This window comes from Eublepharis macularius, chromosome 17 (assembly GCF_028583425.1).
Source record: "Eublepharis macularius isolate TG4126 chromosome 17, MPM_Emac_v1.0, whole genome shotgun sequence".
In the NCBI taxonomy this organism is placed as follows: domain Eukaryota; kingdom Metazoa; phylum Chordata; class Lepidosauria; order Squamata; family Eublepharidae; genus Eublepharis; species Eublepharis macularius.
The window spans coordinates 18033920-18147615 of NC_072806.1; the positions used below are offsets into that span (position 1 = coordinate 18033920).

The 113696-nt window shown below is 45.6% G+C and overlaps 2 protein-coding genes across 3 annotated transcripts; both read right to left on the minus strand.

Moving 5' to 3' along the window:
- Positions 1-17409: 17409 nt before the first annotated feature.
- ZBTB40 (zinc finger and BTB domain containing 40) lies at positions 17410-36817 on the minus strand. 2 transcript variants are annotated; one of them, XM_055002057.1, is made up of 16 exons: positions 36672-36817; positions 34984-35752; positions 33599-33741; positions 31997-32189; positions 31565-31701; positions 30629-30827; positions 29222-29355; positions 27820-27988; positions 26452-26829; positions 25117-25323; positions 24764-24928; positions 24216-24430; positions 23200-23362; positions 20636-20722; positions 20321-20547; positions 17410-18410 (listed from the first exon to the last, which is right to left on the minus strand). In XM_055002057.1, exons 2-16 carry the CDS (start codon positions 35684-35686, stop codon positions 18234-18236), a joined length of 3297 nt encoding a protein of 1098 aa, XP_054858032.1. In that variant the 5' UTR covers positions 35687-35752; positions 36672-36817; the 3' UTR covers positions 17410-18233. The 2 variants fall into 2 exon arrangements, 1 of the variants encoding a protein (XP_054858032.1); XR_008598432.1 differs by having other exon boundaries at positions 18323-18410; positions 20321-20497.
- Positions 36818-46871: 10054 nt separating this feature from the next.
- LRRC75A (leucine rich repeat containing 75A) lies at positions 46872-110793 on the minus strand. The gene is made up of 4 exons (XM_055001061.1): positions 110164-110793; positions 79576-79704; positions 61991-62103; positions 46872-48798 (listed from the first exon to the last, which is right to left on the minus strand). The coding sequence occupies exons 1-4, from the start codon at positions 110437-110439 to the stop codon at positions 48180-48182; spliced, it is 1137 nt and encodes a 378-aa protein (XP_054857036.1). The 5' UTR covers positions 110440-110793; the 3' UTR covers positions 46872-48179.
- Positions 110794-113696: the final 2903 nt, after the last annotated feature.

Sequence of the window (113696 nt, forward strand, 5' to 3'; positions counted from 1 at the left end):
TTTGCCAGAAAAGCTGACCTGTAATTGAGCAACAAGGAGGCTGAAGGTCTCATTGATGGCAAAAACGTCTGCTTGAAACACTGTTTTTTCTTTTCTTTTAAAATACAATCCAGTCTAATAGCATAGATATGTCGGAGATTAAATGCCTCCCCAGGGAGAACTGGGGGAAAGGGTTTTAAAAAAACCCTGCTCTAACAAAAGAAATTGTGTAGGTTTCAGATACATTTTGCTTTATTTTGTAATAAGCAAGGGAGTTTCAGTGCTGTCAAAAAAAACTTATAATTAGAGCTACTAGCAACTGCTACAGAAACCCTGGAGGAAAATTCCACCTCTGAAATTGGGTTGCCAGATGTAGAAGAATGAAAAATGACCCTTAAAACAAACAATCAGCTGATTCCTAGCATTACAGACCACTATGATGGTTTTGTTCTTCATAGACCATCCCATTTTTTCCCCTTTGCATCTCTCACTTGAAAGCCTGCCAACTTCAGACTTAACTCCTTCTGCACCCCACTGCGCTTGAGATAGAAAATGTGGTGGATATTTTCATCGGGCACCATAAAGAGCCCTGTGGCGCAGAGTGGTAAGCTGCAGTACTGAAGCTCAAGCTCTGCTCACAACCTGAGTTCGATCCTGGCGGAAGCCGGGTTCAGGTAGCCGGCTCAAGGTTGACTCAGCCTTCCATCCTTCTGAGGTCGGTAAAATGAGTAACCGGTTTCCTGGGAGTAAAGTGTAGATGACTGGGGAAGGCAATGGCAAACCACCCCATAACAAAAAGTCTGCCAAGAAAACGTGATGCGATGTCCCCCCCTTGGGTCAGTAATGACTCGGTGCTTACACAGGGGACTCAGGTAAAAGTAAAGGTAATCCCTACCTTTACCTATTTTTACCTACCATTTGCATGTTGTGCCTTGATGTCATAAAGTTGAAAGTGAATCTGCATAAAAAGGCTTCTCTGCTTTCACGGCGGCAGTGGGAATGAGAGCAGCCATAACTCAAACTGGCAAAAGAAGAAATTAAAAATACGTTTCGGTAGGCATAAATATGGGTTGCCAGTGCGAAAGAACTAGACTTCAAAGCAAAGCGCTGTGATCCACTCATTATTCATCATATTTCTTGCTCCCTAGATTACAGATAATCATTACAATAAAATCTATGGACAGCTATAAAAACAAACTAGAACAGCATTAAAAACAGTGGCCTAAAATGATATCCATAAAAACATCAACAAGAGATTAAACTTATCAGTTAAAAACCTGAATAAAAAGAAATGTTTGCTCCTGGTGCCTCAAGGAAAAGTAGGTGCCACCCATTCCATTCATGAGGGCATTACAGACCACTATGATGGTTTTCCATCATAGGGCATTCCATTCATGAGGTGCCACCACTGAAAAAGCTCTGTCTGTGGTTGCCACTTGTCTTACTTCTGCAGATGGGGGCATGGAGAGCAAGGCTTGGGAAGCGGATAGACTAGTCACTGCTTGTGGAGTGTAAAGATTTCTATCAGGAAAACAGCTGGGGGGTGGGATAACCTCTGTGCTCCAGCAGCTGCAACTGTAATCTCAATGTGCCTCATCCATGTGGCTACTTTTTAAATAGAAACTATTGGGAGAACCAGTCGTGGATCTGCCACCGATGTGTGGTTTGACCCTAAACTGAAAGAATCCTATCCCAAGTTGCCTCTGAAACAGCAGTTCTGGTTAGCTGTCAGATTGTATTATTACAGAGCGTAATTAAGATAATTACTTGGAGTTTATGCCAAGGACGGGCTGTGAACCGAAGGGCTGGCTTCTAATTGTTTCCTTGGGCTTCCACTACCGCGCCGAGCCAGCCTAATCATCATCCCAATGAAGGATGCAGTCTCTTTTTTCCTAAAGGAAATTAAAGACTCACTTCTGTAGGAGGAGGAGGAGGAGGCCCAAAAAATGCAGACTCTAGTGTTGCAAAGGCACAGCTTCCGATCACTTTGGTAGTAATTAGATTTCAATTACTTGCAGATGGTTATTACTCAAAAAGTAAACCTCCCCCTCCATACAGAACCACTGTTCCCTTTCCCCCAAAAAACACTGTTTGGTCTCAAGTTGGCAATCAAGATGTACTTAATGGGCAGCTCCACGGAACACGTCCAAAATGCTAGGCCCTGTCAAGAATTTTGTTTCGTTGTTTCCCTCAGAATTACTCACACACGTTTTTCCTGCACACAAGCCTCCAACATTTGCCTCACAACTTCTGAGAATTGTTCCCTAAGCCTACAATCCAAAACATATATTCTATTATTTACTTCAGCTCCAGGATGGGAAATTCCTGGAGATTTGGGGAGTGGAGCCTGGAGATGGCAGGGTTTTGGGAGGAGAGGGACCTCAGGGGGGTACAGCACCACAGAGTCCACCCTGCAAAGCAGCCATTTTCTCCAGGGGAACTGATGTCTGTGGCCTGGAGATAAGCTGTAATTCCGGGAGATCTCCAGCCACCACCTGGGGCTTGGTAACTCTATTCATATCCCACTTTTCTCCCCAACGGGGATACCAGCATTCTCCCTTTCTCCATTTTGTCCTCCCAACAACTAGCATGGCTTACGCCTCTGGTGACTAAAGGTCATGGTTTCTGCTAGGCAACCATTCTGGGCTTTAGCTTGGTGTCAGACACTTTGCAACTGTGGCGTTTACTTTATCCTGCCGTTTCCTGGAGGTGGGAGGGCAGGTCATCGCCCGCCTGCTCACAGCTGACCTCCTTTCTGTAGCCAGCTGTTTACTTTGACAGAATGTCCTGTACCCATTTTCTTGTGTGTGTGTGTGTGTATCTTTTTTTCTAGGAAAAAGAGCTGGGGGGAAATACACAAACACACTACACCCTGTTCTCTGAACACACTCAAACCTAGTTCCGCTGTTACACTGTGAATGACTTGATTGGAGGAGGAAGAGGCAGGCTAATATTTGAGGTTTAAAGTTTTATTTATGTAAGGCACTAATATGCCCCCTTTTCCTTTCTGGCCTAATAACATTAAATACAAATGCCGTCAAAACAGTTTAGGCTGAAATATAGCCTTAAAATCATACACAGGAGCTTAAGATATATGAAAATCAGCAAAAAAACCAACAACAACCCTATATGAAATAACTCTGGCATAAAGATGAAGCACCCTTCATCTCCCCTTATCATGGCAGCTCACTCCAAAGGGGTTGCCAGAGGAAAGCCCCTCAAACGGGCCATAGATTTTTAAAACTTTCCTCAGAGAAGGAACAGATAAGCAACATTACTGAAAGCAACTCAAGTTTCTACTCCTGTAAAGCACCTGCCTTCAAAAGATCAGAAAAGACGGGGAAATTGATAGGACAAAATTGCCACCAAATGTTACCCTACTGAAGGCAAAAGTGATCCTTCAGGTACATGGCTGTGAAGGATTTAAAAAAAAAAGGATTTAAAAGGGATAAAAGGTTAAAAAAAGCAACTTGAATTGAACCCCAAAATGCACCAGCAGCCAAGTTAATTGATCTAATAGCAATATAATATGGCTGAAGTGAAGCTACTAGATTTAGGGTTGCCAGCTCCAGGTTGGGAAATTCCTAGAGATTTTGGGAGTGGACCCTGGAAAGGGCAGGGTTTGAGGACGCAAGGGACATTAGCAGGGTATCATGCCATACAGACCATATTCCAAAGTAGCCATTTTCTCCAGTGGAACAGATCTGTATGGCCTGGAGATCAGTTGTCATTCTGGGAGATCTCCAGCCACCACCTATTGGTTGGCAACCCTAACTAGATTCCATCAACAGATTGGGCACTTGATCCAGTGTAACTTCACAGTCTCTGAATTTGGTTACAAAATCATTATTTTTTAATGGGAAAGAAAAATCATGTCTTTATTGTGTCGTGTCTAGCTCAAGTAGGGCCGAGAAAGAGCTTCATCCCAGATCTATTACCTCAGATTGGTGAGTGAAGTTTTGGCTATCACTGAGGTGAGGTTATGGGGGCCTGGAGCAATGCTCTTTCTCTGTGGAAGACCTAAAGCTGAGAGCTAAACTGGACTTCAACTCCATGTTCATTTCATAACCTGATTAGAACAACAACAACAACAAAAGTTCTGTGCCCCTGTGACCTATTCCTCCCACACTTGGATCCTTTGGGATGGTGGTGGGAGACACATTTAAATTAATCATGCCATCTGTTCTTGTTGGGTTGGTGAGGTTCAGCAGTGCTGGAAACAGTCACGTTCTTTGGATCTTCTGAATTCCCCTTTGAAAACATTGCTCATTTCCATAGAACTCTTCTAGCAATTCCTTGGGCATTTCTCATGGCCAAGGATCTCTCTCCATTAATCTTGACATTTTTTACTTTAGGTGACATTTTGGTGGCAACTCTGTCCTTATCAATTCTCCTGCTGTCTTCTGATCCCTGGAAGGCAGGGGATTTACAAGAATGCTGTGTCAGCACCTGCTGCGCCGCTCTCTGGCTGTTCTCCTGCCACCCCCAGGATAGGGAGGGGTTGCCACCCCCTGCCTCTCACATCTGACAGGGCCTTTTGCACAGATGGAAGAACCTCCAATTAAACCCAGAAGTGGCCTTGCAGGTTTTTCTGGCAGGCTGGTGCAGGAACAGCCTCTGCATTACAATTAAGTCAGTCTCCGGTGCTTCCCATCCTGGAAAAGTACTGAGATGGCAATCAGAGTTGAATTTACACATCCCCTTCGCTTAGAAATCCAGGGAAGGGAAGCAAGCCGAGTTTCATAGAACTGTGTCTACAAACCAGCTATTTTGTCCATTGCTCTGTAGTTGAAAAGAAGGGGGTGTCACAAAAGGCAGCAATTGGGAGGGGGGGTTCTGAGGTCAAAGGGCTGGTCTGCATGAGAGCCAGCGTGGTGCAGTAATTCATGTGTCAAACTAGGATCTGGGAGACCCAGGTTCAAATCTCCACTCTGCCATGGAAGCTCACTGGGTGCCCTGGGGCCAGTCACACACACTCTGCCTAACCTACCTCACACGGTTGTTGTGAGGATAAACTGGGGGAAAGAATGGTTTAAGCGGCTTTGGGTCCCCATTGAAGAGAAAGGAGGGGTATAAATGAAGTAAAGAAATGTTCCCTATTTGAGGATGAGAAACTGAAAAATCCCCACAACAGATGTCTTCCTTTCACAATTGCTATGACAAGTGACAAATTTTGACTGCTTTTATCTAGGAAGACAATAGGAAAAATATTTAACTTGCTGTACTGAAAAAAAAACAGTGGTGCAATTACAGGCAGCCACATCACAGATTTATTCATCATTTAGGTTTACGGACCAACTCATCCCAAAAACATGAGGAAGTTCATAAAAACAAACTTAAGACAAACTTCAGTTCATTGGCATTTCCCTCTTTTCAGACTGGACACCCTGAGACCCAAAGGCCAGACTAAACAGGGAGGTTTCTTGCAATGCTTCTAAAAGGAGGCTCGGAATGCCTTTCTTTGCCCATCCAGGCTGGACTGGATGCAAAGATAGAATCACCACGTCTTCGGCGGATCCAAGATTGTAATTAGACACAAAGGAGGAGGCAGTCTCTGAAGGCGGTGTCGAGCCTAAGTCATTGAGGTTTTTATATGTTATCAACACCCTGTACCGAAGAACATATTAAGAACAAACTATGTCAGAGTAATCCTGCCATCTTCTTTGATGTAGTGGAAGAAGATAGCACATATGAACTTCACCAAGGCGGCTCATCCTCACCAGCCATATTGGGATATCGACAATTGACAGTATTATCAGGAGATCGGAATAAAGTACATCACACCAGTTATTGCCGCCTATCCCAATGGATCTATTCAATTTTATTCTGCTCGACTTTTAGCTGATCGCTGTAATGAAACTACTGCCAAGGTAGCAAGAAATGTTAATAGTATTTTATCAATTTTATCCATTTGAGTATATTGCTTAATTCCCTAGACATGTTTAGATATGTAATGAACGTATTCGTTATATATTACTGTATATGTTGCCTTAAATTGTGACAATGAAAGAAGAAACTAACTTGGTAAGTGGGCTGGCATCAGCTGCATGCATGCAAGACCCTGGGAAGCACTGGTTACTTGGAAACATTAAGAAGGCAGATACCTATTTTCTGGTGTGCATACCCCAAATCCAAATGAAATTCACATAAAAGACTCCATTTGATACTAGTGCATCTGGATTACAGGCAAAGGCATAAACTGGAGAAGGGAACAGCAGTAATTCTATACACCTGTAAACCTCACAACAGTTGCCAACATGATGATGTAAGACATGACCTCTGAAATCAACCCAGGAGGCAACTTGATTGCTATCTCTTAAATATCTGCACACAGGATTCCCCAGAACACATAGGTGGTTCTAATCTGACAGATTCTGCCAAGACTAAATTCAATGAATGGATATAAGAACTAGGCACATTCAAACCTGAAACTACAAAGTCAGACACTTTTCCACCTGGAACTCTCGAATCGAGTAAAGGGATGTGACAGGTTTTTATCACTTGGTTTCTGACTGGGTATCTAAGAGATGGAGAGATAAGTAAGAGTATCTGGCTTCCATACTGGTTCATTTATCGATTCGGTCGCAACACCCTTGTTTATTACTTGGCTAGGAACCTCATTGGATGAGGCTAGGCCTAGAGAGAGGTTTGCAACTTTAGATGATTAGGCCTCAAAAGTGCTCTCACAGGGGCATGACGGAATAGTGGTATGAATACCACCACTTGTAGTTGGCAGTAAAGATTCGGAAATCCCAAACCCGAATCGGATTCCCGAAGCGCACACCCTTAGTTGGCAGGCAGTATGAAGCTTATGGACTGACCAGGCCCGGTCTAATTACCAGGAGCCTGGTCCTTGGCTTGGACAACAGAGCACAACTTTCATCATGGACCCTGAACACACACACTCTAGATTTAGATTTGAGATGGCCATATGCAGGTAGGCCCTAATAGTGATACATTTTGGGGCACAAGGGTTGCCAACTCTGGGTTGGGAAATTCCTGGAAATTTGGGGGTGGAGACGGGGGATAGTGGGGTTTATGGACTGTATAATGCCAGACCCTCCACCACAGTCATTTTCTCCAAAGAAACTGATCGTTGTAGTTTGGAGATCAGTTGTATTAATGTTATTAATTCTGGGAAACTTCCAGGCACTACCTGGAAATTGGCAACCTTAACGGAATCTGTCCAGCTAGAATTACTACTCAAGATACATTCAGATCAAAATTTGAGTTCAGTTTCAGGCGGGAAAGTGCCCCCCTCCCCTGCTGATTTACCTAACTCCACGCTGTCATCTGCAGACCCAACCCTATATCCCTCCAAGAATTGCACTCTCATTTTCACAACCAGCACCCGGCCAGGCAATCTGCCGTCTCATGATATTTTCAAATTTCATGTCAAACCAGCTCCCAGAAGCGCACACACAGGAACAAATAACTATTTTATGCAGCCTTGAGATTTAAATGTTTTCATCTGGCGCTTTTGAGTTCAGCAAGTTTGGTGCCAAGCAAATTGTTGCAGAGAGGGAGTTTCACAGTCGAGGTGCCAGGGCAGAAAAAGCCTCATCTACTTTCCTTCTGGAGTAGTTTTGCAGACAGTTACCAGACCATAAAATGCATGAAGCGCAAAATATCCAGAATCTTATCTCTAGGAAAATCTAAACTCTTAATAACGCGTATATAATAATGTCTTTCAGCAGCAACAATGCAGTTTTCCCAGCATCAGTAAGCAACAATCCAGTCTGTAAGGTGTAGAGTCATAACATTAGTAATATGTCTACAAAATCTAAACTCGAATAATAATTAGATAGGAATAAGGCAAGAGCAGCACAAGCTTCATATTCGGAAGATCTTTCTGGGTATGTTCTGATAAAAATGTCAACTCCCATATTCTATTAATTATTTCTTTTCCAGATCTGTGAAGCCCTGTTTATACATTACAGTGAACACATGTCCATCCTGAATACATCTATTTTAAGTCATTATGGTTTTACCATGCATACAGGGAGAACGTGCTACAGGCAAGCTCCCTGATATGCATGATCATCATTCTGTCTGAAAGAGGCAATATGTATTTTAAGCTTCAGTCCATAGTTGGAGTGGTACAGGGATAGGAGCTGTAATCTATACTACTGTATACTGTCTGTTGCTGTAAGTATTCTGTTCAGTAGGTCCTCGTCATATCTCATATCAGTCTGCTCATGTTGTGTTTTAGCAAATTAAGCATTGCTTTTTTTCAGGTCTGAGTCAGATTTCTGCTTCTTTTCTTATCCTTACTCTATTGTATTGTTCACTGAACATCCCAGCCATTGATTGTACTGACCTACGTAATCCGTCTTGAGTCTGAGTGAGGAATGTGGACTATAAATAATGTAGACAGGTAAAATAATAAATAAATAAAAGCAAGGGTGTAATTCTGCTTACGATTAGACTGAATGACAAGCCCAAAGAGATACGGGACCCACCTACCACCCAGGCTTTTAGACAAGGCCGGTTTAACAATTAATCAAGTTGCTTTCTGACACAGCGCAGTTCTATTACAGTAACATTCCTTCTAACAAAAGGCTAATAAGGTTTCCTCCTCACATGACTCAAAACTGGACATTCCACATTCCAGTGAGGTAACCAAGACCACCTCTAATTTGTCTCCTCCCTGCCCTAAGACTTCCTTCCCTTTCCTCATTTGGAGAGGTTCCCAGAGGCTGGGGACTCCCTCGGCCACACGTCCTGCCAATCAGGAAGGTCTCCTTGGAGTTCCTCTGGATTCTCCTCCCCCTTCCCAAGCCAGGGAAAATTGAATTTTTTATATTCTACATATTCCCAAATCCTTTCATTGGAGCCCAAATTCTCTATCCAATCCTATTTTTGGATCTTTCTGCATCCTGCAGGACGCTGCATATCCTGAGTTTCTGCTCCCTTGAAATATCCAGCCTAGCCTGGATTCCCATATGCGTTTTCTCCTGGATCTCTATCTGAACCTGTTTACATCCAACGCTGGCAAGCACCCTTCCCTCCTTGTGTAGGTTCTGAGGTTCTCTTTTGGGTTATCATCTAGAATTTTGGTAATTTCCCCTGGGGTGAAAATCCCTACTAGGGAACCTACACCAGGGCAGCTAATATAAACCTCTGCTTTCCCCTCTCACCCTCTCTAATCCCCTCTTGTGTGAAACACAATACACAAATATGTATGAGCATCTGAAATAGGGGCATTTCATTGTGTGTTGTCTCCTATTTGGTGATATTTATGTGCTGATTATTTTTCTGACTGCAGGAGTGTATTTTGTACTCAGCTCAATAAACACTGTCTGTTCTAACATATCCAGATTCCAGTTTTCTTTACAAACTTACCTAATTGCTTCATCCCTTCTGCAAAACAACCTCCTGATTGTTAGTACATAGGTCATCCCTTGATACGTCAAGGGTAAAACATAAGTCTATAGCTCCTTTTAGAATAAAAATGAATGCAGAGGAAGAGTATTGTCTCTCTCTCTCATACTCAGGTTTTCCCCAAAATTGAATTAGGACTGTGGATAGTTGGACATCATCAATATGGATGTGTATAGTACACATTTCCAGATGAGTTAGCCGTTTTAGTCTGTAGTAGCAACATAGTAAAGATTCCATTCATAGTCTCATCAGTGATCTACAGCCCATCCTGGAAAACGATACCTCTATCTTACAAGCCCTGGGTGGAAGACCTCTCCTTGCCTAGAGACAGCCTCCCAACCTTAAATGACTTCTCATTAACAACCATGAACTGGCTAACAGAGTCACCACACAGGTACCAGACCCTGCAACAGACCCAGATGCCAACTCTGCCTTCGTATCTACCCAGAAAATATGATTACAGGACCCAATGGCATCAACTACACTATCTCTGGCTCTTACAGCTGCTCATCCTCCAACGTGATATATACCCTCATGGGCCAACAATGCCCATCTGCTCTGTACAGTGGACAAACCAGCCAACCTCTGCGCAAAAGAATAAATGGACACAAATCTGACATTAAAAATGACATCCAGAAACCAGTGGGAGAACACTTCAGTCTACCAGGACATTCCATCAAGGACTTAAAGGTCACCATAGTTCAAGAGAAACATTTAAAAAACAAAATCCAAGGGGAAGCTGCTGAATTAAATTCATATGTAAATTTGACCCAGTCAGACTTGGATTGAATAGAGACTATGAATGGTTATCTCATTACCAAAAGTAACTGCCTTCAGGCATTCTATTCAGATTCTGCCATGGAGGGGAGGGGTCACACCCAGCCTGGATTGTGCATTCCACCTCTTTCATGACTTCTTCTGATTTACATTTACATGGCCCTAACTCTCTGCATCCTCTCCCCCCTCCCCTCACCACCTATATATCTCTGGCCAGTTTCTTCATACCCTCCATGCATCTGACGAAGAGAGCTGTGGCTCTTGAAAGCTTATGCTACAATAAAGTTGGTTAGTCTTAAAGGCGCTACTGGACTGTACTATTTTAGTACACATTTGTCTTCCTCAAAACTCACGGTAACTCACAATTCTACTCCATTCCCTTGGTAAGGGAGGGATCTCCAACCTGTGGCTCAGTTCAGAAATGAGACTTTACAGAAAGAGAAATGACAGGAGTGAACACTTGCCAGTACCTCCCAAGTGTGAACCATGCACAGATCTATACCAGTGTGCTAAAACAATCATGCAGGATGTTCTTGTGTGTGTCTGACTCATTGTGAGATCTTATGTGTGCCACAAGGGGCCAGCTCCTTACCCCACCCACAAAGTAACAGGGAGGTGGTTTCTTACATCTTTAAGCCATTCCAAGAATTCGGTCAGGGATTAGATGAACTAATCTTCCAGTCACTTCCAGTCCTTTTAGTTTAGGGGGAAGGGAATCTCAAGACGACAGCTGGGTTCCCTGGATCAAACTTGGATTTCCTGCTGCCAGGTGACATAGGCTTAATTTGTCGAACCTACCGCCAAATATGGTGCCGGCCACTAGTTTTGCAGGCTTTAAGAACAACAACTAAAAATGCAAAGAGCCGACCTAGCAAAAGCTGTTTCCCACAACCACTGACTGAACCCAGCATGTTTAAAGAGGCCTCTCTCACATGCTGGGGACAGACAAAAAGGAAGACTCCTCTAGGAACTTCTCAGAAACTTCTGGCTGGCAACACTCAAATGCTGTAATAGAAGGATCACAGTTTAATCCAACAAGATGTTTGCTGTAAATTTGGGGCTCATGCAATGTTTATTTGCATTTATTTGAAAGTATTTACAACCTGCTTTTCCATAAACTCCAAGCAACTTGTGTGAAAATCTGTTTCCCAAGTGGGAAATATGGACCGATTGATCTTAACTCTTCTTGGGACTACACAAAAGTACAAGGCAATCCTCCCATCTTTTTTTTCTTCTTTTTTTAAAAAAAGATATTGTGTGTTTGTTCTGCTAAGTGAATTTTCGCTCAGATGGAGCTAATGCTTCCTTCAGAGAAAGGATTATGGAGATCCTGAAAGAGAGGTTTCCAAGAAACAGAGCAATAAGTCCCAATCCAAGCGAGGGAAATAATGAAATGTCTGCCTCTTGGCAAGCAAAACGGCCAAGGCTAAAACGAAAAGGGGGGAATGAATACTCAGTTGCAGGCGGTTTCGTAGAAGAGTGACACAAAGGGGGTTTCACAATGAATGTAGAACATCTCATCTGGATGGAGGAGACATTATGACGGGAGAGAGAATCAGCTATGCAAGACCATAGGCCCCAAAAAGAGTTTCCTTAGAAAGAGAAACAAAGCCAAACCTTCACTGTTCTGAACAATTTATGTGAAAATCCCCTTTAACAGCAAGGGGACAGGAGAGATTTGTAGCATCTGTTCTGTCTGAACCCGCCCCCCCCCCAAGAATTAAATGTTGGGAACACACTTGGTTCCCACCCACCCTGTAAAAGTCTGGGAAGCTCAGAGAATTCCCCCCCCCCTCCAATAAAACAACTTACAATATAGAAGCCATCTGGCTAACATCCAGTGGGGTGATTGTCTGGAAGACATAAGGCAATGTTCTGGATTTTCTTGCATTGAAAGATTTTCTCCAACAGAAGTCATCCCTTGGACAGATTTACCACCACACAAAATATCCTTCACAATCAATGGAGCAGCTTTTTATGCTTACTCTAGTGTACCACTGTTGTTCTCTTTTCAGGGGGCTTTAAGGACAGAACATCAGTCAATGGGGAAATCAGTGACCGTGTTTGGCAGTTGGAGGTTTTTAAGCAGAGGCTAGATGGCCATCTGACAGCAATGCTGATTCTGTGAACCTGGGCAGACCATGAGAAGGAGGGCAGGAAGGGCTGCATCTGTGCTTAGTTCTTGTGGTCCTTTCTTGCATGTCCAGGGTAAAGCCGATCACCACTTTGGCATCAGGAAGAAGCAATTTCCCCCAGGGCAGTTTGGCCAGTGGTCCTGGAAGTTTTTTACCATCTTATGGGCATGGAGCAGGGTCACTGGGGGTGTGGGGGGAGTTGTGAATTTCCTGCATTGTGCAGTGGGTTGGACTAGATGACCTAGAGGTCCCTTCCAACCCTATGAATCTATCACAATCGTACTGGATCCGATTGTATATTAATATACGGTGATCAACTGAGTAGATTTTTTTATCGGATTAATTATCTGTCTTTGAAAGGATCAACTCTACCACATCTCCAATGTAAGGGAAGGCCATCTTTAATGCCTCCTTTTTCATTCTATGTCACAGTAACACAAAAGAACCAAAAACTGCCTTCAGAATGAATGAAGGTAGACTGGAAGTTTGTTTAATTTATATTGTTTTGTACCTTTTATACATTTCTTACAGTTGTAACTGCTCTGAAGAAGGGGATACCGGAAACGGGACCTCTTGCTGGCTGGCCCGTTCAGTTACAATTTTGAAAAATGTCTTTTTGAATTTAGCAGTTGATTTTGTGTAAAAAGTTGACTTGGCAAAATGTATGTGCTTTGTATATAGTGAATTCTGTATGAAACTGTATGAAACTGTACAGAGGCTCTTGCAGCTCTTTGATAAGCTTGGATGTTTCTGCAAACAACAGGGGCTTATTTTGAATGTTGTACCGCCCCTTTGAGGTTGCTTACTGGATTGGAAATATACATAATGTTAGAGTCATTCAAACAGAAGTGACTAGAATGACTTTCTGATATTTATGTTGTGTGAGTAAATTTTGTAGTTTTGCACATAACGTGTTGAATATTCTTTCATAACTGATTAGTTAGTCGGTAACGGTTATTTTGGTGATATTGTGGGTTGTATCCTGCCTAAAATTTCCATGCACGTAAGCGAGGTGTGATTTTAGTCAATTGACCACTCCCACAACAGACTTCCAACTCCCTCCCGTATTATTCCTGGGGGTCCCCCGTCACCCACAAGCAGAATTACAGAGGAAGTTTTCAGTGGGAGGAAAGTGAAAAGGGAAGTCACGTTTCTGCAGATGGAAATCCTTCCATGCAAGGAAATTTTAGACGGGATCTAACCCTGTAACCAGTCTCTCTCTCTCTCTTAGAGCTTTAGTTGAGCTGTATTAAAGCTTGCATCCCATTTGTGAGCTATTTTAACCATAAATCATAACAATGGTAGCAGCAAAAAATATATTACATGTAACAAGCCAGGAAAACCAGCCTCCTTGAGGCAAGAAGAGACAGAAGTTCAATGCTAATATTCTGTGTTCTGGGAAATGAAGCGATAAGCATAAGCGCTTCTAGGCTTTTGTTTAGAAAATTACTAAAGGTGTTCCTTGTAGCCAGAAGTGGCTTGTTTAAAGCCTCAGTGCCTGGTGGGAACTATCTGCTACTGGATATACCTGCAAATTCTTGGGTGGGGTCTGGAGAGAAACCGTCCAACAGTCTTGAAAGCAGGCAGTCAACAAAACTAACTTTGAAATATGGAGCTTTTTTCAAAATATCCTGAGCCTCAAAAAGTCTTTAAGTCCTTTACAAGTTGGCCTCTCCTTCGAGCTGGTGCCTGTAATAATTCTGGATCCACATAGGAAGAGCTTGGTTTTTATTTGTAGAAGTGCGATTTATTATATGTTGGTATTGACGTGACCATATTGCCATGTATACACACATATATAAATGCCGATTTCTCTTTCCCATTTGCAGATAATTCTCTCTTTGTAAATAAGTTTTCGTGTTTATGTGTTGTGGGGCCCCATGTGATGTTCCCCAAAATAAAAAGCTTTAAAAAAAAATATAAAAGGAACGGGTTAGATCCAGTCAGTTTTCCTGCAGGTGAAAAATGAAGGCAGCATCCCCTTTAAATACCCCAGTGGGCTATCGCTGAGGTTCCTGGCTGCATGTACAAAAGCCATGTGGGACAGGGGCTGCAATAAAGAGGGGCAAGACCGAGCAGAAAAGCTGGCTGGATCCAACCCAAAGCCTCTGAATGATATATTTTTGTTGTCACACCTCCCTTTCTTGTTTCTGTAATTTATCCAGGCTAAGGAAGGAAGGAAGCCCTCTCCCCATTGTTGCACAGATTTTGCTATAGAGGAGGAAACACTCCCGCCTCTGTCTCCAGATGGTATAACAGCTACCTTGGAGAAAAAAAGAAATAAGCCGCCTCCTCTGGACAGATACTCTTGCTTGCAACTGGTGGGCCAAGCCACAGACTGCTCCCATGCTGTTCTTCCTAAAATCATTAGGCACCAAATATTAGAGCTGTCCATAACAAACTTAAATTCTCACACATATGAGAATGCAAACGATCTCACAGAGAGCAATCCCTCTCCCGTTCTTGTACATATGCAAGAACTCTCATGCTTCTGGCAATACTGAATACTCTTACAGGCTCAGTCCCTCTGCAGCTACAGTGCAGGCAAAGGGCTTTTAGTCCATCAGTGTGAACAGCCCTGCCCCCCACCCCAGCTCATGCACCATGGCTGCTCACCCTAATGTCCCTGACATGGCATAGGCGAGCCACTGATGTGTATAATTGGACACAGACCCTCAGCCTCTACTGACACATTAGGGAGAAGGGCAGAAAGAGTCCTTTGTCTGTTTCGAGCCTGAAAGAAAATTGCTACAGTGGCTAAATGGGGGTCTGCCCAAAGCTATGTTCAACTGTGTCTTAATGCACAATAAACGTAACTGGAAAGAAAAAGAAGATGGGGCTCATACAAAGCCCTGAAGGGCAGAAGAATCTGTCTTTTGACTCTAGAGGCAGTGCAAAAAAAAACTCCCCCCCCCCCGCGTCTTTCTTGCTTTGCAAGCTGGAACGCACTCTGGTCAAAACTCTTGGCTGAGATTAATACTAAGCTTGTCCTAGTTCCAGCCCCATCCCTTCACAATTCGGCGGTGCAGTCCAAGTTCTAACATTCACAACCCACGACAAGAGCAAACGGCAGCCAATGACAGCCGCTCGCTGTTTCAGCTGCAGGCCCCATCTCACTGGAATTGGTTTTGCTCAACAGTCTGCTGCCATCCTTCGGCCAGATCAGGAAACTTCACTTTCCCACATGGGCAAAATTGTAAGTCGCCATGGCAGAACTGCTAAATCATCACGCTAGCAAAATACCTTTTTATCAGGGCCAATCGACATATCACAGGACAGCTAATAAGCTTTCCAGTTTTCCAGAACTCTCCATGAGGCTGCTCAGTTGGGGGGGGGGGGAGATGACGGAGAAGCCTGCAGTCTGTGGTTTAGGGTCTTTAAATGGAACACTGAATGTGTTGTGGACTGGATGAGATTACAGTGGGCCCCTCTATCGTCATTTCTCCAGAAAGGACCCGGATAAGCTTTTCACTCACACCATCAGGGCAGCCTGACAGATTTTGGAAAGAGACCCAGATGGTGGCTGTGGATGATACTAGAATGCCTGTGTGTGAGACAGACTGCAGAATACACGCCTGCCCAGGTGCCAGGGGAAGTTGGGGATGGAAGCACTTTGACCTGGCAACTGTGCAAGTGTACCCATCTCTGCTTCTGCCAGGCACATTCCAGGCAGTTGCCAGGAATGGGAAAGAGCCTCTTTTCTCTCCAGGCAGTTCACTGGCAGTCTTGGGTAGACATGGGTACGAACCGCATTATGAACTTCAAAAACCCACGAAATTGGCGATCGCGATCCGGCAGTTCGTGATTGTCCACGGCAAACGAACCAGCGTTCGGAAGAAGCCTGGTTCAGTGCGTTCGGCCGCGGTTCGGGAAGCCAGACAGTCAGGCGCCATCAATCAATTCCCCTGGAAACCGAGCTGGGGGAATGCCTGAACTCTGTCTGCACTCCTTCTGTCGCCCTGGAAACCTGAATCGAAGCCCAGCTTACCTTGATCGGCAGGTCTTCCTTCCAACCATGGAGCTGCAAAGTGGTTACAAGTTGGGAGAAGACACCCAGGGGAGGGAGGGGGTGTTCTGTAGCCACGGGCACTCCCAATCTCATCCCTGCAAACCCTTAGGCAGCTCTGATGGCCAAACACAGACCTCCTGCGTTGCTCTGTGGGACCTCAGCTTATAAAAAGCACTGTGCTCCTAGGCTGGCTTTCACTTTCAGCAAGCAGTGGAGTGTGAGAGCAGTGGAGTGTGAGAGCTGTTGCTTGCTACTTACTAGCGAGCAGTGGAGTGTGAGAGTAGTTGAGTGTGAGAGCTGTTGCTTGCTACTTGCTAGCAAGCAGTGGAGTGTGAGAGCCATTGCTTGCTACTTGCTAGCCTTTGGGGAGAGACAGAGAGAGTATAATTGAGCTTGGATTTTTGTGGGAGTTTCCTGGGGGCCTCGGATTGGAAAGGGTATAACTCCAAGATCCCTATTGCAATCTTGACCAAACTTGGGTGCTGGCTGGAGGAGAGCCTGCTACACACTCCCTGTGAATATGGGCTCTTTAAGTGCAACAGGGGCCATTCTGAGCACCACGAACCGCAAACCGGTTCAGCAACGGGAAATATCCGCTGCGGTTCACGACTTTGGGATCGTCATCGGCACCGAACCATGGATTCATTAAATTTTTTTGGTTTGTGCCCATGTCAAGTCTTGGGTAGGGCAGTGGACCCTCTCCCAGCTGCTGAGGATCTCCTCCTGCCTTGCCTTTGCTGGGCCTTGCTTCAGGGGGAGAGGCAGGAGGGGCCACTATTATATCCTTTTCCAGGGGCAGTTTAGCTTTCCAGTCCACTCCTGCCAATATAATCCTAAAAAGAACAATATGGAGAAAGTACTTTCAATGCACGCATGAGATCATTGTAACCCTAAACCCGGCAGGCTGATCCTCTGCCAATTTCCTCATTAACATATTCCAAAATCCCAAGTGCAGAAAGGCAAGTTGGGTCGCTGCCTTGTGAAGGCTTGGCGATGTCTGTTCCATCCAGTTGGACTGGTGAGAGAGGAGGACTCTGATTCTAAGGTTTTCTACAGAGAAAAGGGGATCTGAGGTTTTAGGACTGGCAACAAAAATCAAAACTCAGAGCATAGCAGAAGATAGCAGTGCAGTTTATGAGTGCCTTGAACAAGGTAGACAGAATTTGGCATCTCTACGAAAAAAACTAAATTAAAGGAGTCATGAGTTAAACTACATAGGCAAAATATTTAGTCTGATCCGATAGTTGTATCTGATTTAACCAACAATCATCTCAGTTAATTGCTGGAGTACCGGCTGCTGTTGCCTGACTTCTGACCCTTGATTGCTTCAAATTTCATCAATAAGTCTGACTCTCCGGTGGAAAATCCATGAATATTCCCACTGGAGCTTTCCCAAAAAGAGTCTTCTTCAGCAAGGAAAGAAGAAGTCCCATGATGGAGATCATACAGAAGGCACAGATGGCTGGTTTGCAGGCGCTGAAGTTCTCTGAAGGCCTGATGCGGGCGTCTCTCTCTTTGTGGCACCACCAGACCTGCCAAGCTCCTCCAACAGGCCAGCCAAGCCTCTGCCGTTGCCTCCGCTGCTGCTCAAACCCCAAAATCTGAGCCACCACGTTTTTCCTTATGATATATATGCACTTTTCAGCACATGTTAGCCTAACAGGAAAAGCTGCAGGCGGGAATGAGACCCTCGAAGATAACTCTGTGCTCAGACAAGACTAGCTGAGTTGGTTGAAAGAGAAAGCCACACAGCATTTGATTCCAACCAGGGAAGTACTGGTGCCTTTTTGAGAAACGGACTCCTCGTTAGATCCTCTGGCCCTGTCCTTTCCCAGCATTTTTCCAGAATCGAGTTTCCCCACAGCCTAAGCCGGCTCTACGGCAAACACTGAGGAAGTTCCAGCCCACCTGTATACTCTTCTTGCCAACGGCAGCTTTTGTGCCCTCCCTCACTTGGCTTCTTCGCAAACTAGAGTGACTTTCTCATCCAGCAGGTCTTCCATGGTCACCGTCACCAGCTCAGTTCTACCTTGGTATCCTTGGGAATCAGGCAGTGTCAGAAACACACGGGAACCAGCGAGCTCTGACTCGGTGAGAGTGATCACCTGCTCTGGGGCTTGAATCACCTGAAAGGGACACAACGTGAGCGTGGCTTGTGTGTTCTTACTGGAGTGCAGTGCCGTCTTGGTCGGGAGATTTGGACTCAGCCCTGATGCTTGTGGCAGATGCTTTCTCTTAAGTCTAAACGTCTGATAAGGTACAGTTAAAAATATAAAACAGGTAACCTCATGTATACCAGCCTGACACTTGGGAGAAAGGAAAATCCCTTCCACCAGCAACATTTTAAAGAAGAATCAACGGTAAGAAATGGGAAAGAACCAGGAACGAGGAGAGCAGTCTAAGACACTGTACCCCCCTGCAGTTTTACAGTGAATTTGACTCTCCACCAATCCATTTGGGAATATACAGAATATTCCTAGCTCTGAAAAGAGCTTGTTCCTTTCTTGCTCCTTCTGTCTCCACAATACTCTGCACCCCTCCCTCCAGCCTGTGAAAGAAGATGTGTGTTGCAGATAAACATAGAGTCTCTCTACATGAGACATCTCACACAGGGATGCTCATGTGTAGGGAGATGCAATGTAAGATAGGAAGCGTAGTTTAACTCAGAGGGTTTGTTAATCTCATCTTTGCCTCCTCGAAGGCTCTCTCAATTTCACCTCTCTACAGTAGGGAGCCCCGTGGCGCAGTGGTAAGCGGCAGTACTGCAGCCCAAGCTCTGCTCATGACCTGAGTTTGATCCTGGCGGAAGCCGGGTTTAGATAGCCGGCTCAAGACTGACTCAGCCTTCCATCCTTCCAAGGTCGGTAAAATGAGTACCCAGTTTCCTGGGGGTAAAGTGTAGATGACTAGGGAAGGCAATGGCAAACCACCCCGTAACAAAAAGTCTGCCAAGAAAACGTCGTGATGTGACATCCTCCCATGGGTCAGTAATGACTTGGTGCTTGCACAGGGGACTACCTTTACCTTTACCTACACTAGGGTAGTTTAAAATGACAGAGCCTATGGAGATCACTCCTCAGAGGGTTTATTAAATTCATCTTCACCCTCCCCAAGGCTCTGTCAATTTCACCTCCCATTACTGGAGTTGAAGATGAAATTAACAAATTGCTGTACATGGCAGAAATGGATAAAATGACAAGAAAGCTGAGAGATCAGAATCTGGCAGAATTCTTTACTGATTGGGGAAGACTGAAAACATATTTAGAAAAGAAGTGGGACGTGAAAGGGGAACTATGGCAATTCGAAAATTATTAGAATGGGTTTCTTTTTATTGGAAGAGATGGAATCTTTACCATATGGAGTGAAGTATTAGCTAATTGTTATCTTAAATTTAAGTGGATTTGGAGTTAATAGATATTGGTAAAATTAATAAAGTAGATATTTTATTTAATTGTTAGCTTAAATTTAAATATATCTGAAGTTAACAGATAGTAATAGATAACAGATTTTAAGTTAATAATAATAGATCTGAAGCTAACAGATAGAGCTTAGCTTAACAAAGTAGAATGTAAACACAATATAATGAGTTATAGAAAAAAGAGATAGATTAGGAATAGATTAAGATATAGGGTTAGAAAGATGTTGGAAGTCCTGAAAAAGGAGGGAGGGAAAGGGTGGGGGGAAATGATATTGAGATGTTATTTGAAAGTTGTATGTATTAATATTCTCACCTAATAAAATTTTTTCAAAAAAAGAAGATGAAATTAACAAACCCTCCAAAGAGCGATCTCCACGGCTCTGTCTTTTTAAACTACCCTTCCCAACTAATATTGCGTCTCCCTACACTTGAGCGTCCCTGTGTAAGATGTCTCGTGTAGACAGACTCATAGAGGACAGGTAAATGCTGTCCAGCTGAGGAGGGGAATTTTGAAAAGCTGCAAAGAAAAAAGAAAGCATGTGGGAGAGGGAGAGAAGGACTAGAGGAGGAGCCTGCATCGGCTTGGGGCAGATGACATCCCCGTTTGGAAGAACTTACTTGCACAATGTGGGCTGTGGGGAGTTGCGAACCTGCAAACATCACTTTGGGGTGTTCGGCCTCACAGTGCTCCTCCAGCTGCTCCTGCCCAGTAAAGAGCTCCCTGCATATCCCGCAGGCGAGGGACTGTTCTGCCTGGGCAGCATGTTCTGTGGCCACGTGGTGCTGAAGTGTCTCCTGGAGGTGGAAGGAAGCCGAGCAATGTGGACAGAGGAACAGCTGGGACCCTAGGGTACAGAGAATGCTGCAGTCAGCGTGGAACCCCTTCTGAGCAAAGCGAAGAAGAGGGAGACAGGAGGGAGGAGCTTTGCTCACCAGAGTGTTGACGCTTCGTGTGAACTTGCAACAAGGACAAGCTGGGGAAGAAACCCCCGCATTGCTCGCACTCGTGGAACACCACATCTGCAGAAGACAAAAGCAACAGCTTTCAGACAAATACAGTCTGCAGGGACCATCCCTTGCTGACCACAAAACCGTAGTGAAATGGGAACTCCCTGCGGAGTTTTCCCGAGAAGCCACACCGATCTGTGGCTCCTGCTCGCAGCATAGGGTGAGAGTATCTACAAGCTCTTTGGTAATGTTCTAATGCTCTTCTACAGCCTACCCCTTCTGAAAAAAGCCATACAGGCTAATGCTGCTCCCTTGCAAGGCAAAAGACCCTACCAGACTTGTACGGGTCTGGGATTAATGTTCACATGTCAGCATAAGAAATTCCCCTCATCTCTCTTGGCTCATCATTAGGAAGAACTGAAAAAGCCCACAATAAACAATGCACCTCATTTCCATAGAGAGCTGACTTCTACCAGGTCAAAACATCGTCTCCACTGAGGAGCAGCGCCTCCCCTAGGAAAATGCAAGACTCGAGACCAGTACCACCTTAAAGGCCAACAAGATTTTCTGGGTATACACTTGCAAGAGTCAAAGCCTCCTTCATCTGATATGGTGAAGGGAGATTTGACTCTTGAAAGCTTATACCCTGAAAATCTTCTGGGTCTTTAAGGCACGACTGCTCTTGAATCTTGCTGTTCTATTGCAGACCAACACAGCTGCCTACCTGAAACTGTCTCCTAGTGCTGCAAAAATACCAAGGTCTGTTTGACGTGGTGTGGTTTTACCCAAATAACTTACACCAATCAGGAGGATGTTGAAAGAAGAAAAGATTTTATTCCAGGAATAATTTAATACACTTGATCTTAGCCAAAAGGCCGAGAACCGATATTCCAGGAATAAAAGGGATATAGAGTTCAAGCAAGTAAAAACACTCTTGAGCCCATTCTAAAAATGGCGGGTAGGATCTTTTATACCTTGCCTTTCCGAGACAAAGCCCACCTTCTTGCTGAGATGACAGGCCCATCCTCTCCTCTCAGCTCTAAGTGAAAATTTCCCTTCTTCCTTATCTAGCTGTTTTCAACCAGCAGTTGTTTACTGCTTCTGGTCTTGCTGGCTATGCTATTCTCTGCACAGTTAAGCAATTCCTAATTGCATGCTGGCAATACAGCTTCTCCCTGGCTCATTTTGCTCACACTAGGAGTCTTTTCTTCATGGCATTTATACAGCAAGCTGAATCCCGGACTAAAGCTTTTCTCCTACCGTGATGCTGCAGGTATGCTACTCCTCCCACAGAATCAAACAACTAGAAGACTAGGAAGTCGGGAAGAGGTACACCTAAAATTAAAAGACTTTTCCAACAGATGTACAAGGTCTTCACAAACAGTCCTGAAATGGGTCTTCTACACCCTGGTGAGATCCCTAAAATCTGACCCTCTTCTGGCAGGGACTTTGGCTTGAGAAAAAGGAGGAATCGCTCTGCCCCCTCCAATTTGGGCACACCAGGACACGAGGTGAGGGAGTAATCGAGCAGAAGTCTAACAACAGCTGTCATGCACGACAGCTAAGTGATGCTTCCATCAATAAAGGAAGTACATCTCTAAATTACAGATGCTGGCAATGCCTCCATTCATTTCATGCCGTGCAGTGAATTTACCAAGAGCATGAGATCAGAAGAGCTGCACTGGTTGGACTGGACCAAAGTGGGGCCCATCCATGCCAGCATCCTGTTGAGACAACTTGTCAGGTTAACAATTTCACGTCTGAGTCCCTTAAGAGCTCTCAGGTGTATGCTCCCTGGACCTGGCGATTTTGAGTTTTTAATTCACCAGTGTTGGAAACCATTCATAAATAAAAACCAATTTGCAATGTACAAATGAAATGGTTTGCAACCCTTCCTATGAAAGGGCTCCTCTCTGGGAGAGGCTTAGCACATGGCAGATGTGTCCCAAGTCCTTCTGATGCCTACCACAGCCATTTCAAAAAGGCCAAAAGAGAGGAAGGAAACCTCAAGGGCTTCACCTTCATCACCTCTATTTGACTCTGTTCTTCAGATGATAATAGCAATTCTCGCATTACTGCCCCACATTTTCTGCAGTGAAAACCAACATAAAGAATTCATTCAGGGTTGGGGTTTTTCTTGCAGCCTTGTCTGACCAGTCTCTGTATCAGGCACCTGACGAAGAGAACTTGATTCTCGAAAGCTTATGCTACAATAAAATCGGTTAGTCTTAAAGGTGCTACTGGACTCTTTTTGATATTGCTTTTTGTGTAACCTTGTTTCTTGCTGCTAATTTGTCCTGGCTACTACCAGAAATCACCCCATGAGCTAGACGACCCTTGATCTGACCCAACAGCACGATTCATATGTTTTATGGTGAAAGGCCAGAAGGAGGTTTAAAACAGGTACCCCCCCTCCCATCTGCCAAAGAGGCAGAAATTATAACTCGTCACCTCCAGCAAGCAGAAGACGCCTACAGTTAGGGCATGACAGGATAAGCTGGCAAGGTATCCTTAGTGAAATCTTAACCGGCCACCCCTACCATCCTTACCTGCATGTTCTTCCTTGGTATGTTTTCTGTAGGCTGCGGTGCTGAGAAAAGTTTTATCACAAGAGCTACATTGTAAGGAGGAGAACTTGGAAGACCGGTGGTTCTGGGCTGCAAAGATATCTGGGTGATGGGTCCGATTGTGGTACCACAGCCCTGACAGTTGCTGCAGAGAGCAAAGGAATTCTGGTCACTGTGGTCAGGTGGCACAAGAACACAAAAGCTCTCCTCCGGCAGACCTATGGTCTACCTGGTCCAGCATCATGGTTCCTTACAGCTGGATGCCTCCAGGAAGCCCTCAAGCAGACAGCAGAGGCAAGAGTGGCTCCCACTGCAAAAGAGGACCTACTCCTCAGCAGTATCAAGTCATTGGAACAATCCCTGCAACTCTGCTTGTTCCTCTCTACTTGGGATTAGGAGACAAACGGCATTCTGGAATTCAAAGAAACAGGAACACGCACAAGAACACACGATGACGCCTTATACTGAATCAGACCATTGGTCCATCGAGGTCACTGCTATTCAAACTGGCAGCAGCTCTCCAGGATCTCAGGCAGAGGTCTTTCCCATCACCTACTGCCTGGTCCTTTTAACTGGAGCTGCTGAGAATTGAACCTGGGACCTTCTGCATGCCGAGCACGTGCTCTAACCGTGAGCTACAGCCCTCCCTCAACTGACTACGCCACTTTCTTACTTCTGTCAACTTTTGTGTTTTTAATTATTGGCTCGTGCTTTTGATGTGACTGTAACACAGTGGTGCACTAATGAATTTTTTTAAAAAATCTTAACTCCACCTTTAGTGAAATCATTTTAGAAAAGCAGAGTATGGGTTTTACAGCGTACAAACAATTGCCGAACTGTGATTCAGACTCATGCAATTGAAGTTCCAGTACTGCTGTCTCCTCGTTGCACTAATCAAGGGATCAGCCAAGCGACACCAAGAGGGACTTCCGGGAGCAACTGCAAAATAGGGAGCAGAGATAGAAGGAAGGAACTTCTGGCTGTTTAGTACGGCATACCTGATAAGCTTTGTTGCAGATCTCACAGCTGAAGGGCTTCCCTCCAACATGGGTGACCCTGTGGCGCTCCAGCAGGGATGGTGCGCTGAAGATCTTGCCGCACGTTGGACATGGGTGGTACTCCCTGGAATGGGCCGTGTGGATATGCTTATGGTGCTCCTGTAGCGTGGGGAAGCTCATCTGACACTTCTTGCAGTCATAGGGATCGTCGATGTCTGTGCGCCACAGAGAAGCAGCAAAGGCAGGAAGGACAGAGATGCAAGAAGAGAGAAGCAAGGATGGCGAGGAGACAGGCAGAAGGAGAGAGAAGCAAGGATGGAGAGAACTTATTTTCCTACATGCTACTACTGTGAGGAACTATCCTAAGTTTATACTATTGCAGCATAATAGCGGAAGACATAAAGTTGCAACCAGGCACGTTGCCAGTTCAAGGATAACCTTCCTCCTCCCGATGCGATGGTTCCAGGCCGTCCCAATTTTATTCCTCCCTGCAGAGTGTACTCTCATCTAGGAACCCTCACTGTGTGAGGACAGCCGCAGCTACTCACTGTGAAAATTGCGCAGATGGATGGAAAGGCCATTTGCTTGGCGAAAGCCCTTCCCGCACTCTCTGCAAACATAGGGCTTGTCTCCAGTGTGCGTGCGCACGTGACGGGACAGCTCGATAGACTGCGCAAAGACCGCAGAACAGTACTGGCAGGCGTACATCTTCCCTGTAAAGAGAGCCCAATGCAGGTGTTAACGGGGTAATCTTGAAATCTACCACCAAACTATTCAGTTATTTAGGGCTGAGTTCTGCACACTGGAAGCCTGGGCCATTGTTTGGTTTTGACCGTCAAGTTCTCAGCCACCAAGGCAAAAAGCAAGACAGAAGTCTTGAAATAAATGCATACAAACATACCCTCTGCATGCTTCTTTTTGGTATGATAAGCGAGGGCTGAAGCCTGCGAGAAAGCGGTACAGCAGTGCTTGCAGACGAAGGGCCGGTCGCCAGAGTGGAGGCGCTGGTGGTTCTTCAGCGTGGAGTTGGCGGCAAATTTGGCCCCACACTCGTCACAGGAGAAGGGCTTCTCGTCAAAGTGCTCTGTCAGCTTGTGGTACTGCATCCCTGGGGGAAGGCAGGAAAGTGACACGTGGCAGAGGCTTAGTGGCAACCCAGCTAATGCAGGCAGCTTGAAGGCTTACGGACGCCCATCCCTAGGCAAGGAACCCTTGCTTCCTAAGGTCAGCCAGTCGTGCCCAGCACCCACTACAGGGACAAAATGCTCGTTACATGCTAACATTGTTTCTGAGATGTATCACAAGCAAATTACAGCTGAGAGAGCTCATCTTAGTGAATGCTCCCCTACATCATAAAAACTGCAAGTGGGTGAGAGTACCATAACCATTATAAGCATTGTGCAGTGGTTAGTGTTGGATCTGGGAGACCCAGGTTCAAATCCCCACTCGCTTGCTGGGTGACCCTGGGCTAGTCAGTCTCCCTTCTTAGCCTCACAGGGCGGCGGTTGTGATAAAATGGAAGGGGGGGAAATGAGGTTGTTAAGTCGTGCTGGGTCCCCACTGGGGAGAAAAGCAGGGTATAAATATCTAAATAAATAATAAACTTTGGTTAATAGTTAAACTTTGGAGGGAAGGCAGCATGGCATAGCCCGATCTCGTTAGATCTCGGAAGCTAAGCAGGGTCAGTACTTGGACGGGAAGACTCTGCAGAGGAAGGCAATGGCAAACCACCTCTGCTTCTCACTTGCCTTGACAGCCCCTTGCTGGGGACGCCATAAGTTGATCACAACTTGACAGCACGTACACACTTTCTTCCTCCAGTGCCAATATTCTGCATGCACGGATTTGAGAGGGCAGAAGGATGCATGCAGCATGGAGCCCAGCCTATGGGCTTACGAATGTAAAAAAAACACCATACAAAAGAAGAGAAGCAATAGGATCACCTCTGCCTCTATTGACCTGGGCACTTTTATTTATTAATTTATTAGGCTTCTAGCCTGCCCTCCCCGCAAGGGGGCTCAGAGCAGGTTACAGTAAACATAAATACATTTTAAAATCACAATAAATACAACATCGTAACTATCATAAAACACAGTTCTCAAGATAGCAACTAATACACGGACTGTCAACCAATGTGGCACTTCTGTCCCTTTGATCTGCTTTTCTGCACACCATTCCAAACCTCATGGAACAGAAGAATGCAAGTGGCTGAACAGAACCCAAAGGCTGTCTTTACCTGAGGCGTGGGCAAATTCTCGGCCGCAGAGGTCACAAGCCACGGGGAGGCGCTTTTTCTTCTTCTTCCTGGAGGCAGAGCCTGGAGTCTCCGGCTGGCCTTCCTCGAGCTCCTTCTTGGACGTCCTCGTCTCGCCGCAATCCTTGGGGCTGGCAATGCAGCAGTGCTTCTCGTGCACTTGGAGGCGGCAGTAGAAATGGAAGCTCTTCCGGCAGGTCTTGCAGGCAAAGCTCCTCTTTGGGGCAACACCCTCAGGCGGCTCACTGAGCTCGGCCTTCTGCTCTTTTCCTTTTTGGCCTGCAGCTTCCAGCTGAGACTCCTTTTCCTTTGGCTGCTGCCAGACGTCGGCCTCATCTCCTTCACCTTCTGTCAAGAGCCCTGCACAATCAGAAAAGCTCTTCTGATGCTTGCCTAATACGGTTTGGCCAGTTGTCTGGGATGACACACCGCAAAGCTCTGGGGAGGGCTGAATACGATTGCCAGAGGTCAAGGGGCAGAATAAAGTGGGCAGATTGCTTCAAGCGGCACAATCAGATGTAGGCTGCAGACTGTGTATGCCACCCTGACTGACTTGGGGTGTGTGTGTGTGTGTGTTTGGATGGGGAATCAGGTAAATATATACAGGCTGCTCAACGCATCACGTTGCTATGGGAACTGCTCCTTAAGCATCCCCATCCTGCCTTACCTGGGCTTACCTGGGACTCTTGCTTGCTGTGGCTCCAGCCTCTCAGCTGTCCCTTTAGAGAAGCAAAAAGCAGCTGCTGGCAGGCTGGGGCTCAGAACTCCTGGAAAGGACCTCCCCTGGCATTTGTGTTCCTGAACTGGCCTGGCAGATGTGCCCTACAACTGGCTCCTTTTCCATGTCTGCCTTTGGACCCACCTAGTCACAACCCACCATTCAAGCTACTTCTTTTCCCCAATCCAGCCATGCTCCCCACATCTTAACTTAATAACAACAACAAGAACAACAACAACAGATTTATATACTGCCCTTCAGGATGACTTAACACCCACTCAGAATGGTTTACAACGTATGCCATTATTATCCCCACAACAAAACACCCTGTGAGGTGGGTGGGGCTGAGAGAGCTCTGAGAAGCTGTGAATGACCCAAGGTCACCCAGTTGGCTTCAAGTGGAGGAGTGGGGAATCAAACCCGGTTCTCCAGATTAGAGTCCCGCACTCTTAACCACTACACCAAACTGGTGCCCTTACTGGAAGAAGCCTGGTGAGCAGGTACATTTAAAACATGCAAACTTTGGCTGATGTGGGCCATGGTGCCCCACTCTGGATGCACCTACCGGCAAACATGCATTTGCTGCTGCATGGTGTTCCGACCACCCAAGGCAGAGACTGGTACGTGCTCACCTGCCAGGCGCAGTTCCTGTATCACCGGCTGCAGGTCTGGAAATAACCCCTGAGCGCTGCAGAGGAGTTGGCAAATCTGGTTGGCAGGAATGGATTTGCCAAGGGCACTGCTCAGAGCTGCCTTCCAGGATGCTATGGGGGCCTCCTCCTGCTGGTCGATGTTAAGCAGCTAGAAAAGATGCAGAGGAAAGGCACAAGGGTCACAGGAAAATGCCTGTCTCGTGCTGCCTTCACAAAATCAGAAGAGGCAATCCTTCCAGTTCCATGTACCAGAATCTTACTGCTCTCTCAGTTCTCTAGATTTCTGATCAGGTGCTGAGCTTCCTCACCAGGTGGCAAGGTTGTAAGAACTACAGGATCAAACGAAAAGGTGCGGTATTTTTGTTTCCAGTGCTGACCACTTGGAGATCTCTGGAAGTTCCCAAAGTAAGGCATGAAGACAACAGCCTCCCACTAAAACCCCTACATTGGCTTGTGGAATTGTATCACCATCTACCCATGAATCATCTTGGATTCTCCAAGAGCTTCCTCCTAAGTTGCTCTATCAGCCACTGCCTGGCCCTGTTCTCTCTTGGCAGTAGTCTTTTGGAATGCTCTCCTGAAGGATGTGAGCAGGGCCTCCGCAACAGCCAGCTTCTGTAAGCGCCACCAGGCTGTACTGGTGGGCCTCTGGTGGGTGACTAAGCATCGTGTGGTCTATTGATCCATGCTAGCTTTCTTTATGATTTTAACGGTTTTGTTGTTTGCTGGACAGGCCTTTGTACCCCATCTTCAGCCACCAGGGTCAGTGGGAAAGGTGGGATGTAAATATTTCAATAATTAAAATTAAAACCTGGCTATTATAGTTAATGACTCTTAATCAATTTCTTCTCTACAATGGATATGGTGTAGAGACAAGATGGTGTAGTGGTTACAGTGTTGGACTAGGATTTGGGAGACTCAGGTTTAAATCTCCACCTTGCCATGGAAGCTCATTGGGCGACCTTGAGCCAGTCACGCACACTCAGCCTAGCCTGCCTCACATGTTTGTTGGGAGGATAAAATAGAGAAGATGCAAGCCACTTTGGGTTTCCACTGGGAAGAAAGCTGGGTTATAAACGAAGGTAATAAAAATAAAAACCTTGTGCCTAACCCTTTTTCATAGCCCTCTGAATCCAGTAGTCATCCACATCATGTAGCAATGAGTTCCACCGTCTAATAAGCGCTAGGAAAAGTAGTCACCGTCTACTTACTAGCTGCCAATGAAAATGATGTCTGGGCTTACACCAAGCAGTTCCATGGATCCTTCAGTTACATTATCGCTTGATAAACAGTTGCCTGTATTCACCCACAGTGTACCCCCTGGCACAAGCACTACCCCACCCTTGGCTACATGAACATCAAGGAGCAGGGTTCACCATACCTCATTCATTGCCTTCGCCAGGTCCACTTCTGCTGGTGGTGACCCCACAAGCTCTGCTCGACGATGGAGGGCCTCAGAGATCAGCTCACGATGCCTCAGTATGATTCCCGTGACAATCCCAACGCTGGAGCTAACTAGGGGGAGGGAAACAGTATATCCCACTGCCACCTCTGAAGTCTCATGTTTCCATTGCTAGATTATTTGCTTCAGGTTCGCGAGAGGCTTTCCTTTACCAGGTCCTCAAGGGTCTAAAGGGCCATGATCTAAGGGTTAGCATATTTGGGGGGGGGGGATGCCACATTCAGCTGTTGCTCTCTCCTAGACTGAGCTTGTCAAAGAGATACTCTCCAAGGCTGGATGTGCGGGTGTTACAAGAAACTAAAAAGTCTCATTTGAAATTAATGGTTGGGGGCAGGGGAGGCAGCTGTGCTTTGCTGATACAGAATCCTACCAGAGGAGACATCAGAGGAGACACCACGACTTCATCCAGATATATCTTTGAGTCAGGGACAAAGTGAATCAGAAACATATGCCTCAATAAAGCATGCCTTTTGTGTAACGCGCACGGGCGTTAAGGGGTTGTGTTCAGGCCATCCCATCAGGCTTGCACACACCCCGTTTGTTGGGTCTGGATGACTGCAGCGGTTTATGCAGTCAGCAGTTACATGGGAAGAAGTCATGCTTGTTTGAATACTCCTCCAGAGAGAAAACCAGTAAGCCGAGGAGCAAGCCATGGTCAAACTCTTCTGACAAATTAGTTTTCTGCATGCATGGAGCCTGGTTTCTTGGGGGGACGCATTGAAACGAGCAGTCCACCCCCTGGATATCCTCACCAAACACTTCACCATCATCTGATTAAACTAGAAGCTCCAGGTATAACTAACAATTGCACAATACTCCCTTTTAATACATGAACATCTGTCTTTGATCTACAGCAACTAATCTCAAAAGTAGCAGCAATATGGTGTCAATCGTTTCCAAGCAATAATGCTGCTAAAAATATCCAGAGAAGTCACCTCTAGAGGGCTAAATCTTCAACAACAGTAAAGTCCAAGAGACAGGTGGTGGAAACTGGTCTTCAAAAATATCCAAAAAGCAGCTGTTTAGATTTTAACAAACTGATTTGCAAAAGTTAGGATTTTTAAACAAATAAGATATGGGCTGATGCCACTTTTACAGCTGCAACATCACAGGATGGCTTGCGTGCGCAAACCTACTGCAGACCAAAGACCACAGGTCTTTGCAATGGGGCTCATTTGCACGTTCAGCTGCACATTTATCAAGAGACAAACTTGCACGTTCCAGTGCTGGTTTGAACCAAGCCTGACTCTGTAAAAGCTTGTTGCATGAGCATTCAAAGTATCAGCTGACTGTGGAAGACCCTCCCCCCGGCATCATCCCACTCACCAGTTTGGAAGAAGAGGTCAGCATCGGCCTCCTTCTTCACCTCCTCGAGGAACTGCTTCAGAGGCAGCTGTGCATCTTGCAACACCAACAGCACCTGCCAAACGGCTACTGCTGAAAGAGACTCTTCTTCTAGGGCTGCCGAGGCCAATGCACCAAGCACACCAGACCCTGCTGCATCTATCGCAATCTTCTCCATCACCTTCAAAACAGACAGCAACCCAGTAAGGAAGCAATCCGCGGATGGCCTTCTTAGCTACCTTGAGCCTTGAAAGGTCTTCAACTGAGATCTCACGCCCTAAAGCTGCGTCCGTCTTGTTTTCCCTTCAAAGTCTCCCTTGAAAGCCAACTTTGGGCGTAACCCACCGATTCTCATGCCTTTAGTATAATGAACTCCAAGAACAAGCCACAGTTCCCATTCCTCTACTGTCATTGATTCTTCCCCTGCTGCCAACATTGATATTGCAAGCTCCGTGGGACAGGGATCTTTTTGGGCTTAGCACTATATACACTGATAGTGCTGCATAAACAACATCCAGGAAGACTAGCTGCCCTGCGGGGCAGACACACTCTGTCTGGCAGGACAGACTGTACAAAGGCTCAAAGATTCATTCATTCAGTATCAAAGCTCTGCACAGACCCTGCCAAGCTTCTAAGGGTTCAGGTGGTTGTCCCTAGAAGAGGTACTCCACAATTACGAGGACAAGAATTCCCTCCAAGCCCTTTCAAAATATTGCAGAGATCCAAGAGATTATGAGAAAGCAATCATGCTACAGAACTGAAGAGTGTACTTTTTATGCCATGCAGATTCGTCTCTTTCTAACTTTTATCCAACACCGCCAACATACTCCTTGTCTTATTGCACAAACAGCGTCGAGTGCTCCTCACGAATTTCATGCTCTGGCTAGACCAGGCAGGTTTACAGTCCTCTCTTCTTACCTCTCGGCTTCCAGGTGCTAGATGCTGCACTGCAGGCAGGTTTTGCTGTACCAGCTGGGGGTCCACAATGAATTTGGAAAGAGCGGCTTTGTGGCATCTCAAGAGGTTCTTCCCGTAGGACTCAAGATTCCATCTGGCTAAGAAACAAGAAATGCTCTAGGAGCAGAACGTTAACCCTGACAGTAGATTCTTATATGATGGTTACAAAAGGAGTTGTTGTGCTTCAAGTATATTTATTAACGGGCATATTGGGACTACTGCCAATAGGATTTCCCTTGCCTATGTCTCTGTAGGAACAATTAAGCCAATTGTACAATAAGCTTTCAACTACTTGATCAACATTAGATAATTGCCATCCTTGCACAAAAATTAAAATCTGAATTTTCCCAAGCTAAAGCTAAAGAGGTTTAAGCTATTTCCACTCCACGGTACCTGTGCCATCCGATCTGACAGCTGCTGGTGCCCAGTTGTCCAGCAGAAGATGTAGGCCAGGGAATGAAGCTTTCACGGCAGACAGAAGTTTGAGCAGACTCTCTGCTTTCAAGGTTTTCTCCTCCACCACCGCCTTGATCAGGTTCTCCACAGCCTCCTTGGGCGAGGTGTTCTGACAACAGGATAGTATCATCTACTGGGACAAGCACACAACTTAGAAACATGTGCTGAGACATACAAGTGCCCTCTACCACCAGAATTTGTCCACAGCTGTAAGCCCATCACTTTATTGATACTTTCAGTGCTGTAAGGTAAAGTGAGTTCAGTTCTAAAGAGCTGCTCAAAAATGGAATATTCTCCCTCTGTAGGTTTAGAAATGAATTATCGTTGCATTCAGGCATAAACCATGTTCTAAAAAGTTCACATACTCAAATACATCTTCCAAAAGAGCAAGATTCGAGTTCAATAGCATCAAGATTCCCAGGGGATAAGGTTTCGAGTCAAAACTCGCTTCGTCAGATTCCGTCATCTGCTAAAGGGAGCTTTGACTCTCCAAAGTTTACATCTCTGTACATCTTGCTCTTCAACTGCAGACCAACATGGCTACCCATCTGAAGCCTTCTTCCAAAAGGAAACCCTGGTACGTGTTGAGACAAAGGAAAGTGTATATTTCTGTCAAAACAATTGTTTGTGAACTGATGACAACGGCAGATAGACACACACATACAAGCAGACTCATACGCACTAGGGGGAAAACCTGCCCCCCACCCAGATGCCCTATTTTGCAACCTATCTGAAGCTATGCAGGTTCATTGCAATTTATTAAAATGTTTATGCCCTGGCTCTCCTGTTAGCTCTAGGTTGCATAATATATGGTGTTTTGGCTACCTGTGGAAAAGCAAAGAGCTGTGAAGGCTCTGAAACCTTGTCACTTGTCCAGTGCAAATGCTGTTTAGTTACCCCCCTCCCACTAGTCATATTGGATTTATGCAGACCCACCCACCCTGTCTCATTTTGCAGCCACAAGGGCTAGAAACTTTGAAAAAATGATTCTTGAGATGCCAATTTATAGACTCAGGATCACAGTGTATGGCGTAACTACAGGATATAAACAAAGATCTTGGTTCATACCTAAAATAGCCTATTTAAAACCAAAGAGAGGATTCACATGTTCTACGGCTTCTCCCAACCTCTGGCCTCCTATCGTCTAACATCTGACCCAAAGAAAATGGTTGTATGGTACGTCCAACTGACCATTGTGTTCAAGTTTTGTAGATTCCCTGGAACAAGGGGCTTGTCGTAGGTGTGAGCCATTTGTGACAAAGGCAGAGCAATCTAGTGGTTAGGGTGTTGGTTGCTAGATCAGGGACAGCCAGGTTCAAATGCCAATGAAGCTCACTCAGTGGCACTGGGCAACTCTCTATTGTTCAGACTAACCACCTTGCACAGTTGTTGTAAGGACAAAATGAGACCTCTCCCTGTTCCCCCACATCACCCTGAAGGAAAGCAGGATAAAGAAATAGACCTGGGCAAACTATCTGATACGGATCTGGCTGAGAGAGAGACCCAGCCCCTGTGGGCTCCCCCTTTCCTCCAATATACCTGCTTTTCAGTCTCAGGGAGGAAACCCTCCTCCGCTTTGTCTAAGAGATCTTGTATGGGCCCCAACTCGGTCACATTCTGAATGAGCTCCTCCTTGCTTTTCTGAAGCAGAGCAGCTGTGGTCTTCTCCTCTCCTGGGCTTCCTGGTCAAAAAGAAGAAGCAGGAAAGGTCAGGAGTGCAAGAAGAATGATAGTTGGGGATGGAGAGGGGCATGTCACTCTCTGCAAAGAGCCAGTTACAGCCTAGGCACAAAGAATCCCATGCAAATTCTGTAGCAGGAACATTGATATTCAAAACCTAAAATAATGCAAAAGCAAAGCTGGAAGTTAACAGAAGAGTACGAGGCTTCAACTAGCTGGCCAGGATTTCCCCCAAGTACATAACATCTGGTTTATTTATTTACATTTATTTGCCACACATGGAGGCGCATAGGCACTAGATGGGGAAAACCTTTGCTATAGGTTTTAGAAAACACCTCCCACCCCACTTTTCTGGACTGCTTTATTGCTTTGATTCGTCCCTTTGTTCTAGCATTTCCCTGGTAATAACGAAACTCCTAAGAAAAGACATCTTGTATTGAAGGAGGAAATGTAGGTCAAGGGCTTGTATTCTAATTCTGCATGCAAGACATAAGATGGGGTATGGTAATGTAGAGACACTATTTGTCTAAAAGACATCAATATATAAATTTCCCCATTAGGCAGATAAGGGTGGCTACCCTTCCTCTTGCACTACAGCTAACAGTAGCAGCAACTTTATAACCACAGAAGACTAACAGCTCAGTCTCACTTGAACAGGAAAGAGTAGAATACCTGAGTCTGGAAGGGGCTGTGGCTTAGTGGAAGAGCCCCTGCTTTGCACGCAGAAGGTCCCAGTTTCAGTTGTCAGCATCTCCAGTTAAAAGGACCAGGCAGCAGACGATGTCATTGTAAAAGACTCTGCCTAATACCCTAGAGATCTTAGAGAGTCACTGCCAGTTGAGTAGACAGCACTGACCTTGATGGGCCAATTGTCTGATTCAGTATAAGGCAGCTTCATGTGAGGGTTGGAGTATATGCAAATTCAACAAGCACATGGCTTTTTAATGGAATGTAGCATTTGCAAAGGAAACTACTGTATTCCATGGGCAAGTTTACATATTCCCATGCACCCCACCCCCCAAAATGACTGCAACATCAAGCGACGGTTTCCATGTGTGAAACAGAGGTCTCAGATCAAATACCACAGAGAAAAACAACAGGAGCCATGCCCAAATTTCCCTGAGAAAGCAGCTCATATGCTCATACCAAGCAGATTCATCTCAGGGAACTGTCAGATAGCATCAAAATAATTAAAATTAGTTGATGATTTATAAGGTGTAGGCCTGTTGGGGTTAAAATCTCACCTGCACATTCAATTATGCCTCTCTTTTCTGGTGGTTCTGTACTCTCCCTTCCTTCACAGCTGCCCTGTCCATCGGGAGAAAGTCCAGAGCAAATTTCAGAATCCTGGCTGCAAGAGTTGAGAAGCATTGTCTCTTCACCCACAGCTTCTTCATGAGCAGTGGCCAAATGCTTGTTCTGTCCTTGTATTCTGACAGGGTTAACAGAATCTACTACAGAGTGCTGTGATTCCTCTGCCACTTCGGCACTGAGTACTGTGGCCTGGGAAGAATTAGAAATGGTGGTGCTGTTGCTGGATGCGCTAGTTGTCTGAACAGAGGAGTCCCTCCCCATGTGGTCTTGATTTGAGCAACTCAGGAGGTCCCTGAGAAGGGCTTTGCAACTGACAGCCACATCAAACATCTGAAGATTGTCTGCCACAGAAATTACCTTGGTGAAATTGTGCTTCCCAAGGGGCAGTCTACCTGTATAGATCATCTCCAGCAGCAGGGCAAAATCATCCGGAGCCACCACGGATGCATCAATAGAGATTGTATCGGTGCTTTCCAACAGGGGCTTCAACAAGAGACTGGCTGCTGCCAGCACAAGCTTGTGAGCTCGAAAATGGGTTGCCCCAACCAAGATGTTACAGTCACAGAACTGCTGTTCTTTGCAGAAAGAGTACAGTTGTCGAAGCAGTTGCTGGCTGTAGTTTGGAAGCTCCATGGCTGGCTGAAAGTCCTCTGCCTTCTTCACATCTCTTAGGGCAAGCCCAGCTAAAGAGAGATGAAACTGACGAAAGCAAAGGAAGCAATGAATAAGCTGTCATTTATTCATATGAATATAGCACTGACCATTTTTTTCTTTTTTTGCACTTCTTCCTTTCCCAAATGCATGAACAAAAGCAAGCAGCTTTGGGATGCATCTGTATAATGTATATGGGAACTGCTTTCCCAGCTGTATTATCCAGACTATACGCAATGATAAGATATGCCGTAAAGAGAAGAACAACATATAGCGATGCAAAGATATCCTAGAACTCTCTACTCTGCTTTTAAAAAGAAACAGTAGTGTTCAGTTACAGCACCCAAGGGATGAAGGCCTTAATCTGGCAACACAGATTAAATACACATCTTGGAAAAACAGGCATGAACTCGAATAGCCTATTTAAAACACAATGCTGGCTGCTTGCATTTTCCAGTAAACAAAGGCCACCTCCTTTCCGTGTGAAAATGCTCAAAAATACCTGAGGCCTTCTGCACAAAAGGCAGATGCTCTATCTCTGAGCCAGCATTTGGATCTCTTCGCCGACCTGTACACCCCTTCAGGCCTACTACTACCCCAATAAGGGTTGCCAACCTCCAAATGGAGCCTGAAGTTCTTCTGACTACAAAGATCAGTTCCTCTGGAGAAAATGGCTGCTTTGGAGGCTGGACTCTAAGGCATCACATCCCAGCTAAGGTGCCTCCCCAGAACCTACCCCTCCAAACCCAGGAATTTCCCAATCCTGAGTTGAGAACCCCGAGTCTCTGCAATCCAGCCAGTCTTGTCACCTCTCAGAGAGGCCCATCATAAACTCCCAAGGCCACCCACCCAAGCCTCCTCCCACTGCGATATGGAGTAAACAAACTGGCCTGCTTTGCAGGACGGGTGTGCCCCACTACAGGGAGCTTCGGCCACTTCCTGCCACTGTGACGATAACTATGCTCACCTCGGAGGGGGACAGGATCTGGACTCGCCGCGGACACCAAAAAGCGGCTATTCGGAGTGTCCTCCCGATCTTCGAAGCCCCACCACAGTCGTCCCTCCAGCAAAGACGTTGCTTTTTTGTGACGAGAGCTCACTCTTGGCCGAGCATCGCAGAAGCCCGGAACAGAAGATTTTGCGAGTCAGGTTTCTATCCGATGCTTAGTCATCAACGCACCAACGGAAATGCCTTCTATAGGCCTTCCGGTTTCCTTCTCGCAGGCCTTGATTGTCTCGCGAGATTTGCAACGCTTTGTTCAGTCTGGGAGAGAAAGAGGGCTGCGGGCAGTATCGTTGCCAACCTCCAGGTGATAGCTGAAGATCTCCCTGAATTCCAGGCCACAGAGTTCCGTTCCCCTGGAGAAAACGGCTACTTTTGAGGGTGGATTCTGTGGCATTATACCCGATGGGGCTCCTCCCCTTCCCAAACGCAGCCTTTCCAGGCTCCACCCCCCAAATCTCCGGGAATCTTTCTACCTGGAGTTGGCAACCGTAGCATAGAAGCGAACTGGTCACTACCATCTTGCAAGTGTTATAGCCCAAATACTGAACTTCACAAGGCAGTCTGGTTTCTTTTCTGAGGGGGCCCTGTTCATAACAGACCAAATTATTTCACTACCACTGAGAGGCAGGGCAGTGTAGTGGCTAGAGTGTTGGACAAGCACTTTGAGACCCCTGGTTGATATCCCCACCCTTCCAGGAAGCTGACTGGGTGACAGTGACCTTAGGCTTTTAACTCTCTTTTTAATATACGTTACAGGGTTGGTGTACACTTAAAAATCAAGAAGGGAGAGCCACATAAGGTATGTCCAGAGCTCTTTGGAAAACGGGCAGGATGGAAATAAAATCTGTCACCCCCAGCAAGTTTTGCAGCACTTTAAAAAGTGACCCGTGTTTAGTTTCAGGTGGGTAGCTGGGTTGGTCTGTTCGAAAAACTTCGTACTCTGATTTAGTTGGTCTTTAAGGTGCTATTGGACCTGAATCTTGCTCCCATACTTAAGTAGTTTTTGGTAGGTAGCCAAGTTGCCATCACGGTGTTGGACTGCAGTAGACTAGTGATGTAACCCTTGAAAAATCTTGTTGGTCTTTTAAGGTGCTTCTGGACTCAAATCGTCCATGCTTAAATACTATATCCAGATTTGTTGTCAACTTACTCTGTTGCAGAAAAAATAAATAAGAACCTTGTGGTGCTTTAAAGATTTAAAATTGTATTCCAGCATATGCTTTTGTGGACTACAACTCACTTAACGGATTCTCATTATGCAGTTTATAAGGTGGCCATGCTCACTGCATCTGAAAAAAGAGGGCTCTGGTCCATAAAAGTTTATATTAGAATACAATTTTGTTAGCCTTTAAGGTGCCTGCAAGCCTCCTGTTTATAAATAATATAGCATAACCTGTCTGGGTTTTCTGTGCAGCAAGACAATGCAAATTATTATTTTTTAATTTACATTATTTATAGTCTGCCTTTCTCATTGAGACTGAAAGCAGGTTACAGAGTAAATCAATGCAGTCAACAAGATGGGACTTCCAATAAGCAATGCAATAGGATGGGGACTTCAGAAATCTGAAATCAAGCAGAAATCTGAAACAAAGCATAGGTATTAACATGTTAAACAGAGCAGAAATTACACAATAGGATAACACATAAAGGAACAGATAGTACATAGTATATAGTCCACACTTCCTTTTCCCTTATTAGAGCAAGACTCTGAACCATTCTGTTATAATATAGCCTTATTAACTGAGTAAAAGTGCCCTACTGAATAATTCAGTTTTGCATACTTTGTGGAATGCCAGGACAGTAGGTGCCTTCCTGACCTCAGCAGGCAGGCCATTCCATAAGCTGGGGGCCACAACAGAGAATGTATGTGTACGGGCAGTTGTTGAGCTTGCCCATTTTTAGGCTGGCACCTGCAGAAGGCCCTGTTCAGATGAGTAAAGCTGTCATGGCAGAACATAGGTGGAGAAATGGTCCTGCAGATAGGAAGGTCCAAGGCGATGAAGGACTTCAGATACAGTAGCCAATACCTTGAACTGAACCTGGTAACTGATGAAACAGTTGGACAGCCCTCTTCTCTGAGGGCTGTCATTGCAAGTGGGAACAAGGGACTGCCTAAAATCTCAATGCCTCTCCCCAAAGATGTATAGATTGCCCTGGCGTAGGCAGCCTGCTGTAAGGGCCATTACAATTCACCAAGTAGGAGAGAGCAATAGAGTGGCTTTAATTACACCTGGCACCAACTGATCATGCTGGAAAAGCCACCATAGTGCTGCAATTACACTTTACGGACACCAGGAAGTGTAAGAGAGCAATCAGATGGCTCCAGAACACAGTAAGGCCAGAAGGGTACGCCAGAGACTTGTTCAAAGGTTTCAATAACTGCAGAGAACTGTGATTCTCACATGGGTTTGGGGTGACATTTGGCCCTCGCTGGGCTGTGTTTTTTCAAATGAGATGACGCTCCATTATTTGTTTCTTCCAGAATGCAAGTGCCACAATCTGCCACCTACAGCAGTCAAACTGTGAGCCTGCCAACATCAGACATCAAAGGCTGGTGTGTCTTAAGATCTATAAAACCTGCTTTTCCCCTTCTACTTTTAAAACATTTTGTAACATCTGCCTGATGAAGGGTTCTATAGAACTCAAAAGCTTGCACAGTGTTTTGTGTCATTTGGCTTGGCCTCAATAAAAGGGATGATAAGCCTGCGTTTATTTTTGCAGTAACCAAGCCGTTACCACCACTGCCCCATAATTTTCCATTGCACCAAAACTGAAGGTGGCTGACTGGGGTGTGTGGGCGGTCTTCAGTGCAAAAGAGTCTGTGCCTCTCATTGGTTTCAATGGGAAATATGAGCTAGGCAGCTTTTGGAACCCAAATAAGATTCCAACCCCAAATCCACCCTATGTCAATGAGGTGATGCTATACGACTGGGGGCAGGATTTCAACCTTTGCATGTTGTAGTAGCAGAGCAGCTATCTTTGGAACACCCACCCTGGGCCAGCATTGCTAACTCTGTGTTGGGAAATTCCTGGATGTTTTGGGAATGGAGCCTGGGGAGGGGATGGACTAGGACAGGGTCTAATGCCGTAGTGGCTAGCCTCCAAAGCAGCTATGTTCTCCAGGGGAACTGATCTCTGTAGCCTGGAGATCAGTTGTGATTCTGGAAGAACTCCAGGCCCTATCTGGAGGTTGGCAACTCTACCTCCCCCCAATAGTTACGTGCAGCCAGTCACTACCTTCAGGAGAGGGGTAAGAAGAACCATGTATGGTGAGGGTGGGTGGGATTAAAATGTTCATTAGTCTGCATCTGCAATAATAACCATCAGGCTTTTAACTCAGTCTTTATGCAAGTAGCTCATGGTATTGTACATTGATCAGCCTCCCTCCCCCACTGTGTATCCCAACAACAACCCTGTGAGGTAGGTAAAGCTGTTGTGCAGTGAGTGGTTCAGCAAGGATTTAAATCCAGCTGTCAGGAACTGTTAAACCACTTTTTATATAAGAAGAGGGGGAATCAAGCATTTCCTGGCTCTTTCCATCTCCCTTTTCTCTCCCTCTTCCAGGGCTGATTTGGATGTTTGAAAAAGAGGGAGATTGGCAGGAAAATCTGGAGTGGACCTCTTCCAGGGAAGCTTGGCTGTATCCGGTGACAAAAGAAGTCTTTTTATGTATGGGAGGGTGCAAAGATTGCAAAGGATTAGGAGCTGCTTACGGCCAAGTTGGGGGTGGGGTAGAGGAGGAGAGACAGAATAAAATATCTTTGAGAGGACCTGTACAGAGGATGTACTGAGAAAAACTTGGATTTGTGAGGAGGTATTGTGATCCTGAGCATATTTCGTTCTAATACTAAGTTCAATTAATAAATATTGTTCCCTAGTAACTATGTGCAGCCTAAGATCTCTAGTTCTGTACTTGGAGGCGAGACAAATTTTAATTAACAAAAGAAGAACTTGGGTGCTGTCAACAGACCTGTCCTTTGCTCTCTAAACCTTTTCTATTCATTTCTCCATGGGAATACAGGAAGACTGCACAGTGTAAAGTGGCGTATTCGGAGGCAACTGTAGTACATTCCTAATTGTTCCTAGAATTAAAATTTCCTACCATTTTCTTATATTTTCTTCTATTTTTCAGGGGGGGCTTGGGACAGAAAGTAGAGGGGTAATGGGGTTAGGGGATGCTTCCTGTAGAAATTCATCAGGAGGGAAGGCAGTATGGTATAGCCTCATCTCGTCAGATCTTGGAAGCTAAGCAGGGTTGGCACTTGGATGGGAGACCCCCAAGGAAGACTCTGCAGAGGAAGGCAATGGCAAACCTCCTCTGCTTCTCACCTGCCTTGAAAGCTTCTTGCTGAGGTCGCCGTAAGTTGGTTGTGACTTGCTAACACATACACACACGTGTGTGGCAATTGTTTGGGAAAGCTGCACCTGTTGAATTTTACCACAGACACAATGTCTTCTTTAAAGACCAAGGCATAGTATGGGTGCAGCCATCAAATTCCTAATAGGGTGTAATATTAGATACATGCATAACAAGAGGCAGATGGTTAAGTCATTATCTTTACGAGTTCCATGCTCTATGGAGCATGGTATGTATTAGCAAGTGGCTTCTCTTCTCTTACACTAAAGATTTTTTTTTTAAAAATTGTAAAATTGGTTTAAAAAAGAGAAAGGAAGACTTATTTTCCACCACTAGCTCTCCAGAATATGGATGCTTAGTTCTGTCTCCAGTTGCACCCATGCCCGTAATCTGCATAGTAAATGTTTTGCACAGAGCTTAGCTCCTATTCCAGTTAAGCTTATGGACTAGATTGTTGTTGCCTGCCTATTATGGCAATATTCAAATAGAAGGAATTTGGCCAAGGAGGTTAACTCAATCAAAAAGGTTGGCAACAACTTGGACTCACATGGACAATTTTTTAAAAAGAATTCGTATGGATTATCCTCACCAGTTGGTTACTTTGCTGATGAAAAGGGAAGTTATTAGTCCTTCAGTTTCATCCGCTGAAACCAGCAGCCAAGGACATGACGTCCAAAGTGTATTAATACGTTACATTCCTGTATAATCTATAGCATTCTTAGAACTAGAAAATGTTTTTCCATCGCTTTGAAAGCTACTTTAATCTCCTTTGTTGACTGCTTTCCCAAAAGGCCACGGGTACTTACGTTCTAGCAGCATATTTGCTGTTTACCCAGAGATCCCTTTGAAAAAGGGATTTCTTGTTTTTAAGTCAGTGCGTCTCCTTTTTCTTCCTAGATAAGATCTTAACTGCCTCCTCAGAGTTAACATGTTATTGCTGCTTTGTTTGATCGATCTTTTAAAGCATTTTTTTCCACAGTCAAGGTCAACCACCTTGTTCTCTTACAAGTATTTGGGAGATGTATCGCCTCCATAATCTTGACACAAGCTCTTAGAACACTGCTTGAAGAGGCAACTCAATTATGTAAAGTCCTGCAACCACAGAATTTCTTGCATATTAGCTACTGTTTCACCATTCTTGTTTCAGCTCCTAAAAAATTCTTAGCAGGGGAGAATATGTAAACAATTCCCTCCTAGGATAGGAAAGTTACAATATCTGATTCTGATATGAAGAAATTTGATTTGTTCACTTACTCCAGTTACTCCACAAATAAGTATTTCCAGGTTGTTAAATCTATTTATGGTGCTTGGGACTTCAGACTGCACGAAAGATCTACTATGCACTATGCCACCCTGCGCATGGGTGAAATGAACAGCAGCCCATACACGGGCTCTCTCTGTGGTGGCCCCTACCCTGTGGACTGGCCTGCCTGAGGAAGTCAGGAGAGCCCCCCCTCTCCTAGCTTTCCGCAAACAATGCAAAATTGAATTATTCAAAAAGGCTTTTGTACTATAAGGAGGGGCTCTCTGATGCTTCACTAATGAGTTAAGGACCATAGACTTCACCACTATGTTGTCCTACGTACTATCTGTTGTCTTAAATATGTGTTCCTATGAGCTACCTGTGCTTCATGTGGTCTAATGTCCACCCTAGAATTGCTTACGCTCTGTTCAGCATTTCTTCAACTCTGTATTGGATTCTTGCTAATGCGATGTCTTTGTAAACTTGTGTTTATTTACCCTATGGCATTGTTTATGAAAATATCCTTGAAACTGACTGTACTGGTCTCACACTGTGTAATCCACCTTGGAAAAGGCGGACTATAAATGACATAAATAAAATATGCTGGGACCCTAGTAGGATACTCAGGTGCAATTACCTAATTTGGTCATTTTATTTTGTAAAAATACAAGGTCTTCACAGTCTCTGCTTCTGCGACAGTGTCCAGACTCACATGGTGGGCAGAGCTGGATTAAGACACACTGAAGCCCTTAACTAGGTAAAGTTTAAGAGCCCCCACAGCACAACCAAAAAATGTTGATTAAAAAAATGTATTGAAAGCCCCATTCATAATCTGAGGCCCTAAACTGAAGTTAACTTCTTCTTTTCATCCTTTCCAATACAGTCATATTTATTTATTTATTTCATTTATAGTCCGCCTTTCTCACTGCGACTCAAGACGGATTACATAGCGTGAGATGAATACAATCAGTATCAAGGACATTTCCATACGGTATCAAGGACATTTCCATAACAATGTCACAGGATTTTACAAAGACGCAGCATTAACAAGTATCCAACACAGAGTTGAAGAATTGCTGAAACAGAACATAAATCAATTTTAGGACTGACATTAGATAACATGAAGCACAGGTAGTATAGGAGTACATATCTGAGCAACAGATAATATGCAAGGCAACATAGTGGTGAAGTCTATGATCCCTAACTCATTAGCGAAGCATTTGAAACCCCCTCCCTACAATACTTCCCTCCTATCTGAGTAAAAAGCCTTTTTGAATAATTTGGTTTTGCATCGTTTGCGGAAAGCCAGGAGAGTGGGCCCTCTGCTGACCTCCTCAGGCAGACCATTCTATAGGGTAGGGGCCACCACAGAGAAAGCCCCTGTGCGGGCTGCTGTTGATTTCGCCCATGTGCAGGCTAAAGTACATTCTAACATCACATCAGGATCTGGCTTTTGTTGTTCTGTCTGCTACCAAATACAGTTCTTGCACCCCAGACGAGAACACCTGACTGCTATTTAGCTATTTCAGGTGGAATACGCTATTACCCTCCCTACACATCTTGATTCTCTGTACAGATCGCATGGCTCGATTCCATCATGAGCAGCCTGCTTCCAGCCTGTGTTTATAAAAATTGCTGGGCATTTCCTCAAAGGCTTTAGAACTGGGAAGGCAGCAGGTATTTCATGACTTTTCCTTCCCCCCGTAAATATGCATTAGCAGCGTGCCAAGGATGCAGGATTAGACAGAGAGCTTCCCAATGTAAACAGGAGTTAGTTCTGCTGAAGGCATCAGGGTGCTGTGCTAGTACAGGTTCCGTTCAGAAAAGCCAGCAAAACCCTTCCTGGGAGTGATTCTCCTGGATTGCATTGGGAAGAAGGCAGTGGCACTCCTGATGCCCACCTAGACGAGCCTCTCCCTGGCCTGCATCAGCACAGACAGAGGTAGGCAATTCAAGCCCGCTATGCCCTCCCCGCCCCCCAATTGGAGTGGCCTTGGCATATTTAAAGCAGACAAAACTCATTATTTCATGCTGTGTACAAGTGTGCTGTAGAACTCACTGCCACATTTCCAGAGCATGCACTGGTAAAAACTGGGCTACTAAAAGGACTGGAGAATTTTTAGGGATGCTAGGCCAAAATTGTAATTGCATTCTGCCCAAGAAGGCAGAATGACCGGTGGCAGCGCATGGCTCAGTTTCTGTGCGTTGTGCCCTCCGAGCCTATGCCCTCTGGAGATCCCACGGCTGGGATTTCAGCTTGGATCACTGGACCTTATCTGCAGGTCAGTTCCGACTGTTCACCAGTATCCCTTCATGTAGCTAACAAGAGGCTTACATTTTCCATGCACTACAGTGATTCAACGTCCATTGTCTGGTTCCAACATGATGGTTCCCCTGCAGGGCAAAGAACAGCTCCAAGGGAGCAATTTTGGTACAGGGAGACAAAGGATACCCCCCCACCCCAGTACCACAGAGCCCACTAAACTCCCCCCCCCCCACAAACAATTAGCCTTTGAAAAACCACAGGGCGCCCTAATTGTAGATCTCTCCGGCCACATCCAGCTTTGCATCATTGTAATTAGGCCTCTCACTTTGCCTCTCTTGACAAGTCCCATCCTGTGTAATCAGCCATCTGCACCATTTTTTTTTAAAAGCCCATGAGTTCTGTGTCCTATTTTGGCCCTAGGTAGCCAGTGGCCACCCACAGGGCAGTGCAGCAAGAGGCTTTGGACAAAGGCAACAGGCAAAGCAGTGAATACAGGGCTAGGGCTGGCTAAGCAATATCTCTTCCTCTCTGGCACTGCTAGTTCACAGTGGTAGGGTGCTACAGTCCTTCCACGGGGTGGGATGGTGCCCAAATCCCCTTCCCCCTGTAATCTTCCTCCACCTGCAGGAAGGGCAGATGTTGCCATCACATACTCCTCTTCAGGATCCATCAACAGATGAGGGAGCAATTCACACTGGGTGCTCCTCAGGCAAACAGCAGCACAGTTGGGCCTAGAATCTCCCGGCTTCTGTTCCACTTCTGGAAGCGGGTGGGTTTTTCATTAGAGTATGAACGGCTACAAAGTGAAGACGAAGACGACCAGAACAGAGGGAAAGGAAGGGATGATAAAGAGGGATGGAAAGAGAGAAGAGCTATGTAAATCAGTTATGCTTATACATCCCCAGCAGCAGATTAATTCCCTCGCTGCTGCCAGTAAGGTGCCTCCGGAAAAAGGTCTCTGTTTGTAAAAGATAGCTGTGGTGTCACTATTCTTTGATTTGTTGCTGCTCTAGCTCGTTAGAGCTATTTTCCGGTTGGAATCTGCAAAACTGTGATTGTGGGATTTGGTATTGGGAGCAGCATTCAAGGAATACACACATTTTCTGGACAGAATTCTAGCCCTATAAGGAAGAGTCTAAAAACACAAGGGCAGTGCCTGGCAAAATCTCAAAAGGCTAGAATGAACATATGAAGCCAACATCCCGAGCCATCTCATCCAGTCTTGCGCGCTCTGAACGGCAACAGCTCTCTAGTATGATTGGGCAGAGAGATGTCCTTGTGAATCTGGCTGCTCAAGATGAACATATGAAGATGAACGTCTACTGAATCAGATCACTGGCCCATCAAAGTCAGTACTGTACACTCAGATTGGCAACCCCTCAAGGGTTTCAGGTGGAGATCTTTCACATTACCTATGACTTGGCCTTTTAACCGGCGATGCCAGGGGATTGAACCTTCTGCATACCAAGCAGATGCTCTTCCACTGAGCCACAGCCCCTCCCCGCAAGATCCTTTGAACCAGAGCCTTCTATGTAAGAGCATATGCTCTGTCAATGAGCCATGGGCCCTTCCTAGGGATTCAAGCTGTAGTAGTCTACCCAGCAACTTGGAAGGGACATGCATGCTCATTGGTTTAGTGTGTTTTCATCCTGTCCTTCCATACGTGGTTGTTCACCTCCTCTGTTCTGTCCTCACAACCACCCTGCAAGGTAGGTTAGGCTGAAAGGGAACAACTGGTTCAAGGTCACCCAGCAAGCTTCCACGGCAGTGGGGAATTTAATCTGAGTCTCCCTGGCTGTAGTTGAGCTCTCTAGCCGCTACACTGCCCTGACTCCCATGCTGTTTTATGTATTCAAGGTGCAACCTCCAGGTGGTTTCCCCCCAGTATTTGGCTGCTTGGCCAGGTGCCTCATAGCATAGCCCTCAAAACTTATCCTCCTCCCTTTTCTCTCCAGTTATTGCTAACTCCCTTAGTGGTGGTGGGGAGTGCCATCAAGTCAAACCTGACTTGTGGTGACCCCTGCTGGGGTTTTCATGGCAAGAGACTAACAGAGGTGGTTTGCCATTGCCTGCCTCTGCATAGTGACCCTGGTATTTATTGGAGGTCTCCCATTCAATTGGTAACTAAGGCCGACCCTGCTTAGCTTCTGAGATCTGACAAGATCAGGCTCACCTGGGCTATCCAGGTGAGAGTATGACTATCCTTACAGGCGTCATAGGTCAAACAAGTCAAAGTTTACCCCTCTATTCCTCACAACACCATTCTTCAAATGGATTGCAGCGAAACCATTTTTATTTCAAATAAGAGGTTTTATTGTTACTTCTGTTTGATAAAGCTTATATTTAAAAAAAAGAGAACAATTTCAGCTACATGCAAATCAAGACAGAATCTGGAGCAGCCAATTCCTACCAAAGGCAGGTTGGTTGGCCCTTTGAAAAGGACGCGCAGACACCACAGACGGCAACACCAGCAGATTGAAGATGTGGGTTGCGTTTGTGCCTGGGGGAGGGTGGGGACTTGTATAAGTCAGCAAGCGCTCCAGCATGTTGCAATGGGTGTTGGTTTCGAAAACCGAAGGAGCCAGGAAACCGCTTTGGTCCTTTACTATTGAAAGAACGATCTGCCCACAAAGGCTCCCCCCACTTACATCTGGCACTTGGTGAGACAGATGCCTGACCCTATTTGGGGGGGAGGGAAATCAGTGGTCTTGCTTCCTTTAGAAAAAGCAGCTCTTTTCAAAGATTTTGGAGGGAGGGTGGGGAGAAAGCACTTTCGGTTACAAAAACTACAACACTGAACGCACACGGAGAACCAATACAGGCAGATGACCTACTACGACCTCCGACAGAATCCAATGTTTGTTCCACAGGGGGATCAAAATACCACGAGACCCGGATGGCAGCAGCTCCCTTCCACACTCAGAAGGAAGGAGGTACCTCTAAGGCTAGTGAGAACTGAGAGCCCAGAGCTGAGTTTAGGATATACACTCCCCTCCGCAGCCTCTCTTCTCTTGTCACAGTGGTGGGAAATCCAAAGAATAGAAAGCAGCAGCTGGCCAGGGGTTTATCACAAGATGGCACGAAAGACTGCTGCTGTTGCATGTAAAAGAATTGCAACAGGCATCTGGAATTGCCACCCATGGCTATTGGATTGTTCGCCTTTATTCCCACAAAATCTACAAGGATCGTGCGGGAGCTACCCTTTGAACAGAAGAGATATGCTCCTGCAGAAGGTTAGCCTTTTTAAATCCCACGGATTCACTCTCCCAGTGAAACTAGAGGGATTTAAAAAGCATCTCTTCAATTTGTCGTCTCTAGTTTTCTGGGACCCGTGAGGCAACAGTCATGGAGACGTTGATTGCATTTGCCTCGGTGACAAGACTTTGGGTGTTAACCAATCAAAAAGCGTGGCCTTCCCCACTTGCAATTCAAAGAGTGCCAGTAGGGTTTGGTATGCAAATTTGGTCCTGACTTTTGGTCCTCTACAATTAAACGGATTATTACAACTGTAGCCTTTTAAGCATAGACAAGTCTGGCTAAGAACATTTCGCAGTTGAGGTATCTATTTGGAGCAATCTTGGTCCAACGAGAGGCGATGGCACTTCATGTCTGTACTGTTACAGGACCGGTCTCCTCTTGAGCAGGGGACTCGCTCGGCAGCAGCCTAACCTCAATCACCTCACATGTCCGTACCTGTCTGGGCCTCGCATTGTCTGCACCATCGTTTCTGTCCTCATCCTCTGAGCATGGATAATCTTGGTTCTCCACCAGGGCCTCTTGGCTTTCCAAGTCACTTACCTGGCCCTCGCCGAACTCAAGAATTGTCGGCAGGTTGCCTTGCTTGGGGCACCGTTTCTTAAGGCTGACTAGGAAAGGTTGTGGCAAAGAGAAAATGTCCACGTTATTTCCCAGGTCAATCCAAGTCATGCTGGGGAAGTTTTTGGGGTCTTTCAGGGCTTCTGTCAGGTCCCGGAGGACGGCCTTTGTGAGCCGGTTGCCATTGAGGGACAGAGTCATGAGGTGAGGGAGGCCACTGAGTACCGGCAGGAGCTGGAGAAACATCTCGTCTGTCAACTCGGTGAAGCAGAGTTCCACGTTCTCAATGTGCTCTGCACTATGCTGCAAGTAGGAGATGATCCGGTCCAATTCCTTCAAAGTCAGAGGGATACCAGACAGGTCCACCGTGTTGTCCCGTGGATTCCCCACCAGGATTGCTTTCAAGCTGCAAGAAAATGAGAGAGAGGGAGGAAGGCCTCAGTGAAAATATCTGCAGTCTCCCCAGTAGCTCTCCTCTGTCTGTCCAAAGGAGAGACTCTCCAGTGTTAGGACAAGACCTGGTTTCAGATATTCGTCTCAAAGCAGCTGGCTTTACATCCCACAAGCAAGATCCAGAAAACAGACAGTGAGAACAGTAAACAATAGTTCAAGTAAATTAAATAAAGGGATTGCAACAGGACTATCCCTGGCCGATTCCACACGGCTTACCTGAAGCCGGGACATTGCGCTATGTTGCAGATCATGCCGGGAAAAATGCGAAATATCGCGTTTTCTCACGCGAGTTTCATGCGATGTTGCGCAAACCTCGTGTGAGAAAACGCGGTATTTCGCATTTTTCCCAGCATGATCCGCAACGTAGCTCAACGTCCCAGCTTCAGATAAGCCGTGTGGAATCGGCCCCTCTCTGTCTTTCATTCTGTTACATTTTTATCCTGCTCTTTCCTCCAAAGAAGCTCAAAGTGGAGCACACACACTTCTCCCGTACTCTTATTTTATCTTCACGAGTTAGACAGAGAAAGAGTTCCTGGCCCCAGCTCGCCCAGAGAAAGTCACAGCCAAGCGGGAATTTCAACAGTCTCTCCCCCCAGTCCTAGTCTGAAACTCTATAACCGCTACAAAGCGCTAGCTGTCTCTCAAATGTTTGGTAGTAAAGGCAACAGCGCGCAGGAAGAAAGGAGGTTTTTTAATACTTAGCCCTGTAAATCCTTCCCGATATTTCTGGCTGGTTTTCAGTTCTGAGCAGCTCTTTCCAGCTTGGGAAATAATTTCTTTTAATTCCCCGTTGAAAGGAGAGTCACCGCTGCACTCATCAGTTGGGTTTATATGAATCCGGGCACCAACTGCACACTCTTTATCGGTTCCCACTCACCGTTCCCAAATATCCTGCCCGTTTCTGGACCTTTCTTGCTGCTGCTTCTTTTTGTTTTTCAGAAGCAGTCCTTAAGCTGCCAGCCTTCTGTAAGGTTTATGAAATATCTTTTCAGTGGGCTCTTCTTTGATGGAGACACACCTTGATATTGGGCAGTGTAACCTGTATTATGAACATTTAGTTTCCGGTCCCCCCCGCCCTTGCTTAACTTATCTATTTGCATCATCGATACCCCTCCTTTCTTCCCAATGGGGACCCAAATTGGCTTATCCTGTTCTTCTCCATTTTATCCTCACAACATCCCTGTAAGGTAGGTTAGTCTGAGTGTGTCACTGGCCCAAGGTCACCCACTGAGCTTCCATGGCAGTGGGGGGGGGGGAGGATTCGAACCTCGGTCTCCCAGCTCCTAGTCCATTTGAAGCCGTTGGTTGGTTTGATGGCTATATACTTTAGTTACGGTGGTTTTGGAATGTAATGGTAAGGGTTCTGCAACCTTTTTCATAAGCCATCTTGGTCTAACTAGGAAATGCAGGGTAATTTTTCAAACGGCAGTTTAAGGATGCAAAACCTGAAGTCAGCAGCAAGGGGGGAATCAATTCTTTCTAAAGCCCTAGGTCTCAAGTGGCCGTCTAACAGTGTTACAAGAGAGAAGCAAAATGAATCTTTTCCTCCTCCCATTTATCACTCCTGGCTGGCTTATTTGCAGAGATCAGGCAGGGACAGCGTTCTTCCAACAGACCCTCATGCCTGCGCCAACCATTTGTCTGCCGTGAGTCACACCCTTCAGCAACACATCTGCCTGGAGGGCTGGCCAAAAATGACCCTCTAACGTCATAGGCCTTTCTTTCATTTGGCTCACATGGCCAGCCGGGCAGCAAGCAGTGAGTAAAATAAGCTACCTCCAAACAGCACTAAGACAGCACTCTATTATGTCCCTTATGTGAGTGGGGTCAAAGCAAGTCAAAAGGAGACTGGGGGAGAGAGACTTTTCCTGTGCCTGCCAGCTAGTCTAACATTAAGAATGGAAAGCAGAGACCAACTCTCAGTTCTTGGTTCCAGAGGAGTTAGCCGTGTTAGTCTGCAGTAGCAAAATAGCTAAGAGTCCAGGAGCACCTTTAAGACTAAGCAATTTTATTGTGGCATAAGCTTTCGAGAGCCACAGCTCTCTTCGTAAGATGCATCTGACGAAGAGAGCTGCGGCTCTTGAAAGCTTATGCTACAATAAAGTTGGTTGGTCTCTCAGTTCTTGTTCCTTCTTTCTAGCAGCTTCTTGATATTCTCAGGAGTTCCTTCCTCAAGAGGGGCAGGGGATAATTTGACTCGGAAAGGGATGGAAGGATGCACAAGGCGAGAAAAGACACAACTTCTCCATATTTGGAGAGACAAGCTGCAAGAAGGTACGATTAATGCCAGCATATTCATGGATTGCTATAGAACATAGCTTCAATAAAGCCAGTGTGGTGTAGCTGTGAGAGTGCTGGACTAGGACCAAAGAAATCCAGGTTCAAACCTCCTCTTGTAATGAAACAACCAGGATGGCATTGCAAAATAGTAAAAGAGTCCAGTAGCACCTTTAAGACCTACAAACTTTATTGTAGCATAAGCTTTTGAGAACTACAGCTCTCTCTGTCAGATGGAAGAGAGCTGTGGTTCTTGAAAGCTTATGCTACAATAAAGTTGGTTAGTCTTAAAGGTAAAATAGAAAAGAGTCCAGTAGCACCTTTAAAACTAACCAACTTTACTGTAGCATAAGCTTTCGAGAACCACAGTAACATGGCTAACTCCTCTGGAGCTATGAGAATAGCCTTGGATCACTTACTCTCTCGCAACCTCATCTACCTCACAGGGTTGCTTTGAGGATAAAATGGAGGGAGACCCTTGTATACCAACCGTCTTGAGCTTCTTAAAAGAAGGGTGGGTGAAAACGTTCTAAACATGATTGTTGAATTGTTGTATGTCTATGTTGTATGTTCAGGGTAAGCTAGAAAATGTGAAGTCCCCAGTCTAGTTGCCCTTTCATAAACTCCTAATTTCTATAGACCTTTTCCACCACTTGCCCGTGCGGATGCTAACCTAAGCTGATGCAAGAAAACAGCATTTTCTCAGCTTTGCACTTTCCAAGCGATGGCCAGTCGGCTTGAAATATGCACTCGGGAGTTGTCTCGAACTGAACGGTTAACTGCTAGGCTATGCCATTTGGAAAGATCTACACAATATTCCCAACTCCCTTATCTCCACCTTGCACACAGAAAGATTCTTGGGAAGGCTCTGCTTAAGCATAAGCATTTTAAATAAATAAGATCAGGCTCCCAGACATTTTCCTATCTTGGCATTTTTAATCCCTGGAGTGTCAGAGAGAGTGATAAGAATGCACCTGGAGCACAAGTAGCATCAGGCGTTTGTCTCTCTGTTCCCCCTCCTCAAGTTCTTAGATCCAGAAGAAATGCTCCTCCTCTGCTCTGCAAACACCTGTGATACCATAAACACACTCCCAGACTTTGGGTAGAAAGATGTCGGGCTGGGAAAAGATGTCCTTGGAGAAAGCCACGCTGAGGATTTCTATGGCTTTCTTTCTTTCTAGGCCGAGCACCCCATTGCCTCAGTGCTAGTTAGCCACATAACTAAGTAACGAGTGCGCATCATTAAGCACTTCAGAAAAATCTCCTGGTGCTTCCATTAGACCTGGAGAGAGAAAAAGGAATAGGAGAAGGCAGGACGGAAACCTCCATTTAAAAAAAGAAAAAGGATGCCTTGCTGGAAATCAACAAATTCCAAGGCACGCAGCGTCCAATTCGATTGCCTGCATCCCTCAAGACTGGCCGGGTTTTCCCGTTGAGAGAAGCTTCAAAACATTCCTAATTGCGACTCCTGCAGTCGTGCAGAAAGTAAGCCTCAGATTAATCTGAGCAGCGATTAGAAGGGCTATAGCTCACTCGGGGCAGAGGGAGGGAAAGGAAAGATGTTGTTCCTCATCTTGTGAGGCACAGACGGCAACACTCAACTTCGTCACCCGAAAACGACAGAGGGGACCACTCTCACCCCCGCCTGGCAAGCTGGCTTTTCGCAGCTCCCACACACCCCAGCAACACACATTGCATTTCTCAGTTTTAATCTTTCCTTCCATGCAGCAGGAAGCTGTCAGATGGAAGCCTCGGCTTTGAGAAGGATGGAGAGTCCGTGACATCTAAAGGCATATTAAAATAACAGGCACACGTTAATGCAGAGCTAGGAAGACGTGAGGAACGAGCAATTTAGAAAAACACATGAGCTGCAAAGCCCAGCCATGCCTACCCTCAGAGGCTGGCATGGAGGCCTTAATTCTACTAATTCTACTTGATTGCATCAGGAGTGACAAGAATTAAGGTATTCACCAAACTGAAAGATACTTGGAATCAGCCGGACACCTCCATTTCCGGAATTCTATATACCCCAGCACTTAAAAGGGCTTGCTTATCTCCAGGGCTTTTTTTCTGGGAAAAGAGGTGGTGGAACTCAGTCGTGGAACTCAAGACCGCACAACAACGTCACTTTGGGTCAGCTGGAACAAGGGGGGAGTTTTTTAAAGTTTAAATTGCCCTTGGCGAAAATGGTCACATGGCCGGTGGCCCCGCCCTGATTTCCAGACAGAGTGGAGTTTAGATTGCCCTCCACGCCGCTCCAGCTGGAGATCAGGGGGTGGGGCCACCGGCCATGTGACCATTTTCAAGCGCTGCCAGAACTCCGTTCCACTGCGTTCCTGCTGAAAAAAAGCCCTGCTTATCTCCATTTCTCCCCCCACTTCTACACTGCATTTTAGTTTATTTACGTCCCGTGGAGCAGAGCAGTAAGCGGCAGTACTGCAGCCCAAGCTCTGCTCACGACCTGAGTTCGATCCTAGCGGAAGCCGGGTTCAGATAGCCGGCTCAAGGTTGACTCAGCCTTCCATCCTTCTGAGGTCGGTAAAATGAGTCCCCAGTTTCCGGGGGTGGGGTGGGGTGGTAAAGTGTAGATGACTGGAGAAGGCAATGGAAAACCAACAAATAGTCTGCCAAGAAAACGTCGTGATGCAATGTCCCCCCATGGGTCAGTAATGACTTGGCGCTTGCCTTTACCTTTTACATGTCCAGCACCCCAGAGAAACTTCAACACAAACAAACTGGAAAGGGGAAGTCACACTACGAGAGTGAGTCCAGCTCCACGAATGCACTAGGATGTGCTTCTTCCACACAAACCGGACAGAGCCATACCATATCTGACAGGCACCACTGCCCTAGCGCAAGGCTCACACACCATACCCATCCAAAGCTGCTGCAGTAAAGGCGATCAACCATGAGAATATCACGGTTCCGAGAGGCACCCCCATTCCAGCTCTTACACAGAAAGGGCCTCGCTATCCTCCCCTCTTGGGAACAGCTATCACAGCAGCTGAGGCAAAGAAATGAACAGCAGTTTATGTTTGCTCATAGCGGGAACAAATGGATTTCTTCAGTGCATCTCTGGGAGCAATGAGCACATCGCTAGGCTCTGGGGGAAGGAAAAAAAGTTGCTTTCATTTTGTAGTCAGAATGAGAAGATTATTTGCTAATCATTGCTAACGAGCACGGTGCGTATTTGTTAAGTCTTTAATTCTTCATGAGTTGCTTCTGTGAACTAAGGAAAATTATCGCAACATTTGCAGGATGTCATTTCTTTTGCTCCATTATATTATCTGCGTTGAAAGAGGTGTGCTTTTTTTTTAAGCATGGGGGTGAAAATCCAACCTTTGAGATCACCAAGAGTGTCCAAAACAGGAGGGTTTGAATTGCAACCCCATAGAGCCCGAGAAAGATCATTCACAGTCTTTTATATTTTTAATTTCAAGCCAATGTTTACTCAAAAGTAAGCCCTGATACTTTATAGCAAGTTCCATTTATATCAAAAAATACATAGGCTCACTTAAGGATATGAAAAGAGCTTGTGGAATCATAGCCACCTTCTGTTCCTCATAGCAGACATGGAAATCCCACAAACAGGGCAATAATCCTTCAATAGTTTGTTTCGTAACAAATGGAATTCAGATATACTGCCTATGAACATGGGAGGTTCCATGGCTAACCCACTGACAGACTGATACCTACAACAACATGCCTTTTTCAGTTTCTTTCCCCGCCCCCACCCCCCAGACAGGTTTAGTGTAGACTGCCCTACATAAAAACATAGCATTGGAAGGCACCCCCAAGGGTCATCTAGTCCAACCCAATACACAATGCAGGAAATTCACAGCTATCTCCCCCCCCTCCTTCACCTTCCACAGTGACCCCCACTCTTTGCCCAGAAGAAGGCAAAAAACCTTCAGGATACCCAGCCAATCTGGCCTGGAGAAAAATTCCTTCTTGACCTCAAAGTGGAGATCAGCATTACCCTGGGCATGTAAGAAAGGGCCAGGAGAGCATAACACTGGCTCCTCCCTTCATGCCCTCCCTCTCTCGATCCGCATATGTTCATATTGAATTACAGAATCCACACTGCTGTCAGGCAGCCATCTAGCTTTTTCTTAAACACCTCCAAGAAAGAAGAGCTTAATCTGCATGCTGTATACAATTCTTACAAAGCAAGTGAAATCCTCCCCTTTTGTCTATCCGGAATCTACTGCTGGCCAATTACATTGGGTACTTTCAAATAAACATTTTCTACCAAGAGGAGTTAGCCACGTTAGTCTGTAGTCGCAAAAGACTAAAGAGTCCAGTAGCACCTTTAAGACTAACCACCTTTATTGTAGCATAAGCTTTCGAGAACCACAGCTCTCTTCATCAGATGCATCTGACGAAGAGAGCTGTGGGTCTCGAAAGCTTATGCTATGATAAAGTTGGTTAGTCTTAAAGGTGCTACTGGACTCTTTACTATTCTCTACCAAGCTACAGCAGTGGGAGGAAAAAGCTCTCCACATTAGGTGTAATTTTTAAACCTCTTCCATGTCCCCGTCATCTCGTTTCAAGCCCTCAAATGATTTGGCTTTTCCTCACAGGGAGGTGCCCCAATTGCCCTTTCTGAGCCTTTGCCAACTTTATAGTTCCCTGAGATGGAAAGCCCCCATACTGCCCCCCTGTAACTCATACGGCCCCCCATACTGCCCCCATCTTAAAAAGCAGTTGCCAAGAAATAGACTGTGGCTAGTCTGCTTCTTGGCCTGTTCAAAACATTGGCTCAGGTTTTTCGGCCTAGTTCGAAGCAAAGACAGCCTTTTCCTCTGGGAAAGCGCAATCAGGATGACACTGCAAGTTCCCACCTAGATAAGAGGGAGACGGAACTCACACATCACGGAGCTTCAAGGAGAAAGCTCAGAAGGGAGTTTCACACTTGGCAGCACTCTGGGTGTGTTGTGATTTGCTCCCCCGGCTTGTGCGAATGTGCCGACTACAGGGGCATGTCATCACAAGGTGAACCACTCGGTGACTGGTCATGCTGGTTAGGCCACACTGTGGGCAGGTGGTCTTAAAGCTTGAACCCTGTTTCTAGCCACACCTTTCTTGGAGGTCACTCCTTCCTCCTTGCTGGAGACGGTTGCTGGTGGATGCCTGTAGCCAGACACCATTTTTGTGTCAGTGCAGACTATGAAGCTTTGACTTGTGCTCTAGCTGAAAGGTTTAGGACTGAAAGCCTTTACAGTATTGTTAGGATAGTTAATTGCCTTGTTATTCTTTTCTTCTTCTGTTTTGCCACACTTCTATAATTGTTATTTTCTTGCATTTCCAACATTACCAATCATATTCTTGTGGAGTTATTTGTATTTCGGTCCTTCAATCTAAAATCGGCACTTTGGCCAATTTGCCATCATTACCAAAGTAATTATTCAGTCTGCAAAGTGTCCTGTCTTGCACGGCTGACTCGCTTATATTTTCTTTAATGCCTGGCAGGACTTGAGAGTTTATTTTATTTATTTATTATTTCAGTTTATAAACTGCCCATCCTCAGGGGCTCTGGGCGGTGAACAACAGTTAAAATCAATAACAACAAGAAAACAATAATTCTAAAATCAACATACAATAAGCAATAATAAAATAAATTAATCAAGTACATTAAAGTGCAATGGTGGGGAGAACCCCCCCCCAAGGTGGGAGGCCGACATGGCACTGCCCCCTTCAACCACCGAACGCCTGGCGGAACAGCTCAGTCTTACAGGCCCGGCAGAACAATAATATGTCCCGCTGGGCCCAGGTCTCCACTGACAGAGCATTCCACCAGGCTGGGGCCAGGACTGAAAAGGCCCTGCCCCTGGTTGAAGCGAGGTGGGCTTCCTTAGGGCTGGGGACCACCAGTAAACATTTATCCGCTAATCAAAGCGGTCTCCGGGGAACATACAGGGAGAGGCTGTCCTGAAGATATGCCGGTCCCAACCCGCTCAGGGCTTTAAAGGTAAGAACCAACACCTTGAACCTGAGTTGCCTCTTCGTCTCAAGGTGAGATTTAGTCAAAGAGGCTGGTGGTAGCATTGCTGCTCAGGAAGTAAGGAGTCTTTTCCAGTTTTAATTAATTTATTTTTTAAAATTTATACCCCGCCCTCCCTACAAACAGGCTCAGGGTGGCTGGCAACATATATTATACAATTAAAACAACATAAATATCTAAAAAAACCATTAAAACAATACAAACAACTTTTGACCTCCATAAGAAACTGACCTGTGGGACAAGGAGGTTCATAGCTGTAACTTTCAAATGTATTCTCCATCTGTATCTTTTACATTATCGACACCCTTCTTCCATGCATTTCAGGGCAACATCTATTATTTTCTCCTCACAACAACCCTGTGTAGTAAGTCTGGCCACAGATTAACTACATTATTCTTATACTCTCTCCCAGTTTGTCCCTAGGATTCCTTTTTTTAAATAGATATGCCTTGTAAATTTTGTGCTAGGAATTCAATTCCTGGGCACACAAGGCCCGATTCAGATCAGAAGAGGGCCACCTTAGCCTCTCCCTCCTGGGGCATTTTGCAACCCAACAGACTGCAGGAAGCAGCCATTTACCCAGTTGCAGAAATGTATGTATAGCTATCAGTACATGCAGGTTCCTCCAATGGGGCCAAAAAACAATTCCTTGGGGCCATTTCAGATCACAAAAAAAGATGCAGGGGCAAAGTCTGAAAGCCACTCTTCCTGCCCGCTGCAGCCCCAATCCCCCACACACCTAGGAATTGACCAGCACAGAACTTGCAAGGCGTGCCTGATACAATGTCCTTGTGGCAGATCTAGGGAAGACACAAGGAAAACATAATGTTCTGTTAGGCCCTCAAAGAATGCGACTGCCCAAGGTCAGCCAGCAGGCTTCATGGACAAGTGGGGATTTGAACCCACAGCTTTCGGGTCCTTATTCAGCATTATGGCCACTACAAACACTGGCCCTCACCAACATATATTGTTTGCAAGGAGTCACACACTACGGCCATTTTCACACAGCCACGTGCCCGGAAGATCGCGCGAAACTCACGGCATAAAAGCGTCTTCCTGGCACGATCCCATTTAATGGCGCTTTTTCTGATGTCATCGGGCCATTAAAGGGGATCGTGCCAGGAGATCGTGCTAGAAAGACACTTCATGCTGTGAGCTTGCGCGATCTCCCAGGGCGCGTGTGAAAACGGCCTATATCTACAAATTGCCTGGATTGCTGACAGGTACCTTTGTTTTGGGACTGGGGCTGGTCCAGAAAGAGCCCTCCAGGCCTACAGCTACTAACTACATCTTTAAAAGGAAATAATTGAATCAAGCCTGTTAGGATTCAGGAAACACACACACCAGAAGCTGCTAATTAAAAACGGGACTGGTAATTAAAAACAGGACAGCACACAGTGAAACCTTTTAATTTATGCTTCAGAGAGTTCCTTGCATCTCTTCTGTTCTGAAAGGGCTTCTTGCTGACACATCCTAGTAACTATAATTACATGCTAATAGGGTGACAAGCAGTGGCCATTTCCTCCTTCGGCTTGAAAAAAAATTCTGACCTTCCACTGATTCCCCTAGCTTTGCTGGTTCAAAGATGGCTGAAGCGTTGCTACACTCCTTTGTCATTTATTGAATTAGCAGAAAATATTGTTGCCAAAGACAAAAGGACGGCAAGATGCCTGAAACGTTTGCTTATTTGGGCCATGCTTCAGGGCACCCTGATCTTTAGTTTAAAATGGGGGCTGGAATGCTTAAAGAACAGTTAAAATCTACCAGCTGATCGCAGCGCAGGCAGCTGCAGAGAACTCCTGGACCATCAGGCCCAGTTTTTTAAAAAAATGATAACACAGAGGGTTCTGCATCAGCGAAGAACAGTGGTGGGTTGGAAAGCGGAGCCAGACCCCTTGAAGTCAGGCAGGACGTCATATCAAGCCAGGCACATCTATAGACTTTCCCCAGAAGAAGCTACCTCATGGGACAGAAATTTTTACCATTATAATACCTGCCAAAGGATTTCCTCAAAGCCGCAACCTGTTGCAACTACCTGCATGGGGCAATCCAGCTGTGCAATGTGGCTGAACTCCCTAGACGGCTCCACAAGAGCTCGGAGGGAGCAGAGAAGCGCTCCATGAAGAGGGGAACAGTCTGTTGGCTGCTCCAGCCAGGCTTGCAGTCCTTGGTTCCAGTTCTGTTTGGGGAATGGGACCCTATGCTGCCCTCCTATCTCTGTGACAACTGAAAGCAAGCTGCACTGTTTTTGTGTGTATCAATTGTATTTTTAACAGTATTCAATTTCTGTTGTGAACCGCCCTGAGCCCACTTGTGGGGAGGGCAGTATATAAGTGTAACAAACTGAACTGAACTGAAGTTTCCAGCATAATATGCCATGTTAAATAGCCGTGGACTGAATAATTAGGCCATCACCAAAAGACCCTTCGACTACTAAAGGAGGAGGTGCCAAATTCATTACATAATGCAAATTAAATCTTCTATGCTTGTATGAAGCACTTCATGTACCCTAAAACTTGGCTACATTAGGACACAGATATTATTATGGACTAACCCTCCTCCAAAGCATCAGCGGCTGCTTGGAGGGGCAGTCTTGAGTTCTCTCTCTCTCTTTTGCTTTGGAGGTGGGTTAGGTTATTAATACTGCCATCTGAAGTAGAGTTACACCCTTCTAAGCCCATCCATTTCAACTGTCTTATATGGGTGCATCTCTGAAAGGCAGCAACCAACGAAGCATCTTTGCAACATCACATGGGTCACACAGGTCCCCATGTGAAGGTAGTAAGGGGAAAAAACAATGAGGCGGCCCTTATATACCAAAGTAGAGCTTTAGTTAAGATGTTAGGTAATATTCGGTAATTTTATCCAGCGCCAGGGAGCAGAATGTGAGAGTCATATGTCAGGAAGAAGGGGACCAAGAGTTATGATCTCGCCAGGACCACAGGCAGCAAAGCAAGAGAGACGAGGGCAGGAAACACCAGCTGACCCTCAGGAAATACAGTAGTTAGGAACAAGCCAGGGGCCAGAGCTATGGGGGAGACCTCACCTTGCCGTCCTGACATTCTTTCCATACACATGCAAGAAGAAATAGGGGGGATGCATGTGTAGAGAGCTCTGGCTCTTTGAACATGCACTCTAGCCAAAAAAGGAACATAAAAGAAAAGAAAGTTCTACAAGCCTAGTGGATGGTGGGCAAGCAATCCTTACAAGCCAAGTCCCTTCTGAAAACCAATCTTCCTCTGTTGAAGCGTCCTTCTCTTTGACAGCTACATTTCGTATTCTTCAGAATCAAAGGTACTACGTAGCCATGTTGATCCACAGAGAATGGAACGCTGGAGCTTACTGTGGAAGCTTCTTCTATCTTTATATGTATTTTTCCTGCTTACAATGTCAGTTTGTTACATTACTGTTGAGGCCTGCTGCTTCTCTGCTGATTTTTCTTGGTTCTGCGCATTTAACTTTTCTGAGTAGGCATAACTAGAGGTTTCTTTTGACAGACTGCTTATAACATCAACAACAACAACACTAGGAGTAATAACAAAGGATGTTATTATTATCTCCACAACAACAATCACCCTGTGAGATGGGTGGGGCTGAGAGAGCTCCTAGAATCTGTGACTGACCCAAGGTCACCCACCTGGCTTCAAGCGGAGGAGTGGGGAATCAAACCCGGCTCTCCAGATTAGAGTCCCGCACTCTTAACCACTACACCAAACTGGCTATGGAAGTCTCCGAACTAAAAGTACTTGGCAGGCACTTCCTGTAAGGCAGAGACAGAAGTCTGCAATCAGCTTCCTGCCTTTCTAGGATGACCAGAAGTACCCGTTCGTCAAAAGCATGTCCTCTAGTACCAGGGGAGAAATTCAAAAAATGAAAGTTGTGCATTAATTTTGTTTTCTTGTACTGAATTAGCAGCTTGGTGAAGAGTTCCAGAGGACTCAATGCTTGTGTGCAGTTTTGTGCTATTTTTTAATTGGTTCCTAATAAGAGGCGTTACCACAACTTTTGTTCTGTTGGAAGAGATCATTAACAGCAACCCACGAACCCAAATCCCTTGGGCTTCCTTCCCTGCCTCCCTCCTTCATCTCCATGCTCCTCTAAATGGGAGTTACTCATCTGTTTTCCATTCTGACCTTTTAAATAAGCAACACACAGCCTGTGTAGGAGATCACAACACTGACAGTTCATTTGCACACCAAACTCTAATATAAGCTATCCCGGGAAAGTACACTCCCCATCACACTTCTCCCCACCACACACTTGAAACCAAACAAGCTTCTTAACCATCCTTCTTATACCAGAAGAAATTTCTTGCATTTTTAAAATAACGCATTCCTAATCCTATAGCTGGCTGGAAATTGAGACAGCCGAGGAGCAAGATCCTATCAAGCAATCCAGGAGTTTTTACCATTCAGTAAGTGTATCCTATTTTAACAGATTGTGGTCAATAAGCAAGAATGCTACTGTGTTTCTACAGCCCACTTGGTGCCTAAGCATCTTTCCTCTGTAGGACTATGAGTAGAACCACAAGTGATAAAAGGCACAGATTGGACACTTGTCAGCTTCCCTCAGGTTTTGATAGGAAATGTAGGCATCCTGGTCTCGCAGCTTTGCTCTCTGACTGCTGTCCAATGGACTTTTCAACTGTCACTTGTCCAACATTCCGCCAAGCTGCCTACATTTCCCATCAAAACTTGAGGGAAGCTGACAAGTGTCCAATCTGTGCCTTTTGTCACTTGTGGTTCTGCTCTGTGTGAGCGCTGGGAACGGAACAGCGCATTCTACCCTTTCACAGGGACCAGGGGTGTTGTCTCTCCCGGCAAGCTCATAGGCCGAGTGCCATACTCTCCAAAGTGTCACTCACCAGGCCTGTGGCTTCCTCTTCACAATGCCCTGGCGGCGCCATTGCGAGTGGGGGCTCAGGTGGTAGGTCAGCTGCCTGCAGAGCTTCTCCATGGCCCCAAGGGAATCCCCCTCCTGCAAAGGGAAAAAGGAAGAAAGAAAGAGTGTGTCGGTCATCACCGAAAGAAAAGGCAACAGCACAGCTGGGTCAGCAAGTGGAACAACTCTGCCCCAGCTTTGTCATAATGAAGGCTACCGGGCAGGATGATTCTGATGAAGCACAAGAAGTGGGTTTTTTTTAAAAAATGTCTATTTTTACTCTGTTTTTCTCCCCAATGGGGAGCCAAAGCTGCTTACAATATTGTTCTCCCCTCCTTTATTTCACCCTAACAAAAGCCCTATGAGTTAGTTTGAGCTGAGAGAGTATGACTGGCCCATAGTCACCCAGGGCCAAGCTAGAAGTGACGAATTACACTTGAATGGTAAGTAAATAGACTCGCATGTATTCCTCCCTGTTCACTTGCACTCCACTTGCGCTCCACTTGATCACGTAGTGAAGTGGAATGCACATAGTGATAGAGTGGAGTGCAAGTGGAATGCAAGTGAACAGGGAGGAATACATGTGAGTCTGTTCACTTGCCATTCAAGTGTCATTCGTCACTTCTAGCTTGGCCCCCAGTGAGCTTCCGTTGCAGAGAGGGGGTTCAAACCTGGGTCTGATTCTCTTCTGATGCTCTAACCACTCCATCACACTGGCTCTGCTGGAATGAAGGGTGGCCTAAGCAGCACCTGGCACTATATGATAATGCTCAAGAGAGCAGCATGGGAGAGTGCCCACTGAAGACTGCACACACACAACCCAAATCAAGCAGAGAGACCAACTCTCCTGCAGGCTGTTCTGAAAAGCAACTTATCATTCATTTCCCACTTCCTGTTTCCGACAGTCACCAAAGTTTTGGGAGAGACAAGCAGACAAGCTTTGGGAGAGACAAGCAGCTTACTGCGCCTGTCAGCAGAGGCAGAGTTTACATCTGGGCATTCCGGAAACGCGTTGGCGAGGGGCAGCAGGAAACCACCACACAAGCGTTCATTGCCTCAGGCAGTCTGTTCGGAAACAGGTACCGCAAACATTTTGCAGTCTCACTGCCAATATGACATCTTCGTACCATGATAGCGGAGCACACACAAAAATCAGAATCACAGCAAAGCGTGAGTCATGCCCAGAGCCCCGCTGACATTCAAGAGCGCAAAGATGCCTTCCGCTGCGACTGAACTCCGAGTACCCAATCTATGCGAACTGGAGAGGAAAACTGAGCCTGATTCCAGACTGCTCTTTGAAGAGGACAGACACCATCTCAAGACACGTTTTTTTCAGATAAAAAGATAGCCCGACTATATCTAGCCAGAGAGAAAGACACTCATAATCTCTTCTGAGTAAGGGAGTGGTTTCTACGCCACGAAAGCTGTTGCCACAATAAATCTGTTTGTCTCCAAGGTGTCCCAAGATGTGCATGTGAGCTTAAAGCCACTGAAAATGGAAGTAAGAATGGTTTGCAAGAGAAGGTATTTAGGACTGAGCAGCAAGTGTAAGGAATGCTAGTTCAAAAGCCGGGGGGTGAGCTGCAGCTATGGAGTTCAGTATCATGTGTGGCTGTTCCTGGCACGGAGCTTGCTTCCGTGACGAGATTTTGACTCCAAAGGGTGCCTAGAGATTGCCCCCCGCCCCCGGGTGCTTGCGATGTTCGCTGGCTTCTTGCTCACACCCGGACGCCATCACTTCTCTTCCCAGCACAGGGCATTGGCCTCTTTCTAATCAGACCCACTGCTGCTTAACGTCTGTTTCCTACTGGGTGCAGCCTGGGAATAAACGACCCTTATTTCAGCTACCAGCGTCAAAGTTGACTGCCTTCCAAAAATGAAAAAGCTTCGCCTGGTCTGCCAGATGCTAATTTTCCTTTCTCCAGCCCTTGCAAAGCAATCTCGCTTAGACATTCTGTTAGGAGAAAGGGATGTTTAATCCGTTTTCAGCATTGGCAAGCACACACCCAAGACAGAGCCCATCTGCCAAAAAAACCGAAGGCAGAACTCAGTTACTTTAGTATTAAATAATCATCATGTAATCTGATTCCATCTTGCTCGCCCATAGCTAAGACGGTTGGTTCCATTAATTCTGCTACACAGAACCGACACCTGACATGTCAAGACAGAGCCAAATCGACTGAGTACTCTGAGGAAGTCCGAAGTCCCTCATCCTATAGCTCAGCTCCTTTGCCCTCTTCTGAATATCTCTAACACTGTCACAATGGAAGATAGAAGGCTGGAATGGTGCAAGAAGTGGGATCTCTTAGGGAGTGAGGCACTGTAGCCAGCCACACACTTTGTGAGTCAGTTTTGCTCACATTTGAGGCCTGCCTGGTGGGTTGCTGCACCTGAGGTTTGGGAAGAAAACCCTGAAGTATTTTGTGGAACCTGCTTTTGCTTGCGTTGTGTACATCATCTCTCGCTGTTCACCTGTTTTGAAACTTTATAACTTGCTTTTCTATAGGATGATCCTCAAAGCAGAGGATTACAAAAGGGGGAAAAAGGATGATCCACCACCAACATTAAAAAAAAAATAACAAGAAGCAGAGAACTACACAACCGCCAAGAAGTTTTTCTGAACGGGATAGTCTTTGTAGCACGTTTTTACATGCCAGTTTGGTGCACTGGTCAAGAGTGGCGGGACTCTAATCTGGAGAACGGGGTTTGATTCCCCACTTGTCCACTTGAAGCCAGCTGGGTGACCTTGGGTCAGTCACAGCCCTCTGGAGCTCTCTCAGCCCCACCCACCTCACAGGGTGATTGTTGTGGGGATAATAATGACATACTTTGTAAACTGCTCTGAGTGGGCGTTAAGTTGTCCTAAAGAGCAGTAAATAAATCGCTTGTTGTTGTTGTTATTGTCGTTGTCATTGTTACATGTCAGGCAACTGAGATTTGTGTTCTGGGAACTGCTATCAAGTCTGGCTGCTTCACAGTGGCTATCAACATATGATCTCAAAGAGCAGGAGTCCTTGCCAGCAGCCCCTTCCGGAGCTCTTGCCCTCTGCTTGTGCCATGCTGTGGCTGAACTGCAAAACTTGCCCAGAAAGGCTTTTTAGTCTGCAACGATCAGGTCACCTTTTAGTCCAGCATTTACTAAATGTAAGCCCCCTGAGTGGCTGCTAGCGTTGCCAGCTCCAAGTTGGGAAATTCCTGGAGATTTGGGGTGTGAATCCTGGAGAAAGCAGGGTTTGGGGGAGGGAAAGGACCTCAGCAGACTCCACCCTCCAAAGCAGCCATTTTCTCCGGGTGATCTCTGTGGCCTGGAGAGCCGTTGTAATTCTAGAACTCCAGCTACCACCTGGTGGCTGGCAACCTTAGTGGCTGCCCAGGGGGAGGCAGAAGAGGCAGGGGCTGCCAAGCACCCCCACTCTGTTTACTGACATTAGTCTCAGCTGACTTTGCTGCTTGGATTTAGCAAGCAAAGATGTCACGCTCCTGCCTTTTCCTGTCTTATACCTTTGGCTGCGACTCTTGCCGCCTCACCTCCCGCCCCCATTCTGTCATTTGCTGTGGATTCTCTTATTTCTGTTATTTGCTGTGCATTTTGCTGATCTTTGGGAGTTATGACTGCTAGCCAGACCTTGAGTGCTTAGAACAGGGGTAGGCACCGTCCCGTCCGGCCCCCCGGCACCAGACCAGACCATTTTGCTTGGCAACCTGAGCCAAACCTCCACCCAGGCAACCAAGGCACTCCCAGAATTGCTGTGCCCAGCAGCGGGCAGGAAAGCAACAGGTTCGGCTTATACCTGTCATTGCCTCCTCGACCTGCAGAGCCACCAGCCGAGTCGAAGGTGAATCCCTGAGATGCTGGCAGTGCCTTGGGGGCTTCGCTTGCTCAATGCATGTCTGGCCAAACACAACCCCCACCCCCACTCCAGTACTTTATTTGCCGGCACACCAATGCCTCCCTAGGTAGATGCTATATTCTTTTTCAGGCACTTGGGCTCCAAAACGTTGCTTTACCCTGATGTAGAATCTGCTGCCCTCTCTAAAGCAGGACAGTCTAGATGCAGAAACCAGCTTTCCAATATTCCCTTCCTTGGAAAGCGCTGTTCAGCTCTCCACTGCTAAGTGGGCGTTTGTTCTTTGTTTCCAGGAACACTAACCCCAACAGTGCCCTCCGATCTGTAAGGACTGGCTGCAGTCACTGTGCTCCCACCCACTCTTGAATCATCGTTAGGTCGCATGTTCTAGGAATGGATTCCATGCCCTGGACCAAATCCACACATTTACAGTTAACCAAGCAGCGCTGAATCTGTGCACTGGTCAGCATGCACCATACAGTAGACGAGCTCAAAGACAAAGTCTCCAAATCCGCCACAGTTTCTCAGCCCAAAGAGCAAGATGGGCTTCAAGCAGAAGCTCATGACTTGCCCCTGCTGGGGAGTGAGCCAGCGTCCCTGTGCGATTTCCCCCACCTCCCAAACCTTAGGAAAATGACTAATTGCTCTGTGTGGATCAGCCCCCTACTGAATTCTAGCATGAATTCTTTATCAGGCCTCATGCAATATTCACCACGACCTATTTTGCACAACATATGGACCCGATAGGTGCAGCACTTCCATGGCAAACAGGAGGGAACTGTGGCTTGAGTCCACGGTAAGGAACAGGGTAGGGTGTGGAAAAAAGGGCACGGCACTTTTACAACGTTGCAATAGTTCCTAAAGTTTCTGTATGTCACTTTTTTCTCTATGAAAGTAAACCAAACAACCAATCTCTTTCATTTAAAGGACTAAAGTCACATGCACACAGCCAATATTTAAGAGCATACATGCACACTTCTGAACCACTGTGTACTCATGTGTGGGTTAGATTGTGGCAGACTCTCTGTTTCAGTAGGGGAACATCTGTGGTATCTGGGAATGAATTCTCCAAGGCAATAATTTGATTCTGCTGCCTGGTTTAAGCCTGCTGCATCACAGATTCTCTGATGTGAATTGTCAGCGTTAGGAGCAATATAAAGGGTCCCTAGACAAAAAAGTTTGTTTGGAATTTCTTTAGAGTCTTGTTTCTCCCGACTGCACAACCATGCATGCAATCCCTCCCCCCTCGAGTTACATATGACACACCACCTACAGCAAGAAATCCAGATTCACTCCCCACACAGCTACAAAGATCATTGGGGGTGGCTCTTGGGCAAGACTTTAGCTCTCAGTCTAAGTCGACCTTGCAAGGTTGTTGGGTGACTAATCTATTACTCAGAGCTCTTTGCAGAAAGGGAGAGCTACACGTCATACATGCGCAATTCATGGCTGTGACATTTTCGTGGTACCATCAGCTGGGCAGCTAAAAGGGTAACTGTTATTTGCAAACTCATCTGTAAATAATTTGCTTCCTAAGAGCTCCAGCATGCTGAAAGCAGTGCACTCACCCACAGAGCAAACTATAAGAGTTATGGGTCATGCAAGAGACTCTGCATTGCAGCCCCGTTGGTTACATGAACAGAAGTACAGTAAGCTACACCGCGTGCCAGGTGCACCGACTGTCTGAAAGGCAAACATATACAGCAGCTAACAAAACAAACAATGCTTTCTGCAAAAATTGGTGAGAACAGTCGTCAAACAGGGAGGTGCTGCTGAGAAATAGTGCAAGACGCAGGCTGAAGCAGTGGGAAACATTCTGACTGGTAAATTCCATAAGCACTTCTATGCAATACTGTTTCCTAGAATGCAGAGGGGTGAAGGTTTGAGAGATTTTATTTGGGTATTTATGATCCGCTTTTCTCACCAATGGTGGCCCAAAGAGGCTTACAGCAGCTTTATCCCCTCTTCCCTTTCATCCTCACAACAACCTGGTGAGGTAGGTTAGGCTGAAAAAGAGACTGGCCCAAGGTCACCCAGCAAGCTTCCATGGAAGAGGGGGGATTTGGACCTTCATCTCCCAGATCCTAGCCCAACACTCTAACCACTATACCACACTGGCTCCCCAAGGTGAAGAGGCACAAATATCACAGTCAGGAAGGGCTGATTGAGACATACCTGCCCAGATGCCCAGAGCCATCTCAGGCCCCCAAAGAATCCCTTTATTACCCCTGAAACATTACCGCTAGTCTTTCCAGCTCACAGCTGTCCAGGCTGGCCTTTCTGACCAGTGGAGCACCTGCTGTATTTTTCCAGCACTATATACTTTCCTTCTGTTGTCCACAAACTAAATGCTATATGGCACAACAATAGCTGAATACAGTCCATCCACTTCTGGGCAAGAACATGCTGCTGGAGATCAATTATCAGCAACAGCTTAATTTGGAGAACATGCGAAGAAGGGCTCAACATTCCTCCCCTCCAACATCTTACTGGGGACACGAGAATAGCCATGTTCCCTGTTCGCCACTGGCAGATGGCAGCCGATTGTCATGCACAAGCGCAACTGTATCGGCAACAACAAGCGCAAGCCACAGCAGAGGCCAAATGCGCAACACATCACAATGTGTTAATTAGCAATGCAAGAACAGAGAGAAGACGTGGGGGAGAGAAGAACGTAATAGACAGCCCACCAAAACAAGGCAGGGTCCCTTTTAAAATCACAACAGGCTGATCTAAAAAAGAACATGCATCCCGCTTGGCAGAAATACATTTTTAATCCAGCCCTTCCTCCAAGGAGCTCAGAGAAGAATGTACAGTGTGTGCGACTGATTATGGGAGGCGCCATGGCTCAATGGTAGAACATCTGCTTGGCATGCGGAAGGCCCCAGATTCAGTCCCTGGCATCTTCTGTTAAAACGGAACAGGTAAGTAGGAGATGCGAAAGACAGCCACCTGAGACCCTGGATCTGCCAGTCTGAGTCGTAGACAACACTGACTTGGATGGACCAATGGTCTGAGTCAGTATATGGCACCTTCATAATTCTCCTTCCCATTTTCCCTTCAGAACCACCATGTGAGGCAGGTCTCTAGGATCCTTGCTCGACACTCCCAACTAGAGTTTTTATTCTTAGTTTGTTCTTCCAATGAACTGTGCCACAGAATTTTGTAAAAAAAAATTAAGGCCAGTTTTTGTATCAAAAAAAGACATAGAATCATAGAATTGGAAGGCACCTTCAGGGTCATCTAGTCCAACCCCCTGCATAATGCAGGAAACTCACAACTACCTCCCCTTCCCCCCCACCCCCACCCAGGGACCCTTGTTCCATGCCCAGAAGATGGCAAAAGAATTGTCAGGACCCCTAGCCGAACTGTCCTGGGGAAGACTGCTACCCGACCCCAAGGTAGCGACTGGCATTACCCTGAGCATGTAAGAAGGGGCCACAAGAACTAAGCACTGATGTAACCCTTCCTGCCCTCCCTCTCAGGATCTGCCTAGGTTCACAGAAGCAGCAAACCTTTCTTTTTAAAAAGTTTAAAATAACTTTATTAATCCATTAACTTACTCACAGTCCAATATTATTAAGTTACAGGTTATACTCAGACTGCAACAAACTGCAAAGGAACTCCAACCAGACATGAACACCGCTTGAGGCTGTACTGGCATGCACCCAAATCCTGAGTTGCCTGGAATAAACAAACTCCAGTTCACTAAGGGTATTTGCATTCAGACATCAAGGTGAACGGAAGCTCGACTGAGCTGGCAAGCAGGCAATCAAATTCTATGTACCAGAGGAATAAGGAGCTGGGAGAAGCAAAGGTTGTGTGTGTGAGCATAGCAACACACTGAATTCAAGCCTGCCTAGAGTTTAATTGCAGCTTGTCTCAGCATCGGACTGCTCTTCTGTTTAATATCCTATTCACTCACCTGAAAGGAACACTCGTTTTTTCTACAGGAATGCTGTCCAGAAAAAGAAGGGGTAGGCTTAAATTTACATGCAAGTTATAGGTATGTATGGTAATAAAAAACAGTTTTTGTGCATAATCTCTTTTAGGGAGGTTCTCTTACACTCAGGGTCATCTTCCTTTCGAGTAAATAAGGCAATAAATCATGACCAAATGGCCTGGGCCGGGGGTTATCTTGTTCCAACGCGAAGCAGCCTGGCTGCCTGCTGAGATACTCTTCTCTGGATTTTCCCACCAACTGAGGTGAAGACAGGTGGAAGGCAAGGACAGGGCTTCCCTGGCATCTCATCTTGCCTGGCCCTTTCATTACTGGCATTTAGGTGCCTGGCGAAGGTACCTTTTGGTGTGCCTTTCATTGCTTCTTTACCTGCTGAGGTTTTTTGTTTCTCCATGGTCCAATATGTTGTTATCTGCTATTTTGATAGGACTAATTTTTTAAAAATTCTTTCATCAGTTGTAAGCCACTTCAAGCAAACACAAAAAGCAGAATATACTGTTAAAATAAAAAATGTCCAGCTTTTGAGATGCCATTTTGTATCTCACCGAGCCCGCCTAAGTAATCTCAGATTCTTATTTTATGCTAACAATCTACATTCTGATCCAGAGAAGTTAGCCGTGTTAGTCTGTAGTAGCAAAATAGTAAAGTGTCCAGTAGCACCTTTAAGACTAACCAACTTTATTGTAGCATAAGCTTTCAAGAGCCACAGCTCTCTTTGTCATGCATCTGACAAAGAGAGTTGTGGCTCTGGAAAGCTTAATCTACATTCTGAAATTTGCAGCAGACAAATAATATTTACAAACTGAACAGTACCAAACTTTCCTCTAGAATTTCAAGAATGGACTCCAAATATAAGATCCTGCCCAGGTTCTCTCACACATACAGACACAGAAACCCAAGTGCAGAAATACAAACACAACTGGTGTGTTTCCTGCTGTATAGAATTAGCTTTCAGTTAATTGCAGCTTGATATGAGCAAAGAGTTATCTAACTGAGTAAACACTGTGGATGTACGGTCTTCTAAGAGAACAAAATATTGTTCAATATTTAAGAAAGCGCATGTGCTGTTTGTTTAGCTATAACACCGCATTATAATGATTACATCAAGCAATTAGTATGCATTTTTGTTATGAAACTGCCAGAATTTAATCAGCAGTTTCAATTCTACTTCATTCCGCCTTAACCACTACTGAATAGAATTGTCTCTCTTTAGGAACACAGAAAAGAACAGCTGTATTGTCACCAGGGACTGATACGGTGAACGGGATGCTGATCTTATCCTGTGTATTTTGTATCTCTATTCGATGCATTGTGTGCTCTTTTGCAGACTTAAAGAAAGATCCTCTACCCTCTTTACGAATGAGTGTGTGTGTGTGTGTGTATAACTTCTTGGTTATATATAAGATGACATTTTATGCATGAAAAAGTGGGTGCTAGTCCCCCCCCAAGCTTTTGTCCCAATAAAAATGTTAAACCAGGCTAGCCCGATCTTACCAGATCTTGGAAGCTAATCAGGGTGGGGTCTGGTTAGTACTTCGATGGGCAACCTCTAAGAAAGCCCAAGATCACTACTCAGAGGTAGGCAATGGCAAACTACCTCTGTTAGTCTCTTGCCTTAAAAACCCTTGAAGGGGGGGGGGGGTCTATATAAGTCAGCTGCGACTTGATGGCATTTTACACCCACACACACAATATACCTTGTAGGAGTTCGACTGCCTTGTTTTAATCTGCATTGTGATGCTGAAATCCTTTGATAGTGAAAGAAGTGCAGAAATTTTAGAACACACATGGCTTTGCCTGCAGCCACTGAGAAAGAAACAATCTGTTACCATCCCTGGAATTATCCACACGCACATACACCCCGACACATACCACTAGAATGCTTTTCTTCTTGCCTCCCCAAGTCTCGCACAACATCCTCTGATGGAGGCAGCAATGTAATGCACTTCCAAATCTCAAAAAGCCATTTGCAGATACACGATTTTTAAAAGTGCTTTGAGAAGCCAAACAGACACACACACACAGCACCAACACAGAAAGAGACTCTGTAACTGCAATGCACAGACACCCACAAGCGCTATGGCTATAATGAGAAATGCCAGAAGTGCCAAAGGGTGACAATCACTGCCCAAAACAAGCGTTCTCTCTCTGACTTTGTCCTCAAACATGGGAGAGGAGAAAGGAAGCCCTGGGAAAAGACATGGCTGCTCTTGCATAAATGGCTTGAAGAGGGGATTAGAGAAATCCTGGGGAGGGGGGATTTTGGGTGGCAACTCCTCACTGCTAAGCCAAACCTCTGTGTTCAGAGAGGGCCCAGAATACGGGCACTGGCTTCTCTCCTTGAACGATTTTGGTGAGCATCTGTCTGGCCGCTGTTGAACCAACAGGTGAGACGGACCTTTAGATGGGCTCAGTGTGAAAAAGGTAACCTGGAGGAAAACAGCATCGGCAAGCATTCTGCCGGCTCCCACACAGTACCCACGCCAGCTTCGCTCTTTGCTCTTCACAAAAATAAATGAGTGAAAGAAAGAATGTGCCAGCTGAAAGCCGGGTAGAACTAGTCGTCGGGCACATGCTCGTGCATTCTCTACTGCATTGTGCTGTTCAGGCTGCATCTACCGCAACGGATTGCTCCAGAGGGGAAGGACTAGGCTTTGCAAAGGATACGGAGAAAGAGGCAGATGTGCCTTGTGGCCAGTTCCAAAGATAGCTCCATGGGAAAAGCCTCCTAGGATGATGGTCAGAGGATGCTGGCCTTAAGCCAGGTGTGCCTGGATCCATCCACCATCTCACAGCCTATGCTTGGGGCAGCTGATCCCCTGCTACTAGTACAAGCTAATCAGAAAAATCTTCTTAGGAGGCAAAATGATTCTTCTGCACTATCCCAGACAACTGGGATTGGCACTGTCCAAGTCAGGGGGGTCAACTGTGCCTCCCCCAATTCCCTGACTGCTGTCCCTTTTTTCCGACTCCATATGAGTGAATGGAGCAAGGGAAAGAGCTGCCAAGGGGGAAAGGCTGGAGGAGAAAACACAGCCCCCGCCTCTCCCCATCTTGCACAGAAAATGAGAGGAGGGCATGCAAAAATAAATTTCATAGGGCAGCAAAAAAGTTTGTGCTTGCACTGCACAGTGGGATTGTTTATTAGAGGAGAAGAACATCTGCAGTCAAAGAGGTTCGGCGGAGAGACAGCTGAGAAAACAGCCTACAGTAGGAGCGCAACTTGGCTGCTGCTGATAATGCCGAAGAATGGCTCTGGCTTGAGTCTAAGGTGCTGTGTGCAATTCCATGCTAGGGAGCAGCTAGAAGTAGACAAGCTTATAGATGTGGCTTTACTGTGCAGAATTTATTCTGCTTTTGCTAGACACAGGGAGGGGTAAAACTCAAGCAGCCCTGGAGCAATGCAGATTTCACTACGGCCTCCTGCAGGTGCCACCCACTTTCTTGACTGTTTTATGACTAGTGCTGGTCCGGCTGTAATTTTTCAGTTGATTTTTATTGCTGGTTTTTATGATTTTATGTTACATGCTTGCATTGTTTGTTTTTCATCTTTATTAGCTACTTCAAATAGGTTGCTGAAGAGGCACCCTATAAATCTCCAACATGGTTTTTTTTAGAAACTGTAGCCCATCTGTAAGAGCTAGAAGTCCACTGAAAGAGTGAGAGAGCACCGAGATGCATTCACTGCTAAACTGTGCCTACAAAGTCAAATTCTGTACTTGCATGGCACAGTCATAAAATCATAGCCTATCATTTGAGAAACTTATTGGGGCTCAAGAAAGCAGTCGGGGTTTGGAGTCCAAAAAGACCTACTTCCACCTAGTAAACAGCTGCAGGGTTTACGGGAACTGCTTCTGTCTCAGGATTAAGGCCCCACCATACAGCAACCTGCTTTGTCGCTAACTAGTGATAGGAGAAGGTGCACCTGCAAATGTGGCCTCACACCTAGTTGTGCTCACTTTCTCCTCGAGCACCACTCTCCCTCATGCCAGTCTTTTTTCCTCTGTTGCAGAGAGATCATTAAATGTCGTCTTCTGAGCCAGATTCGATTTACTCGTCAACCGCTTGCTATTTACTTACCCGCCACAGGAGCGGGAGCAGAATGAAAATATCCAGAGCTGGTCCTCCACTAACTAGCCACTTAACTCTCCCTTTTAATGGGCCCAGGTTTTTTCTCAAGTAACAAAAAGGTTCCTCTTGCCATTTGTCAAACATAGCAGACACAAGAGTTGCCCAAGAGGGAAAGGAATCAATACACACTTCTTACCTATCTGGTAAATTATGCTCTTAAATGAAGTGAATTTAAATGGCAATTACTCTTACAAAACCTCAATCAGGGATTGCACTGCCAGTCACAAAAGGAATTGACCACCAGGTAAAAAGAAACAGCTACTTTGTTTTTGCCAGTTAACTAAGGACTGTATCATCAGACAAGGATCAGTCCAAACCAGCGCTGCAGCCTTTCAGCTGCTCTGCAGCATAGTTTATACTGGGAACATGAACAAAAAAGTTTGGAGGTTGAGGTGGCTGTGCCAGCGCCTGTACTGGCGTGGCTGCGTCAGAACCCATCCTGCAATAAAATGTGGAGTCCAGGAGTAACACAGATGTCAATGTAACAACTGCATAAGCTAGCAAGCAGGCCGGCAACGCCTAACCAATGTGAAACCAGGCGCCACTGGAGAGGCACCCTAAGACAGTGGCTGGCTGTGCAACCGCTTGTCCCAATCTGTCCTGCTTTACACCTGTTGCCACGTTCAGAGCTACAGGAACCTTGGGAATGGAGATGCCAATCATCTATAAGCCAAGCTACAAGTGACACCTGACACAGGTTGGACACTTGTCAGCTTCCCTCAAGTTTTGATGGGAAATGTAGGCGTCCTGGTCTTGCAGCTTGGCTCTCCATTTAATTGAAGTTTACAGAGCAGCAGTCTGTGGGAGGGAGAACATGAGGCTGGGAAGGGATTGCAGGCTTCGGGCTCTCACTGGGCGCCCCCTTCCCCTCCGCTGGGTGTGTGTGGAGGGTTTCTTAAACTTCAATTAAATGGAGAGCCAAGCTGTAAGACCAAGATGCCTACATTCCCCATCAAAACTTGAGGAAAGCTGACAAGTGTCCAACCTGTAGCTTGGCTCTAAGTGTGCGGAGATACTGGGGTTGATCTACGACTAAGAACTTCTGAAAAGCCCGGGGAATTGTATTCATGTGTGCATGTGAGAGAGAGACCAGCTAATACAAGGTCACTCCAAGTTAGCTTATCCATATCTGAAATTCACTGTTACAGTGATACTGTTTTATTGCCTTAGTCTAGTACAAGGGTTTCTATCTGCAAAACTGGCCCTCCTCACATAGAATTCCAGGATTTTTTTCTCATACACAAGGCTGAATTCTGCTCATGGACTGGGCACCACTCTGGAAATTAATTTTTTCTTTATGAAAACATTTTTCCCTGGGGTTTTTTTTGCCTTGTGGTTCAAGGCCACTTACAACAATAGATTAAAATCATTTACAGTTAAAACCAAAAAAAAAAATACTAGGACTCATCACTAGCATTAACTACCTGAAGCTGGGAACAACTCAGAACAGGTGCAAATGCCTTTTCAACACTGCTGAACAATCACAGTCAGTTGACTTTGAGAGATTGTGTTTGTTCAGATTCTGCTTAGATGTACCTAAAAGGTGGTAGGATCGACAATGGTGGAAAATCAACTCTTTCTGCATTTTCTGAAAGAACTTGTATGGCATTTCTCTGTTCTTTTGACTAATGAACTGATAGTTTCAATATTAATAACTTTTGTTGGGAGGCTGGCTGCTGATTAATCATTTTATGCTTCATCAAGGAGGACATTTGGATACCCCCAATAGCGTTGCTAGGTCCCCCGGCCCCTCAGTGGGAGGTCGGAGGCCTGGCATCTATCTTCTCTCTTTCCCCTCATGCGCTCTCCCAGCCTGTGCATTAATGTCACTTCTGGGGACTGACATCATTGCACGGGTCATGTGCTGCCCTGGGAGCGCTCCCACACTCTACAGGGGGGCCCAATACAGGCCCAATGTGGAGCGCGATTCAAGCTGAATCAGTCCCGAATTGGCCTGATTCAAGCCAAATCAGCCCTGAACTGGGCTGCTGCAGCACGTGGGGGTATGCCGTGGGACGCACGTTCCCCCTCGCTGGTCAAGTATGTGGGGGCGGGGGGTGGAGGGTGGGAGCAGGGGACTGGTGATCCTACCCCCCCCCCAGGACAAAATTTTTGCTCTTCCTACTAATCTCTATATTAGTCTCTATGATTGGATGAGCTAAATTTTGGTTGTTCTATTCAATTCTTAGGGAAATATATCTTGATTAACTGGAATTAACTTTGTTATGGTCAGAATTAGGGACTGGATATTGCATTTAACAGTTGCAATTCTAAGAATACGTTTTTGGGGAGTAAGCCCCATTGGATAATATGGGACTTCTAGTAGACTTGCTTGGAATTGCTCCCTACAGCTACAAGAGCCACCCTAATTGGACTTTGTATTGGTAGACAAGTAGGAAGTCAGATAAAGCATCTAGCACTTTGATTTCTTACATCAGTGATTGCGCATAAACACATAATCTGCATCAACTGCAAACAATCCTTCCTGAAACTAATTGTCTCAACGATCATATGAGATGTATGAACATTTTAATCTTTGATTTATTGTTTTCTTAATAACTAACCATAGTTTAATCCTCTCTCTGAAACACCATTTTAGGGACAGCAATACCACATTAATACTAATATGTTATTCTATATATTTGATTGTCTTTGGATTGGAAATTTATAAGATAAATTAGCACTTAATATGCTGTTGCTTACCAAGGACTAAATTTTAGATTTATTTCCCTGTTGTAATTATTATCTTCATGAGACAACCCTGGAACAATAATAATCTGTATTAAGAGAAGAATACTAAAATAGAGGAAATGGAAGTAATTTCACTAAACTATAAGGGGTAAAATCTCACCATATACAAGGAGAAAAAATGCAACTTTAATAATAACAACAACAACATTCGATTTATATACCGCCCTTCAGGACAACCTAATGCTCACTCAGATCAGTTTACAAAGTATGTCATTATTATCCCCACAACAAAACATCCTGTGAGGTGGGTGGGGCTGAGATAGCTCTGAGAGAGCTGTGACCGACCCAAAGTCACCCAGCTGGCTTCAAGTGGAGGAGTGAGGAATCAAACCTGGTTCTCCAGATTAGAGTCCTGCGCTCTTAACCACTACACCAAACTGGCTCTCCAGTTTGATGTAGTGGTTAAGAAGGAAAATGTGTATTTCATTTATTTATTTTACAGGAAACTCATTTCATTAGATAGATCTACCTTGGCTATATCTTGTATAGATTTACCAAATACCTTTTTAAAAACATTAGAAAATCTTGAATTGGTTGATCCCTAGAGACATGGGAAAGACTACACTTTCTTTTCCATCCCACATCATTAACAATTCTCCTGATTAACTGCTGTGTGAAAACTTCACTAAATATTTCAAAGCAATTTAAAATCTTTTCCATTAAATTATAGGAATCTGACTCATTCTTGGAAGTTAAGATTTACAACTATTTAGCTATGTTAAAAATCTCTTGGTGCTCCCCCCGTGGATTTAGACATTTTACAAGCAGATAATTACAAGATAAGTGATTGAGGATGTAACCTAAAGAACAACAGAACCTGCGGCGTGGATGGATTTCTAGAAGAATTTTACACAAACTTCTCAGATAAAATCTTGGAATTTTGACAAATACCATGAAGGAAATCTTATCAACCGAAAAGCTGCCTAGATTTTAGAAAGAAGAAAAAATTATAGGGATGTCTAAGACAGGAAAAGAACCATCATGTGTTCAGTTTTACAGACCCGTATCTTTATTAAATCAAGATTTTTAAAGATCTGGATTACAGTGATTAAAAAAAGAGTAAAGAAGCTGATTTTTAAGTATGCAAACCATGACCAGGATTCATCAAAGATGATGAAGTAGCAACTAATGTTATAAAACTGCTGGTCATAATCGTATTGGCGAATGAGCTCAATGATAAATGTTAATTTTCTTGGATGCGGAAAAGGTGTTTGATCACATTGCATGGTCATATTTACAGTCTCTTTTAGACCATTTTAACCTAGATGGTAAATTTAAAGACCGAGTCTCTCAGATGTATTCAAGAGCTGATTAATGGACACTTGTCTATTTTTCCCAGCTAGGTTATACAACAAGGATTTATACTTTTAGAATTACTCTTTGCATTATTCAAAGAACCATTTGCTATTGTTCTTAGAGGGCACACTTCTCAGCCGCCCTGAGCCCATTTGTGGGGAGGGCGCGGTATTAATCGAATAAAATAAATAAAATAAATAAATTACAGGATTCATAAGAGACTATACGGCCAATACAGCCCTAACATTTTGCTAACAGCTGCTAAATAAAATCTGGGCTGTTTGTTTCGCCTCTCTTGCAGGTATTTAACTTGGGTACAGCATGAGCCAAAGGCCTTGCTTGAACCAGCCCACTGAAGCCAGATCTTCCTAGGATGTGGTTTAAAATATTCTTTGTTCCTTTGTTTACTTAAAATTTTAATTTTGTTTAAATTCTTTATTTAAACTGTACTTTCGTACTTTTTGTAAACCACTGTGGGGCTCTTCGAGGAGAAAAACAGGATTTAAAAAATGCCTAAAAATAACCTTGGCCAATATCCATTACAGCTGTTTTGAGCTTTTGGAAACTTCTGCACAAATATTAAGATATAAGATTAATATCAATGCATCTGAATAGATGGTTATTAAATATTCAGAATGAGCATAAACCTGTAACGTGAATGGAAACCAAGGGTTTGAAGCCAAAAGAGTTATTTAGGAATCTGGAATGTCTTCCCTAAACTATTATCCCTGCTTATAAATCTGTTTTTGGAAGTTAAAGCTGCAACACTCGAAACTTGGCAGAGGATAATATTAAATTTTCTCTGGGCTGGAAATACAGCAAGAATTTCTGCCAAAATATTACATAAGGAAAAAGAGCATGAGGACGTGCATCTCCCAAATATTAAACTATGGGCACAACCATGTATCATTGGATGCTGCGCTACCATTAGCAATAACTCACAACCGTATTTTCCTATATAAACAAGACAATCTAACTGCAAACAATTGCTAAAGTGCAATAGCTGACAATATGTGGGCACAGCTTATTTTTTCCAAGCAGTTAGTTTAGCAGCAATAGACTGGGCCTTGGGTAGATACAACTGTCAGAGAAGAGCAACAAGCTTTCAAATCAAACTTCGGGTATTTATATTTGGTTGTAAGAATGAGAGAAGGTTAATTGGCTTTTCAGGCTGACCTTTTCCGCAGCACAACTTCAAGGTTTCTTTCTTGGATAGACATAGCCTGGCTCCATCCAATCAAAAAGGGCATTTAAGTTCTGTGCAACTTATACACAGCTCTCTCCTCCATCTATACATGATCTGTCAAAGCACAGGGATTAGTTGGGGGGCGGGGGTTTGGAAAAATATGCTCAGCATCAGGAATTCAATTATGAAGGTTGTTTCAGGGGGTTAGCAGCGTTGGTCTGCAGAAGAACAACAAGATTCGAGTCCGGGTATCCAGCAAAGAGAGCTTTGACCTCTCATCCCAGGCTTGCACTAGGTGCCTAATGACCCCGAGAAGGAACCAGTTATGGCAGCTCTAACCAGTTTGGTTTGGCTTCCCACTTCTCCCTTTTACAAGCATGAATGTGAAAACTTACCGTTTTGGGGCAGTGTATGTATCTGGCGAGGCTGATGATTAGGTCATGTGTGATGGGATCTACCAGGTTCCTGAAGCTGGCATAGCGGTACAAGACATCATCCAGCGAAGTGGATTCCATTCCCAAATCCTGTAAAGAAGACAGCACAGGGATGAGGCTAGGCAGGCCAGCAGGTGTCACAGGGCCACCCCAAGAACATCCTAGGATGAATCCACACATCACTACACTCTAGCAGTAATCCACAACAAGAGTTTCCTCTGTGGACATAGCAGTCCGGTTGCAATATCATAGTGCAAGGGGTCAGATTGCCTTTTCTGTGAAAGGCTGAAGCGACTGAGACTTCAGAAAAAAAGACAACCGGGATGGGAGAGAACAACAACATGATATAAACTTATGTACCCAGGGCTTTTTTTCTGGGAAAAGTGGTGGTGGAACTCAGTGGGTTACCAGCACAGGGGACAACTCTTGGTGGGAGGTAGTGCCCCTGGTACCACATGCACGTGTGCAAAGTGTGCGCGCACTCCCAGGACCACACAACGACGTCACTTTGGGTCAGCTGGAACAAGGGGGGAGTTTTTTTAAGTTTAAATTACCCTTGGCGAAAATGGTCACATGGCCGGTGGCCCTGCCCCCTGATCTCCAGACAGAGGGGAGTTTAGATTGCCCTCCGTGCCACATGGGGAATCTAAACTCCCCTCTGTCTGGAGATCAGGGGGCGGGGCCACCAGCCATGTGACCATTTTCAAGAGGTGCCAGAACTCCGTTTTACCGCATTCCAGCTGAAAAAAAGCCCTGTATGTACCAATGGAGATTGAGAGAACTTTTTCTGCCTCTCGCATCATACTAAAACTTTGGGGAAACCCAATGTAGTTGATGTGTAAGGGAATCAGATCTGGCAAAAGGAAGTACTTCATTGCTCCAAGAATAATTAAATTGTGGAATTCACTTCTCCAGGGATGTTGAAATAGCCATAAGCACAGATAGAAAGAGAAAATTTCACGGAGCAGAGGTCCATCAGTAGCTACTAGCCAGGGAGAGAGTGGAATGATTACAAAAGCCGAATGATAATAGCTGGTGAATGACAATAGCAGTTGTGATTGGATAGGGTACACAGAGGAGTAGTGGGCTGGGGAAATCAGCATTGGTAATGAGACAGGAGGCCTAGGTCTTGATTGAGTCCAGGTGGATGCATTGTCTTGAGCTTCGTTATCAGTTGCAATTCAGCAGAATAAATGCTGAATAAAATGCAGGATAAAAGTAGCAGGATAAATGCTAGGTCAGCAACAGAATGTCCTGGAAGGTTAAAATGTTCCCTCGCTTGTTTTTGAATGTTTTGGTTTCTGATGTCAGACTTATGTCCATTAATTCTTTGTTGAAGGGACTGGACAGTTTGTCCAATGCAGAGGGTGGAAGGGCATTGCTTTCACACGATGGCATAAACCACGTTGGAGGATGAGCAGGAGTATAAACCCAGTGTGGCTGATGTTGGGTCCACTGATGGTGTTGCTAGGGTCCATATGAGAGCAAAGTTGGCATCTATGTTTGTTGGAGGCCTTGGTAACAGAGTCCATGTTAGTGTTAAGGAGTTTTATTGTATGTTCATGTATTATTCTCAGGTCTCATTTCGAGGGGGAACGTGCCGGAACACAGTTCCGGCAGTTCCCCAAAGAGGTCACATGTCAGGTGGCCCCGCCCACCTGACCCTCGGCCATTTTGGGCCCGTTTCAGCCTGGATTGGGGCCGAAACGGCCTGGATCGGGCCTCTGACAGGTGGTGGATCACTCTCCCACTCAGCAGTAGCCTGATCCTGACCATTTTGGGCCCAATTTTGGCCCTGAATAGCCAGGATTGGGTCCAAAACAGCCAGGATAGGTGATGTCAGGGGGTATGGCATATGCCAATCAGTTATGCTAATGACACACTTCCGGTGATGTCAAGGGGGGGGGGTGGCGGCATATGCTAATGAGTTATGCTAATGAGTTCCTCCAGCTCTTTTTCTACGAAATAACCCCTGATTCTTCTTATATAAACATGACCCAGGCATCAGATGACAGTGGGAGGTGCTATAAAAATAAAATGTATTGTTATTGTCATTCTGATCAGAAGGGAAGGACCCCTTTGTTCACCTCAAAGAGGACCCAGCAGAAATGACTGGTGCATGAGTAAAGAGCATTTTGGCAAGGCAACCTTAAAGGGGACGTGGCAGACGGTTCTGCTGAGCTGCTGGCAAAGTACAGCTCCAGGGGAAGACAAGCTACTAAGTCTGGTAAAGCTCCCACACACACACGCACAACGTCTGGCATGCTTTCAGAGCAGAAGAAACAGTTACTACAGCAAATCTTTGGAAGCCTCTCTTGTTCAGAAACTCAAAGCCCATAATTCCACTTGCCTCTCTGGAGCCCAATGACAATTCACACACAGACACACACACACCTCCATACACAAACTCGCCCCATTCATTTCCCGAGCACAATGATGCTTCCATTCCACCAGCCCTGTGCCAGAGACCCGATGGGAACACAGTTTAAAGCCTTGCGAGGATGAAAGGAAGCCGGCCATCTGCCAAGCCATGAGCTCAGCTCCACTTTAATAGCTCCACACCTGTTCTCGCAATCGCTGGCTAATGGCATCTTTGCAACTCTGGAGAGAAATGGAGGAAAGGGTCCAACCTGAACGGGCAATTTCCCTTTCGGCTGACCATATCCAACTATTTGCCTCACTCCATCTCACAGCAAGATCCACCAGGGCATGCTCCTACTTCAGAAAGCCAGGTTCCCCCAAATAAGTCAGCAGATCACGACATATTTAGGACTCCACCACTTTGTTGCCCAACGACAGTCCTAGAATTGATTATGCTCTCTTTACGCATTTCTTCAACTCTGTATTGGATCCTTGCTAATGCTATATCTTTGTAAACTTGCATTTATTTACCTTATAGCATTGTTTATGGAAATGTCCTTGACACTGTATGGAAATGTTCTTGATACTGATTGTACTAATCTTCCACTGTGTAATCCCCCTTGAGTCTCAGTGAGAAAGGCAGGTTATAAATGACATAAATACATACATACATAAAATTTGTATCCCACCCTTCCAAGAAGATCAAGGTATACGGTATATCCCCATTTTATCCTCACAACAGCCTGTTAGGTAGGTTAAATGAGAGCATGACTGGCCCAAGGTTACTCAGCTAGCTTCATGCCAGAGTGAAGACCTTTCAGAGTTCATTTTTATACTCCACCTTTCTCCTCAATGGAGACCTAAATCAGCTTTCATAGTTCTCCTCTCCTCCATTTTATCTCCATAACGACCCTGTGAGGTAAGGTTAGGGTGAGAGTGCATGATTGACCCAAACTCACTCAACAAGTTTCCATGGCAGAGAAGGGTTTCAACCCTGAGTTTCCCAGATCCTAATCCAACACTCTAACCACACCTAGGAATCCCGTCGTCCAGTGATCCCAAGGTGGTGTCCATGGGCACCATGGCACCTACCAATGTGCTTTCTGGTGCCCATTTCCTTCTTTTACTTCAGGGATGAAATCCAAAGCTCTTGCACAGAACAGCAAAAACAGAGGGGTTAGGGTTGGTTTTGTATCAGCTGACTGACTAGAAAAGTGTTGAGCTCATCCTAGACAGGCCCAAACTCTCCGCTTGGCTTTGAACACAGACATTCTTACACCTCAGGGCTTGGTGACTTGAGCTGTGGGTGGGGATGGGGGCAAACTGTATCTCTTCCCCAAAGAAAATAGCAGAGCCTGTCCCATGATAATAGATCAAGAAGGGTAGCTGTGTTTGCCTGGAGCAGTAGAAAAGAGTAAAAGTCCAGGAGCACCTGTAAGATTAACAACATTTGTGGTAGAGTATGAGCTTTAGTGAGTCACAGCTCACTTCTTCAGATACTTCTGTACTGAAGTATCTGAAGAAGTGAGCTGTTACTCATGAAAGCTCATTGAAGTATCTGTATTGAAGAATTTGAAGAAGTGAGCTCTGATTCACAAAAGCTCATTGAAGTATCTGAAGAAGTGAGCTGTGACTCACGAAAGTTCATACCCTACCACAAATTTTGTTAGTCTTATAGGTACTCCTGGACTCTTGCTCTTTTCTACTGTCCTATGATACCCATCATGCGATGGGACCTGCCCGCCCCAGCTGGCCATTTTGCGATTGCTCCTACCTCCTACGATAGCCATTTTGTGGAGGTGCCTGTTACCCTTCCTTAAAGTTCCAAAAAATACCCACAATTCAACACTAACAATTAGACCACACAGGCTCACCTATATTGAAGCTCATCTATTCATACTTGCATTTGTAAATGTGTTCTTCCCCTCTGCCCCATCTTGTTCCAAACATTTACTTAGAAGATTTCCAGCCACTTGTGCTGGTCTTTTTAGGACCATTAGGGACTCAGTTGACTGTCAAATAATTACGATGCTGTGGCAATTCTGCACATTTGCGATTCGCTGATTAACCACTTCGAATAGCAAATGAAAAATGGCATCCACCTAATTCACTTAAGTTGCCTTTTGACTGGGGAATTGTAAACATGTTGCCTTAACTCAAGAGGTCAGGAAGGCTGCTGGATGCATCCATTTACCACTTCAGCAGCTGCAGGGCTGGTTCATCCATAATTGAATTTGTTGCTAAAGTGGGCATTGTTTAGGGTTGCCAGCCTCCAAGTAGAGCCTGGAGTTCTCTCAGAATTACAACAAATCTCCAGACTACAGAGATCATTTCCCTTGGAGAAAATTACAGCTTTGGAGGGTAGACTCTATGGCATTATGAGATCCCTCTCCAAACTCTGCCCTATCTAGGTACGGCCCCCAAATCTTCAGGAATTTCCCAACCTGGAGTCAGCAACCCTAGCCTTGGTGGGGTAAAAAAGCTGGGACTTTACTTCTCTGAGCTGTCTTTTCCCCCGGGCTGGCACAAGGAGACAACTTTCAAGCATGCCAGAGAGGAAGTGTGCAGCAAGCGAGATTATACAGAGCAGCACTTTCAGATGACTCATGCAAGCGAGCCAGGTCACGTGCTGCCTAGGGAAGACCAAAAACAAAAAAATCCACCCACGATAGCCAGCTATGAAGACATGGAGGCAACAGCAAAGACAAAAATGGCTTGAGCAAAGTTTGTGCACGGAAACCTCCAAGCTTGACATGGAAGAAAATTCATTCGGCTAGCTGGAGGGATGAAAGTGAAGATGGCTTGCTAGGCCTGCTATCAGGTTCTCCATGCCCACCTCAGCTGGGGTTGCCTCTGATGTCACAATGACGATTCTATGGTTGCCAATTCTGGGTTGGGAAATTCCGGGAGATTTGGGAGTGGAAGCTGGCAAGGAAGGGACCAGCAGGATATACCAACACAGAGTCCACCACTCTGGTGATTAGTTGTAATTCTGAGGGATCTCTAAGCCCCACCTGGAGGCTCAACAATAACTATCCAAATATTAATTTATAAGTTTAAATGGTCAAAATAGCTCAAGTGTACAAGGTGACTACGTGCTTACATAAATAACCATAATAACTACTCTTAAACTTCATACAAAATCTGACAACATTCCAGTAGACATGGTTGTAAACATGTGCAAACGAACGGCAACAAATTTCAAATACAAATTCTACATTCACTGAACATTGGCCGTACACAAAATTAATAATATTTTCAAGTCCAGTATAATAAAGTTGATTATTGTCTTTCCCCCCACACCCCTTTTAGGTGCGCCATAGATGAACTGTTCAAGTAGAAGACCACCAACTGAAGGCAAGTCACAAATTACTGGTTTCTGTACCGTCTGTAAATAATAATGCTGTTTCTTCTTTTTCAGATCGGACCGCAATCACAGGGGGCTCAGGGAAGTCCACAAGCCCCCAGCCCAACAGGGGGCCAGCTATTTAAATCTCTTGTTTCATGAGCATACTTCCTCAGGGGCCTCAACCTGGGTCCAATGAATTTCACCTTGTACACTTGAGCTATTTTGACCATTTAAACTTATAAATTAATATTTGGATAGTTACTTGTTACCTTGGGGGACCGGGTACCCCTATCCCTCCGGGTGTGGCTTGTCCATTTCTGGTTCTTCCTACCAGATATCGGGGGAGCCTCTCTTTTGTTTGCCCACCTGGAGGCTGGCAACTCCAGGCCACACCAAGTCATGCACAGCCATGAGACGGTCACAAATCAACCTGCAGCCTTGGTGCCCAGCTATCAGCTCTTACTGAAATCTGATCCGCAATTGTCTAAACCTCCACTGCTGCTTTGGGCCTTTGGCTCAACTGAAGGATGTGCTGGTTCCAAGTAGTACCGTTCAGAAAAGGGTTCAAGATGTGATTTCTGTGACCCCTGTTTCATACTCCAGCACAGCCTGGCTAACTTCACCGCTTCCATACTTTCCCCTTTTTTATATGGAGCTGGGGGAAATTTTCCAACTTTCAGGAGCTCGCCCAGCACAATGTGGAAAAAACCTCACGTCTCGGCACTATCCCAGCAGCAACTGTGCGTTTCTAGGATTCTTTCCTTAGCATTTTCCCAGCTCTGGCTCAAACACTGCCCTCCTAATTCTCTGGCAGCTGCAGATGAGAAGTCTGGCTTGGTGCCTTGACTCACAGGAGGCGCCTGTGCAAAGGATGGGGGAATAACAACCAGCAGAATTTGCTGTGCAAGTAATCTGTCCTGGATCCTGGGGTGGAAGTGAATACAAATGTGCAAGAACATCCTTGGTTTGCAAAAGACTGAGGTGGGAAGGGAAATTTTTCGGCAAAGATCCTCCTCTTGCCACTCCATTTATTTTTAAAAAATCAAAGGTTGTTATATTGTTATAGCAGCACTACACTGGCAAAAAACACTCCAGCTATATGGGGTGCTGGTGGGTGAAAGAGGAAATGGAGGGAAGAATAGAGAATCTGCTGTTTGGTACTGGTGAATTCCTCTGCATTCACAGAAGCAGGGAGAGCACAATACGGACTAGCACCTGGGCGGAAAGAGTCAGAGATTTAAATATTCGAAATGGGATCATGTCAGATAGCTTTGTACATTGTTGATTTGCTTTACTTCTGGAATGAGAAGCACTGGGGAAGATCTTGCTAGCTAGCTGGCTAGCAGTGACTGAATAATATCTTGCTGAGTTTGTTCTCTTTGCTTATAGATATTTATGGCCTGGGCATGCATGTCCAGAGCTGCAGGCCGAAAGGCTCGAGTCAAAGGGCTGTTAGCCTGAGGGTCACAGCCTGGAGCTGGGCAGAAGACTGGCTAGCAAAGAGAGAGAGAGGGAGGGAGAGAGGGAGGGAGGGAGGGGGAGAGAGCGAGCAGAAGCCTTCTTCTCTTTTCCTGTTTAGTTCTGTTATTTTTTTCTATATTGTTAGCTGCTTTGCGTCCAAACAAAGATAATGGAACCCAAATTAACAACCTCATAAATTTATTATTAAGCTCTAACCATGGTCTAGGGCCGATTCCAGACGACTAACCTTAAATCGCTCCATGCTGCCCTCTTCCGGATCGCGACGGGGAAAATGCGAAATATCGCGTTTCCTCGCGCGAGTTTTGCGCGACGACGCGCAAAACTCGCGCGAGGAAACGCGATATTTCGCATTTTCCCCGTCGCGATCCGGAAGAGGGCGGCATGGAGCGATTTAAGGTTAGTCGTCTGGAATCGGCCTAGATCCAAGAATATGCTTATTAACAAAGCTAAAAAGATGGGTCTTAAAGGAACAAGAAGTGGTTCTCATCAACAAGCTAGTTTTCCTATAGGCCAACTACTGGGAAACTGAGGAAACCTTAAAGTTAAGATTCTGGTATGTCAAGCTCTGGGAATTGGCAAGGAATGTTATATTTTATTAGTTATTGGAACACTGAAGAAGTTAGGATGGGGGGATCTTTCCCTTCCATTAGGAAAATAAAAGATGTTCCATAAAGGGGTGGGAATAAATCTCTCAGAAATCACCAAAACTTTGGGAAGACCATTTAAACCTGTAAGAGACAAGATTTTTTGCATATGATGACAAGGAAATTGGCACCATGGAGTAAGTACTGGCTAAAGCAAAACGGATAGTTTTATGCCTTTGTCTTTATTTGGACCAGCAAATCTGTCCAGTAATGTGATGTGAAATCTGGGGAGGTGGTGCTCTGTTGTCTTGGTGCTGGAAGGAAGGCAGTGGGAGGGCTTCTGGTGTCCTGGCCTCACTGACAGTCCTTTAGATGGCACTGGATTTCTAGCCACTGTGTGTGACAGAATGTTGGACTGGATGGGCCACTGGCCTGATCCAACATGGCTTTGCTTATGTTCTTATGTTCTTATGTTCTTATGAAATTCTGTAAGCAATTTGATACAACAGATACAACTGGTACAGCTTATATACTTAGAAAAGAACAGGAGACAAAGAAAGATGGAAACATACTGTCTAAATGGGGACTGATTTAAGACACAAGTAGAATCGAGGAGAAGACGCAATCGATTTCCTCATAATGAAATGCAGCAGAGCAAGGCTGCAGCCCTGTACACAGTTATATTTGAGTAAGCCCCACTGAACTCTGCAGGAGTTACTTCTGAAAAGATATGCACAAGGTTGTATTTTTTTTAAGCTAAGGAAAAAAAATAGAATTTGAGAGTTTTCCCCAACTTGCACAGAGAGGAACTATACGCAAACCACATACACAAAAAGGAATGGGAGAACGATTGCAATAATGTTAATATGGAATAACTAGAAATATTGTTAAGAGCCACACAGGACTGAGAAAGAAAGGGCTGGAGCAAGCATGGCTAATAAAGGAAATAACTGATTTGATAGAAACAGAGGAGTTGCTAATAGGAAGGACTGGGATCCTGGAGAGGATTGATTTACCTCTACTTGGTAGCGTGAAATGATCTTTAACCGGCTCTGTATGGAGCCAAAGTGTAATTTTATGCAGAGTTACTTCAGTCAACAGCTTAGTCTGGAGTTAAGTATGCAAAGAATCATCCTGTGGGAGTCCTATTTATTTATTTAAAACACTTGTGCCCCACCTTTCTGCCTAACTCAGGGTCCCCAAGATAGAGAGAAACCGAAACACTGCTTAAAAAATAGATAAAATAGATAAACATAAACAATTAAATCAAACACATAAACACCCAGACAGACAGAGGAGGGACAAAGAGAGTTAGTGGGAGAATGCCAAATGAAACAAGGAAGTCTTCACCCACAGGTAGAAGACAACAATAGAGAGAAACAAACAAATCTCCCTGGAAAGGGAGTTCCAGAATTTTGGCCCCCTCAACCAAGAAGGCCCTGCTATTTGACCCTTCCTCACTGCTTCACAAATTGGTTTCAGTGGTGAAAAAGACCCTCTTTTTCCTCTACCAGATTCTTCAGTTAGCAACCCCCATATCCTCTTGGTTGGACTAGTGTTATCACATTCTACACAAGGATGACTTCGAAGACAATCTGGAAACTTCTGCTAGTTGAGTCGGACCATTGGTTTGGCCAGCTCAGTGCTGTCTACTCAGGCAGCAGCTCTCCAGGGTCTCTTTCTCATCACCTACTGCCTCCTCCTTTTAACTGGAGATGCTAGGGATCGAACATGGAACCTTCTGCATGCAAAGCAGATGCTCAGCCATTGAGCCACACCCCCTTCTTTCTCAAACAAATCCACCAGCTTCCCATTTGCATCCAGGTTCAATTCATTACAGTGGTGTCTACCCTTTAAACGCTCTTCCCGACTTCTAAGCCACATAGTAGAAAGTCCATCTCTGCCCTTATGAACTCGCACATCAATTACATTCTGTAGATCAATGGTTAGTTAACAGTGCCTTTCCCTGTTGGCCATGACTTGCTTATATCCTTCATAACTGCCCCACAAACTGTGGAATGAGTTCCTCCTGTAGGAGTACAGGGCTTTCATCACTGCTTGCTTCTAGGGCTATAAAAGACCTTTTCAGTTCAAAGAGCATTTAAAGGACATTTCTGTGAAAGATCTGGTAACTGGGCTGCTGTTCCGCACATTGCTATTTGACTTTAAAAAAAACCCGATTTGTTGTTTGCCTCATTGGGTTGAAGTTCCTACATAAATAAAACAATAAATAAAAAGAAACAACAAATCAAATCTTGAAAAGTTTTCCAAGGTGAGAGGAAGTAACAGAAAGCAGACAGCTCAACAGAACACAAATGAAGTCAAAGATCAGCTCCACACCAAGAATTAACAAAGGGCACTTAATGAAGGGTGAGAAAGACAAGCAAAGAAATATGGGAAAGCGTGAAGAGAAGTGACAGGAGAAGAAGAGCTTGCACAAAACAGGATGGAAAGAGAAGAAGCAACTGAAAACAAGAAGGGGAAAAGGTCTTCATTCCCAAGGTTGAATTTGTCAGAGTCTGACAGAAGAAAAGAAATTTCAGCAGCAGATATTATCCCAGCAGAAAGAAAACAGAAATGACTTCTAGGTGAACTGGTCAAAGAAATCAACAAGACTAGCAAATTTAGCACTCGATTTAGGCATATATATTTAGGCCCTTACCTATCCATTCCCCACAAAGGAATGCATGCAGAAAAGCGAAAAGCATGGTACTATAAACTTATTCAGCCACATGCCACAAAAATATTAAGATCCAAATATTCAAAGGAAGATTGAAGCCTAAAATTAAATGAACAACTGAGGATAGTTTTGGTGGTAGGAAATAGAAAAAAACAAATCTCAACAATTGATCCAGAGAAGCCTAGAAATTGGGAAGGATGTATAGAAAGCATTTACTGACCAAAGGAAGGGAGGGGGAAAAATAGTTCAAGCACATTGATTGGAAGAAAATGTTCACTGTACTACAGAAGATGAGGATAGACACCGCAGTGTCCTACATTCTTGATCTAATCGCTCTCTTTCAGCACGTGCTTGTCATGAAGATAAAATGGAGGAGGGGGGGAGGTGGACTGTGTATGCTACCCTAAGCTCTTTAGCAGAGGCAGGATAAAAACGTGATCAATAATAAACAGAAAATAAGTAAAAATATTATATAAATTTATATCATGTTTACTGGAAAGGAAAATGACCCTGAATGTAAGCTGACCCGCCTAAAAATGGTTCTACAAATTATTTATTACTGTATGTAATTGTAACTTGTCTGTGAATATAAGACACCCCCTTTTTCTTGATGGAACGTGCAGGGAAAAAATCTAGGCTTCTTTTCAGGAATACAGGGTACACCACCACCACTTCTCAGAACCCACAATTAAAGTAATTTAGACTAAACAGTGTTAATAAAAGAGTTGATCAAAGATATTCCGTGTCCCTGGATTTGTTTCTTGTATTTACAGAGGATACAGCCAATAAAGTAAGAGAGTCCAGCATTTACTTTAATAGGAAGAAAATAAATTGGCTACACTTTGCTGCTGAAAGAGTGGTATTGGCAGACACAGGAGGAAAGCTGCTGAACATATTAAGTACGATGAACTATGGCCTAAAAATAAATGAGAATAAAACAAAGGTATTTTGTGAGACATCTCCCGCTGCAGCAAATCTATGTGTAAATGGGAAGTGCATCAAATGGAGACAAGAATACCAGGGAAGCAACGGAGAAGTGGAGATCTAGACGGGAAATTATTGAATTGTTGTGAAACAGACATTTTGTAAGAAACGCCCGCTGACTGAAGAAGTGTTTATCTATGAAAGGTTCATTTATAAAAAGATATATACATACAGAGCACAGCTTCAGAAGAGCAGGAAACACAGAGGAGAGGTAAAGAAAAAAAACCATGGAGGAATTTGAAGGTATTGTTATTGTTGCTATTATTTAGAGTATGCCTTTCTCACTAAGAGCTAAAACACATGAGATGAATTACACGAGGACGCTCAAGTGAAGGGAGAGGCAATGTTAGCTGGGAAGCCGAGTTCTAAAAGACAGATCAGAAGGCTTTGTCAATTTCCCCTCTCTATGAGCCACAGACAGGGCTCATTTCCAGGGGAAACACACAGGAATGCAGTTCAGTTCCCCAAAGAGGTCACATGTCAGGTGGCCCCGCCCACCTGACTCTCGGCCATTTTGGGCCCGTTTCAGCCTGGATTGGGGCCAAAATGGCCTGGATCGGGCCTCTGACAGGTGGTGGGTCACTCTCCCACTCAGCAGCAGTCCGATCCTGACCATTTTGGGCCCCTTTTCGCCATTTTGGGCCCAAATTCGACCCTGAATGCCCAGGATTGGGTCCAAAACAGTCAGGATAGGTGATGTCAGAGGGTGTGGCATATGCAAATCAGTTATGCTAATGACACACTGCTGGTGATGTCAAGGGGTGTGGCATATGCTAATGAGTTATTTATTTCATCATGCCCAAAAGGGGAGGTGAAACTGACGGAGCCTTCAGGGAGGAGAAGATGAAATAAACAAACCCTCTGAGGAGAGATCTCAGGCTCTGTGGAGAGGGGAAATTGACAGTCTTCTGATCTGTCTTCTAGAACTCAGCTTCCTGACTAATACTGCATCTCCCTTCACTTGAGCATCCTCGTGTAATTCATCTCACGTGTGTTAACTCTGAGATCAAAGACGGAATACACAGTACAAGTGAAAATACAATATAATCAACACCTAGGACATTCACTGAGCAAAATATAATCACGAACAACAGGACGTTCAGTGAAAGAGATACAATAGAGTATAGTAGCAGAACATTTGGGGGGGGAAAGTGTAAAGCCTAGGACAGAGGTGAAATCTTCTGAAACAAAGCATAACTAAATCACATGGTATGTTTGGTAATGTGGGTGCATGTCTACATCATCAGACAGTACCCAGCAAAGTATAGTTCCTGCCCCTACCGGAGCATGTATCTGAGCTACTTCTTACGACACATCTGGGTGGAAAGCCCTCTGAAATAATTCCGTTTTGCATAGTGTGCGGAAAGCCAGGAGAGAAAGCCGGGAGATGGGAGTGTGCTAAAGAAAAAGGGAAGACAAGAGATTGTTTAGAATCGGCATACCTTGGGAAAGGTGTAACCAACTTAAAGTATAATGGAAGGGAAGTTGGTAGGAAGAAGAGCGAGGAAGAGACCACACGACTACGACGGAAAGCAATTTGAGGAGGAGAACCATCATTCACAGAACTGCAAAAAATAAAATCATGGCAGAGAAAAGAGGAAGAAGAAGAGTGCTGGAAATTATGGGAGGGTTAAGAAGAAGCACATTCCAAATCAGAGTCCTTTCCTGGGGAGGTCTGAGCCCAAGCAATTGTCATTTTAAGATATTTATTTAGAAAATGTGTATGCTGACCAACTGGACACAGCTCACAACTAAAACAATCGAGCCAACCCAAGCACACACTGAAAACAGGCCAATAAAAACAAATCATGCCAATAAAGTCAAACAAGCCAAGTCGATAAAATAAATAAATAAAAACAAGCCAGGGTATAAATGCTCATAAAACAAGCAGAGTAGTCCAAAGTGATACTGATAAAGCAGTTCTCAGGCTAGGAGCGGACCATAAAACCGCTAAAAAAAAAGATGGAAGCCTTAGTTAAAAGCCTGAGTAAAGAGAAATGTTTTCACCTGACTCCTCTAGGAAAGTAATCCTGGGGGGGGGGGGATTCCGAAGGGGAGGTGCCCCCATCTCCAGTTGCCACTCACCTTTGTTCTTGGGGGGGGGAGCCACAGACAGCAGGTCTTAAGAGGAGGATTTTAGCTGGTGGGCTGGACAGTATAGGAGGCAGTGGCCCTTCAAGTACCCCAGCCACACTATCAGCAAAGTGATGCTGTCTAAGCACTGCACATGTCTGTCTCTGTTGCAAGAAGCCCCAGGGTGGATTTCAAAGATTACCAGCCATGTTGTTTTAACAGTTGGTTTCTGGTTAACGTGGAATTAGTGCATGACCTTAAAGAATACATTTGCACCTCTCCTCCCACTATTCTACGATGAGACAGACCACAGTGGAGTAGTTGAATATGCATTCTTCTATCTGATACAAGGTTCACATTATAGACTTGTGAAGCACAAACACAAAGACACACTTTGCAAACCTTTTTAAAAGCAGGCACCAGAAGCCGTGTCATCTGCCTGCAACTGAAGATTCAACTCGGGTTTATGAATAAACAGAATTGTCCTTTTCCAGGCACACCACACCCTCTGCTGCCTTCATTTAAATTGTGTGCAGCCACTCTGGGTTTCTTATCAGGTCACAGCCTAGTAATGCATTCCTAGAAATCCCTCTCTAAGGAGCAGCTGAAATGTCACAGCAGATCACAGAACACTGTCAACCAAAGGTGGCTTAGGGTCAATCTACACATTTACAAAAAGCAGGAAAGGTCAGAAGACTGAATACTTCCCCATGTCAAATATTCCCTGCTTATGGAAAGCTAGCATGCCACAGACAAGAGCTTTCTGTAACGTGCAAACTGGTGTTTTCTCCTAGCATTCTTCTTAACAAGTAGAGTGGCTCTTCGCTCGTTTGTATCCCACCCTTCCTCCAAGAAAGAGGAATGGTGTTAATCATTCTCCCTGCCCCCCCTGTATTTTTTCATCGTAACTGTATGAAGTATGTTACGCTGAGAGAGACAAAACCTAGCCCAAGTTCCACTGAGTTTCCGGGCAGTTTTTTTGTAGAAGAGATTCATACAGTTTGCCAGTTATTGCCAGGAGAGTGATTGGTGGATAATTACTAGGATCAGTTTTATCACCTTTTTTGTAGATGTATGTAATCAATGATGTTTTTTCCAAGTGTCTGGTATAATTCCATTTGACCTCCAACGAAGACCAGGGTTGCAGAGGCAGGCAATGGCAAACCACCTCTCTTAGTCTCTTGCCATGAAAACCCCTCCAGAGGTCGCCATAAGTCAGCTATGACTTGAGGGCGCACACACACACACACACCAAGGCATGTGTTTTGTCCTCAGAGAAAAACAGATCAGTCCTATGTTCTCTATATGCATACAGATTAGAATGTTCTGAATCAACCTCATGGTGGACATGAAGTCCTGAGCCGTTCCACTCACGGCAGCCTTTGCACGGACACTGAAATCCCCAGGGACAATAATCGTCAGGGTCTTCCATCGCTAAAGCCAACACTGCCTCTATCAGCACAGCCAAGGAGTCAGCTGGGTCACACCCTCAAAATTGGGGCTCACCTGGTGAGGGACAGAGAGGCCCAAGAGATCACAGCCGTTCTCCCTCCCCGCTCACCAAGCCTCCTAATGCTTTGTTTCCTTGCTTCCTCCTTTTCGAAGCTAATGAGGACCAAGCAACAGTCACAGAGGAACAACGTACACGTGGGGCCAGTCACTGAAAGGGCTGAGCTGGAGACCCAAACAGCAGATCAAATTATGCCTACAGATTTAATGCAAACTGATAGAGCGAGGAAGACATTGCTGTGGGGGGTTATCATCGTCTGCTTCTGGCACAAGCAGAAAGCAGCCTGTCTAGGAAGATGGCAAGCAGGAGTCCTGCCGAGGGGGAATCTCTGAGTGTATTGTGGTACAGAACGCACCAGGGGCAGAAGTTCAGCTTTCAGGAGAAAAGGGCAAGCTTGGACCCCAACTGTGTGGGAAACAGTCCTCTTTCTCTAGACTTCCTGGAGGCATCTGCTGGCCTGCCTATCCATCATCATTTTTTGGGTGGCAGGAAGGGATTCAATTCTACAGTCTCAGCACAATGCAGCGTCCCTTTCCCTTCTGCTCCCTTTACCCTTCAATTATTGTTTTTATCCTTGCTTTGAGTCTGTTTTTGGAGAAAGGCAGGTTAAAAATGCTCTGAATAAAAAGCCTTTGTTTTTCTATTGTGGTTAACGTCCATAGAAAATGAGAAATAAAATTGACAGCATCACACAGATTTTAAGCCTGCTCATGGGAAGCCACCCTGAACAAAACCTTGCAGAAAATGTTCCAAGGTAAGGGAGCTGCAAATGCCCTCCTGAACTGTTGACCAGGGATACAAACTGAAGTTGACCCACGGAATTAACCTCCAGAATGAAAAACACAGGTAGAGAAACCCATGTGCAGATACACGGCGGCTTAAATTTATCAGTAGCAGGTTAAAATGCAGCTGCTTCATCAAGGTCAGCCTGTCTGGCGATTCTTTCTCAGGGCCAAAGAAGTTCTCTGTCCATGCAAGGGTCTGCAGCTGAACCCTTCCACTCTCTCGAGGTTAAATTTGAAACTTGCTTGCCAAAGCTCCGCTAAAGAACATTTGCTTCCCTGGATGATGCTTCTGAGCACAAGCAGAATACCTTTCCCTTACCCTTGAACATACCCAGCCCACCCCCACAATCTGTTATTTTACTTGCTGTGATGCAGCGTTGAGAGGAATACAGACCGCCACTATAAATCCCTGAAATAAACAAATGCTATCTGGGGCAGAGGATGCAACGGTGAATTTATGAAAAGCTGTTTTCCTTTGTAAAAAATTGTGGGGGAAACATCTTTGTCAGCCATGATACAGCACAGTAGTTTGTGTGTTTATATTATGGGTCGATACTGGTGGGTCGGGAGAGGGCAAGCAGGAGTTAGCTCATCGTCCCAGGTGTTACTTACAGGAGGGTGACCTTTTATTCCTGATGTGACCCGTAACTACCCACCCAGGATGCGATTTCCTGTTGTGGGTTGAAAACAGAGCAATACAAGACAGACTGGCAGTGCAATCCTAAACCGAATTACACCTAAGCCCAGTGACTTCAGTGGATTTAGAAGGGTTTAAGTATGCTTAGGACTGCACTGTAAATGCAGAAGGGAACACTTGAAAGGGGGGGGGACACCTTCCGGTATTGAGTCCACTAAGCAAAAACCTGACACGGCTGCAAGATATCAAACAGACACTACCTCCCATCATGACCCTCAAGTTACCTAAAAAAAGGAGACACATACAGAATTTTTAAAAGTAGTAAACATATTAAATATATGATTAAATTAATAAAGAACCTTACATTGCACCCTCTGAAGCTGTATGAAGTTTCTACTCAGTTTGAAATTAATATGTTTCTATCATTTTAACAAACAGATTTTCATTTAGGAAGTATCTAAATAACGATGCGAAATTCTGATTTTACCACAGTCATTTAAAACAGCCTTTCCCATAACGATTTAAATAATGATTTAAATTGCTTTCATTTCAATCAATCCACTTTGAGATGCAATTTTTAATAAATTATGGGTCCATTTGCATTGGCTGGCACATAATATACTGCAGATGTTATTGGCATATCAAGAGGAACTGATTTTAATCATAGTGATGTGCAGAGGGAATAGCTCTTGATTTCTGCCAGAAAGCCAAACCTCTAACCTGGTTGCCCTCCATCTGCCAACACTTGCTGTGGTTACTCAGTGCTGAAGGAAGGCACTCTACACATGCTCCATGGCCAGCCTTTTCCTGAAAACCAAAGGAGGAAGAAAATTCCTAACCTCTCCAAGGCAACCAGTTCTAGTGCTGATCAGTTCATACAATCAAGAAGCTGTTCTTTGCATTTGTCTTCCCTCCCTGTAGACTATTTTTCCTTAACCTGGTGGCAACCTCCAGAGATGAGCACTGAAGAGCAGTTGACATAGAAGCCAAAGCAACACGGCTGACGTGACAGCTAGAGCAACAGTCCTGCTGGAATTTTCAGGGATTTCAGAGCAAGGTTGCAAGGACAACCATGATAGCCCCCCCCCGCCTCACCCCAGCACTACTGAGAAGCCACAGGGACCCTGCTAAAGATGCCATATGCCCCCCAACACCACTCAGAACCAATTCAAGCATCCTAAGAAAACAAATCACACGACTCTACGCTTACAGTGAAATTCAATCTAAGCCCACTGAAATCTATGGGTTTAGACTGGAGTAAGTCCACTTAGAATTTCACTGCTTGTGTAATTTCACTGGAGACCTGAAATTAGTCTCCAACTTTGTCAGTGAAGGACAACTGCTGTACTATTTTATGTGCATCTACTCTATTTTACAACAGAGTTGTGCGATCCAGTCCACACTAGGGCACACCCAAATTAGTTTTTCAAATAGAGAACCAACTTTTGCTTCAAGGTCCAGGCATATGTTAGTGCATCAAGACTCCTTTTTCCAGAAAGCATAATTGATCCGATTCAGGCTGCAAACTTATGTATGCTTACCTGTAGGAGGCCCCATTGAACACAGTGAGGCTTACTTTTGAGTAAATGTGCATATGATGGCACCAAATGTCTATGCCGCATTGATTCTATTCTAATACTATAGCAAACTACAGGCTCGGGATTTTTCAAGCTCATGTTCTGCCCTAACCCCTTTTTGTTTGTTTGTTTTCTTTCTTAATTCCAATGACGAATTCTGGTGAACTCAAAAGCTTGCCTGCTATTTCATTCCTGTTGCTTCATCTATATTGCGCCATTCTCCCTAATGGGGATCCAAAGCGGCTTACATCAATCTCCTCTCCTCCATTTTATCCTCACAAAACCCTGAGGTAAGTTAGGCTGGGAGTATGTGGCTGACCCAAGGTCACCTGCAAGCCTCCATGGCAGAACAGGGATTCGAACCTGGGTCTCCCAGATGCTAACCATGTAACAACCACACCATACTCATTCTTCTTGGCTTTATTTAAATTAGTCCACAGATAGCTATTACGTTGCTGCAGCTCAGGGCTCATTTCGAGGGGGAATGCGCAGGAATGCAGTTCCGGCAGTTCCCCAAAGAGGTCACATGTCAGGTGGCCCCACCCACCTGACTATCGGCCATTTTGGGCCCGTTTTGTCCTGGATTGGGGCCGAAACGGCCCAGATCGAGCCTCTAATGGGTGGTGGATCACTCTCCTGTTCAGCAGCGGCCTGATCCTGACCATTTTGGGCCCCTTTTGCCATTTTGGGCCCAATTTCGGTCCTGAACGGCCAGGATTGGGTCCAAAACAGCCAGGATAGGTGGTGTCAGGGAGTGTGGCATATGCAAACCAGTTATGCTAATGACACATTTCTGGTGATGTCAAGGGGTGTTGCATATGCTAATGAGATATGCTAATGAGTTCCTCCTGCTCTTTTTCTACGAAATGACCCCTGCTGCAGCTTATATACTTTTTGCAAACTTGCACACCTGCAAATAATCAATTTAACTGCTTTTTTCCATTTAGGAAAGCGCAGGACTCGTGCAGCTTTGCTGGGCATAGTGTAAAGCTGAATCTCCCTTCCCGCCTTTCCTCCGTGCTGATATGCCTGTATCTATAGTGGGGCATGAAGGATTGCACTCCGCAACTAGACATCTGTGCTACCCCCCCTCTTTACCTTATTTTTGGAAAACAGAAACAAAAAGCAACTCCCAAGAGCCATTTGTTTTGCAGAGAAGGAGCTTTTCTTGCTGCTTGCACCTGAGTGGGGGGGTGGAGCTTCAGCTCTTGAATGTCACCCCCATACACACTGCTTGGAGCTATGGATATTATCCATCCACATTCAAGAGGAGAAGAGGAGAATTTGGAAACAGGTAAGTAGCTTGGTTATTTATATTATTTAGACCCCACCTTTCTCCTCCAATGAGAGCAGCTTACAGTACCATACTCCGCTCCTCCATTTTAGTAACCACCAGCCTGCATGGTGGGTAGGTTAGGTAAGGGAGACAGTGACTGGTCTGAGGTCAGCAAGCCAGCTTCCGTGGCAGTGGGGATTCAAACCTGGGCACCTAGGGCTGCCAGGTCCAGGTTGGGAAATTCCTGGAGATTTTGAGAATGGAGCCTGGAGAGGGCACACATCAGCAGGTCATAATGCCATACAGTCCATATTCCAAAGTAGCCATTTTCTCCGGGGGAACCAAACTCTATGGTCTGGAGTTCAGTTGTAATTCTGGGAAATCTCAAGCCACCATCTGGAGGCTGGCAACTCTATGGATCCCCCATATCCTAGCCCAATACCCTTAACTACTATATCAGCAGTATTCCAGCTTTGTGGGGCCCTCCAGTTGAGTTGGGGCCACAGGAATGTTGTCCCCCCGCCAGTTCCCGCTTACAACAGCACTGAATGCAGTAACAACATTAGCTGTAAAGCCAACATGTGGGGCTTAGGGTTGCCAGCCTCCAGGTAGTGGCTGGAGATCTCCAGGAATGACAACTGGTCTCCAGGCCACAAAGATCAGTTCACCTGGAGAAAATGGCTACTTGGGGGGGGGGTGGACTCTATGGAACTATGCCATGCCAAGGTCCTTTCCCTCCCCAAACCCCACTTTCTCCAGGTTTCTCCAGGTTTCATCCCCCAGATCTCCAGGAATTTCCCAACTTGGAGCTGGCAACCCTAGTGGGGCCTGGTCTGCTTCCTGTCAACTTTCCCTCCATTTTCCTTTTCTCTCTCCTGATTATTCTGAAAAACTATGCTGGAATCGTTTTTCACTGCCATCCACCCCAAGCCTCTAAATCCTTTTGTTTGAGGATTTCACAGTTTGACACCAGCTGCTCCCCCTCACCATTCCTCCCAGAAGCTGGAGGTTTCAAGTTATTTAAATCACGTTATTTAAACCAAGACAGAGCTTTAAAAAATCCATCCATCTGACAAGTCAAGCAGTTCCTCTCAAGTGGACCAAAGCGATACCTCAAAAGTTTTCAAGCAACAAGCGGGAAAAAATGAAGTCGTCCTCCCACCCACCCACCCATCTACCTCTGGAGAATGCTGAAGGAAACAGAGCCAATAGACATCTATCTTTTCCTATTCTCTGTCTCTCTCTCAGCCAAACACACTTTTTTACTGCCTGCCTTCAGTAAACTCAACATATCAGTAAGCTGCTTTTCATTTCTTGGCAGAGAGAAGGAATTGAATTCTCCAAGTGGCATGCAGGGATTTCAAACAACCCCTGTGAGCTGAGCTGGGCCTTCTTAATTCCTCCTATTTACCCATGCAAGAGAAGAGGAAAAGATTCAAAAACCCAAGCATCAGGTAGCTGAGGGTCTGACAGCTGCACAGACATATTAGGGGAACAGCACAAATTGGCAGTGCACCATAAAGCTTTCTGCTCAACCCCCCCCCCCCCCACTGTATCTTATCAGGAGAGGTGCCAGAGTCTATTCCTACTAACTTGACTGCTACCGATAAGGGGCAGCTTTGAGGGTTAGGAGCAGGGTTTGGATGCAGGACGTGGGAATGAACTCAAAGACAGAAATACTAGAGCTATGCTCCCTAATGTGGCACTCACCAATGGGTTTTATGATGCCCACTGCTTCTTAACAATAACATTTGATTTATATTTTATATCACCCTTCAGGAGAACTTAATGCCCACTCAGAGTAGTTTACAAAGTATGTCACTGTTATCCTCACAACAATCACCCTATGAGGTGGGTGGGGCTGAGAGAGCTCCAAAAGAACTCTGGCTGACCCAAGGTCACCCAGCTGGCTTCAAGTGGTCGAGTGGGGAATCAAACCCAGTTCTCCAGATTAGAGTCCTGCCGCTCTTAACCACTACACGAAACTGGAATATGAGGTGCGTCAGAAGAATCCAGGAGGAATCACCTATGTATATGCAGGGAGAAACTGTTCAAAATAGTTGCTTCTATCATAGGAAAATGCTTGGCTTGTACCCTTCCAGCGTTTTGTGGCTCACCCCAATCTCCACGGTGGCAGCCATTTTGTGGCTGGTCACTACCTACAGCAGCCATTTTGTAGTGGTGCCCACAGCCCATTCTCAAATTCCAAAGACGTTTACATGCTTTCCCAGATTGGACTATACACCCCTTGCTTCCCAGTTTGATTTGGAAAATCCTAACAAAGGAATAAAAGAGGCATGATACAGTGGGTGGGCCAGCCATGGCCAGGGCTGCCAGCTCCAGGTTGGGAAATTCCTGGAGATTTTAGGAGTGGAGCTTGGAGAGGGCAGGATTTGAGGAGAGGAGGAACCTTAGCAGGTTACAATGCCATAGCATCCACCCTAAAAGCAGCCATTTTCTCCAGGAGAACTAATCTCTATGGCCTAGACATCAGTTGCAATTCTGGGAGATCTCCAGCCGCCAATTGGAGGCTGGTAACCCTAGCCATAACTAGTACACACTGCTCACTTAGTAGTTAGTGCAAGGTAGTCACCCATGCACTACTGATTCTATGTGCATGGCTGACTCTAGTGACCTCTGCACATTCACTTAAAGGTCCCCATGGTGCCATTTCTTCTCATGGCTAAGTAGAAAACCTTGCTTAGCTAATATCACAATGGGACCTAGGGTTCCTGCCAGCATCTGCAAACAGGGAATATTTTGCCAGCTCTGTTTACAAGGTAACGGCTTCAGGGCAACCCTCCTGCGTACAACGGGTGGAAAACACGCACAGAAGGGAAAGCTGCCAAGCCCGGTGCCAGCAGGAATCCACAGCTCTCTCACTAACAGCGTTATTAGACTTTTTAGGGCCACTTAATGTAAAAGTGAGATTTGTAATGCGATGCTGGGAAAAAAGCCCTGACTAACGCACTGTAATCACCAAAGATATAATGCAGTCACAGCAGGTACAAAACAGCCAAGCGACAAATGACAGACTCACGCAAACAAGTGTTCATTCCACTCAAATGCCAGGAAACACAAAAAATTATCAACAGTATCTTTAGCCAACCCCACAAGGCAGGTGCGCAGTCCATTATTCCTGCAACCGCCTAGAGCATCAGTAACAGGAGATTAGCATGCAAAGATTTTGTCTGTCACTGGGAGTCTAAAAAAGAGGTTCCCCCAGCCGAGTAAGGTTTTTTAAGCAACCTGAGAAATCACAAAATTGCAGCATCAGGATATTACATTTTTATATCCATGGGATGCATCTGGCAAATGGGAGAATTGATTACCTAATAAATCATGCATTCCAAGATTCCCATCACTGGTTTGGATTACGAAAACAAGCAAGAGCTTCGCAGCAGGACTCGGGTGGGGGAGGGTGCTGAAAATACCAATACATGAAAATAAATAATTTTCATGCAAAATAAATTCACCATACCAGAAGTGTCCAGAGAGAACAGGGTAATTAATGCAAGTCAATGTCACATAGCACAGAAGAAGAAAATTCTGTAGATGTTTTTTTTTTTAAAGAAAAATTAAAGAAAAAAAATGGGCTCCCCCAAAGACACTATTTTTTTTGCAATTTTTCCAATGCAAAAATGGAAATTTAGGGGAGTCCTAAAAAAAAATAACCAATGATCCCCGCCTTTTTTCCCTTTAGGAATGGGTGAAATGCTTTTTGTTTTCCTCACTCAACATGAAGCTTTTTATGCAAGATGTTCTATAGCATTCTTGGATATGACGCAGACTTGTATTATGTATTTTCAAGTACATGTTTATAGTTTAATGTGACCTCTTTAGTCCACAATTAATACTATGCATGTTATGAGAATACATTATTAAAGAGTTCAACGTTTTCAAGGGTAGAAATTCTAACGTAATACCCAAAAATTCAATGACTCTCATTGTGACTGTATATTTGTCCAATACACTTCCTTTTGTTTCCTACTAAATTTGTTTTCTATTTTCGTTCTTTCTTACTTATCAGACAGCAAAATTTGCACAAGAATAGCATACTTTGCAACTCTCCGGGAATCTACACAGTGCTTTGCAGCTCTCTCTCACACTTTCCAAGTTCTATCATATAAAACCAAGGCACTTAAATCTGATGAATATAACATATGCTAAGTTATAAATGATGCATTGTAAATAAAAGCAATATGTCTATGTGCATATTTCAATTTCCCTCAAATATGAATTTTTTCCATCACTGAGCCTGCAATCCCCTCCCCAGTTAAAAAATTTCTAAAAACGTTATATCTCTAAACCTCTCCCCAGATGAGAAGACTGGATGATGGAAAATGCAAGCTCAATTTTCATGAAGACTCTTGAGAAAGCTACAGGCTGACAAGCCCAGCTGAAAATAATACTTGAGTGTCATCACAACCGAAATGGCGACCTCTCAAAGGGTTTTCAAGGCAAGAGATGAGTAGAGGTGGGTTGCCATTGCCTGTCTCTGCATAGCAACCTTGATCTTCCTGTTTGTTCCCCCATCCAAGGACTAACCCTGGCTGACCCTGCCTAGCTTCCAAGCTCTGATAAACTCAGGTTAGCTCGGGCTGTTTAGGCGGCTAGCCCAGTGGGAACATGTGTTAAACTAATGGAGGAACATGGCAAAGAGTCAACAGGAATTATTTTAACTTAGTGAACAATTGGAAAAAGAAAAGCCCTATTGTCCAAAGAACCTTTGCTAGAACCTTTGATAGCATAAACCCTATCAACCATGGATTCCAGTAAACAGATTTGAGTGGGCCATTTATGAACCGAACTAGAGGACAAGCTTGACACCAACTTTGCAACAGGATGACAACAACAACAACAACATTCAGTTTATATACCGCCCTTCAGGACAACTTAATGCCCACTCAGAGTGATTTACAAAGTATGTTACTACTATCCTCATGACAATCACCCTGTGAGGTGGGTGGGACTAAGAGAGCTCCGAGAAGCTATGACTGACCCAAGGTCACCCAGCTGGCTTCAAGCAGAGGAGTGGGGAATCAAACCCAGTTCTCCAGATCAGAGTCCTGCCGCTCTTACCCACTATACCAATGCAAGAACTCCCCCATCAAATGCTTGGGTATGTCCCATATATGCTCCAAACAATTCACTATTAGCCATGGGAACACGAGTGGACTGCGAGGAAAAAATGGCCCCAGAAAATATGCCTGCTCTCCAAAGAAGGAAGGGAGAAACTGCCTGCCCAGTCAGCCCTGCACCATGTGTGGCTTGGCCAGGCATTCCTTCCCTGTGCCAGACTCAGCTGGGCGCCTTCTTTCCTATCCCATATGGGACAAGTGCTCACTCCGCAGGCCATTGGCTCACTCTGAATGGAAGACAAGATATGGGTGGCACAAACAACACAAGCTGAGTGATTCTGACTTCTTCAGTAGCAGTCCAGATGGGGGCAACCAAGATGATCAAAGGGCTGGAGCACATCTCCTATGAGGAAAGGCTGAAGAGTCTGGGACTTTTAGTCTAGAAAAAAACATGGCAAAGAGGAGATAGGATAGAAGTTTATAAAATTAAGCATGGGGTGGAGAAAGTGGATACAGGGAGTGTTGTCTCCCTGTTTTGTAATACTAGAATCTAGAAACACTCTGTGAAGTTGATGGGCAATAGGAAGAGGACAGATAAAAGGACATACTTCTTTACTGAACGAGTAATTGTGGAAGTTGCTGCCAATGAAGCTAGTGACAGCCAAAAGCATAGATGGCTTTAAAAGGGGTTAAGATAGATGATGAGGTCCATCAATGGCTACAGCCACAGTGAGGAACAGGAATCTCCACTTTCAGAGGCAGTAAACATTGGAAACCAGGAAGCAACATCAGAAGAGGGTCTTGGCTTCTAAGCCCTGTTTGTTGACCCTCCAGGGCAACTGTTTGGCCACTATGTGAAACAGGAAGCTAGACTAAATGGGCCACTGGTCTGCTCTAGTGGGGCTATTCTTAACTTCAGGGTATAATTACACCACAAATTAGACTGGTTTAATAATGATTTTATACTCCAAAGGAACTGCCGTTTCGATGATGGGGGAGAAGGACAGGGCATCTCTACCAAAGAATTCTCACCACCTCTACCAAACTGTAATTCCCAGGATTCTTGGAGGGAAGCCCTGGGAATCAAACTGATAAAACAACCTGATAAACAATCTCCTGGGGTTCTGGTTAGGCTCTTCCCACTAAAAACTAAACTGGAAGTGCTGCCCCTCCTTCTCATCAAGGAAACATGCCAAGTTCTCCGCTGGGCTCCTGAGGCCAGGCCAGGCCAGGCTCTCTTGCTTCCTATAATTAATTCTCAGCAAATGTAACTCAATTACTATAGAAAATCATTGTGTAATGCATTAACATTCTTCATGGCCAATACTGTACACTGTTGCAAAAACACTGAGACAATGGCACAAGACCTCTGCAAGCTCGGCAACAGTCAAACACAGCTGCCTGTGTTTCTTTTTTCCCCCGAAAGCAGCATCAGATAGCGAACTAGCAATCGGCACCCCTGCTCAAATACCAGGGGTCAGCTATCTTTTCTAAAATCAAAGGGCCAAAATTTAGAACGAGCAACCAACAAAAAAGCTGTTGTAGGAAAGCCCACTTGCATAACTGAAACAGTACAAAATGACTGATAAATGACACGTTAATTAATAATCCATAACATTTCCCTTGCCAAAACATGGATTGCTGCAAGTTGTTTATTAAGGAAGTGGCACAAGTGAGACCTCACAATAAATAATAAATAAGTAACAGGAACATCCTGCATGATTGTTTTAGTGCGCTGGCATCAATCTATGCATCCCGGAAGGGCTCTCTTGTATATACATATGACTTATTGAGAGATCTCGTGTGTGCCACTTACTAATAAAAGAGTTGCAACAAACACTGTTCCAGCTGCAGAAGCTTTATGGACTATTAATCAACGTGTCAATTATCAGTGATGCCGAGCTGGAGAGAGCCAGCACGGTGTCAGACTAGGATCTGGAACAGCCAAGCTCAAATTTCCATTCTACCATGGAAGTTCACTGGGTGGGTTTTTCTCCCAGCCAGGGCTTTTTTTCTGGGAAAAGAGGTGGTGGAACTCAGTGGGTTTCCCTCGGAGATGGTCACATGGCTGGTGGCCCCGCCCCCTGATCTCCAGACAGAGGGGAGTTTAGCTTGCCCTCCGCACCGCTGGAGGGCAATCTCAACTCCCCTCTGTCTGGAGATCAGGGGGCAGGGCCACCAGCCATGTGACCATTTTCAAGAGGTTCCGGAACTCTGTTCCACCACGTTCCAGCTGAAAAAAAGCCCTGCTCCCAGCCTAAATTATAGGGTGGATCACTGTGAGAATAAAATGCAGAAGGGGAGAACAATGCTGAAAGCCCCTTTGGATCCCCTCTGAGGAGAAAAGAAGGGTGGCTGTGTATATATCATTTATTTATAAAATTTATAAAAATAAGTATTTTTTCAGTTCTGCAGACAGCCTCTCTTATAGGGGCTCCTTGTTGATCTCCTGCTCTGCATTCTTATGTCAGATGGCTCTCTCATTACAAAAGGTTACTGACCCCTGTTTTGCATTCTAGTTTGGAGTGATTCCTGTTTTTATGACCTGCTTAACAGCCCCAAAGGGAAATAGTTCTCAAACAATTCACTCAGGGAGGTCCCAGGAAGGGAGAACCTATGACTTACTGGGAAGCTGAGTTTAGAGCTAAGATGGCAAGCGACTGTCTCAAAACAGACAGGATGACAACCAACTATAGAGAAGAAAAAGCATCTCTCACAGCAGAAAAGTCAATCTGGCATTACAAGTGATTGAGGAAAGGAGCTTAAGGAATGCCTGAAAGCCATACACTTCGTGGTCTCTGTGCAAGAGTCTAACACTGTAACATTTCAAGAGCACTTGCTTGCCATTTAACTCAGCCCTCTTTTTAAATTTCTCAGTCATTTACTTCTTCAAAAGCATGCAGCCAGCATTAACCAGCACATTTCAGAAGGGAGTTTCCTTTGTCCACATTTTATAGAACAGGAAATTACAGCCAAGAGATTATTAAACTCACTCAAGGCCACAGTGGAAAGGCAGGAGTAACACAAGGGCAATTCTAGCATCACGTGCGCTCTCTAAAACTTTAGAAAGTGCGTATTAGGCTTGTCTGTACATTATGTCTTAGGAGTTGGACATAAAGCAATCTACCTCCCAGCTCTCAAAGTTTTGCCTTCTCAAAAGGGTAAAGAGAGCCAGTTTGGTGTAGTGGTTAAGAGCGTGGGACTCTAATCTGGAGAACCGGGTTTGATTCCTCACTCCTCCACTTGAAGCCAGCTGGGTGACCTAGTCACAGCTTCTAGCTCTCTCAGCCTCACCCACCTCACAGGGTGTTTTGTTGTGGGGATAATAATGATGTACTTTGTAAACCGCTCTGAGTGGGTGTTAAGTCATCCTGAACGGTGGTATATAAATTGAATGTTGTTTATTATTGTTGTTGTTATTGTTATTATAACCTATATAAGAGGACTTTAGCCAAAGATCTGTGGCTCAGAGCCTCTCTACACAAGACATCACACGGAGACACTCAGGTGAAAGATCTTACACTTGTTCTCCCTTTGTGGATACACACACACTGCTAGGGAGACAAGAGTACGCTTATCTGTGAGATAAGATCACACAGAAAGTAAGTCACTTGAGCATCCCATGTAAGATGTCTTGTGTAGAGAGACTCTCAGCCAAAAAGTGTGATTAAAGAACACAAGCTGTAAAACTGCCCAGTTCAATGGAAGAAGCAGACTGCAATTTCTTGCGCCCAAGCCCAAGATACCTGGAAATCAACACTAGTGGATCCATTCCAACACAAGCCAAATCCCTACCCCTGCCTGGCACCCACTATATATTACTACATTTTTCTCATTCATACTTGCCTTGCTTACTTGAGTACCAGCATGGCACAGCGGTTAGAGTGCTGGATTAGGAGCTGGGAGGCCCATGTTCGAGTCTCTGTTAGAATCATAGGATTGTAGGGTGGGAAGGTACCACCAAGGTCATTTAGTCCAACCCCCTGCACAATGCAGGAAATTCCCAACTACCTCCCCCTGCCCCAAGCCCCAGTGACCAGAAGATGGCAAAACATCATCAGGACCCCTAGACAAACTGGCCTGGGGAAAATTACTACCTGACCCCAAGGTGGCAATCGGCCTTACTCTGGGCATGTAAGAAGGAGCCATGAGAACTAAGTACTGATATAACCCTTCCTATCCTCCCTCTCATGATCTGCACGGCAGAATTCTATCATGGAAGCTCGCTGAGTGACCTTCAGCCAGCCGCACAATCTCTGCCTAGCAACAGGATTATTGTGAGGATAAAATGGAGCAGAGAATGACGTGAGCCACTTTGGGTAACCACAGGGAAGAAATATGGGGTATAAATAAAAAATTAATAAATACTTTGTTTGTGGATCCAAAGATCCATATAAGTTCAATGATAAGATTGCAGCTTTTTTTTTAAAAAAAAGGAGGCCCCAAATGCTCAGTGAAATTTGATAAAGAATGGACACGGAAGTCCTTTGTGTGAACACCCCAAATTCTGAGCTATTGCTCATTATTTATTACTTCTGAAGTATTTCTGCTATCAAGGGTCCACTGAACAAGAAGAGAACCTCTGCCCCAAAGAGATTACACATTAGCTTGTATCACTGTAAAAGCTTAAGTAAAAACTGTTTCTATGCGAAGAATCCACTCGACACGCATGGCAGAACCTTCCTTGAACATTGCCCCCAACTTGTGCCAAATTTTCCTCACTCTTCCTCCAACTGGAACAGAAAAAGTCTAACGGTGCTTTGCACAGCAGCCAAGAATTTACTTTATTTCAGATTTTTTGGGGCAACACCATTGGAACGGCAACCGGCTTCCTGTGGCTCCTAAGCAGGAGAAAACATCTCCCAACTACAACCAACAACAGATCACCTTGCTTACGTGGGCACGCAGTACAATTCAAAGCAGGGTAGCACCTTTCTAAATCTATTGAAGATAGCGGATTTAGAAGGGCACGACTCTGCTCTGGGTCGCTCTGTTAACTTTTCATTTGAGAAGTTGAGACGCATTTGCTCTGGGCAGGTACCTAAAATGGGGAGCCAGCCCTTCTGAAATACCACCGACACACACCAAAAACACAAGTTTTATAACCCTTTGCCATAAAGTTATGCCAAAAGAACTCCAAGTGAGCAAACATGAGCTATAAACTACACAGCAGCAGGTACTCTCTTGCTTTTGCCGAGAGCCTCCGCGGGCAATCCCAGCTTCAGCGGTCCCTGGCAGACTAAAGGAAAGTCAATACAAAAAGGACGATGGAGAGATCGAGGCTACCCAGAAAGCGCTGCCTTGAGCAGGCACTTCATGCAGACAGCATAACAATGAACGACTCCAAACCCACAGCAGCTGCACACCAGCACTGTACAGCCTGGGTGGATCCTGTGCTGCAGGTACAGGGGCCAGCACACAGGCGGAGCCTTTTCTCCAAAACACCAGCAACGCACAGCATCCGCACCGCCGAGTGCTTCCCAGCAGCATCCACACGGCTTCCGTCACGTTGAAACAGAGATGCATGCCCTAGCAGAGGGCAAAACCAGCCCGAGAATCCAGGGAGCCACATTGGTTTTGGTAAGGGCTGGGCAGCACTCAGGCAGGGTGTCACCCCAAGGGAGTTGTAGACAGGTGGCAGCGACACACTCCCGCAATCCTTTAGGCACCCTGGTCCTATGCAAAGGAGCTACTACCAAGGCAAGCCATTTGCTATGCAAAAAGCGGTTTAGTGACATCTCTCTGCGTTTCGCCTGGGCAATGCCCTCGCCCGGGCTTGCTCAGCAGGGACTGAACTTGGAAGCTCGGCCACCCCGAGAAGCCCTCCCTTCCCCACATCCAGCGCAGTGGGGCGCACAGAAAAGCGCGATCCAGACCTCTCCCCTCCACTCGGCTGGCGTAAAACTGGGGCCGCCCCCCAACATCCCACCGGGTCCCTAGACCAGGAGCCACAGGGGGCTGTCGCTCGCAAGGGGGGCGTCTTTCCAAGCCGCCAGGAGCGGTTCTTCCTCTCCCACCCTCCAGCCTTTCTGCAATCCAGCCTAGAATGGCGCGCTCAGAGAAGCGCTGGGCACCTTTGGAGGAGCCGGTGGCGCTTCGCCCCACTGCGTGCCGAGTACGCCGCTCGCCTGCCCGCGGGTGGGGCGGCCCTTCTCCCTCCCGGCCCTTACCTGCCGCAGGTGCTTGAGCAGGTCGGTGGCTTCCTCCTGCCTGCCTTGCTTGACCAGGCGCAGCATGTCCTGGATCATGCCGATGCGGCGGTGGTAGGGCGGGAGGCCGCCCCCCTTGCCAAACTTTTCGCTCGACCTCACCACGAGGGAGGCCAGGAAGTCTCCGCGCTCCCGGGAGGAGGGCGCCTTCCGGCGGGAGCCGCTGCCCAGCGCGGCCGGCGGGCTGCCGCCGGTGCCGGGCGCCGCAGCGCATCCCTTGGTCTGCTTGGTGCCCATGCCGGCGCCGAAGCCTCCCCGCGGCGAGTCAGGCCTTCAGGAGGCGCAGCCGGGCCACAGCTCCAGGGGCCGGCCCGGCCGCGGCATCCCTGACGTGGGGGGCGGGCCGAGCGAGCCCTCGGGCCGGCCAGACGGCTGCGTTGCAGGCGCGCCGCTCCCGGCTGCTCCCTGGCGCGGCGGCAGCTGCTGCTCCCAGGGGCTGCCCGGGGCATCCGCGGGCGAAGGCGGCGGCTGCTGCGCGCCTCCCTCCGCCGGGCATCTCCCGCCCCAGCGGGCGCGGCCGCTCCCGGAGCGCACGGCAGGGCCGGAGCTGCCCCAGCCGCAGCCCTCCTCGGCCGGCGCCTCCTTCCTGGCTCAGCCGCTGCGGGCGCAACTTTGGAGAAACTGTTGCACGGCTGGAGGGCGGAGCGAGCGAGCGAGCCGAGCGGACGTGCCCGCCGAGCGGCCCTGCTGCAGCCGAGGGAAGCGGTCCTCCCTCCCTCTCGCCCACGCGGCGCTTCTCCGGCTGGGGAGGGTCGTGCAGGGAACAAGACCGCTCCGGACGCGGACCCTGGCCGGCTGGCCCTCCGTTCAGCCTAGTTCGGGGACGGAGAGTGGCCTCTCTGAGCGCATGCAGAGAGCGCTGTTTGGATGGGGCGATGGAAAGGAAATGGAGAGCCGGGTTCACCTCCCGCTGGCTGCCTATCCAGCCAGTCGGCGGCTCCTGGGGCGGAGCAGGCAGAGGGAAAAGGCTTAGAGGTTGGGTTGCCGACCTCCAGATTAGAGATCTGATCCTCTGAAGAAAATGGCTGCTTTGGAGGTTGGACTCTAGGACATTCCACACTACTGAGTTCCCGCTCCTCTCCAAACTCCACCCCCCAAATCTCCAGGAATTTCCCAACCTTGAGTTGGCAACCCTGTTTAGAGGGGACCCTGAAGGAGCCGCGTTTACTAGGTGATCTTGGGCCAAAGGGACACTAGAGAGGGAGGCGGGAAGAGAAGGCTGGTTGGTGCTGCCCAGACAAGGGGAGAAAGCATGGTGTCTTCCTGGCCTCCTAATGAACTGGTTTGTAGACAAATGAAGAGTCTAGGCCCGGGCAGGTGGCAACAAAGCCTGAAACAGGCTCAGGAGCTGCCCAGGAAGATACATAGGGCCAGTGGCACTGCTGCTGCAGCTGGGCTCCTTTCAGAGTATCAGTATTAGGGTTTCCGACCTTCAGATAGTGGCTGAAGATCTCGCAGAATTGCAACTGATCTCCAGGTAACAAGAGATACATTCCCCTGGAGAAAATGGCTGTTTTGGAAGGAGAACTTGCTGATGAGATTCCCTCCCCAAACACCACCTGTCCCGAAAATCTCCAGGAATTTCCCAACCTGGAGCTGGCAAGCCTATGTGTTTACCCCACCAGGGAAACTAAGTAGGCCCCATGTGAGTGGTGGTAAATCTTTCCCTTAACACCCTAACCCTAGCTCCAGAACATAACATAAACTTTGGGGGAGCTTCCAAGGTGGGAAGGGCCCTTCCTATCAAGCAGCATCAGCCAGCTCACCACCGTAGACCCAGTGACTGCCTCCTAGCATGGGCTACTCTTGAGCAGGGGCTACTTGGGGGTGGGGTTGGCATAATAGCCTCAATTGAAAAAATATTTCTCCCATGACAAGGCATGCATCATAGGAGTCTGCTTAGGAAAGTGACCTCTAAATGCACAGTCCCAGCTGTCCTTCTCTCCACCACTTTAACTCAAGGCTGCAAGCTTTTCTCATTCCCCACCTGCATTAGAACATGAAACTGTTTAACACTATTCCAGGAATTTCCTTTTTTCTGGCTGTTAAATGTTCTTTTACAGCAAGCAAAATGAGGTTGTTTTATAGTGCTCCTTTTCTATTATAGACCTCCAGGAATGAACACTTGCAAATTTAGCTTTGTCCACTATCTCCCGGGACCTACTTTCCTTAAGCTGGGGCTCACCTCAAGCCTGGGTTATTCTCTCAAGCTATTTAAGTTTCTAAATAGAATATGTCACAGTCCCACTGACTATACAATGTGCGGTTACTTTTAAAAACGCTGAGCCACCAAATTAATACGGTTAAAATACATCGCTCTTGACTAAGAACCCGGTGAGACACCCACATGATAACAGAAGCAGCAGGAGGTGATGAAGTCTCCTGTGACCTCCAGCCAGTAAATAATTGGGGGCAAACACCCTCCCCAGCCTCTAGGATAAGGATCAAAAGCACATTCTTTATTCAACCAGTAGGATACCATAGGCCAACTCTGCCAAGGAACCACCTTCACACTGGAGCAGTTTTTAAAAAAAATTAGAATTAAAACCTCAGGGTTGTTCCAGAAATGTCCAATTGTAGCACATTCACCATCATATATGTACTTAGTATCCTGCTTCTAGATAATATAGGTAACAAACGTGCAAGCTCCCCCCCCCCACTCTTTTACTATTACGCTTCCCATTTTTATTTCCAATTGCTGATGGCATAAAAGGCACCAATTTCTGTAAACTTTGTGCTAGTCTTCTTGTTGAGCCTTCCTGTTGATTGTAACTCTCTGGCCTGTTACCTCTGATCAGGGCACCAAGAGCTGCCACAGTGGTGTTGCGTTTTCTTGTTCTGTAACATCATTTATGAATTAGTGCTATTTCTCAGCACTAATTTTTCAGGTTTTCCCAAGGTGAAAAACTGAATGTGAGGACAGCTTGGACTGTCTTAACTAGAGTTAGCTGAAACTCCAGTCTTTTGAGAGAAAGGATAATGTAAATTGTTCCACAAGTAGTAAAAGTGAGTTAGTTGATTCACTGTTTAAACAGCAGTGTGGGACCATGGGTGTTGTGATAACATGCAATGAAGCAATTGCACAGACTGGCTTACTTTTTTTAAAAAAAAGGAGCAAAAGATATATCCACCAATATTGGTGAACAGTGTAAAGAGGCAAAGTCATGCTGGAGCACCCCTACACGGACAGGAAAACCAGGCAGTGAAGGACAATAGTCACCAATGCATGGATCCTCTGTTGTATTTCTACACAGAGCTGACCATGGAAAAGGAACAATTCAGGCACACCAGTGTGTAACCACCCTCAGCATCTCGGTGAATGGTGTGCCGTCTCGTTTGCCCATACTAGCAATCACATGCTTGTATGTGGCTGAAGCTTAACAATACTCATGCTATTTAGAATTAAAATGTGTTTGTTCAATTTACACACAGAGCAAAGCAACATGTCTGCCACAGTTAAGACTTCCAGCAGGGCCCTCCTCCTAGCTGCCTGG

Excerpts from the sequence above, each read along its gene's own strand:
- ZBTB40 (XM_055002057.1), bottom strand. The coding sequence starts at position 35,686 with ATGGAGCTTCCAAACTACAGCCAGCAACTGCTTCGACAACTGTACTCT. Across the intron at positions 31,702-31,996 it reads TGTCAGATCGGATGGCACAG|CCAGATGGAATCTTGAGTCC; the intron begins GTACCGTGGAGT and ends CTTGTTTCTTAG. Across the intron at positions 18,411-20,320 it reads CCACAGCCCACATTGTGCAA|GTGATTCAAGCCCCAGAGCA; the intron begins GTAAGTTCTTCC and ends TGTCCCTTTCAG.
- LRRC75A (XM_055001061.1), bottom strand. The coding sequence starts at position 110,439 with ATGGGCACCAAGCAGACCAAGGGATGCGCTGCGGCGCCCGGCACCGGC. Across the intron at positions 79,705-110,163 it reads TGCTCAAGCACCTGCGGCAG|GATTTGGGAATGGAATCCAC; the intron begins GTAAGGGCCGGG and ends TCTTCTTTACAG. Across the intron at positions 48,799-61,990 it reads AAGAGGAAGCCACAGGCCTG|CTTGAAAGCAATCCTGGTGG; the intron begins GTGAGTGACACT and ends ATTTTCTTGCAG.